Consider the following 144,179-nt stretch of genomic DNA (forward strand, 5'->3'; position numbering starts at 1 on the left):
ATTCATCAGATCATTCTTATCTGTTATTGACAATCCATTAAGGGTTACTTAACACCTGTGATTATTAAATAATTTGGTACAGAATTAATCTTATTGCTCCATTTTGGAAAAAAAAAATCCCTTAGTTTAGTTTTGGTTTGCTTGAGTGTTTAGTTTGGCTATTTGATTGAATTTTCTCTAGATCTATTGGTCATATCCAGAAAAAAATTCTCACAGGATGTAGGTTGTCTTTATCCATTAATAATTTGCTTCTATTAAGCTGATTCATTAATATTTTCTTCCACTGAATCTGTGAGACTACCACATTACATGCAGAAAGAGAAGGAAGTCACAAAGTTCCAGATACTGTCCATATACCAAGGGCATCTAATTATTTATCTTTTACAGAAATTATTCCTCAGGTCCTGATGTAAGTATCCAATGATGTGGTACATATATTTGCACAGTGGACATCTCAAATTTGAGCTCATGCTACCACCCCAAACACATTCCTTCTTAAACATTTACCACTCATCTATGATAACACCATTCTTCTACTTTCTTGGGAGAAACTTATGGGTCATCACCTCCTGACACAAGCTAGTTTTAGTTCTTTTTATTTCAAATTTTGTTGTTTTTTTCAATAAGAGAAACATTGGCCTATAACATGTTTCTTTCACAGTATGAAACATTATAAATCATAAAACTATATTTTATACTATGATCATCTAAATTCTACTTTTCTCACCTTAACACGCCATTGGTCCCTTTAATCAATTTATCCATCTCCCTTCCTGATTTAGTTTTTTTTTTTTTTTCCTCCAGGGTTATTGCTGGGCTCGGTGCCTGCACCATGAATCCACCGCTCCTGGAGGCCATTTTTCCTCCTTTTTGTTGCCCTAGTTGTTGCAGCCTCCTTGCGGTTATTATTGTCATTGTTGATGTTGCTTTGTTGTTGGATAGGACAGAGAGAAATGGAGAGAGGAGGAGAAGACAGAGAGAGAGAGGAGAGAAAGATAGACACCTGCAGACCTGCTTCACCGCCCATGAAGCGACTCCCCTGCAGGTGGGGAGCTGGGGGCTTGAACCGGGATCCTTACGCCGGTCCCTGAGCTTTGTGCCATGTGCGCTTAACCCACTGCGCCACCGCCCAACTCCCCCTGATTTAGTTCTATCCCTCCCTCCCTTGTGCATCTTCTCAGATCTCCAGAAAAGACTATGAGTGCTTTTTCCTCCCCCTTCTCTGCTCCCAGACTATGCTGGTAAGCCAAATGAGTACACAATCTTCCTTCTGCTTTGTGAGGGTAAGCATCATTCCATCTTTGACTAAAGGTAAGTTCACTTCTTAGGAGACCGCTGGTAGTTCTCCAAGTGCTTCCACCAAAAAACTGTTGACAGTGTTCTCAGGGGCCCTTCCACCTCAGATTTCCTTGAGCCCCCAAAAAGCTCAAGGTTTTTTAAAAGAACAGACTCTTGAAAGTCACATGGTAGAAGAGAATCACTTGAGGGGTACAACACTGGCACTAAGAGATCACAATCACACACACACACACACACACACACACACACACCACAGTGCACCCTGTGGATACCCACAGGAATGAAGACTAGAAAAAGTATCCCTTCTCTCTAGACCTACATGAGTAATCCCAACTTCCAAGAGAGCAGAGATCTCTTCCCTATTGTCATCCTAGAGAATCTAGCTGTGCCTGTCACACAACAGAGTCCATATCTGTTGAACTGTTGAAATGAATATAAACTATTCTGTCCTTGAGTCCACCAATGCATAAATGAATTGATCTGTGAGAAAATTTCATAGATACATATCATCATTGTGTCTTGTAAATAGAATGACTGGGATTCACAGAAGTGAAGTAATTGATACAACATTCCACAGAGAATGACAGAGACCTGGAGATGAGAGTAGGTCTATCTAAAGCTATTTTGGACTTTCCCCATGATATTCTGCAGTCTTCTAAGTGAGTGTGAATTCTTGAGCAACACCTAAGAGTATGATTTCCCAGGAAGGTGGTGGGGTGCGGAAACAGATTAGGTGGTTGGGGCACTGTGAAACTCTACTCCTATCTGCTCATATTATACTCCACTATTAATTCAATATGTCAGGGGAAACATGGATTGAATATTTTAAGTTCTTTAGCGACCTAGATTTTACTTCTGAGCACACATTCCGTTCGTCTATTCATTTAATGTTTCAAATTTGTAAACTGACTGGACTTTGGCACTAGGTTTATTTTTTTAACTGAAATTTCTAAAAATTACTTTTTAAAACTACTGAGTTGTCTAAAGTCTTAGACTAGATAGACCAAGATAATTTTCTTTTGTTAACATCTTTATTAGTCAACATCATTAAACAATGTAAAACATGGTAAGAACAAATATATTAGGGTTAAAAAAAAAGAATATGACTGAACTGTTGTCATTGTTCACTACAAGTAGGACATTAAACATTTTTGCACAGGACACATAAAAATCTTTACATATTTTCTTGTTCTCTTAAAAAAAGACAAGGGGGAGCACGTGGTGGCATACCTGGTTGAGCCCACATCTTTCAATGTACAAGGACCCTGGTTCAAACCCCTGGTCCCCACCTGCAGGGGGAAAGCTTTGTAAGTGGTGAGGCAGTGATTAAGGTCTCTCTCTCTCTCTTTCCCTCTCTATCTCCCCTTACCCTCCCAATTTCTGGATGTCTCTATATAACAAATAAACATTATAAAAATAATTTTAAAAAAGAGAAGGGCTGGTTAGTGGCACACCTGGTTGAGTACACATGTTACAATGCATAACGTTCCAGGTTCAAACCTCCAGTCCCCACCTGCAGAGGGAAACTTTGCAAGTGGTGAAACAGTGCTGCAGTTGTCTTTTTGCCTCTCTTTCCCTTTATCTTGCTTCCCACTTGATTTCTATTTTTTTAAGATTTTTATTTATTTTATTAATAAGGAAGATAGGAGGAGAGAGAAAGAACCAGACATCATTCTGCCACATGTGCTGCCAAGGTTCGAACTCAGGACCTCATGCTTGAGAGTCCAAAGCTTTATCACTGAGCCACCTCCCGGACCACATTCCCACTTGATTTCTAACTATCTCTATTCAGTAAGTAAATGATGATAATAAAGAGAGAGAATATGGTAGAACCCACATGCTGGACCTCAGAGTCAGAGACATTTGTCTCTATCTGCTCACCTATAGAGAGATAAATAATATGGTCCTGTTTGGCTGGCCTTGACCTAAGGCTTAGAACACAACAACCAAAACGGTTTCAATCATTGTTCTCAGCTTGTGTCAATCCTCTGAACAGTCTTACCCAGTTGCAGTTAGATAATTTCCTCTTTATTATACACATCAAATGCCCAGGCAGGAACATCAATCTATGCCTGTCTGATGACAGAGAAATGATAAATTGAATATAGCCAACTGAAATGCTAATCTGGACACTGCACACCATCTCCTACAGACAAAACCATATGCCAAGATGCTGACACAAGTGCAGGAGTCATTCTGAATTCTTGGGGAAGAGGGGTCTCAGCAGATTTCAGAGGGTCTTGTGATTTGAAAATCATTTTCATGGCTTCTAAAACCCCATCACCCTCCTAGGAGGATGTTGAGGAAGAAGATACCCTGAATCATTTGTTAAGAATGGGAGAGCATTCCAAGTAAAGTAGGAACTCCTGCCCTCTGAATTCCTCCCTAATCACTCAATTAGCCTGTGATGATTGAAATACAGGTTTCTATCAACCCATTTATTTCTACATCTCATCTTCTCACTTCTCCATGTCTCTTGCATGTGTTTTAATGATAGAGAAGGTTAAAGGGAATGGGTATATACTGAGTATCTATTTTAGTAACTGAACATTTGCATATGTCTTGTTTAAGAATACTGAGGTGAGGGTGAAATGCATCTGTGAGTAAAGCATGTGCCTTACCCTGTGTGGCACACTGGGTTTGTTCCAGATGTTACAGAGGAGCACCATGAGCAGAACCAAGAAAACTCAGGAAACTCTATGTATGGTGAATGGTGCTTTGGTGTCTTCTCTCTCTCTCTCTCTCTCTCTCTCTCATTTTCTGTCTGTCTGTCTGTCTCTCTCTCTCTCATTTTCTGTCTCTCTCTCTTTCTCCTATTCCAAAATAATAGGATAACTTTGGGTCAAGGAGACAAATTGGCAGTAGACATCATGCATATAAGGTCCATCCATGGCTCATACTCCATCATTGCATTTAAATAAAAAATAACTTTTAGGAAATATATATAATTATCCTCACTAACAGATTCACACAACAGAGTTTTTATTGATTTATTTACCCTTTTGTTGCCCTTGTTGTTTTTATTGTAGTTGTAGTTATTATTGTTGTTGTTGTTGATGTTGCCTTTGTTAGGACAGACAAAAATGGAGGAGGGGAAGACAGAGAGGGGGAGAGAAAGATAGACACCTGCAGGTGGGGAGCCAGGGCCTCAAACCTGGGACCTTAGGCAGGTCCTTACAATTCATGCCACTTGCTCTTAACCCACTGCTTTACTGCCCGACTCCTACAACTGAGTTTTTTTTTTTTTAAGATTTTATTTATTTGTTAATGAGAAAGATGGGAGAGAAAGAGAGAGAACCAGATATCACTCTGGTACATGTGCTGCTGGGGATTGAACTCAAGACCTGATGCTTAAGAGCCTCGTGCCCTAGCCACTGCGCCACTTCCCAGACCACCTACCACTGAGACTTTAAGAAGCAATTTGACAAGGATCAAACATTCAGTTACACTATCAGAGCAGTGGGAGACCTCAGCTTTGCATAACTACAGATCCTCCTCCTCCTTCACTTTACAAAAGCACTAACTTTCTTACAGCAGGGAAATGACTAAAGCTGGTTGAATACTGACTATTTTGCTGCACTGAGCTCTTGACCTGAAGGACTGCAGCAAGTTCTCACAGCATCCTCTAAGGTGATTATAGCTGTTTCACAAATCCTAGTGATAAAGATCATATTATAAAGTAACGTGAAAATATCCTACAACAAGAAAGTTGCAGAGTCTTATTTTAAACCCAGGAGCTCTTATTCCAACAATTCTTTTCTTTATGTACCAGGTACATAAACCCAATATGTGCAGTGTACCTACAACATAAACTTCAGAACAGAGAGAGTACTTTCCTTTCTTTATTTTCTTTCTTTCTTTCTTTCTTTCTTTCTTTCTTTCTTTCTTTCTCTCTTTCTTCCTTTCTTTCCCAGAGCACTGCTCAGCTCTGGTTTATGGTGGTGTGGGGTATAGAACTTGGGACTTGGGAGACTCAGATAAGGGAGACTGTTTGTATAACCATTGTGCTATCTATCCCTACTCCAAAGAGAGTATTTCAAAGAAATGTTTGCCTCCCATTCTCTCTGGATAGCAAATAAACTATTTTCCTAGTGGTGGAAAATCATCTTTTTAAATTCTTTAAAGAAAAAAAAAATATCTGATTCTGATTATACATCCTGGCAAAATAGGGTCTTTTTTTTTTTTTGAGGCAGGTTGGAGGGGCAGTGTTATCACCAGCATGTCTGTGATTTGATGATATTAATATTTAGTTCAAGTAAGTAAGAAGACAATCTAAAATATCATTTGCTATCTGGATATTCTGGTGTTTATGCACTTTGGTATAAGCTTTGCTTTAGGAATGATTCCCATATTTTAAGTTCGATAGACATTAAATTGATCTACAACTGGTGCCAGGTGGTAGTACGCTAGGTTACGGGCACATAGAGCGAAATTCAAGGACCAGTGCAAGGACTCCAGTCTGAGCCTCTGGCTTCCCATCTGCAGTGTGTGTGTGTGTGTGTGGGGGGGGGGTGTTATTTCTGAAGCAGTGAAGCAGGTCTGCAGATGTCTTTCTCTCCCCCTCTCTGTCTTTCTCTCCTCTCTCAATTTTTCTCTGTCCTATTCAACTGAAATAAAAGCAACAACAATGGGGAAAAATAGCTTATGGAAGCAATGGGTTCCTAGTTCCTGAACCCCAGCAATAGCCCTGGAGGCAAAATGTATATACTGAACTATAATCAATGAATCCTGGAACTCCAAGTCTCCAAAGCCCTGACCCACTAGGAAAATACAGAAACAGACTGGAGGTATGAATCCACCAGCCAACACCCATGTCTAGTGGAGAAGCAATTACAATTATAGAAACCAGACTTTCCACCTTCTGCACCCCATAAAAGATAGTCCATACTCCCAGAGTGATAAAGAATAGGAAAGCTTCCAATGGAGGGGATAGAATATGGAACTCCAGTAGTGGGAATTGTGTGGAATTGTACCCCTCTTATCCCACATTCTTGTCAATCATTATTAATCACACAGAAACAAACAAAAACTGTTGGAGACCCTCCTAGCTATGAGGGCAACTCTTTTTATGTCATGCTCACAGAGGCTTTACCACTCTGAGCTGACCTTTCCTTTATCTCTCTGTCACTTATATTGCTGATTTTATTATATTTTTTCTAGACAAGTTGATTTTTTCTTTATCTTTTATTTACTTATTATTTTTTATTTTTTATATTTATTTATTTTCCCTTGTGTTGCCCTTTTTATTGTTGTAATTGATGTCATCATTGTTAGATAGGACAGGGAGAAATGGAGAGAGGAGGGGAAGACAGAGAGGGGAAGAGAAAGACAGACACCTGTAGATCAGCTTCACCACCTGTGAAGTGACTCCCCTGCAGGTGGGGAGCCGTGGCTCCAACCTGGATTCTTATGCTGGTCCTTGTGCTTTATGCCACATGCACTTAACCCACTGAGCTGCCGCCTGACTCCCTCTTTTTATTTTTAATAGAAGGGCTAATGCTTTAAAATCTAGTTGTTGACACATGAGTAGAATTTTCCACCTCCAACCCCCCCATGATAGAAACATGTTCTACACTGCTATATCGAAATATTTTCCAGATGCTACCGTGATGCCAACCGAACTTCCCTGGGCAGACAACCTCACCAATATGTCCTGGAGCCCTGCTTACCTAGAGCCCTGGCCCACTAGGGAAAGAGGCAGACTGGGAGTATGGATCCACCTGTCAACACCCAAGTTCAGCGGGGAAGCAATTACAGAAGCCAGACCTTCCACCTTCTACATCCCCACAATGATCCTGAGTCCATACTTCCAGAGGAATAAAGAATAGGGAAACTATCAGGGGAAGGGATGTTATATGGAGTTATGGTGATGGAAATTATGTGGAGTTGTACCCCTCTTATCCTATGGTTTTTGTCAGTGTTTCCTTTGTATAAATAAAATTAGAAAAAAAAGGAAACATGAAGGCAGACCCTGAAGTTCTGAAATGTATGAAAAAAAATCAAAGAAATTGTTCCAGTGTCTCATCAAAGTCAATGGGCACAACTAGAGTAGAAGATTCGTCCTAACAAAAGACATGTCTTGAGAGATAGATTCGACATAGCAGGTAGTAAATAGATGGCCCTCACTGAGGTTTTAACACTGTTATCTCTCTCTCTCTCTCTCTCTCTCTCTCTCTCTCTTTCTTACTGTGGATCCATGCAGGGTCCTGTTACATATGTAATGCCAGGAATCTAAGAAGACAAGTGGTGTTTACCCCATCAGTCTCATCTCGGACCTCCTAACATAGCTTTCTAGTCCTATTCTCAACTCTGATGTGATGCTGTCTTCACAGACAATATTTCTTGTTCCACCTGAATGTTAGCTATCAGACTCAGGCAAAAATTATTAAAATCATGGACCCCCTTGGATCATAACTAAAGCAGACTTCCTAGCTTCTTTCTGCATGCAGATTCCTTATTTTATCTGCTCCATTTCTACATTTGTGTTTCTGTTTATTAAACAATTTGTCCTCCTTTATATCTTTTTTTCTCTCGAGGCTATCACTGGCACTCATTGCTAGCACTATGAATCCACTGCTCCCAGCAGTGATCTTTTTTTCCATTGTTGCTGTTGCTGTTGTTGTTGGATAGTACAGAGAGAAATTGAGAGAGGAAGGAAAGACAGAGAGGGGGAAAGACAGACACTTGTAGACCTGCTTCACTGCTTCTGAATCAACCCCCTTGCCCAGGTGGGGAGCCCAGCCCAAGGATTTAACCAGGATCCTTGTTCCAGTCCTTGTGCTTCACACCATGTGCACTTATCCTGGTGCACTATCACCTGGCCCCCACTGCTTTATTTTTTATGGCCTTTCAGTCGCAGAGATGCAAATGATACTATGCATCCTGACTTCCCTGACCTCTTTAGTGTATCCCCGGAACATCACCTCCCCATAGTCCTAACCCACAAGGTAAAGACAGAAACAGGCTGGGAATATGAACCCACCTGCGTATATCCATGTCCAGTGGAAAAGCAATTACAGAAGATAGACCTCCCACTGTCTGCAACCCCAAAAGAATTTTGGTCTGTCCTACCAGAGGAATTAAGAATAAGAAAGCTTCCAATGAAGGGGATGAGACAAAGAACTCTGGTGGTGGAAACTATATGGAATTGTACCCCTGTTACCTCACAATCTTGTTAGTCATCAATAAACCACTAATAAAAATCTTAAAAGAAGAAGAAGAAGGAGGAGGAGGAAGAAGAAGGAGAAGGAGAAGGAGAAGAAGAGGAAAAAGGAGGCAGGTGGTGTATGTCAACTCTAAAAGACGAATTCACACATCTATCTGTGAGAGACAAGACAGCAAATATAATAAATGTACTAGTTTTATGTGCATCCACACAGACCTGTAAAAAAGCAAAAATCTTCCCAAAAATAAAAGTCCTGGACCAGATGGTTTTACAAATGAATTCTACAAAACTTTCAAAGAAGAACTAATACCTCTACTTTTAAAAGTCTTCCAGAAGATTGAAGACACTGGAATACTCCCTGCCAGCTTCTATGAAGCCAACATCACCCTGATACCAAAAGCAGACAGGGACACAACAAGAAAAGAAAACTACAGACCAATATCTCTGATGAACATAGATGCGAAAATATTGAACAAAATTCTAGCCAACAGGATACAGCAATATATCAAAAAGATTGTTCATCATGACCAAGTGGGGTTTATCCCAGGCATGCAAGGTTGGTTTAATATATGTAAATCAATCAGTGTGATCCACCACATCAACAAAAGCAAGACCAAAAACCACATGGTCATATCAATAGATGCAGAGAAAGCCTTTGACAAAATACAACATCCCTTTATGATCAAAACACTACAAAAAATGGGAATAGATGGAAAATTCCTGAAGATAGTGGAGTCTATATATAGCAAACCTACAGCCAACATCATACTCAATGGTGAAAAACTGGAAGCATTTCCACTCAGATCAGGTACTAGACAGGGCTGCCCACTATCACCATTACTATTCAACATAGTGTTGGAAGTTCTTGCCATAGCAATCAGGCAGGAGCAAGGAATTAAAGGCATACAGATTGGAAGAGAAGAAGTCAAACTCTCCTTATTTGCAGATGACATGATAGTATACATGGAAAAACCTAAGGAATCCAGCAAGAAGCTTTTAGAAATCATCAGGCAATACAGTAATGTGTCAGGCTATAAAATTAACATTCAAAAGTCAGTGGCATTCCTCTATGCAAACACTAAGTTAGAAGAAATTGAAATCCAGAAATCAGTTCCTTTTTCTATAGCAACAAAAACAATAAAATATCTAGGAGTAAACCTTAACCAAAGAAGTGAAAGACTTGTATACTGAAAATTATGAGTCACTACTCAAAGAAATTGAAAAAGACACAAAGAAGTGGAAAGATATTCCATGTTCATGGGTTGGAAGAATTAACATCATCAAAATGAATATATTACCCAGAGCCATCTACAAATTTAATGCTATCCCCATCAAGATCCCAAGCACATTTTTTAGGAGAATAGAAAAAATGCTACAAATGTTTATCTGGAACCAGAAAAGACCTAAAAAAAAAAAAAGGCATTAGGCTGAATGAAACCAAAGCTAATTACAGAAAGACAAACATCCTATGATAATATTTATTGAAAGAAGTTAAACTTTGGCTTAACTGTTTGTCAATCCATGGTATAAATATTGACGTTTGACTGGTAAATTACACATCAGACTTATCGTAATCATCTCTTGAGAATGAGGGGTGGAATATAGTGGAACCAAGAACTGTGTTTAGCTTTTTCCAATGATGTCACATTATTAATGACATCCTGTGAAGCAAATGTTATAAAATGTTAATACCTGTTAAATTACAAATGATACTTATACAGACGGTTGATAATTATTCTCTCTTTCTCTTTTTTTTAATTGAAACTTATAGTTTTGCTTGTGCAAAGGATAAAAGCATACCTGTGTGCAAAGTTCAAGCTGAAATCTTAGAACGACTTCTTGAGGAACTTGGTTCCTTTTTCCACCACTTCAAGGAGGTATTTCTCTACCTGTTACAGGTCACATGGGCTGTGATTACTTGACTTATTTCTTTCCCAGTGACCTTCTAAGATAATTATTGTTATTAATTTCTGCTTATAAATTTTGTACTGTGTAGATTTCTCTTGTTTCATATATATATATATATATATATATATATATATCGGTGACAAAGTCTTGTTTCATATATGCATACACACATATATATACATATATATACATATATATATGTATATATATAGTAAAGCACTGTTTTGCTCTGGCTTATGGTGGTGTTGGGGAGTGAACCTGGGACCTAAGAGCCTCAGAGATGAAAGTTTTTTGTTTTTTTTTTTTTGCCTCCAGGGTTATTGCTGGTGCTCGGTGCCTGTACCATGAATCCACTGCTCCTGGAGGCTATTTTTCCCCTTTTGTTGCCCTTGTTGTTTTATCATTGTTGTGGCTATTATCATTATTGTTATTGTTATTAATGTAGTTGCTGGAAAGAACAGAGAGAAATGGAGAGAGGAGGGTAAGACAGAGTGAGAGAAATATAGATACCTGCAGACCTGCTTCACAGGCAGTGCCCCCCCCCCCCCCGCAGGTGGAGAGTCAGAGCTCAAAACCAGAATCCTTATAACCGGAATCCTTATGCTGGTCCTTGTACCATGCGTGCTTACCCTGCTGCGCTACTGCCTGATCCTGATGAAAGACTTTTTGTATAACCAATATGCTGTTTCCCCATCACTTTATTTATTTAATTGAGGAAATACTGTTTTATAAAACCGTGTTATCTCAAGGTTACACTTTTATATCTACCCAGAATATTGTTAGGATACTTCACCTACTAAGTAAGGCAAGAAATGTATGCACAACACCCATTAGTATCAGAAATTTATCCAGTTTTCCTGGTTCTCTTTTTGGATCAAATGTATACTTATTATCTTCCTTGAAAGAAGAAAGTTAATCAACTAAAAGAACAGCTTGAATCTGAGCATAGTGATAGGTGCTTGGACAGAGTTTAGGTGTTGTGTCTATTGTGTGTATATATGTTTTGTCTTTACACTTTCAATGTGTTTTCTTTTCAGTACATAATTCATTATTGATTTAATAATGATTTATATTACTACATGACATAGTTTCCCACTGAACTCACATCAGAATTTTTCTCTCTAGCTACCCAGCCCGAAAATTGCCATAGTTCTCACAAAGAATAAGAGAGAGTTGGATTATATTTTCTTTCCCATTTTTGCAAATTTGTGTTATACACACATACACACACACACACACACACACACATACACACACACAGTGTTCTTAACAATTTAGTTTTTAAACACTTGTTTCTATTTATCTTATTGCTAAAAATGTAATGAACTTAATTTAAACACACAATATCCATATTAAAGTCTCCTTTGGTTCTTTTTCTATACTCAAGGGAACAGAGGTTGATGTGAGCACAACAAAAAAGGGGGAAGGAAATTGCATGGAGTATGAAGTTACAAAGAAATCCTCAAAAAGTGCAAGGGCCAGCCTAAGTTCAAGCCCATGCAGGGAGGTTGAATAAAGAAAGGTATACTAATGGTATTCCTGTCTTGGGGAAGGAGGTTGTTATTGGAAGTAACTGTTCATCAGTATGGAGTTTCTTTAGGGAGATAAGAAAAAATATTCTGGAATCAAAGATAATCAACACACAGCCTTATGTATATGCTTTATTGCTCAGCCATATAATCTAAATTTACTAGCTTTATGGCTTGCAATTTATATCTCAATGAAAATGTGACCAAAAGGCAAGATACACTTTCCATATATAAGTTTGGACTCAAAATATAAATCATCAACACAGAATGTCATTCTCTAAGGAAAGGGGCTTTCTCAAAATATTACTTCACAGAGATCCATATGGAAATGGTAATCAGATAAACTCTTCCTCCCTGTCACCATTTATTTCATTTCTCTAACTCAATCTCCACCCAACCGAAGCCTGTTTCCCTTATTTTGCAGAGAGAGATTGGGCAATTTTTCATGGTCACCCAACATATCAACATTATCTGGGATCTGTATCTGGAATTTTCCAGCACTGCAGTCTATGCTAAAAGGCTGTGTAAACAAGGCTTCTGAAAAAAATTTGCAAACATCACTTCTTGCTAGAGACTGAAACCAACCTACCTAACAAATGAACAGCAACATGAGCTCATTTTGACAGCAAAAGAATACTTCTCCCAGTGACATGCCACCAGAAATGTGTCTAAAAGACATACTAATAAAAATGAAAGCCAAGCACATGTAGATCCATTATGAGTTTAGTCTGAAGGCTTCTGTTTATATTGTTATTCTAACCAAAGGAAAATTCTGTAGGCTCTCAGAGACTAGGTCAGCAACATGCAAGGTTCTTGATAATGTTTTCAATATTTCCCATTTGTTATCTGTTGTTGTTGCCAGGTGTCGGGCTGCACCGCAGAGAAGAGAGAGAGGAGGTCTGGAGCAAGAGGGTACACAAATCTTTATTATAGGATGGGGTGGTGGCTCAGGCCACGTGGAGTCAGCCAACAATGGCCGTCCCCACTACCTCACCACGCAGAGAGAGAGAGGGCATGACCCGAAGGAGCCCAGAGAGAGAGAGGGAGCCGAGAGCCCAGAGAGAGCAAGGGGGAGTGAGGGGGCTTTTATTGGGCGACAACCAGGGGTGACATGTGGGGGCAGGATTGGTTGAAGGGGGCACTGCTAGGATAATGCCGGGCGTGGTAAAACCTGGGGGTGGAGACTGCATCAGAATAATTCCTCAGCATCAGTTATCAATTAATATTTATGAGATTCTAGAAGAAATGTTTTATGGAGTGACTTGTGGTAAAGACACTAATTGTGTGTGCAATCACAGAACTTTTAAATATGATGTTAATTTCAGAATTTATTGCATTCACATTTCATTAACCCACTGGTGGAATGCTATTTAGGTGAGTGACCTGGGCCCTCAACCAAAGCACTAAGAGAATATTAATTTATTATTTGGGTGGGTCACCTGGGTGGAATGATTTGATTCTGTGTCTGTAGGAATAACAGACTATAAATATGTAAACTACAATCTCTGAGAAACTTCAGGAGGATTTGGTGGTAGTGCACCTAGTTGAGTGTACATGTTACAATGTACAAGGACCCAGGTTCAAGCCCCCACTCCCCACCTGCAGGGGGAAAGCTTTGCAATGGGTAAAACAGTTCTGCAGATGTCTCTCTTTCTCTTCCCCTCTCTATCTCGCCCTACCCTCTCAATTTCTGGCTGTCTCTAGCCAATAAATAAAGATAAAAAAAATGATTTTCAAAAATAGAGAGAGACTTCAAACAGGCTGCATACTTTTGTAACTCTAGTAAAAGTGAACTTGCCCATCCTGGGCAAACAGATGCTATCTATACTTCTGGCATTCCTCCAGAAATTTGACACATGGTTATTTTATAATCACTTCTACTTCAAAAGTTAACTCATCTATCATGGTAATTCATTTTTAGTGCCCTAGGTTATGTGTTCATATAATCAACAAATAGACAAAGACAGTTGGCCAATTTAATGAAGCAACCACAACTTAGACTTCACCTGCACTCCTAATGCCACTTCACGGAACATTGAGGATCATAAAAACCATGCAGTATCCAACATTCTCATTAAATATTTGGTCCTCTGAAATGTTTACACACATCTGAGGCCCCATTCTGGTTAAAGGCAGCTAGCTTACAAACTGTTGTTAAATCTGTTTCTCAAGTATCATTAGTGGTGTCCTACAATCTGGGGATAATGGTTGTCTTTCTAGGACCTGACAGAGAGGTGAAAAGATAGTAGGTTAATCAATATCTTTGCTACATTGGACCCGAGAGATAGCCCAGTAGGTATGGAATATGGTTTGCCATGAATGAAGTCCATTCAACCACACTGGGGCCACTTGTGAGATATTGTGGTTTCAGGGGAAAGCTCGTGATGCAGTCTCTCCTCTGTTTTCTCAATTAGTAAAAAAAAAAAATTTTTAAGTGTGTCATGCCCTGGTTCTTGAAAAAAATCTATAATATTGTTGGTCTGCTTCTAAATTCTGCTTCTAAGACCTCTTCTGTTGCACTGCTTACACTGTGGTCTATTTACATAATCACTGTGTTACCTAGTAACTGCCCTGCCTGCAGGGCATTGGTTTAATCCCCACTGGTTTGCGTGTTTTTTCCTTCTCCCCACCCCCTATCCTACGTACTTCCTCTTCCTGACACTTCTGCATCAGGAGATATATATGACAGGATTGTGATTAAAGCTAGCTTGCACTGCATCCCTGCTTGTTAATAAAGATTGAACTGCATCCCAGCTCAGCCATGAGTCCCTGGTTGTCTCTCTCCTGCCTTTGAAGCTAGCCCAGCCCAGCATAATATGATACTATAAGACCCTGGATGGGGGGAGTTGGGCTGTAGCGCAGCGGGTTAAGCACAGGTGGCGCAAAGCACAAGGACTGGCATAAGGATCCCGGTTTGAACCCCGGCTCCTCACCTGCAGGGGAGTGGCTTCACAGGCAGTGAAGCAGGTCTGCAGGTGTCTATCTTTCTCTCCTCCTCTCTGTCTTCCCCTCCTCTCTCCATTTCTCTCTGTCTTATCCAACAACGACAACAACAATAATAACTACAACAATAAAACAACAAGGACAACACAAGGGAATAAATAAATAAGATAAATATTTAAAAAAAAATTTTTTAAAAAAGACCCTGGATGGGACTCCCTGGATACAAAGTCACCACATCCATGTTCTAGGTATAGTACTTGAATTCCTTTATCTGGAAACTGGAGTGATCACACATCCACATGTTAAAATGACTGTATCAATTAGTCTGTGTGATATCTGTGAAAAGGATGTTTTGGGTTACATCAACATTGGCAGTATTACCTCCCATGATAAAATTAAACATGAGCTTTTGAATTAGTATTCAGCTACTACCCCTCAATCCTTGGAGTTAGAGCTGGCAAAGGAACATACTCCCGGAGAGATAGAGAATGGGAAAGCTATCAGGGGAGGGGATGGGATATGGTGACTGACTGGGTGGTGGGAATTGTGTGGAGTTGTACCCCTCCTATCCTATGGTTTTGTTAATGTCTCCTTTCTTAAATAAAAAAAAAAAAGTAAGAAAGAGGTAGTAAAGGGAGTAAAGCCCAGTGCTCCAGTGCTCCAAAGCAGTTGCATCCTAATCCCACAAATTTGCAAATGTTACTCAATTTAGTTATTTTTACAAAGAGAATAAGTTAAACCCCAACAAAATGATAAAGGGAAAATATAAGCTAGAAACTGTTAAACAATAATTACAAAAATAGATTCTACATGATCAGCTCACAAATCAAGAAATGGTCATGATCACCAGAAGTTGTAAGACAAGAGGCTGATTTTCTTTTTAATATTTCCAGAGGAAGATGTTACTGTTGGTACTGTAAGGGTTAAAAAATGGGTACAGCTGTGCTATTGGATGCTTCTAAGCTACTTGGTCTAGGCTTTTGAGAGAGTTCGCATATCAAATACACAGCCTATATAATGCCTGCACAAACTATTGTATTTTACTGCCAACTGTAAACCATTATTCCCCCAATAAAGAAACTATAAAAAACAAACAAAAAAATGGGTACAGGTATAATCAAGGGGTTAAATGAGCATAGATATAATCAAGAAATTGATATCATAGTTCAGAGATCAACCTGGATGGTAGTCAAGCATCAGAATAATAGAACCCTTAAAAACTAACCAGACCTAAAGTAGGAATAATGCTAACTTGACACTTCTGTAAACCCTGCCACTGTTGGTAAGGTAGGATGTTTGGGTCAGGGAAAACAAGATGTTTTTGTACCAAGATGTGGTGCAAGCCTACATGCCCCCTAGTCATTAGATTTTAGGTAAACAAGCCAAGTCAGGGAACCTGTGCAAAACTATTGTATGTAACCAATGCTGGCATATGCTGCAAACAGTATAAAAAGATGCCTGTGCCTGTCTTAGGCATTCAGTCATTGGGTAGTTCTTGTATGAATTTTCCATGGGCTGGACCCTCAGCTGAGTAGGTTTATATAAAATTCATACTCAAGCACCTGACTTGGTGGGGAGTATTGTGATTTCTGTGTGAAGAATTCTATCCCATTACAATATGTGGACTTGGGCTCATTAATACTGAGTTCAAGTTTCCAAGCTCCAGACTGTAAAAATTAAAAAGTAAAAAGTAATAATAATGATACTGTGTTCTCACAAGTCATTATTTAATAACAGTCATTAAAAAAATACAGAAGACTTCCTAGAAGAATCAATATTTGAAATGTATACCATAGGAAGAGTGACAGTAAGCTGGATAACGTAGAGAGGACAGGTTTGGTAGATGATAGGAAAACTAATAAGAACTTGAGTTCATTGTGGGCCCCACATAGGACCTTACCCTCAGATTGGATCAACAACAGTAGAGAATGTTCCATCCTCTGAAGGGAGGATGGACAACATACTCTATGCTACACCTGAGGAAGATGGGTCGATACTGGGGCAGCATGGAATGTTCCTACTCATGACCACAGAATGTGAGTTCAGATCTACAGGGATGCAGAGGTCACATAGGCTCCTAAGCTGAATATGGGCCCCAAACCAAATCAAATAGATGGGGTTTATAGTCAACAATATTTATACACTTTTCCCATATTAGGGGGCTACTCTCTTTTCTGATCCAGCTTTCTGTCCCTTTTCTAGCCATGACATTACCTCCCCAGACAATAACTTTGATCCAGCTGCAAATCAGATATCAGGCTCAGAGAGAGAGAAGAAAAAAAAAACAAAAACTAGTATAGCTACAGACCTTTTGAAATATAACCAAAATATGCCTACTAGCTATCTACAAAATGGAGTAACCCCAACAATTCATCTGCACTATTCTAGCCCTTAGGTCCATGATTGTTCAGCAATTTGTTTGGCTTTGTTAACTTTCTTTTCAGCCAACAATGTTCTAGATGCTAGCATGATGCTGACCAGACTTCCCTGGACAGACAACCCCACCAATATGTCCTGGAGCTCCACTTCCCCAGAGCCCCAACCTACTAGGGAAGGAGAGAGACAGACTGGGAGTATGGATCAACCAGTCAACACCCATGTTCAGCAAAGAAGCAATTCCAGAAGCCAGACCTTCCACCTTTTGCATCCCACAATGACCTTGGGTCCATACTCCCAGAGGGGTAAAGAATAGGAAAGCTATCAGGGAAGGGGATTGGATACAGAGATCTGGTGGTGGGAATTGTGCGGAGTTGTACCCCTCTTATCCTACAGTTTTGTTAATGTTTCTTTTTTTAAATAAATAAAAAAATTAAAAGAGGATATTCCAGCAGGCAAATGTAGAAAAAATTATGGTGAGGAATTTATAAATACTATCCTTGTAAGAGAATTTCCTTACAAGAGAAGCAAATCATTCCTGGCTTCACAGTGGAGCACATGGAAAGATAAATCTCTGTGTAGGTATGATTCTCCCCCAAAGTGTTGTCACAGGAAACTTTCTAGGTCATAGAACTCATACCTAAAGTGGACTTGTTGACATTATATTTTATAAAACACATCAACAAAATCACAAATCAAAATTAATTCATTATTCATTTAAATACTTTCTTTTATCTTATGCTATTAATTTGTGAATACAAAAAGCTGCCTTTTAGACTATCTTAAATGATGAAATTTTGTAGTTTACATGAGATCATTACAGTATATGCCTTCCCCAAAAGAGGAGTTTTCTAGTTAATCAGAGACATTTTATAGTTATCTAATTTTGACTCTTAATAAAAAAAAACTTAATTCTAGTTTATTCAGTAGGTATGATACTGATTTATTTTGGATTACTTATATATTTATTTTAATTTTTAACTGTCACAAATAATACTTCTAAAATTCACATATCAATTCAGATTTAATCTCATATGCAGTTCCAGTTTATTCTCTATTCAAAGAAAATAAAACTTACTAGTGAATCAATAATTTGGTTACTTCAAGACCAGCAAGAGACAGAGAGAGAGAGAGACTAAGAGGAAAAGAAAGAGGGGTGTGGTAGATAGCATAATGGTTATGCAAAGGGACTTTTCTGCCTGAGGGTCTGAAGTCCCAGATTTAGACAACCACCCCACCCCCCAATACACAGACACACAGGACCATACACCAGAGCTGATCTGTGTTCTGGAAAAAAGAAAAAAGGAAGAAGGAGGACTAGGAGGAGAAGGAGGAGTAGGAGGAAGGAAGGAAGGAAGGAAGGAAGGAAGGAAGGAAGGAAGGAAGGAAGGAAGGAAAGAGGGAAGAGAGGGAGGAAGGAAGGAAGGAAAGAAGGAGGAAAGGAAGGAAGGAAGGAAGGAAGGAAGGAAGGAAGGAAGGAAGGAAGGAAGATGGAAAAAAGGGAGAGAGATCAAAGAAGACTGTGAAAGAAGGGAAACTAAAAAAAAAGTGATGTCTTAAAGTTTAATAGATGATAATATTCAATGAGATGAGTATGTGTAACCATCCCAATGATGTTGATAGGTCAAGAGAAGATTATTCACTTGATTTGCCATTTTAGAGGCCACTGGAACACCCAGATTTGTGGTGTGTAGAGGTTATGATATCATTAGGGCATGTTAAAGAAATTCTATAAAGGAATGATTTGAAACATTAAATTAATGCTTTCATCCTGCATTTCATATAGTGGAGACTGATAACTGGATAAGAAATGGAACCAAGACTTTTTTTCCTTAAGGTAATATAAATAGTGGTGTCTTTTTGTTGATAGTACTGATTCAGAATAAAAATAGCACATGATAAAGAAAAAACAAGAGAATAGTTAATAGAATGGCTTCCTTGAAATGTTAACTACAGAAAAGAATGAGACTTTTTATTCAACTTGAGATGACTGAATAGCATTTATAACTGCAGATATAAAGTAAGGAGCTTTTTAAAAAAAATTCTTCAATTAAAAAACAATATATATATATTTTTTTTAAGATGAAACAGAGTAGAAATATACAAATAAAACCAGAAAGATGAGAGTCTTCTCAACTCTGGCTTATGGTAATTTTGGGGACTGAACCTGGGACCTTAGATCCTCAGGCAAGAATATCTTTTGCAAAACCATTATGCTATCTCCCCAGCCCAACATGTTCAAATATTCTTAATGCTTTTGCTTTATCAGTAAAACAAGAATGTGTTAGGTAAGTGTGAGGACTAGCATGAAGATGCTGGAGGATGAAGAAGAAGGAACTTGGTCTAAATTAATGTCAGTTGCATTCTTAACTGCCTTTTCATTAACCTTTATTTTCAATCATTTTATTGGGCAAATAATGATTAATCAAACAGTTATGAAAGGAGTACAGTGTCTAATTTCCTGGAGCAGTGTTTGCTTGCCACACCTACCACCAACTGAAATCTTTCTTCTCTATCTTTCAGTAACTCTCCAATACTCCACTCTCCTTCTTCCCTTAGAGTTCTTGGCTCTGATGCAATTGACCACAGCTAGAATAAATTTCACCTGGTATTTCCTTTTTTTCTCCCTTAAGTTCTATTTATGAACAAGGTCAACCAGTATCCATTCTTTTTGTTTTCTGGCTTATTTCACCTAAAGTAGTTCCTTTGTGTCCCATTCCAAGACATTTCAAAAGAGATTTTGTCATTTCTTACAGCTGAGCAGTGTTCCATGGTATGTAGACCACATCTTCTTGATCCATTCATCCATCCCTAGGCATTTGGTTTGTTTCCTCATTTGGGTTATTACAGATTTTACTGCAGTGAATACAGTTGTGAAGAAGTAGTGTTTCATATATGTGTTTTTTTATATTCTTTCAGTAGATATCTAGGAGAGATATTGTGGGGTCATATGGTAGCTAAATGTCTAATGCTTTGAAAAATATCTAGACTGTTTTATTCAGGGTTTTAACTGACTTACATTTTCACAAGCAGAGCAGAAGGGTACCTCACTGTGAAATTCTCATCAGCCTTTCTTGACTCTGTCCTCTTTGAAATTTTCTTTTTCCTTTTATCAAATAATTTTTAATGAGAGGATAATTTACAAGATAATTGTTCTCACATGAGTAAAATTTCTTAATTCCCTGTGATAGATATCTACACACTATTATTACCACCAACATTAGGCAAGATGAGTGATTTCACATAACATATTCAGCCTCAATGTCAGTCAGTCATTGATCCATGACACATATCTGCAGTGTCAGTGAAACATGGGCAGATGGTTAAGTCTAGTAAGTTTTTGTCAGCTGGCTAATTGGGATAAATGTGTAACCCACTATGAAACTCAGGTAGATCCCATTTCCAGCTCAAGTGCTTTTCATTTCACCTCCAGGTTGGATTAGTGAACTCCTAAGATTTAGGGTGTGAACTCTATTCAATCCCAGATCATCTGATTTTCTTTTGTTTCATTTACCTTTTGTCACAGCCTAAAGATAACCTGCACACCCTCAGTGTATATACTTATGACCATTAATAATAGTTACAAGAAAGTGTACGTTGATTATTAATCTTGCAGCCCAAAATTGAGAGCTTCCACATGTTAGAGATATGATGAAGCACTAGACATTTCAAAAGAAAACTTTTTTTTTTTTTGGGTAGAATGAGAGCCATGAAACTAGGTATCTTAGCGCAGATATCTATGCTGGAAAATTTGGATAGTTGCTGTGATTTTGTGTTATTAGTACATGACCTTAACTCACAATGGTGATTTCCTGTGCTCATCTGCACATGAGGCTGATGACATCAAAGCTCCCATGAGAACTTGTGAGAATCTGTTGAAATTACACAGTGAAATCTTTGAAATTGTACAACTTTCTATGGTAGAGTTTGCATCATAGCTCCTATCCAAAGTATAATTCTTGGTTTATGATATCAGTTAGGAAAATAAAAAGTATGCAAAGGAGAGAGGATGAGACAGAGTTAATAAGAAAATAATGATGGGAGAAAAGAACGGAAAACAGAAACTAGGGAGGGAAGGGCAAGATAAAGAGGGATGAGGGGGAGCTGCAAAGGACAATATAGTTTCATTAAAAAATAACAAATACAAATAAACAGAGAATAAATAAAATATATTAGCTGCATAGATGGTAATTATGGAAAAGAGTCCCTGAATATATGAGCAAATTGTATATTGCGTGAAATTTCATGGTGATGGGGTTTGAAGAAAAAGGTTTATTGAATCTATAAGGATTTATCCCAAATGCCCATATCACCAGTCTAACCATGATAAAAAATATATAAGGCAAGCCCAATTTAAAATATGTTCTGTAAAATTTATAACTAGTAGTCTTCAAATGTATGAAGGTCATTAAAGAAAAGAAGATGAGAGAACTATTACTGACCATAAGACGTTAAATAGACATAACACCTAAATACAATATGTTACCTTAGGTTGAATTCAGATAAGGATAATCCACTGAAATCTAATTAAGTTTGGATTTATCAATAGTATAAATACTGATTTCTTAGATTTAAAAAATGCAGCTTCCTCATGCTAGATATTTGAAATGGAAAAAAAAAAGATGTAAATGCATCCTTTCTCTTAATTTAGAAACTTGTATGAACATAAATTATTCTATTGTAAGAATTGTGGATATCCTTTAATCCTATAATTCTGTGTCTGTGCATCTTATTTCTAGAAAATTATCTGAGTTGTTGTCAAATGGCAATGCATAGAGTGGAATTTATTACAAGTAAACCTAGAATTTTTTTTTTTTTTTGGTTTGACAACTGAGTAACTAATACTAAGTCTATCAAGACATACTTATTCAGCCATTAAAATTCAGCTTATAGGAAAGATATCAAGAGTTCTTGGGTGTGAGGTTGGGGCAAAGATTGTCACTGGTAAGATTCTTCTAACATATTTTTGAATGGAAGCCTGTGGGGCTATGTGTAAGCTTGAAAGAGCTTAGAGAAAATTCCTCCCATCCTTGGATTGAGGTCTGAAAAGATATCATTTTGTTTGTCTCTCGCCAAGATGAGCAAAGGGGAAAAACCATCTCTCAGACTTAGTTATTCCCTTTCAGACTCTCAAGCCCACAGAGACCTCACTGCCTCTCCCCATTAACTCAAGGCCACATGGCTGCCTGCCTTAAAGTTCATTCAAAGTTCACATAGTCACCCAGAGTTCACACAATCACCTCACTTTTGATCACTAGAGAAAGCATATTCCATCAAACACCTCTCTGACATCAGTCAATGAAACTCCAAACGTTATTTCTTTATAGCCTTCTGATATCTATCAAGCTTGTTTATCTTCTCTCTATCTCACCCTACTGATTTAACCCCTATATTTCTCTCAAGTACCTTTGGATAACTAAGTTGCTTGCATCATTGAGAATAATTGTCTTGACCTTTATGTATCTCATCAATTCCTGTCATACCAGACCCCTACCATTGGGGCAAGCTGACCTTTAAGAAACGTGTAATTTGGGGGGGGGGGGGGGTTCCCGGAAGATGGCAGACTGAGAAGCTGCTAGTGGCTTGAGCTCTGACCACATCTTCTGGAAATGGTAGGCTTTTCTGCCTTTAGTAGGCCAGTCAATAAGGGGTCCTAGCGGTGACACCAAGGAGGTGACTATAACTTAATTTGGGCTAAAAATTAGAGTAGAAAAAAGGGGGGAATTTTTTTTCCATTTAATTATAAAGCACACCTCCTCCCCTCCCCCCCCATAACCAGTCCCTGTGGACCAGCTCCTAGAAGGCTCCCCTGCTGAGCTTCTGTCTTTACTAAATTCCTGTCCCACCAGGGAGTATCATTCATTCTAAGTCTATACCCTTCTGAAACCTCTGCCTTTTTTCTTTCTAAGTATCCAACCGCCCCACCTCACCCAGCATAGCTAATTAAATAATTTAAAATAAATATAATAAATAAATAAATAACTCTTTCCTTTCACCGCTCTTTTATGACTGTTCTTTTTCTTATCTTTTTCTTTTTTCTCTCTCTTTCTTTTTTTTTCCTTTCTCATTCTTGTCATCCTTCTTCCTTAATCATACAGCTTCCAAAGCCACAGGCCCCAGCCCCCACACCACCAAACAGTGGGCTTTTTTGAATTCACTGATACATATTTGGAAATTATTTGGGGGAAGAATTCTGACTCAGTGTGGACTCTCAATGTGAGTGTCTCTGCTCAACTTCCCTTCCTCTTTTAGCCACCCCTAGAATATACAGTGGATAGTAGATTTGCATAACTGTCTATTTCGGCTACCCTTGTCTAGCCCTGAGGTTTTTTTTCTCATTCTTAACAATCAGCTGCCTCTGATCATGAGGATTGAGGTAATCTGGGACAGTTTTTTTTACCCTGCTCTATTTTATTATTAATATTATATAAACACACATATCTTCCCCCCTTTAGGTTGATCAGAATTAACTCTTTGTTTTTTTTAAATTTTATTTATTCCCTTTTGTTGCCCTTGTTTTTTGTTTTTTGTTGTTGTAGTTATTATTGTTGTTGTCATTGTTGGATAGGACAGAGAGAAATAGAGAGAGGAGGGAAGACAGAGAGGAGGAGAGAAAGATAGACACCTGCAGACCTGCTTCACTGCCTGTGAAGGGACTCCCCTGCAGGTGGGGAGCCGGGGTTCGAACCGGGATCATATTCCGGTCCTTGTGCTTTGCGCCACCTGCGCTTAACCCGCTGCGCTACAGGCCGACTCCCTTAGGGTATCTTTCATTGTTAGGGTAGTGGGTATCATTTCTAGGCTAGTAGGCATATTATCTACAGGCTCTCCCCTCCCTCTTCCTCCTAGCTAATTAAAAAAAATCAAATTAAATTAAATTAAAAATAAAGTAAAAAAAACCTTCCCTTTCACTGCTCTTTAATTACAGCTCTTTTTCTTATCTTTTCCCTTTTCTCTCACTTGTCTCTTTTTTCTTTTCTTTTTCTTTTTTTTTTATCTTGTCATACACTTCTTCCTTCCTTCTTCTTTGCCTTTCTGAATTTGTGAATTATTTTGGGGAAGAAATCTGACTCAGAGTGGACTCTCTATGTGTGTATCTCTGATCTAGTTCCCTTTCCATTCTTGCTACCCCTATAATATACAGTGGATAGTAGATTTGCATAACTGTCTATTCTTGCTATCCCTTCTCTCTTCTCTCTTTCTTCTTCACTGGGATTTGGTTACTATTTTTTCATGGACTGGAAAAATTTTTTGTCTAACTGGTAGTGATTAAACTGCTTCAATACCTACTTCAGTTGATAGTGTAATTCCTGAGGTGGGTGAGTGCAGTTGTCATAAAGGTATTTAGTACAGTGCTGCTTGTACTCAAGACACAACAGCTGAGGAACAACAGAGCATAAAAAAAGAAACACATAAATCAAAAAAATTGGTAGATCAAAAACAAATAAAACTGCTACTCCAATGAATGAAGACAAGATCCCAGAAGAAACTACAAATAAGCCAGAAGTAACCATAGATAAGAAAAGTATGCAAGCAGTAATAAATTTATTAATCACAGAAATGAAAACAACATTAGAGGAAAGCAATGGCAGTATTAGGGAAACAACAGTTGAGACCCCCAAGGAAAATACTCATTATCTTGAGGCAATTAGAGAACTGAAGCTGAAATAGCTGAACTGAAGAAAGAAGCTGAGTGAAGGGAAAGCAGACTAACAGAAGCAGAAAACAGAATTAGTCAGACAGAGAACAAGTTAGAGAAAATGAAGAAAGAGGTGAAAGAGCTTAAAAAGAGATTGAGAGACACTGAAAACAACAACAGAGACATATGGGATGATCTCAAAAGAAGTAACATTAGCATAATTGGCCTGCCAGAGGAAGAAAGAGAGGAAGGGGAAGCAAACATTCTACAGGAAATCATAGAAGAAAACTTCTCAGACCTGAATAACAGAAAGGACATCAAGATTCAAGAGGCCCAGAGAGTACCAAACAGAATCAACCCAGAACTGAAGACACCAAGACACATCATAGTCACAATGAGAAGAAGTAAGGATAAAGAAAGGATCCTAAAGGCTGCAAGAGAGAAACAAAAAGTCACATACAAGGGAAAACCCTTAAGATTATCTGCAGACTTCTCCACTCAAACTCTAAACGCCAGAAGAGAATGGCAGGTTATCTATCGAGCCCTGAATGAAAAAGGGGCTCAACCAAGGATATCCTTGGTTTGAACCAAGGATAATATATCCTGCTAGACTTTCATTCAAACAAGATGGAGGGATCAAAACCTTCTTAGACAAACAACAGTTAAAGGAGGCAACCATCACCAAACTGGCCCTAAAAGAGGTTCTAAAAGACGTTGTATAAACAAGAACATCACTACAATACTGGCAATATATCAGAGCAAACAAAAAAAAAATTTTTTTGAACAATGGCACTACAATACATTAAATCCATAATATCAATAAATGTCAATGGCTTAAACTCACCCATCAAAAGTCACAGAGTTGGGGGATGAATCAGAAAACATAATCCAACCATATGCTGCTTGCAAGAATCCCATATGACCCAACAAGACAATCACAGACTTAAAGTGAAATGATGGACAAAAATCATACAGGCTAACGGACCACAAAAAAGGGCAGGAAAAGCCATTCTAATCTCAGACACGATAGATTTTAAATTAAATAAATAAAAGATAGGCAAGGACATTACATAATGATTATAGGATCAATCAGCCAAGAAGACTTAACAATTATTAACATCTATGCACCCAACGAGGGACCATCTAAATATGTCAAGCACTTACTGAAAGAATTTCAAAAATGCATCAATAGTAATACAGTAATAGTGGGAGACTTCAATACACCACTCTCACATTTAGACAGATCAACAAAGCAGAGAACCAACAAAGATACAAGAGAATTGAATGAAGAGATTGACAGACTAGACCTCTTGGACATTTTTAGAGTCCTTCACCCAAAAAAAACTGGAATACACCTTTTCAAATCCACATAACACATACTCAAGGATAGACCACATGTTAGACCGCAAAGACAGCATCAATAAATTCAAGAGCATTGAAATCATCCCAAGTATCTTCTCAGACCACAGTGGAGTAACATTTAACAACAAACAGACAATTATTAAAAGTCACAGAATTTGGAAACTAGACAACATACTCCTTAAGAACCACTGGCTCAGATATTCACTCAAGCAGGAAACTCAAATGTTCCTGGAAACAAATGAAAATGAAGACAACCTATCAAAATATTTGGGACACAGCTAAAGCAGTACTGAGAGGGAAACTTATAGCCATACAATCACATATTAAACACCAAGAAGAAGCTCAAATGAATGACCTTACTGCACACCTCAAGGACTTAGAGGATGAGGAACAAAGGAACCCTAAAGCATCCAGAAGGACAGAAATCACTAAAGTTTGAGCAGAAATAAACAACATCGAAAATAAAAGAACCATACAAAAGATCAATGAAGCCAAATGTTGGTTCTTTGAAAGATTAAACAAAATTGACAACCCCTAGCCAGACTCACCAAACAAAAAAGAGAGAAGACTCAAATTAATAGAATTGTAAACGATGGGGGAGACATCACAACTGACACCACAGAAATCCAGAGAATTCTGTGAAACTTCTATAAAGAACTATACGCCACCAAGCTAGAGAATCTGGAAGAAATGGAACAATTCCCAGAAGCATATGCACTTCCAAAACTGAACCAAGAAGAACTACAAAATCTAAATGCATCAATCACAGACAAAGAAATTGAAACTGTTATTAAGAACCTTCCCAACAACAAAATTCCTGGACTAGATGGCATCATAAATTAATTCTACAAAACTTTCAGGAAACAGTTAGTACCCATACTTCTGAAGCTTTTCCATAAGACTGAAGAAACAGGAATACTCCCATCCACCTTCTATGAATCCAACATCACCCTGATACCAAAGCTGATAGGGACAGAACAAAAAAGTAAAACTACAGACCAATATCTCTGATGAACATAGATGCCAAAATATTAAACAAGATCTTGGCCAACCGGATACAGCAACATATCAAAAAGATTTTTCATCATAACCAAGTGGGATTCATCCCAGGAATGCAAGGCTGGTTCAACACCCATAAGTCAATCAATGTCATTCACCACATCAATAAAAGCAAAGCCAAAAACCACATGATTATCTCAATAGATGCAGAGAAAGCCTTTGACAAAATCCAACACCCATTCATGCTCAAAACTCTACAAAAAATGGGAATAGATGGGAAATTCCTCAAGATAGTGGAGGCTATATATAGCAAACCTACAGCCAACATCATACTCAATGAACAGAAGTTGAAAGCATTCCCCCTCAGATCAGGGACTAGACAGGGCTGTCTACTGTCACCGTTACTCTTCAACATAGTATTGGAAGTTCTTTCTATAGCAATCAGGCAAGAGAAAGGAATCAAAGGAATACAGACTGGAAGGGAAGAAGTCAAGCTCTCACTATTTGCAGATGGTATGATAGTATACATGGAAAAACCTAAAGGATCCAGCAGAAAACTACTGGAAGTTATTAGGCAATATAGCAAGGTATCAGGCTACAAAATCAATGTACAAAAATCAGTGGCATTTCTTTATGCAAGCACTAAATCTTAAGAAGAAGACATCCAGAAATCACTCCCATTTACAGTTTCAGCAAAATCAATCAAATACCTAGGAATAAAGTTGACCAAAGAAGTGAAAGACTTGTATGCTGAAAACTATGAGTCGCTACTCAAGGAAATAGAAACTGATACCAAGAAATGGAAAGATATCCCATGCTCATGAATTGGAAGAATAAATATCATCAAAATGAATATTCTCCCCAGATCCATATACAAATTTAAGAGAATATAACAAACACTACAATCATTTATCTGGAACCTGAAAACACCTAGAATTGCCAAAACCATCTTGAGGAAAAGAAACAGAAATGGAGGCATCACACTCCCAGACCTTAAACTATATTATAAAGCCATCATCATCAAAAACAGCATGGTACTGGAACAAAAATAGGCACACAGACCAGTGGAACAGAATTGAAAGCCTAGAAATAAATCCCCCATACCTATGGACATCTAATCTTTGATAAGGGGGCCCAAAAGATTAAATGGAAAAAGGAGGCTCTCTTCAATAAATGGTGCTGGGAAAACTGGGTTGTAACATGCAGAAGAATGAAATCGAACCACCTTAGCTTACCAGAAACAAAAATCAACTCCAATTGGATCAAAGACCTAGATGTCAGACCAGAAACAATCAAATACTTAGAGGAAAACCTTGGTAAAGCACTTTCCCACCTACACCTCAAGGACATCTTTGATGAATCAAACCCAATTGCAAGGAAGACTAAAGCAGAAACAAACCAATGGGACTACATCAAATTGAAAAGCTTCTGCACATCCAAAGAAACTATTAAACAAAAAAGAGATCCCTCACAGAATGGGAGAATATCTTCATATGCCATACATCAGACAAGAAACTAATCACCAAAATATATAAAGAGCTCAGCAAACTTAGCACCAAAAAAGCAAATGACCCCATCCAAAAATGGGCAGAGGATATGAACAAAACATTCACTACAGGGGAGATCCAAAAGGCTAACAAACATATGAAAAACTGCTCTATGTCACTGATGTCAGAGAAATGCAAATTAAGACACTAAGATACCACCTCACTCCTGTAAGAATGGCATACATCAAAAAGGACAGCAGCAACAAATGCTGGAGAGGATGTGGGGACAGAGGAACCCTTTTACATTGCTGGTGGGAATGTAAATTGGTACAGCCTCTGTGGAGAGCAGTCTGGAAAACTCTCAGAAGGCTAGACATGGACCTTCCATATGATCCATAATTCCTCTCCTGGGGTTATACCCCAAGGACTCCATAACACCCAACCAAAAAGAGGTGTGTACTCCTATGTTCATAGCAGCACAATTCATAATAGCTAAAACCTGGAAGCAACCCAGGTGCCCAACACCAGATGAGTGGCTGAGAAAGCTGTGGTATATATACACAATGGAATACTATGCAGCTAACAAGAACAATGAACCCACCTTCTCTGACCCATCTTGGACAGAGCTAGAAGGAATTATGTTAAGTGAGCTAAGTCAGAAAGATAACGATGAGTATGGGATGATCAGAAGTTGAGTAAGAAGATCTGAAAGGGAAACTAAAAGCAGGACCTGACCAAATTGTAAGTAGGGCACCAAAGTAAAAACCCTGTGGTGAGGGGTAGACATGCTGTGGCGGGTGAGAGTGGGTGGGAGGGATCGGTCATAGTGTTTTGGTGGTGGGAATGGTGTTTATGTATACTCCTAGTAAAATGTAGTCATATAAATCACTAGTTAATTAATACGAGAGGGGGAAAGTCAATTGTATGTCTTGAAGTTTTTCAAAACACAAAGTGAATCTTTTCAATATATAGGCTGTGTAATTGATATGCAGTCTCTCTCAAAAGCCTAGACCAAGTAGATCAGAAGCAACCAATAGCACAGCTATAAACAAGATACTGGGTACTGTACAGCAAACCCTAACAAAAGGACTTTTCAAAGTTAACCCAATTACCAATTAATGTGCTGATAACATTAACTATCAATTGTCTTTTGGAACCCTAAGACAGCAGGAACCTCACATCTCCACTATAGAGCCTCTACTTCCCCCAGTCCTGGAACACTTGGATAGGGCCCACTTTCCTGTATGCCTCTCCCAATCAATATCAAATAATATTTCATCTGCCGATCACAACCTAAACAACACGATGGCCACCTCAACATGCTTCACTTCTGACTGTGTCCAGAGACTTCACTCGTGGAATGCCAACCCTTCAGCTTCATTACTCGGGTGAGACCTTTCCTTTCATAGTATACTCTAATTCCATCTCAGGTGGTTCACTTTCTAACAAAGTCCCATAACCTATATATACACCAGTTTCTGTGAGAGAGGGCATATGTTCACACGTATCCATTAACTACTGCAAAATATATACCTGAAAGCAGAAGTACACTAGAGTTTGCAGTGTGTACCCCCCTAACACTTCCTCTCCACTATTCCAAGCTTTGAGTCCATGATTGCTAAACAGTTTGTTTGGCTTTGTATGTTAACTCTCTTTTCAGTCACCAGGTTCCAGATGTCATCAGGATGCCAGCCAGACTTCCCTGGACTGAAGACCCCACCAATGTGTCCTGGAGCTCTTCTTCCCCAGAGACCTGCCCTACTAGGGAAAGAGATAGGCAGACTGGGAGTATGGACTGACCAGTCAAGCAATTACAGAAGCCAGACCTTCTACCTTCTGCAACCCACAATGACCCTGGGTCCATGCTCCCAGAGGAATAGAGAATGGGAAAGCTATCATGGGAGGGGGTGGGATATGGAGATTGGGTGGTGGGATTTGTGTGGAATTGTACCCCTCCTACCCTATGGTTTTGTTAATTAATCCTTTCTTAAAGAAAAAAAAAAAAAAAAGAAACCTGTAATTTCTGACATGTTTGAAATTTGTTCTTTGTCTGAATTCCTATTTAAACCTATGTCTGTCTTCCATTAAATGAGAGTGCCTCAATTCTCCCCAGTACCTCTTGTCTCTATTTCACATCGTATCTTTAGTGAGCAAGAGAGAACCGGTCGTTTACCTTCCTTGCTGAGAGCCAACCCACGTGAGCTCCAGCAGAAACCATCTTGTCATGGGAAAACATATAGTAAACAAGTTGTTCACTGAGTTTGAGATGTTTTATTAGCTTGAGTTAAAATTATAATTGTGTCACAGTTTGTAAATCTTCAACACCAATTTTACACATATGCTGCACCATCATAATTGCATGAGGTTGACTAGGAACATTTTGAGGCCATGTACTAAGTGTGTCTTAAGAACATTCACAGTAAACTCATACAATCCCTATGAATTACAGGATGAAATTTACTTTAGAACATAAAAATAGAATTTCTTTATGATCCAGTTATATCATTCTTAGACTTTCACCCAAATGATATAAAATCACTAATCTGAAAAGTTATGCATACTTATGTTCATAATAGCACACACATGTTCATAATAACCAAAACACAGAATTAACCTAAACATCCATTGGTGAGTGACTAGATAAAGTAGTTGTGGCATATGTGTCCAGTGAAATTCTATTCAGCCCCAGAAGATAATATATTGCCTTTTGGGACAAAATGGATGAAACTGCAGATAATCATGCTATGTGAAATAAGTCAAGAAATAAAAGATAATTTTCAGGAACCTAAATGTAGGAATATAGCAGATGATATTTGATGTTTCCATTTTCTAAAAAGCTAGTAGGTCTATTTAAGTATATTCCAAGGTTCCATGACTTTACTAATTTTTGCCAGAGCCCGACAGCTAACATGCAGGTGGGCTAAAAGGATTGTTTGGGGAGATGATGTCAGACTTGGAAATAGGACTAGAAAGCTGGATAAAGGCAACGAGAAGTCCCCAAATATGGGAAAATAATGAAAATATTGCTAACTGCAAACCCCATCAATTTGATCAGATGCCCACATTAAGCTGATGGGCCTTTGTAACTTCAGCCTCCCTGTAGGTATGAGCTCACATTCTGTGGTCATAGCTAGGAATATTCTAGGTTGCACTCATTGAAGGACCCGTCCTCCTTGGGTGGCAGAGTTTGTTGACCCAACCTCCCTTCAGAGGACCCACATTGTTGACCCACATTCATGACAAGGTCCTGTAGAGGCCCATAAGAGGGTTCACTATGTTGTTCTTGATATAGATGTCTACTGACAGTGGAGAGAGGAATTTCGTCTAAGCCCCACATGTCTATGTGGGAATCTCAAGATTCCCTTACTAAGGTTCCAGATAATGAGGTGGCCTGGTAGTAAACAAAAGAGACATCATTAAAGTATGCTGGTCTTTTGCCTTGTCTAGCTTTTTAAAAAAGATTTTTAAAATATTTATTTATTTTTGTTGCCCTTCTTGTTATTGTTGTTGTAGTTATTCTTGTTACTGATGCCATCGTTGTTGGATAGGATAGAGAGAAATGGAGAGGAGAGGGAAAGAATGATAGACATCTGCAGACCTGATTCACCACTGAGAAACAATGCTACTGCAGGTGAGGAGACAGGGCCTCAAACTGGGATCCACACGCTTCCTTGGTCTTTGCACCATGTGCACTTAACCTGCTGCACTACTGCCTGACTCCCCTTATCTAGTTTTTGTGCTCCTTACTTTGTCTGACAAGGTTAGCCTTGGTTCCTGATTATTAAACAATTTGATTTTCTTTTTATCTTAGTGTGTTTTCAGCCACCCATTGCAAATGTTACCAAAATGCCTACCTGACTTCCTTGGGCAGACAACCTCACCAATGTGTCCTGAAACCCCACCTCCCCAGACCCCTGCCCCACAAGAGAAAGATAAAAATATGCTCTGGTGTGGTCCACCTGCCAATGCCCATATCCAGTGGAGAAGCAATTACAGAAGCTCAACCTTCCACATTCTGCACCCCAGAACGTCCCTGGGCCCAGGTTCCCAGAAGAATGACAAATAGGAAAACTTCCAATACAGGGGATGGGATGCAGAACTCAGATGATGGGAATTGTGTGGAATTGCACCAGTCTTATCCTAAAGTCTTGTCAATAATTATTAAATCGATTTAAAAATATTATTACTAGATGGTTATGTTACATGTGTACTGTTAATAACAACTTTAACAAAATAATAATAAACTAATTCTTAGATTCTGTAAACAAACAAAAACCTATAGTGGTTACTGTAGGAAACAGGGACAGTAAAGTAGACTATAGGAAAAGGGATCTCTTTCAAGATATATTACATTAACTTAGGTGGTGCCTTATAGGCGTGAATACAATTCCATAAGGCTATAAGGCACTGCTGAAGAAATTAGAAATACAAGAATACATATGCCAGTGCCTTGTATGAAATAGAAGTGGGTTCCCTTTGAGAACCCATAAGAAAGGAATGTGTGGTTTTTCTCTGGTCTCCTGAACTCTGTTCATGTCTTCCCTTTCCCCTGGATGTCATGCCCTTGTTACTCCTTCCATATTTGCCAGTCCTTCTTGAGCTCCACTTTAGGCTTCTCTGCTGGTAAATGTTGTGTGAGACTTTCAGAAAGCTAATGAAACCCTGTCTCTCAATTTACAGGATTGACTTGAGTAGCCTTTAATTGATCAGAAGGTTCTGGAGATTAAAGAAAGCTACTCATTAATCACAAGGCAAATGCCCAATGGGTACTCTGATGAGAGGAGGAATTCTAAATGGAAGGTACTGCTCACATCCCCATCATCCTTCCTACTCGATGCCATAGCCAATCCACTGCTTGTGACATCTCATAGATGAACTGAACTGACAGGTTGAATGGGAAACAGGTGGAGCAGGAAGGTAGCCCTTGAATATTATTGAGACATTCGACTCAAGGGAAATCTGTCTCTGTTTCCTGTATCTTTTTCTTTTCTCTTCTAGTTTCCTTTTTACTTTAACATTTTGTTAAATTTACCTTAATCCTTCCAGGATTTGTCATAATTGTGAGGTGCTCTACAACTTGTTAACCTCATCATGGACAGCTCACCATGCCCCATATTTCAAAAAGCCTGTGACAATGATGAAGACATATTTCAATAAAGAACTAAAACACATGGACTTTAAAAAGATACATACACACACAACACACACACACACACACACACACAAATGGTTACTTTTGGAGAGGGTGGAGCACAGAACTTTAGTAATAGCAGTAAATATAATCTTGCAAAGCACTATTAAAATATATACTAAAAAGTAACCTACCTGGAAATAAAAAAAGGATGATAAACAGAGTTCATGGGAAATTTAAACATACAGTAGAATTACTCAAAGTTGACAAAAAAAAAAAAAAAAACAACTAAATGAGTGCCAATTCATGTATAATGACCTGTAGATTCACTTTATGGGTGTGAAATAACTTTTGACTTTGTCCCTTGTCTCCTTTTCCAGAATTATTTTGTATCTTCTCTGACTTCTAGCTGAGGTGTACGTTTAATTTGGTGAGGAAAGACCCTGGTTTCAGAGGGACAATCATGTTGTTATAAGTCATATCAGAGATACCAAAAAATGGGCAAGGAATTTAATCCAACCTCATGCATAGTGGGTGCCAGAAATCTCTGCAAGTTCCTCTTTCTAACTGCTTGCCCTGTGATCATCCAACCTCAGCATCAGACCTAGCCTTGAAGATTATCATATAAACACATATATGCGTGTATGTCTGCATATACAGGTGTGTAATAACAAATTATACGTAATTTAATGACTATCAGTTTTCAACCATACTAGCAGAACCACTAAGATGATTTCCCTCATATGTGGAATCTAGAGAACTCATACACATGAACTTGCAAAAAAAATTCCAGCCAAACGTACAACAAAACCAGAAACAAACTATTCCTAAGTATATGTGAGCTACACTGGTTATGGTCATAGATATAGAGATATAGATACAGATTTAGATATGAATCAGATATTTAGATAGCTATACCCACATCTTTAGATGTGTATTTATAATCTATGATCAGAATATTGGTTAATATTACCTATCTATATCTGCATCTATTATATTCATCTGCATCTGTCTTTACTTATCTTTAAGTGATTCTTCTCTATGTTTGACTATTGGTTTGCACAGTAATTGTTAGAATTTATGAAAATTAATATTTATAGAAAACATTCCTGAAAGGGGTCTGGCAATGATGCAGATGACTGAGTGCAGACATTGTCATGCACATCTGGGTTAAACCCCCTGTCCCCTACCTACAAGGAGGAAGATTAAAAAACAATGAAGCAGCACAACAGATATCTCTCTCTCTCTCTTCTCCCTCCCTTCTCTATTTCTCTTCCCCCTCTCATTTTTTTTATCATCCTCAATAGAAAAAAGAAAAGAAAAGAATAGCTGGGGGAAGTGGCAAATTTTCCATGTAGATACCAAGGCCTAGCAATAACCCTGATAGGGACAAAAATGAAAAAGAAAAATGAAACATTTGTTGACCCAATTACTACTGAGTACTGGACACAGCTATGTGTCCTGGTCACTTACCAGTGAACACCAGACACTCTAATAACTGCTAAAACCTATTTACAATTCATGATTACCCAACAAAACAGGGAATAGATGTTCTTTTTTCTTGTTCTTATTTGTGTTAGTTACAAAGACTGTAAGAGTACAGTGTATAGTCTCACACCACACCGACCAACAAAGTTTTGTGACTCCATCCTCCTAGTTTTTATTTATTTTTCCTTTTGTTGCCATTATTGTTTTTTATTGTTGTTGTAGTTATTATTGTTGTTATTGATATTGTTGTCATTGTTAAATAGGACAGAGAGAAATGGAGAGAGGAGGGGAAGATAGAGAAGGGAAGAGAAAGACAGACACCTGCAGACCTGCTTCACCACCTGTGAAGTGACTCCCCTGCAGGTGGGAGCTGGGGGTTTGAACCGGGATCCTTACACCAGTCCCTTCACTTCAGGCCATGTGCAATCCTCTTACTTTTAATAATAACCATCATAGCTACCATAGACTTAGAAACATTTTGATTATGTTTTTGTTGTTTGGTTGGTTGTATCTTGTTTTTTTTTTTTCTTTTTTCCATTTCATGTGTATAAGATCTCTAGATTTCACATATGAGGGAAACCATCTGATAGTTGTTTTTCATCTCCTTACTTATTTGCTAAGTATAACCACTTCCAATTGTACCCATTTTGATCAAGCTGGCACCAAATCATCTTATTGATTGCAGAGTAATATTGCATGGAATATATATATTGTAACTTATTTAGCCAGTCATCTGTTGATGGACATTTAGGCTGCTTCTACTCTTTGGTAATTGTGAATAACACAACTATGGATATAGGAGTGCATATTTGTTTGTATGTCCTTTGCATAAATGCCTAAGAGTGATATTGCTGGATCATAGTGTAATTCCATTTTTACTTATTTAGGGACACTCCATACAGTCTTCCAAAGTCTCTGCCATAGTTCGCATTCCCATCAGCAGTGGAATAGAGTCTACAACCTAAGCAACACCTGTTTTGTTGATATAGGCCATTCTCTCAGGTGTGAGATGGACTCTCACTGTGCTTTCCACTTACATTTCTCTAATGCAACTATTTAATGTAATTCTCTACCTTCTGACTGACTTCAATGAGTTCATCTCCAGGTTCCATTTCTGAACATACTGTCTTGAACCAATCGTTAGATAAGACTAAGGGTTGATAAAAATGTCGTGTGTAGAAGAGTACAGTGAAAGAAATGAAGTCAAATTCAGATAAATTATACAAAAAGATCAGTGATTCAGCATGACATGTACAGAACTATAGCATATAGAAAGCAACAATAATAAATATACATGCATAATAAAAAACACTAGCTTCAAAGGCAAATGTCCTTGAAAAGCTGGTTATCCACCTCTGGACCATGTTTAAAGGATCAGGATCTGACACACTTATCCCATTAAGAGAAATGCCATCTGAAATAATCCATCCTGTATCTATCATTTTACTCATCCTGTTTCTTCTAAACTCCGTAGAAGAACATAGAACATAGGGAGATGTGAAGCAACCACTATAGCCCATGGGTGAATGGAGAGGCAAGGCTGAGTATCACTATGAAGTCAAGTGACACTCCACGTAGAGAAATATGTCCCCACTCTTATTCACAGAAGTATCATTGAATTCTGTTACTATCTGTTCTTCAGAGAGAAGTTTTATTTATTTAATTTCTGCAAATTCTGATGTGTGAGAAGCTTTTATTCAGCTCTCTCTCTTTTTTGTACAGTGAGTGTTATGTCACTCAGAGAGAGCCCTGGTTAATGAGATAATACTGTGGACCAGAAGTCTACTTCCTTCTGTCACCCCACAAACCCCAGTGTGACCTTGGGCAAATCACTTATATCTTCTGTGCTTCCTATTTCTCTTTACAAAGCAAAGAAAGTATAGCCTGAGTTCTGAGCAGCCTAAAGGAAAGGGAAATAAGGCTGTAAGGACTTCAGGCTTAGTAAAGAGAAAAATAATGTAGGGGGAAAATTACCATGAACACACACAAAATGTAATTTATGGTTAAGCCTGAAAAAAGCTGGGTGAAGTTTCCCTTGATCCTACACACTGGGACACAAACTTAAAGACTTTTTACCCAGTTGAAGATTTATTTCCTTTCTAGATTTCAGTTTTAGCCAAAATGTGATTGAAATGTGTTTTCGGCTCAGCCTTATATAAGGACCCAATCACAAAAATGAGAAAACTGAAATCCATCCTTCCTTCTTGGGATTTAGAAGTCAGGTTGACACTTTCAATCTAAGCTTCTCTCTCTCTCTCTCTCTCACTCTCTCTCTCTCTCTCATCTTTTCTGACAGATTTTTTTCACTATGCATTTGCTGGTTATACAGAACATGACTGTGACTGGTAATATAACATAGACATTGAGAGCCTGCCTATTCAAAGTTTGGTTCCTTTATCAGCAGAGGAACATAACATACAGCTGTGGGTGGTCTTGTGTAATCTCAGTCTTAATTTTACTGGATGAAACATGAACTCTATCTTTAGGTTTATTCATTATGTAGAAGAGAGATATATGTGGACAAGTAAGTCCATTAATCTCTTACAGGAACCATGGAGATTTTCTTCCAATTCATCAGAGGTCCATCAGTGCCTCTCCCTCTGAGAATCAAAATTTGAAAATACTCTAAGGACACAGTCCCATATACCCCCCAAGTGTGCACAGAAAATGTTAAGTGGAAAAATGAATGAATATGTGGTAACCTTTGATGTTGTTTTTATCTATATTCTATATGAGGCATCCGTTGACTCTGGTGTAGGTAATCTACCCAGAATTAACTGAAGGCCACAGATCTCAACGTAAACAGCTAAACAAGACTAAGGGGTTTATAAAACTGTCAAGAAAGGTAGAAGTAGGGGAAAAAACGTAGTAGCTGAATGTGAAACAAGGCAAAAAGAGAGTTATCTAATATATTGCTAAAGAGGACTGTTGTTGTCAATATCCAACTCCAAGCTGAGAAATAATTATAAAAGCGAGAACTCACACCTTCTGCATCTTATAAAGATCTTTGCTCCATACACTCAGAGGGATGAAGAATAGAAAAGCTTCTAATGGAGAGGATGGGATACAGAACTCTGGTGGCACGAATTGTATTGAATTGTACCCCTCTTACCCCGCAATCCTGTTGATCATTATATAAAAAAAACTGCAGCAAAGGTGGGTGCGAGGAATAACATCATTGCAAGACTGGCCAGCTCCTCATGGGGCGCGAGCGCTTCCACACTACGATCATCATCTCTGGCATTATGCTATTCCACTGCAGAATACTGTGCCCCAGTATGGTTCTGTAGCCCCCATGTCCACTTGGTCGATTCCAAATTATATTCCTCCATGAGGATAATTTCTGGAACCCTCCGTTCCACCCCGGTTCCATGGCTGCCAGTTCTTAGCAACATCGCCCCACCAGATATTCGTTGGGATGCGGCATCATCTAAGTTCATTTCCCATGTCTACGCTCGACCGGACCTGCCAATATACGCGGATATCTTCGCCCACCCTGTCCAACGCTTGATATCTCGTCATCCAATCTGGTCCCCTATGCCTACACTGAACTTCTCTGTTCCAGACTCTTGGAAACAGAGTTGGCAGTCAGCTGAGGTCAAGAACAAACACCTCATCACAGACCCCTGCAAGCGTCAACCCGGCTTTGACCTAGCACGTTATGATTGGGCCCTCCTCAATCGCTATCGAACAGGCCATGGCCGGTGCGCCGCTATGTTCCATCGCTGGGGAGCCAGAGACAACCCGAACTGCCCCTGCGGCTACAGACAGACTATGACCCACATAGTCAACGACTGCCACCTTTCCAGATTCAAAGGAGGTCTCGAAACTTTACATCAGGCTCAACCTGACGCTGTTGACTGGCTACGGAAGAAGGGCAAACGCTAGAAGAAGAATTATTAAATCACTAACAAAATAAAATGTTTTTAAAAAGAACTATATTTCACAAGGACCTGATGGAAAGAAAATGTGTGTATGGGTTTCTCTCCTACATTTCTTTCCTAAATTACCTCTTTTTTTTTCTCTTGTTGTTTGTTTTGTTTTTGTTGTTAAATTGTCTCTTCTCCACATTGCCATGCTTTTGGGAGTGTCTGTGGTTCCTTTGTCCAAATCACTCATCTTCTCTGTATAAGGATTTTGTACCATTTCCTGTCTTCCCCACACCTTCCATACAGGAGCACTCCCATAGTTGCATTTCTTTTTAAAATTTATTTTATTTATTTTACAAAGGAGACATTAATAAAACTGTAGGATAGGAGGGGTACAACTCCACACAATTCCCACCACCAGATCTCTATATCCCATCCCATCCCCTGATAGCTTTCCTAGTCTTTAATCCTCTGGAAGTATGGACCCAAGGTCATTGTGGGGTGCAGAAGGTGGAAGGTCTGGCTTCTGTAATTGCTTCCATACTGAACATGGGCTTTGACAGGTCAATCCATACTCCCAGCCTGCCTCTCTATTTCCCTGGTGGAACAGAGTTCTCCCTCTCTATCTCCCCCTACCCTCTCAATTTCTGCCTGTCTCTATCCAATAAATAAATATAATTTAAAAAACTTAAAAAAAAAATCTAAGGGTAGGGGTAGATAGCATAATGGTTATGCAATGAGATTCTCATGCCTGAGGCTCCAAAGTCCCAGGTTCAATCCCCTGCACCACCAAAAGCCAGAGCTGATCAGTGCTCTGGTAAAACAAAAAAATAATAATAAATCTAAAGCTGTGATCAAGCATAACACAAAACTAGTTTCCCTGAAAGTTCCCTCCTCTTCCCAAACACACTCTCCACTAAGCTTCTCACCTAAGCAAATGCTCCTAATTACTAAAGCTGGAATCTAGGAGCAATTCTTGATTATTTCACTTTTTTCACCCCAATCTTGCCCATTATAATTCACTCCAAAATGTTTTGCCAGATGTGTCTTTTCTTCTCATCTTTACTATGGATATCTGAGTCAGTGATCACTGGGCATGCTGAACATTCAGGGCCCCACCTCCTCCTAGCATGAATCCCAAAGCTCACTCTGTACACAGAACACCACTGAGTCTTTCCTACACAAAACTACCCTCTGAACTCCTCATGATGCCCTTCAAGGCGTCCATGATGTGGTCCCTTCCATGCCATTGTGGGATAACCTCTCCCTTTAAAAGAAATGACTATCTTATTATCATTTAGATCTCAGTACAAATGTCATCACAGAGCCTCCCACCTTGTTAAGACCGTACCTGGAGTCATCATTTAACAAGCCAACATATTTTCTTTCTTTCTAAAGTTGTTCCCTCGAATAGGTATATGATATCATTTAATCATATCGAAGAGTATCATTTGTGGCAGTGTATGAAGTAAAGAGATAGAGAGAAATAGATGAGAGAGATAGAGAGATTAAAATCAGAACATCATGCAAGTGGTGTGTAAAGCAGTCTCTTCTCAGACATATACACTCTGTACTCTACCAGCCAAGTGATTTCCCCAGATGCTAAATTTAAGTTGTTATTGTTATTGTTGGTGTTGTTGTCATTATGTGGACCTGGGTCCCCCTGCATATACAAGTTTTACAATCCAGGCTGGCATTTTTTTTTCTTTCAGATAGATAGGGACAGAGATATAAATAGAAGGAAAGTCAACACTAGATCTTTATTTGTTGCCATTGCATACCCCATGTGGTTCTAGGGCTTGAACTTAGGCTGCATGCAGGGAAAGGTGGACACACCCTAACTGGTGAGCTATTTTGTGCACCCTCCCCCACGTTTTATTTATTTATTGGGAGATTAATAGTTTATAGTATACTTGTTAGCAGATAGGTATAATTTCTCATCTCACCAAGCACTCTCACCCTCAAACAGGGCCCAGCAGTATACCAGGACCTGAAGGGCCCACACACTTCTCGTCCCTATCTTTCTTCCCCAGAGTCTACTGTTTGGTGCAATACACCAAAGCAGTTCAGATTTTACCTGTTGTTTCCCCTTTTCTATTCTTGTTTCTTCAGTTCTGTCTATGAATGAGATCATCCCATATTCATCCTTCTCTTTCTGGATTATCTCACTTAGCATGATTCCTGCAAGTTCCATCCAAGATGAGGGGAAGGAGGTAAACTCACTGAATTTAATAGCAGAATAGCATTCTATTGTGTGTATATATACCACATTGATGCCCCATACTTCAAGTCTCCAAGAGGCTGTGTCCCAGTGAGTATTTACATATTCTGCTAGTCTGTTTATTCCTTTTCTGTGTGTGCTCCTTTTACTGTTAGGGAGTTTTTGTTTGTTTTTTGTAGTTGTTCCTTTTGTTTCTTTCTTTCTGCATTTGAGCATAGGAGACAAAGGGTTTTTTTGTTTTGTTTTGTTTTGTTTTTAATGAGAGAGACTAAGTACCTCTCCATTAAATGTAGTGCTGAGAATAAAACAAACCCAGACCCTCAAACATACAAAAACTTTACCACTAAAGCAGTCTTCTAGCCTTTTCACTTTTTTTCTTTTCATAACATTTATCAGAACCTAACATATACTTTTGTTGTATACTTACTTTCAACTTCTTAATGTAAGTTATTTGAGGGCAAAGCATAGGGTTCTCTTACTTGCTTGTCAATCTAGAATCTTCTCTTATGTGCATGTACATACATTTGTGGCCCAGTTCTGTCTTGGTTAAAGTGAAAACTCAACTTACTATACTTATGCTGTCTTGTATTTAAAGTAGACTTCCCGGAGTGATTAGCTTAAAAGATAACACTTGATGCTAATTAAGCAGGACTTGACTTTTCTTTAGCAAGAACTAACTGCTTTTTTATGAACAATTTGAAATATGAAGACAAAGCTTCTTGTTTACAAGCCTTATTTTCTTTAAAACATTACATATCAAATTTACTCATACAAAGATGTATCTAAAGACAGACTTAAAAAGAAGTCATTATGTATTCATCAAAATAAATGAACTGAATGTTGTATCTTGTTTCGTGTTTAAAAATTATCTCTGCTTAGTGACAGTAGTAAGGACAGAGAATTGGAATAAAAACCTGTTGGGATAATAGCAGTAAACTGAAAGAAAATATATAAGCCACTCGTTCTTCTTCTGTTTTCTAGATGCAATGTTCAGAAAATCAGCATGTGTCACAGTCATGGGTATAGAAACCTAAGGTTGAAGGTTTCATTAAGACAATGGGATCTAAGACTTGCTGGGTTAATCTCTGACTACAGTGAAGGTTGGTGTGTGTGGGGGGGGGGAGGAAAGGTCTAGAAAAACATTATTGACTGAAGAAAGTGGAATGAAATAGTAAATGGAATTCTTGAAGCTATTTTATGGGGTCATCCACTCCATTGGCATCTCCACTGCCCAGAGCACTGTTAGTGATTGGTGATAAAGAAAACAATGAAAGGTTATATCTTCCTGCTGGATTAATCTTTTGATCAGTATGTAGTATCCATCTCTGACTACTTTCTTTGACTGATGATTGAATTTAGCAGAACAGTTGTTCCTGCCTTTTTTTTTCTGCATCACTGACTTGGGACATCTTCTTCCAGTCTGTGACTTTGACATTGAGGCTATACTTGTCTTTTCCTCTGATGTTTATTTTCATTGATATGTATTTTCCTGGAGAAGTAGAATAGATGGGACTTGTTTTTTTTTAATAAAAACTTTAAAATCTGGACAAAGATAGGACTGAATAAATTTCTTTTTTTATTTTATTTTATTTTTATTTAAGAAGTATTAGTTAACAAAACCATAGGGTAGGAGGGGTACAATTCCACACAATTCCTACCACCCAATCTCCATATCCCACCCCCTCCCCAGTAGCTTTCCCATTCTCTATCCCTCTGGGAGCATGGACCCAGGGTCATTGTGGCTTGCAGAAGGTGGAAGGTCTGGCTTCTGTAATTGCTTCCCTGCTGAACACGGGCGTTGACTGGTGGGTCCATACTCCCAGTCTGCCTCTCTCTTTCCCTAGTAGGGTGGGTCTCTGGGGAAGCAAAGCTCCAGGACACATTTGTGGGGTCTTCAGTCTAGGGAAGCCTGGCAGGCATCCTGATGACATCTGGAACCTGGTGACTGAAAAGAGAGTAAACATACAAAGCCAAACAAATTGTTGATCAATCATGGACCCAAAGCTTGGAATAGTGGAGAGGAAGTATTAGGGGGGTACTCATTGCAAACTCTAGTGTACTTCTACTTTCAGGTATATATTTTGCAGTAGTTTATGGATACGTGTGAACATATGCTCTCTCTCACAGAAACTGGTGTATATCTAGGTTATGGGACTTTTTTAGAAAGTGAACCACTTGAGATGGAATTAAAGTATACTATGAAAGGAAAGGTCTCACCCGAGTAATGAAGCTGAAGGGTTGTCATTCCACACGTGAAGTCTCTGGACACAGTCTGAAGTGAAGCATGTTGAGGTGGCAATCGTTGTGTTGTTTAGGTTGTGATCAGTGGATGCAACATTATTTGATATGGATTGGGAGAGGCATACAGGAAAGTGGGCCCTATCCCCCTATCCAATGGTTCCAGGACTGGGGGAATAGAGGCTCTATAGTGGAGATGTGAGGTTCCTGCTGTCTTAGGGTTCCAAAAGACAATTGATAGTTAATGTTATCAGCACATTAATTGGTAATTGGGTTAACTTTGAAAAGTCCTTTTGTTAGGGTTTGTTGTACATTACCCAGTATCTTGTATATAGCTGTGCTATTGGTTGCTTCTGATCTACTTGGTCTAGGCTTTTGAAAGAGTCTGCATATCAATTACACAGCCTATATATTGAAAAGATTCAGTTTGTGTTTTGAAAAACATTGAGACATACAATTAATTTTCCCCCTCTCGTATTAATTAACTAGTGATTTATATGACTACATTTTACTAGGAGTGTACATAAACACCATTCCCACCACCAAAAGACTGTGACCCATCCCTCCCACCCACTCCCATCCTTCACAGTCCCAGGAAGCTGCATGTCTACCCCTCGCCACAGGGTTTTTACTTTGGTGCCCTACTTACAATTTGGTCAGGTCCTGCTTTTAGTTTCCCTTTCAGATCTTCTTACTCAACCTTTGTTGATGAGTGAGATCATCCCATACTCATCTTTATCTTTTTGACTTAGCTCACTTAACATAATTTCTTCTAGCTCTGTCCAAGATGGGTCGGAGAATGTGGGTTCATTGTTCTTGATAGCTGCATAGTATTCCATTGTGTATATATACCACAGCTTTCTCAGCCACTCATCTGTTGTTGGGCACCTGGGTTGCTTCCAGGTTTTAGCTATTATGAATTGTGCTGCTATGAACATAGGAGTACACACCTCTTTTTGGTTGGGTGTTATGGAGGATCATATGGAAGGTCCATGTCTAGCCTTCTGAGAGTTTTCCAGACTGCTCTCCACAGAGGCTGTACCAATTTACATCCCCACCAGCAATGTAAAAGGGTTCCTCTGTCCCCACAACCTCTCCAACATTTGTTGCTGCTGTCCTTTTTGATGTATGCCATTCTTACAGGAGTGAGGTGGTATCTTAGTGTTGTCTTAATTTGCATTTCTCTGACATCAGTGACCTAGAACAGTTTTTCATATGTTTGTTAGCCTTTTGGATCTCCTCTGAGGTGAATGTTTTGTTCATATCCTCTGCCTATTTATGGATGGGGTCATTTGCTTTTTTGGTGCTAAGTTTGCTGAGCTCATTATATATTTTGGTGATTAGTTTCTTGTCTGATGTATGGCATGTGAAGATATTCTCCCATTCTGTGAGGGGTCTCTCTGTTTGTTTAATAGTTTCTCTGGATGTGCAGAAGCTTTTCAATTTGATGTAGTCCCATTGGTTTGTTTCTGCTTTAGTTTTCCTTGCAATTGGGTTTGATTCATCAAAGATGTCCTTGAGGTGTAGGTGGGAAACTGTTTTACCAATGTTTTCCTTTAAGTATTTGATTGTTTCTGGTCTGACATCTAGGTCTTTGATCCATTTGGAGTTGATTTTTGTTTCTGGTGATCTAAAGTGGTTCAATTTCAACCCAGTTTTCCCAGAACCATTTATTGAAGAGAGCCTCCTTTTAGGACTGAATAAATTTCTAAGGAAGACATGTGAAGAAATGTTCTACTTGATGTATCATAAGGCAAATGCAAATCAAGACCACACTGAGATTCTGCTTCAGTCTTATGAGAATAGCCTATACCAATAAACAGGAGAGGACTGAGATGATGAGTGTGAGTAAAGATGTGGAGAAAAAAGAACTGTGGTACACTGTTTCTGGGAACACAAGCTAGTAAAACCCCATTCAGAAGACAGTAGGGTTGGCAGTTCTCAAACAAATAAAAAATATTAATACCTTATCATCCAGCATTAACACTCTTAGAATATATCAGCAGTACATGAAGACATGAATTCAAATGAACATATTAATCCTTCTGTCTGGAATTGTAGTGGTCACAAAAACAAAAGAATGTAAATAACCCAAATGTCCATTGACAAATAAGTAGATAAAAAAGCTGTACAATGTTTACTCAATAGAATACTATTTTATACTTAAAGAGATAATATTGTTTCCCTCAGGACAAAATGAATGTTTGTGTATGTAATTATGCTTAGTTAAGTAAAGAGGTGAAAGATGGTTTTGCTCATATATGGAACATAGATAACTGAAGCACATAGAAATCACAGACATAAAAGACAGAAATAGGGAGAGGGAGAGGTGGGGAGAGGGGGAGAAAGAAGGGAAGGGAGAGAAGGGAAGGGGGAGGGAGAGTAAGAGGCAGTTTCTAAATCATTGTGTGAACTATGGTAGTCATCATTGGGTGGTAGGGTCAGAGAACAAGTGTCAGGCAAAGTGTGTAAACAGCCTCCCTGCAGTTTTATAATCTTAGAAATAACTATTAAGTCACTAAAAACAACACAAGGAAGCAAACAAACAAAAACCAAAGCATAATGCTTTCATGGACAGCAAATTTAAGGAACTCTGAAGACTTGTCTCTCTTAAGTGATCTACCTCTTTGTAACTCAGACATGATTCATACAACCCCATTTATAGTGTAAGGTTTGCTTTCTACTTTTTCAATTCAAGTATTTAGCTTAAGGTTTAAACTCAAATTGCCAAAACAAACAGGTCACATGGAGAGATAAGGAAGAAACACCTTGTCACCCACAGACTATGTAGAGCTGAAAGTCTTTTTGCTGAGGTCTTTTGATATTAAAATCCTGACCTTGGTTGATTTAGATAACAGATCATTGGTTCACTTTTTAGTCTCCTCCTGTCTTTAACTGCCTTCTTGTGTACTTTTCAAAAAGTATTTATTTGCTTTCTTATATTTATGAAATAGAGAGAGATCAGAGTTCCACTAAGTTCTGATACATGCAGTGCCAGAAATGAAACTTGTGGTCCCAGAAATGTATTGTTTTTGTGATCTCTCACTGAACTGTCTCCCTACCCACTTTTCCTGTAGTATAATTTCATCAATAAAGAATGAATCTAGGCTCATAAAGATAGCTCATTTGGGCAGTGTGCTGCTTTGCATGCATGCAACCCAAGTTCAAGCCCAGCCCCACCTTACAGAAAGAAGCTTTGATGCTGTGGTATCTTTCACTTGCTATGTATCTCTCTTTATATTTATGTCTCTATGTAGAAAAATGAGCCTAGTACTAGGAGACAGTGCAGGAAGCATATTGGACTTACTCACATGAGATTCTAGAAGTCGGGCAGACTTCTGACAGTAGCACATATCAAGGAGGTCCTTAGTTCATCCCTTGGTGCAGAATCAAAAACTAATAAGAGTAATAGAAATTCTTGAGTGTTTCAATGAAGATCAGTTCAAAGATAAAGCAACAGCAGGAGTTAGTTCAAGTATATATCAGATGCTAGGGAATCTGAACTCATCTCCTAAAGTTAGTCCCCCAAAACCAAGTGGATTAAGAAAACCCGATAGGAGATTCCAGATCCAAAGGCAGGCATTCGATGATGTGTTTTATTTGGGCTTATCCACAGCCCTAGCATGCAGAGCTTCACCTGAGATGGAAGACTAGGAACACCTGGTATTCCAGATGAATCCTGCCATTTGGCCCTGGGACTCCATGCCTGACATAAGCAGAAGCCAGAATCCACTGAATGGCACAAGCCAAGACATGCCTTTCTGTCATCTCCACCACAGCCCTGTGAGATCCAGGGTCCAGTCTACACTTGACTGAGCACTCTCAGACTATAGAGAGTGTAAGTGGCTTGCTCAAGATCAGAAGAAGCTATCATCCTTCCCCAGGAAGGCTGACATCCCTCTTCTCACTTAACTATGTTCTTCTGTGTCTGCACACTTTCTCTGTGTCTCTTCCACCATTTGGAGGACACTATCAGCAGCAACAAATTCCCAGGCAAATAGAGAGATAGATGATAGATAGATGAATACCTTTGTAGTTTACCCAGTTTTCTGACATTTTTTTTAAATCTTGTGTTTCCTGTGATGGAATCTGCACCCAGACTGTCTTTGATGTTTACAGGCAAAATAGGACCAGGATGTAATAAGTACCGTGAACAAGGAAATAGTTAGCCTCAGCTAACTGTTATCGGCGGCATCTATGACAAATGGCTTAATATAAACCCTGAACAGCCAAATGTGATGACTAATTTGTGGTGAAAGGTAGCTGGAAGTGTACTTTCAAAAAAAAAAAAAGAGAGAGAGAGAGAAAGAAAAAAAGGATGGAAGGAAGAAAAGAAATTACATTGAAGTAATCTGATTAACTTAGGAAGGGGGTAGGGAGGCAGCAAAAATACCACATACTGATTCACTCCTCCCTGTGTGGGGCTAGCAAAAAAGATAGAATTATAACGCTGGGGGCAGACAAATAGAGAAAGAGCAAGTTTCATTTTGCAAACAGGACACTGAAATAAAGATCAACTTGTGTGATTTAAAGAGGATCTTTAACAATTCATATCACTGAGTAAACCTTCTGTTCCAGACTGGAAAGAGTTCTTCTGCCATCTTGTCTAAAAATTCCAGTTACCTATCAGGGGAGGAGAGGAGGCAGTTGGTGGAATGTCTGACTTGCAGTTCAGAGAATCAGTATCATCTCCTCCACAGCAGAGAGAGAGATATTCACTTCAATACTAGACAAAGACACCAACTTTCAGTCCATCTGGCCTGGAGTTGCCAGGCTCTGTTCTGGGTTATATATAGGACCAATCCCCATACCTTTCATAGAGTCAGATTCTGTATATGAAGAATCTGGACACTAAGGACTGGCACAAGGCTCACTGAGTAAAATATACAGACCACTGTGTGTGAGTACTTGGGTTTTAATTCAGGGCCACCACACAGTAGCCCCTTCATGGGGGAAAGCTTCACAAGTAGTGCTGTAGTGCTGTAGTGCTGCAGGTGTTTCTCCTTCTCTATAAATCTTTCTGTCTCTCACCCTCTATCTAGTGGACAAAAAACAATGATCAATGAGAATATAAAGTCAAATAGGTGCTGAGCCCTAACAATAACCATGATGGGAGTAAAATGAGAATAAATAAACCTGGAATTTAGTACTAGCTTGCAAGAGTTAAGAGAAGGAGGAGGAGGAGGGGATGGGGGAGGAGAAGGAGGAGGAGGAGGAGGAGGAGGAGGAGGAGGAGGAGGAGGAGGAGGAGAAGGAGAAGGAGAAGGAGAAGGAGAAGGAGAAGGAGAAGGAGAAGGAGAAGGAGAAGGAGAAGGAGAAGGAGAAGGAGAAGAGAAGGAGAAGAATTAGGGCCCAGGGGCGGCACACCTGATTAAACAACACACTGCCATACACAAGGACCCAGGTTCAAGCCCCTGATCCCCACCTGTAGGGTAAAAGCTTCGGGAGTGGTGAAGCAGGGTTACAGGTATCTCTCTGTCTTTTTACTTCTCTATCTCCCTCATTCCCTCTCAGTTTCTCTCTGTCTCTATATTTTGAAAAGTAAGTAGCCTAATTATGAAATATTCAGAACAGGGTGGGGAGATAGCTCAACCTATAAAGCAGAGAAGAGAACTCACATACCCGAGGCCCCAATAGCCATGCATCCAGTCCTTGCCACTGCCTTAGGTCTCAACTGAGCAATGCCATGACCACTCTCTATGACCTTAATTTCTCTCTTCTACAAGATAATCAGATTGTTAATTATTCTTAAAATACAGAACAATTCTCCACACTTACTGAGTTCAGCAAAAAATACTCCTTGCTCTTTGTTTCTATTCTAGTTACTGTTGTCCTCATGGAAAGATAATCAAATCTTTTTGAATTGTCTCTTCAGCTTTATCTTCCATAAAAAAGCATTTATTAATAAAGCTATCATTAAAAAAGCATTAAGCAGTGGTCCAAGAGGTGGCACAGTGGCTAAGGCACTAGACTCTCAAGCATGAGGTCCTGAGTTCAGTCCCTGGCAACACATGTACCAGAGTGATATCTGGTTCTTTCTTTCTCTGTCTCTCTGTCTCTCTGTCTCTCTGCTCTCTCTCTCTCCTATCTTTCTCATCAGTAAATAAATAAAATATATTTTTTAAAAAACATTAAGCTGAGTGAGGGAGATAGAATCATGAGTATGCAAAGAGACTGTCTTCTCTGAAGCTCCAGAGTTCCAGGTTCCATCCCTGGCACTAACATAAACCAGAGCTGAGCAATGCTCTGGTCAGAAAAAAAAGGAGGAAAAAAAGAGAAAGAAGGAGAGGAAGATACAAAAAGAAAGAATAGAAGAAGGAAAGGAGAAAGGAAGGAAGGAAGGAAGGAAGGAAGGAAGGAAGGAAGGAAGGAAGAAAAAGAAAGAAAGACTACTTAGAGATCAGTGGTGGAGCACCTGGTCTAGTGATGCAAGCTTTATAAAGCACCCATATTATAGCCTCTGATCTCTACTGCAGGGGGAATCCTTCAAGAACAGTAGAACAACAGTGCTGCAAATCTCTCTCTCTCTCTCTCTCTCTCTCTCTCTCTCTCTCCTTCCTTCCCCCTCCCCTTCCCCTTCTCCTCTCCCTCTCTCTCTCCACACACCCCTTATCTCTCAATTCATCCAGTCTCTGTCCCATCAACATATACATCAAATATTTAAAAATAAAAACATGAAACCATATAGACACCATAGCCATGTCTGCAAATACACATGCCCCAGGACACTAATTGAAATTGTCCTAAAAATGTTTTCACTGGTCACTTTCTCCTTTGTTTTCATGGTCACCCATTTTCACAATTGTCTTCAAGTTGTCAGATAAAATTAATCAGCCACCTGTTACAAGGCATTGCCTGTGTGGAAACCAGTGAAAGGACCGTAAAAGATCAGGAAGGAATATCTCTGACTGATGAAAGTTGCACCAGGTCATAGATATGTCTAGAAAGATAAAAAATATCCTGCCTCTGTTTCCTGCAAACTCTACACTTGTTGGTTCTTAGCTGCAGGGACTTTCCCTGTGCTTAACCTCCAGCTTTGCCACCTCTTCCTCTCCAACAGGCAATAGTTCTTTGCTCTTTAGGATAAAAGCAAGGTGTTTGTAATTTTTGCCTGAGCCTGATAGCTAATACCCAGGTGGATTAAAAATATAGTCTGGGAAGATGGAGTCAGAGTTGAGAATAGGATTAAAAAAAAAAAAGCTGAGTTAGGGCCGAGAGTAGCACCTGAATATGAAGAAAGTATATAAATAGCATTAACTGTTTACCCCATCAGTCTGACTTAGGGCTCATGTCTATTCATATTTATCACAGGAGCCTGTGTGACCTTGGAGTCCCTGTTCTGTCTGAGCTCATAGTCCATGGTCACAGCTGGGAACATTCTAGTCCTCACTCATGTCAGGACCCAGTCTTCCTCAAGTGGCAGAGTATGTTGACCCAGTTTCTTGGAGAGTGGAACCCTCACCATTACTGTTCTACAGTGAGGGAAAGGTCCTGGAGAGGCCCACACGTGGGCTTATGATAATGTTCTTGATCAAAGTGATCAGTGATGGTGAAGAGAGGGCTCGATTAATGGTCTTGGCTCATGATATCTTTGTGGAAGTCTAAGTATTCTTTGCTTAGAGCCCCAGGTGATGGGGTGACCTGGTATTGACCAAACAGGCCATCATTAAAGTGAGCTAGTCTCTTTATTTAGTTCTTTATTTACCTGACAAGTCTAGGATTTTTCTAGTTATTAAATTGTTGAGTGTCATTTGTTGTATATAAACCAATACTGAGTTTATGGGCTCTGGCCTCAAGTTAGGGAAGGAGTAGACCCAGGGTTTAAATGTTAACTTAAGGTTAACTAAGTTAACCTTAAGTTTTACTGCATTTTACTTGTCTGATTATTATAGTAGCAGTGTAGTCCTGGGCCTCTTGGAACATAACTGAAATAGATTCCTTAGCTTCTTCCCACACAAAGACCCTTAATTTTATCTGTTCTATTCCTACTTTTGGGTTCTTGTTTATTAATCAACCACCAAGTTGCAGGTGCTACTATGATTCCATCCTGACTTCCCTGGGCAGATGACCTCACCAATGTGTCCTGAAGTCTCATCTCTCCAGAGCCCTACCCCACTAGGGAAAGATAGAAACAATCTGGGGGTATGGATCGACCTGCCAACATCCATTTTCTAGCAGAGAAGCAATTACAGAAGCCAGAATTCCCACCTTCTGCTCCCCATTTTGATCCATACTCCCAGAAGGATAAAGAATAGGGAAGCTTCAACTGTAGTGGATGGGGCAGGGAACTCTAATGGTGGGCATTGTATGGGATTGTTCCATTCTTATCTTGCAATCTTGTTAAATCATTTTTAAATCATAAATAAAAATTGCAAGCCTTACCATGACTTCCAAGTGTTTTGTCTCCTTGAGACCACAGGTCTTGTTCTGTTTTCTGTCCCTGCCTAGGACATGCACTCTCCCACTCCGTAAGTTTGTCCCTGCTACCTCTGTGTCTGGCAGCACCTAAGAACTGCTACTCAAACACGTCTGCTTGCTCAAATGTCACCTGTGGAGAGAGAGACCGTCCCTGAGTGTCTTCTTCTAGGCATTGCCTTTTGCCTACTTATTCCTTTATCACCAAGGCTCTGAACCATAATATGTCAAAGACCTGCACATATGCCATTTATTTACTTGCTGTTTTGTTGCCTCCACTAGTAGAATATAAGACTAGAAGTTACTGAGCTTATGTTTCAATGAACCATTTTCCTAGCAATGATCAAACAAATTGCCACAAGCTGGGTGGCTTTATTTATTTGATATGTATGCTCAAGTACACTTAAAAAAGCTTTGTTGCAATCCGCAGATGCAATATTATTTGATTTGAATTGAGAGCAGCATGCAGAAAATTAATGCAAAGAGTGCCACCCCAGCATGCTTCACTTCAGACTGTGACCAGAGACTTCCGGTGTGGAATGACAACCCTTCAGCTTTTCACTCGGGTGAGATCTTTCCTTTCATAGTATTCTCTAATTCCATTCCAGGGGTTACACTCCCCAATAAAGTCCCCAAACCTAGGTCCCCTGAGAAAAAGCATAGGTTCACACGTGCCCATAAACTAGGGGAAAAATATATACCTGAAAGCTGAAGTACACAAGAACCTTCAGGGAATACCCCCCAACACTTCATCTGCACAATTCAAGTATTTAGTGTTGGGTAGTAAGCCAGCTCCCCCTGGCTTCTGCTTAACCAAGCACCGGTATGCCTGTATGGGATTGGTTTGATCCCACTCAAGCTGCGGTCTATTTACATAAATCACTTTTACAATTACATAAAGCACCACCCTCCCTCCAGGGCATTGGTGGTTCAGTGGTAGAATTCTCGCCTGCTCCACCCCCTCTCCTTGTCACACCCTGATTTTCACCAGTCACTTTTCTCTCCACCCTCTCTATGTCACATCCTGTTCACACCCTACTTGCAAAGTATATATAAGGACAACATTGTTCGTTTTAGTTTTTAGTTTTAGTTTAGCTTAGTTTGGCATAGATTGTGCTGCATCCTGCGTGAATAAAGAGATACTGCATATAACCCAGCCATGAGTCCCTGGTCATCTGTACCCGCCTGTGAAGCCAGCTTGGCGAAAACGACATAATGGCGCCCTGAAACAGAGACTGGCACCGACGTGGGACCTAACCTGCCCATCTCCCAGATCAGTAAACTTGGCTACCCATGGGTTGCCTTTCTACTTATGAAGAGGTTTGCCACAGCCTCTACTGTTTCATCATGAGACAGTTTCTCTGTCTCTGGAACATTTTGCTCTGGGACACACTTTGGTTCCCTGACTGGGAACTTTGGTTTCTTGTGACCCTAACAATAGAGCTTGGGAGATGCAAGGAGATTTCTCCTTGGACTTTCTGGATTCCCTCTCCCATGTTTCCTGAGGAAAAGGACTACATTTTGCTCTGGGCCACAATTTGGTTCTTTATGACTGTGATAGTAGACCTTGGAATATGCACGGAGATTTCCCCTGGGACTTTCTGGACTTCTTCTCACATGTTTCCCATGGAGAAGGACTACTCTAATTTGAGGAGCATTCTCCAGTACCATGAAAGTCCCCAGGAATGGAGACACGTGGTTAGTTCTACTCTCCTGATTGGATTCTTTCTTTGATGGGAAGACACTTTTAAAAATGGGTGCCTGCAATCCAGCAGGAACAGTCAGAAGCACCCTAAATGGAATTTCGAAGAGCTTTTTGGACTAGGACGCCCTCCGGGGATTCATGATGCTACTTGGTGAGATCTGGATAATCTGGTTCAAGTTGTGTTTCATAAGAGAGTGATTTGAATGACTGAATTTTTGTATGAAATTGACTTTAAAAAATGCTGGACACAGCCATGATTTCTAGAGACATCCAGAAACAATCAAAAAATTGTTTTTCCCTCCTTTGATTTCTTTTTTTATGTTTTGGCATAAATCTGAAACGTTTAATCCTGAAATGGTATGAGTTACGGGCAGGGCAGATAGTGTAATGATTATGTTAATTATTCTCATGCCTGAGGCTTCTAACCGTGGTTCTTCTGTACCTTTCCACATTTTATTGAGTTTAAACTGTTTAAACAACCTTAAAATCATACTAGAAATGACTTCCAATTATAATGGAGTTATCAATTATATTAAACTTCTAATCTGCTACAAGTTTTGTTTGACAAGTAAGTGAATTTCAGTTGTCAAGTCTTCACATGAAAAAGCATCTACTCAAATGGAATTCCTGGAAATCTATTTGGACCCCTGTTCTCTGACATCGCCCACAAGATGGAATGACTACAATGCACCACCAGAAACCAATGATGTGACCTGGCACGACCTAAAGAAACAGATTCACGGACTCCAAAGCTCATTCTCTACAGAAAAGTGGAATTCCGGTGGCCGACATTCCCCATCGAGACAGACGTGCAGCGTTTCATCCCCTGGCATTTTCTTCCTTGGTCATCTACTTTGGACTGACTCCTCCATCGGACTTACTGGTACACCTCTTGGACACTTTATACAACTTTACAGCAGCTTCCCTTTATGCTGCTGGGTTTCTCAAAGACTGACTGCAGTCAGCTGCCTTGGGACTTTATAGGCCATGTTCCCTCGCCTGCAGGATCTTCTCCCAGAGGTAGGAAAACCACCCCCTTACTAGGTCATGCCCGCAGAGGCAGGAAATGCCCTTTGAGGCAAGAGATGCCCACAGAGGCATGAAGCACCCCCAGAGGCAATAGATGTCCCCAGAGGCAAGAAATGCCCTTAGGCCTGCTAGCCTTGCCCTTTGAGGCAGGAAACGCTCCCCTTGGCATCACACTGGTTACTGCTGCTCTCCTATTTTGTTCCTCCATGTCGTATGCCAGTTCTTTTGAAAAAAACCTGTATGATATAGGTTTCTGTTCACCCCTACACTGCTATTCTCCTGACAGAGATGAAGCTTTTTACAGACATTGACCCAGTTATATATGGCGATTAAGTAAGAGGGAGATGTTGGGGTATTGTGAGGATGTGGTTGAGCTTGGAAGGGCTTGAGCCTGAGGGGTGTGTCAATCCTGTTAGTCTCTCTCTCTACGGAGAGGTTGAGCAAGGAGGGACAGTAGAACCACAAAAGGTGTGCCTCTTATCAGTCTCCCTGCCTCACAAAGTGCCCCGCACTCTTCATACTATGGCCATTAGTTAAAAAGAAAGGGGGAGATGTTGGGTAATATGCCAGCTCCCCCTGGCTTCTGCTTAACCAAGCACCAGTATGCCTGTATGGGATTGGTTTGATCCCACTCAAGCTGTGGTCTATTTACATAAATCACTTTTACATTTAGTAAATAACCATAGCCCTCCAGGGTAGGATAATAACTCTCGTGAGAATGGGAGGGGGGAGTAGCCAAAGCACTCCAAATATCATGGGGAAATAGACAATGCCCTGAGGGCACAACATGGTGGAATAGGCGCTCTGAGAATGTCCCAACTCTTGCGGGAACTAGTAGTAGCCTGAGGGGACAACATGGTAGATGTGACTGCATCTGCACAATTTCCCAGCACCCTTTTTTGCTCTGAGTCCAAATCCTTGCCCTGCAGGCTCTCCAGTTCTGAGAGCCACATCTTCCTAGCTGGACCCCTGAGCATCTCCAGCTTGGCCCATCATGGGTCCCCACATGACAGCAGTACCCTGGCAGGGGCAGCCCATGAGAACTGCACAACTTTCTCCATATGCTCAGTGAAGCAGGATGCTCCATACTGAAGGAGGGTCAAGGGAGGCTGCATGTTTTGTTGTGCTCCATGGGGACAAATGCCAGGATATTCCCACCTGTTCAGATAGCCTCCCTACCCACATGGACATTCAACAGGGAGAATTCACAATGAAGATGGCCTCGCAATTCCTGTACTCAACCACCAGTTGGTTTTCTCTAACTCTTTGCTTCTCCTGGCCCTGTGACTTTTTCATTAAAACTATTCTCAACTATAATAAAAATCATTCCCATGGGCCACACGGTGGCACACCCAATTAATCAAGCACACACAGTAATGAGTGCAAGGACCAGCTCGAGGATCTGGGTTCTAGTCCGAGGACCCTCACCTGCAAGGAGGTTGCTTCCCCAGTGAGCAAGAAGTTCTGAAGGTGTCTTTCTTCCTCTGTCAGGCTAGCTTAGCTTAACCAAGGACTCATGGTTGAGTGGTATGTAGTTCAGTCTTTATTCATGTGGAATGCAGCGCAATCTTAACTATCTTTAATCACAGTCCTGTACTTATATATCCTGAGGCGGAAGAGTCAAGTCCGAAGAGGATGTACGTAGGATAGGGGGTGGGGAGAAGGAAAAAGCATGCAAAACAGTGAGGATTAAACCAATGCCCTGAAGGCAAGGCGGTGCTTAGTTAACAGTGTTATGTAAATAGAATACAGTGTTAGGCAGGGGGGATTAAACCAATGAAACAGAAGGTGTCTTAGAAGCAGAATTTAGAAGCATACCAACATCCTCCCTTTATACCTCACTCTCCTCTCTCAAATTCTCTCTTTCCTCTTAAAAAATAAACAAACAAAAGAAAAAATAACAGTCTACCAGGAGCAGTGGATTTGTAGTTGTAGCACTGAGTCCCAGCAAAAACCCTAGAGGGAAAATAATCACCCCCTTGAGGACACATGCTCCCAGTTTGAACCCTAGAATTAAAATTTAATCTCCCTCTTGTTGGCACCAAAACCTATAGAACTCTGGTGATAATAATAATAATAATAATAATAATAATAATAATAATAATATATAAAACCAATTGCTAATAATAGCCATTGTTCAGGTTTTCAGGCAAGCTTTGTTTTCTTATAAAAGTTTGCACTGATATTTCAGAAGAGCTTAGCAGTCCCACTGAGTCTGTGATGGTATCCTCCACTGTGTTCATGACATTCACCATCTGCAGTAATCATCTCACTGTGTGTATATCTGTCCTAGTTGCATTATGTCCATCTCTCCTGTAAACACCATGAGAACGCTTGATGAACCCTCAGTACCTCACCAGGAATCCCCCACGCCAGCACTGGATACTCCTAACCATCTAGGTTGTTCTGCTTCCTTTTGATTTCTGTGGTCTTCTCCAATGTTTCTTCCTTTTCCCACACGTCAGTCTCTTCCAGATCTCTTCATTTCCCTCTTGCTTCCTCTCTCCCTCTTCACTATGGCTTCCATGTCAAGGCTCTATCTAGGGCACTTCTCCTTGTTCATCGACTATATCACTGTGACTTTTTAACCCTACCGAGGATTTCATAGTCCATTCTACAATGACATCTACATTTCTATCTGTTCTAGGGTCCTGCTTCATTTATTCTGTTGCTGTGTTTTCCTAGATGATGTTTCCAGTTTTATCACCTCCTCAAAAAAAATGTCTGTTCTATAAGCTTGATTTACTCCTATATCTACTCTCCCTCTTTTTTATTTTAGTCAGAAGAGAGAGAGGGGGGGGAGGGGAGGGGGAGAGGGAGAGAGAGATTTGTAGTTGGTCCTTACTCTGGTCCTTGCACTTTGTGCCACGTGCGCTTAACCCGCTGCACTACCGCCAACTCCCAAATTTTTTAATTTGTATCATGCCTGAGACTCTGAGATCCCAGGTTCAGTTCTCAGAACAACCAAAAGTCAGAGCTGAGCAGTTCTCTGGTCATTCTCTCTGTACCTCTCTCACTAACATAAAAAAAATAAGTAAAATTTAAAAAATGGGATAAAAGTTTAAATGTGGTTTTATTTATTAATTTAAATGAGAAACATAGAGAAAGATAAACAAAGAGAAATGTGATGCGGAGAGAGATGTGGAGGAAGATCCAGATGGCCCTCCTTGTGGTGCAGAGAGAGAGAGAGATGTGGAGGAAGATCCAGATGGCCCTGCTTGTGGTGCAGTCCTGCATGTTGGCCTGGAGCTTGAACCCAGGTCCTCATGCGTAGCTATGTGTGTGTTCTGCTGTGTCAGCCATCCGCCAGTTCCTCTCTTCTCTGTCTTTCCAAACACCAGGAAAAGCGAAACTCATTCTGAAATTGAGACCTTGGAGCCTCAGGCACAAAAGTCTTTTGCATGATTCTTATACTATGTCCCTAACCCATCTATTCTACTTTGATTCTATAATGTACTGACTGGGAGCAGCTTCTATCCAGCTTCACAGATAAACACATTTCTCACAGGAACAGATTATGAATATAGAATACGAAGTTTACCACAGGTGAGTTCATCTCCAATTGAACCTTTCTGTCTATGTCTTGGCTCACTCTTTTGGAAATTTCAATGATTCCCCCAAGATCACAGATATGGGCTGACTATTATTGCAATAAGTATCTATCTTGATATATATTTGCTCATTTTTTCCCCTATGGTCTTGCCTTCTCTTCCTATTTAAGTCAGACCTACATCTGTAACTACTTCTGACTGTCCTTCCATTTTTGTCTCTTCTCTCTGGGTTTTGATGAAATTGGGTTTCAGTACCTTCTGGTCATCATCTTCTAACATGTCTCCCCATCTGAGAGTATGACCGAAGTTCTGAGGCCAGGCAGTGGTGCACCTGGTTAAACAAACACATTACATTGTGCAAGGATCCTTGATCCCCACCTGCAAGGGGGTGGGGGGAGAAGCTTTCCAAGTGGTGAGGCAGGGCTGCAGGTGTCTCTCTGTCTCTCTCCCTCTCCCCTTCCCTCTCAATGTCTCCCTGTCTCTGTCCAATAACAAATAAATGAAATATTTAACATATAAAAAACTGTCTCGGGTAGCACCGCGGGTTAAGCGCAGGTGGCGCCAAATGCAAAGACCAGCAAAAGGATCCCGGTTTGAGCCTCCCCACCTGCGGAGTTGCTTCACAGGCAGTGAAGGGGAGTTGCTTCACAGGCAGTGAAGCAGGTCTGCAGGTGTTTGTCTTTCTCTCCTCTTCTCTGTCTTCCCTTCCTCTCTCCATTTCTCTCTGTCCTATCCAACAACGACATCGATAATAACTACAACAATAAAACAACAAGGGCAACAAAAGGGAATACATAAATAAATATAAAAAAATTTTTAAAAACTGTCTCAAAGTTCTTTGGGTGCAGAAGGTGGCAGTTCTGACTTATATAACTGCTTCCCAACTGGATGTGAACATAAAACCCAAATCTGCTTGTGCCTCAAATAGAAATCCATTAGGCTTGGAAATGTAGAAAAGGGAAGTTCATCCTTTGCACACACCCCCCACCACCTGGGAGCACATGCTGAGGAATTTTCTGTGTTGATCTGGAGACCAGTTTGCTTTTGTGCCTGTTTGTGTGTTTGTTTATGTAAGTCTCCCTGGCGGTGCTGCCCTGCAGTCTGCTCTCCACACATCACCCAGGGCTTTAATCCCTTCCATGATGATTCCTACCTTCCCTTCTGCTGACTGCAGCCTTCCCTTCATTCTATGCTGGGGCACACAAAGTGATGACAAAAAGTGGACAATTGTTTCTGGCTGCAGCTCACCAGAATAAAACGGTTTCAATTGTTTCGCAGTGCTGATGTCAGCCGAGTCCCCCAGACGTCTTGACACTGCATTTTTCAGTGAATAATGAATCACTGGGTTCCCACCAGCAGCCTCTCTCCCTCTGCCTTTCCCTTTCTTCCCCCATTAGTCATGCTGCTCTGGCTCACCACCTGTCACTTGGCATCCTTCTGCAAATACTTTTACCCACGTAGAGGTGGATTTGGTTTCGCGGAAGTGGGGAAAGCACCTGTGCTTACTTGCTTCTGCAAATCTCCAGCTGCAGTCCTTTGAAAAGGGTTTTATTGGGGGTGAGGGAGGAGGTGTTTGCATAGACTTTATTCTGTCCTTTCTCTTTTTTTTTTTTCCAGCATTTCTATCATTAGGGTTTTGAATTCCAGGTGACAGAAGCATGCTCAGAACTAAATACATAAGTAGATAAAAACATAGGGGTACAATTTGGAAGCAGGAATGATATTAACTGATCATCTTGCTTATGATTCCCATGCTAGCATGAATCTAATTCCCCCCAAGATTTTCATGGGAGCAAATTATACCTTTCCATCATTACATAGGGGAGAATGTCAGATGCAGAGAGGAAAGACCATTTGCACAGTAACTAAGTGAAAAATTCTAGAGTCCATATGAGATGGGTCTGATGACACAATCCTTTTTAAATATTACTATTTTAAGACTTACATAGTTATCAATGAGAGAAAGAGAACTAGGGTATCACTCTGACACATGTGATGCTGGGGATTGAACTCAGGATCTTGGAACTGGAAGTCCAACACTACTCTATCTCCTGGATCACTACACTTTTTTTTTTGCCTCCAGGGACATTGCTGTGACTTGGTGCCTGCACTATGAATCTACTGCTCCTGGCAGTCTCCCCCCCCCCCCCCTCATTTTACTGGATAGGGCAGAGAGAAATTGAGAGAGGAGGGGCAGATAGAGAGAAAGAGAGACACCTGCAGACCTGCTTCACCGCTTGTGAAGCATCCCCTCTGCAGGTGGGGAGCTGGGGGCTTGAACAGGTCCTTGTACTTAGTACTATGTGAGGTAAACTGGGAGCACCACTGTCCACCCCCAGCACAGTCTCCATAATTCATTTTTATATGTTTCAGTTTATGCTGATTATGTAGTTTTTAATCTGCTCATTCAACACCCAAATCACCACTACTGTGACCTGGACTCTGTAATTCAGACCCAGGACTGACCTACACAAATGGTATCCTCCTGCTTATCCTGAAGCACGTGCAGAATAAAGATTCATATAAAGAAATCACTATGGGGGCTGGGTGGTGGAGCACCTGGTTGAGTGCACATGTTACAATGTGCAAGGACCTGAGTTCAAGCCCCCAGTCTCCACCTGCAAGGGGTAAGCTTTGCGAATGGTGAAGCAAGGCTTCAGGTGTCTCTCTCTGTGTTTCTTTTTTTTAAATATTTATTTATTTATTCCCTTTTGTTGAAGTTATTTTTGATGCCGTTGTTGTTGGATAGGATAGAGAGGAGGAGGAGTGAAAGACAGACACCTGCAGACCTGCTTCACCACCTGTGAAGTGACTCCCCTGCAGGTGAGGAGCTTGGGCTTGAACCGAGATCCTTATGCCAGTCCTTGAGCTTTGCGCCACCTGCACGTAACCCGCTGCACTACACCCAACTCCGTCTCTGTTTCTACCTACCCTACCCTCTTGATTTCTGGATGTCTCTATCCAAAAAATAAATATTAAAAACATAAAAATAAATCACTATGAAACAGGTTAGTTGCCTCTCCAAATGTTGTGTTGCAGAATGAGCTCAGAACCTTCCAGCATGAGAACCAATTTATTATCCTCCCTAGTCCAATTTTTGTTCTAGATTTTATGAGAGAGAGAAAGAGAGAGAGAGAGAGAAGCAAAAACTGGTCGAGGAAAGAAAGTGCTGCGCTACCATTCATGAAGTCCCCTTTTTGAGGGCTGTGGTGTTCCAATGTGGTACCTAGTATTGAACCTGGATCCTCTGAATAAAAATATTATGTTTTGGGAGTTGGGCAGTAGAGCAGCAGGTTAAGTGCACATGTCACAAAAGCCAAGGACCAGCGTAATGACTCCGGTTCAAGCCCCAGCTCCCTACCTGCAGGGGAGTCGCTTCACAAGCAGTGAAGCAGGTCTGCAGGTGTCTATCTTTCTCTCCCCCTCTCTGTCTTCCCCTCCTCTCTCCATTTCTCTTTTTCCTATTCAACAATGACTACATCAATAACAACAACAGTAGCTACAACAATAAAAATAACAAGAGCAAAAAAGGGAATAAATAAATAAATTATCCAAAAAAATTTAAACATGTTTTATTTGTTTTATTCTCTTAAGTTGCATTACAGAACATGAATTATTTTTTATAAAGTTCTGTAACAGAAAATAGATAAAATTCAAATCAGTAGGGACTTAGAGGTTACACATACTCTGATACTAAATATAAACACAAATATAAAGATAAACATGTATATGGGCCTGGGCAGGTGGATGGAGGTAAATAGTTAATTTTAGGCACAGACATAAAAAAAATTAAAAAAAAAAAAAAAACAGGAGTTGCTCTCTGCAAAACTCAAGCAAAACTACCATAGGTTGTGTGCCCCCAGGAACATGCCTAAAATGATTTATCTAGCTTTTATTCTGCCCTAAAATCCCTAATCTCATCTGCTCTAATCCTACTTTCTGGTTCCTGCTAATTAACGATTTTGTCTCAATTTAGGTTATGTCACCTTCCAGGCACCTACCATGATACCACTGACTTCTCTGGGAAGACGGCCTCACCGATGTGTCCTGGACCCTTGTACTTACTGAGCTCTGGTCCACTAGGAGAGATAGAGACAGGTTGGGGGCATGGATCGACCAGCCAACACCCATGTTCAGCAGAGAAACAATTACAGAAGAACTCCTGCCTTCTGCTCTCCGAAAGCAACCTTGATCCAGACTCCCAGAGGGGTAGAAGTCATAGGATGAAGATAAAAGGACTCTGAACTCCAACACCATCAGCACCCAGAGAGAGAGAAGAAAAAGAAGAGGAACACATGGAGGTAGTTATGTTGTAATGAGTGGATTGGAGAGGAAGAATGGAGTGAATTAGGAAAAACAGGGGTGGAGCATTTATGTATAAATGTGGACAGATAGTTGTAGACATGATGGTTGGCCTATGTCTACAACCTTAGGAGAACTGTAGTGGATTGCAGTGGGAAGAGTGAAGATTCAGATCTCTGATGGTGGGAATGGTGTAGAATTAAGCCTCTGTAGAGATGTAATTTTGTAAAATTAAAAAAAAAAGTAGACAAAGGAGGCCAGAAGATGGCACGTCTGGTTAAGTGCACATATTAGCTACAACACTGACCTGGGATCAAGCCGGTGCTCCCCACCTGCAGGGGGTCTTCCATATGAGTGGTGACACAGGTGTGAAGGTGCAGATATTTATCTTCCTCTCTCTAACTCCCCATTCTCTCTGTTTCTCTCCATATGATCTAAAACAGATTAGAAAGAATAAAAAATGGCCATCAGGTATGTTGGATTTGTAGTGCCAGCACTGAGCCCTGGTAATAACCCTAGTGGCAGTGAAGGAAAGGAAGAAAGAAGAGAGAAAGAAGAGAGAGAGAGAGAGAGAGAGAGAGAGAGACATGATAGATCTATCTCAATTTGCTCTTTCAGTGCAGTTGGAAGTAACTATAATGGGTTGTTTCAATTTAACAGCAAGATGGGATGCATTGGATCGACCTTCTCGTGGTGCATCCCGTGAGTACCCATTCATTGGGGAAACTGAGGATCCTTCCTAGCCGACTGAATCCACATGGATCCCAGTCACTTTCAAAGCCAGCAACAAGCAGCTCCTGACAGCTTTCAACCTGACGCTGTTGACTGGCTATGGAAGAAGGGCAAACGCTAGAAGAAGAACAGCAAGATTATTTCAGGGGACAAAATATAGCTCACTTACTAGAATGACAATGTTTACAAAGCTGAGTTCATATCTCAGTTCCACATGTGAACCTCTTGAATAGCCCTCCAGGAGTTATGTGGATGGTGAGGCAATGTTGTGTTGTCCTTCCCTCTCTCCTTTTCTCTTTTTAGCTGTATATAGAATAGACGATTGGAAAACTGACCTGGGGAAGACTGCTAACCAGTGGTAGCACATATATTGGAGACAAAGGTATTTAAAACAAACAAAAAAAAACATTTAAATCCATACAAATCACATTATTAGAACAAGAAGAATTCAATATCACAGTAAGCCAGTCATATATAAAAGAAAAATTGGTCATCTAATCAATGTGTCCTGGAACCTCAATTCTCCAGAGCCCTATCCCACTAGGGAAAGATAGAAACAGGCTGAGGGTATGGATCCACCTGCCAATGTCCATGCTCAGTAGAGAAGCAATTACAGAAGCCAAAACTCCCACTTTCTGCACTCCATAAATAATTTTGGTCCATGTTCCCAGAGGGGAGAAATATTAGGGGTAGGTGACCAGAGGGCTCTGAACCCCAATTACATCAGGACCAGGAAAGAGATGTAGGGAAATAAGGCCACTTAGAAGTAGTAATAGGTAAAGGTGTGACTTAGAAAATATATAGAATGCAGGGCCACAAAAAAACAGACAAAATATATAGATATAGATATAGATAGACAGATAGTTATAGGAATAATAGCCAATTAATCTCTGTGACCTTGAAAGAACTACTGATGTTTCCAATAGAGGGAAAGGGAACAAGAAACTGGTGGTGGAAACAGTGTGGAATTCTTCCCCTGTTATCTTGTAATTTTCTAAATCAAGCTTAAATCATTAATAAAATTTAACAAAAAAGTTGGTCATCTCATGTGGTCACTGTCTTCTGGACAAGAAGGCTGAGGTTAGAGAGTATTCCCATCACTACACAGTGATGTCTAAATCATACAGGGAAAGTCTAGGGGTCAGGACATCTGCACAGGCAGTAGTAGTTCATCAGCAAGGACTTGAACTCTCAGCAGGAATTTTCCATCAAAGCAACAGAAATATGAATCACTATCCAGGGAATCACAGGTGAATAAGAAGGACTTTTAATCTTGATGGGATTGCCTAGAGTTGGTCCTATACCCAGGGCTGATGATGACAGAGACCTCTCACCCAACAACCTCTGTGCCACTGGAGTACAGAGTGAGGTGTGTGTGTGTGTGTGTGTGTGTGTGTGTGTGTGTTAGGATGAAATTGTGTGTTAGGATGAAGTGTGTCTTTTCTCTGTAGGTAAGTAGTGTTCATCTCATATCCATCTTTCTCTTTTTGACTTATCTTACATAACATGATTCCTTCAAGCTCCATCCAAGATGAAGTAAAGAAGGTAATTTAACCATTTTTAATGGCTGAGAACTAGTCCATGTGTGTATAGACCACAGCTTTCTCAGGCACTGTTCTGTGGTTGGACACTTGGGTTGCTTCCAGGTTTTGGCTTTTTTACAAATTGTGCTGCTATGAACATAAGTATACACAAATCTTTTTGGTTGGCTGTTTTTGGTTCCTTAGAATAAATCCCCAGGAGAGGAATTGCAGGGTCATAGAGTAGGTTCAATTCTAACCTTCTGAAGGTTCTCCAGAATTTTCTCTACAGGAGTTGGACCAATCTACATTTCCATGAGCAGAGCAGGAGGGTTCCTTTGCCCTCACAACCTCTCTAGCATTTGTTGCTGCTACCGTTTCTGATATATGGCATTCTGAAGTGATATCTTATTGTTGTCTTTATTTGCATTTCTCTGACAATCAATGACTTGGAGCTTTTTCTTTTTCATATATTTATTGGCCTTCTTTGGTGAAAATTCTGTTCCTACCTTCTGACTATTTTTGATGGGGTCATTTGTTTTCTTGTTGTGGAGTTTGGTGATCTCTTTACACGTCTTGGTTGTTAGCCTCTTGTCTTATGTCTGTCATGTGCAGACCTTCTCCCATTCTGTAAGAAGTCTTCTATGTGGGTGGTGTTTTCTTTTGCTGTGCCAAAGCTTTTTAATTTGATGGAGTCCCATTTGTTTGTTTTTGATTTAGTCTTTTTTTTTGAAGTTGGATTTGTATCATTAAAGAAGCCTTTAAAGTTTAGATGGAAAAGAGTTTTTCCAATATTTTCCTCTAAGTTTTAGATAGTATCTAGAATAACAAAATTAAAACTTAAAAAATATGAACAAGGAAATATCTTTTAGGGTTCCTGTGCAGTAAGTGGATACAAATAGAAGTGATCTAGTAAATTCAGGGTAGAGGACATATCCTGGGGGCACTCATGACCCTACAGAATCCCTCACATTAATTTTCAGGGATAGTAGAGGGACCAGAGAGCCTCTTGATGCATTTTGAACATGAGAAAACTAATGACAGGGGGGCAGGCAGTGGCACACCTGCTTAAGCACCCATAGTATGAAGTTCAAGGACCCATAGAAGGATCCTGGTTTGAGCCCTTGGCTCCCCACCTGTAGGGGGTTGCTTGGGGTTGCTTCACAGGCAGTGAAGCAGGCCTGCAGGTGTCTATCTTTCTCTCTTCCTCTCTATCTCCCCCTCCTCTTTCAAATTCTCTCTCTCCTATCCAAAAAAAAAAAAACTGAAAAAAAAAATGACTACAGGAGCAATGGATTCATAGTGTAGGCACTGAGCCCCACTGATAACCTCAGAGGTAAAACAAACAAAAAGACTCATGGGAAACTCTACTTTGGGAAAATCATTTGGTATGTACTAGAGGTCTCCTGGGCAGAGATGGAATGGAAGCAGGTATGGATAGCTGCAGAGACATGGCAGTAGATGAAGAAAAATATGGCAAACACCATTTTTAATTAGGGTATAAGTAGGGAGGGACCTAGAATATTAGGAAAAGGAAAAAGCCAGATTAATTCCTGGATTATTTATTGTTTTTATGGGTAATTTGGTGACTAGTCCTATCATTTTTCATGATGCAGAATTCTAGAGGGATATTTTACTTATTGGATGATTAGTTTAGATTCTCTATTCTTCAAAAAAAAAAAGTAGCAGGATGGGAAAAGTTTTATGTTACATTTAGACCTTGAGTTACTGCTCTGTCAGTCTGTCAAAGCTCAGGGGAGTATCACAAAAATCTTTCTATTTATGTCAATGAATAATGTATGTTTTATTTCTTCCTTCCTTCTTTCCCTTAGCCAGCACCAATCAGAGGCATCTGAAACAAACAGGCCACAGAAACTGGAGTCAAAACCCAGCATTTTGTCAAGTGATTTGATAGCAGTTAGTTTAATCCTGACATTAATCAAGGTCTGATTGTTCCATTGTGAAGAACAAGAACTATGTGCAGAGAGCAATACAGAGATGGTGATTCAGAATGTTTTTGTAAAAACCCCCACGTAGTAATTAAGAAGAAGACAGAATGAAGGTTATTGATATTTTGTGTTATTGAGAAACAACATAATGATATTTCAGATCTGAGTTGTTGTTTCCAAAGTAAAAGAGACAGTTTGTACAGATGATTAACAACAGAGCTTTTGTTGTTGTTGTTGTTGTTTTGTGGTTTTGACCATGTAAATCAAACTGTTGCAGTAAAATGTCACCCTTTGTTGAATAAGCAGTATTTTCAGTGAGTCAATAAATGAAGCAAGCAAGTAGAAAGAACTAAAAAGACAAAATAAAATACCTAATGAAACAGTTTCTACTTAAACGTAGATACCCTTCTCAGCTACTTCCTATTACACTTCCCTGTCACTGCAAAGCTAACCTTATCAAAGTAAGGACTACAAACACTGAATAAGGGCAAGAGACTGGCATACTTTAATGATGACTCCCTCTCTCCATTGTTAGTGGTCATCCACATCAGGAACAGCATAATATACCCCTTTGTGGGCCCCCATAGGACCTTGCCCTCAATGTGAATCAACAATGGTAGAGAATGTTCCATCCTCCAAGAGGTTTGGTGATGGATAACATATTCCATCTACCATATGAAGAATATGGGTTCTGAAATTGGTGAAACTTGACTCATGACTACAGAATGGTAGTTTGGACCTATGTGGAAATAGAGGTTACATAGGCTCCTATGCTGAATATGGGCCCCAGATCAAATTGATGTGATTTATAGTGAACAATATTTATACAGTTTCCCCATATCTGGGAGCTACTCTCTTCCCTGATCCAGATTTCTAAGCCCTTTTTCCAGTCATGACACCATCTCCCCCAGACAATAACTTGGGTCCACCTGCATATCAGATGTCAGGCTCAAGCAAAAACTAATTAAGTCATGGACCCTTTGGAATATACCTAAAATAGACCTACTAGCTATTTCCAAAATGGAGACCCCACATATTTATCTACAATATATCATTCTTTAGGCTCATGATTAAGTCAACAACTTGTTTGGCTTTATATATTAACTCTTCTTTCAGCCACCAGGTTCCAGATGCTACCATGATGCCAACCAGATTTCCCTGGACAGACAACCCCACCAATGTGTCCTGGAGCCCCACTTCCCCAGAGCCCTGCCCCACTAGGGAAAGAGAGAGACAGGCTGGGAGTATGGATCGACCTGCCAACACCCATGTTCATCAGGGAAGCAATTATAGAAGCCAGACCTTCCACCATCTGCATCCCAAAATGATCCATACTCCCAGAGGGTTAAAGAATAGGGAAGCTATCAGGGGAGGAGTTGGAATATGGAGTTCTGGTGGTGGGAATTGTACCCCTCTTATACTATGGTCTTGTGAGTGTTTCCAATTAATTAATTAGTTAGTTAATTAGCTAATTTAAAAAATAAGCTAGCCACAAGTTCCAAATGGTCAGGATTCAAACAAACACTGTTACCATGTATCAGCTTAGACACATTAGTTCATCTCTTGTCTTACCAGAATACCTGTTTCTTAAAATTGGAATGACCAGGGTGTGGTGGTGGTGCACCTGACTGAGCAGACATGTTACAGTGCCTATGTGGTTTGAGCCCCCATCCTCACCTGAAGTAGGAAAGTTTTGTAAATGGTAAAGTAGCATTTCAGGTATGTCTCTGTCTCTCTTGCTCTCTATCACACCCTTCCTTTTTGATTTCTGACTCTTTATCCAATAAACAAATAAATATACAAAAACAGAAATGATCATGACTGACATACTAGCCAGTCTTGTGAAGTAAATAAACCTATGATGATTTTTTAAAAATAATTATTTAATAATGATCAATAAGATTGTAAGGTGACAAGGATACAATTCTACACAGTTTCTACCACCAGAGTTCAGTGTCCTATTCCCCTCTACTGGGAGCTTTCCCACTCTTTATCCCTCTCCATGAGAAAGGTCATTGCTTCTCCATTGGGCATGGATGTTGGAAGGTGATTCCAAACCCCCAGACTGTTTCTATCTTTCCCTAGTGGGGTAGAACTCTGGAGAGGTGAGGTTCCAGGACACATTGGTGAGGTCATCTTCCTAGGGAGGTCAGGTTGGGATCATGATTGCACCTGCAACTGGGTGACTGAAAAGTGGTAAGATTGAAAGCAAATGATTCAGTAAACTGGAATCCAAAAGAAGGGATAAGAGTAAATGAAACTAGGGGCCTTTTGTGGGGGAAAAAGCTATGAAGTCTATTTAGGTATGATCCAAGGGGTCAATGACTTTATTAACTTTTGCCCGAGCATGATAGCTAACATGCAGGTAGACTAAAACTATTGTTTGGAAAGGTGGTTTCAGGGTTGGTTATTAATGTCACATTCCTGTTAACCTTTGCGTGTCTCTCCATTGCTTGCATTGCTATTATTTCAGAGTGTTTAGACATGCAACTGATTCTTAGTAAATATCACTCACATCTCCATCTGGAGAGAAACCAAGAATAGTATCATTGCTTCTCCTGAAACTATAACAAAAACACGGGGAAATAGGGAACATGAAGAAAAAGTTTGCCTGCCTCAAATAGGTCAACTTTTTCTCTATATTTGTATATATGTGCTAATTTTTTTTTCATGGTCATATCTTCTCTTCCTTTCCAAGTCACACCTACACCTACTACTACTTCAAAATGCCTCTTCTTTTTTCTTCTCTCTGGGTATTGATGGAGTTGGAGTTCAGAGCTTTCTAGTCATCTACCCCACTGGAAGTATAGACCAAAACTATTTTTTGAGGTGCAGAAGATAGAAGTTCTGGTTTCTATAATAGCTTCTCTGTTGCACATGGGTGTTGGCAGGTCAATCCATACCTCCAGCCTGTTTCTATTTTTCTTTAGTGAGGTAGGGCTCTGGGGAGGTGAAGTTCCAGGAAGCATTAGTGAGGCTGTCTTCCCAGGGAAGTCAGAAGAGAATCACCACAGCATCTGCAATTTGGAAGCTGAAAGGTAGTAAGCTATAAAACAGGTATGTCTCCTCTCTCTCTCTCTCTCTCTCTCTCTCTCTCTCTCTCTCTGTGTGTGTGTGTGTGTGTGTGTGTGTGTAGTCCCATGCATCTTTCGTTCTCTCTCGATCTCTACCTCCCGATTGTCTCTCAATTTATCTCTGCCCTACCAAAATAAACACGATAAGTAAATAAATATTTTAACAGGTTTTTTATTCAGTCACCCATGACTTTTGCAACAATTAGCTATGGGTCTTCAAGAATGTGTCAGGCAGGAAGAATAAATTGACTAGATCAATATGTGGTAAAAATTTGTGTTTCTAAACAACTCACAGTTGACTGGAGAATTTCCAGGCTGGAGGGGAATGGAGCAGAGAGTATAAAAAGATCAGTTGCCTAATTGACGGAAAGTAGAAGTGTGTAAAACCCACAGGACTTGATGCAGGGGGAAGGACACAATTCTTATCTGAAATATGTTTTAAGGAGGACTGCTCACTACAATCAAGTTGAAGTACTGTGGAAAATCCTCTTTTCAAGAAATCCCTGTAAAGCCACTCATTAGTATGAGGGGTTGCCACAGGCACTAGACTTATCTCAAGCATTCTGCATGCTCATAACTTCATTCAAGTTCAAGACTTCCTAATTACACTTTTGTATCGTAAGTCTATTATGGATGGAATTCAAACCACATGGGTGTTTGTTGACAAGCCAACATTTGCTCAAGTTAAGCCTGTGGTAATAGCTTAATTTCAGCCCAGTGGATCGTACACATAGTTAAATCAAGGTGATTTACAGGGGAAGGTATCTAGTACACATCACAGAGTTCCTTCCAGATGGAAGACAAAGATCCCCCTTTCGATTTTCCCTTAAAGGTGTCACGATTTGATAGAAACAGTCACAATAAATGCACTCAGCTTCAAAGAGCCAGTGCATAAGAGAGCAGTGAGTAGCAAGATGAATTCACTTGTCTCAGCAGACATATGCTCTGAACACAGACGTTCTGAAAACCAAGGGCAGACACTTGTGATAATGCATGGCATCATTTCTTTGACCTCAAGATAAAAGCAAACAAGAGAAGCAAAATGTGCCACTCACCAGGCTATAAAAATGAAACCTGCCTCATGGTTCTGATGTATTGCCTGAATTCTGTCTTTGTCTGAAAGATGGAGTCTTTTTGCCAGATTGTCAGTCCTCTTTTGTCCTCTGAATGCTTTTTTTTTTTCCTTCTTGCTTCCAGGGTTATAGCTGGGGCTCAGGTCTGGTACTATGAATCCACTGTTCTGGGCAGCCCCCCCCCCCATTTTGTTGGACAGAATAGAGAGAAACTGAGAGGAGAGAGGGAGAGAGGAAGAGAGACACCTGCAGACTTGCTTCACTGCTTGTGAAGCGACCCCCCCTGCAGATAGGGAGCTAGGGGTTCAAACTAAAATTCCTGTGTGGTTCTTGCACTTAGTACCATGTGTGCTTAATCAGATGTTTCCCTCCTCCTGCCCTGTATGCTTTATTTGTGAGAGGGTGGTGGGATTAGGGAAAATAAGAGTGGTTGTGGGGGCTAGGTGGTAGCCTATCTGGCTATATGCACACATTACAGTGAACAAGAACCCAGGTTCAAGCCCCTAGGTCCTCACCTGCAGGGGGAAGCTTCCTCAGTTGGTGAAGCAGTGCTTCCGATGTCTCTCTGTATCTAGCTCTATTTCCCTCCCCTCTCATTTCCTCTCTATCTCTAGGCAATATCTATATCTATATCTATATCTATATCTATATCTATATCTATATCTATATCTATATCTATATCTATATCTATATCTATATCTATATCTATATCTATATCTATATCTATATCTATATCTATATCTATCTATATCTATATCTATATCTATATCTATATCTATATCTATATCTTTCCTCTCTATCTCTAGGATATATATATATATATATTCGAGAGAGAGACTGACAAGAAGTAGCTGTGGTTGCATTTAGCAAACAGGTCAGGTCACACTGACAGAAAGAAAGAAGCTTTCAACCCAAAAGCGCAAGGACCCAGGTTCCAGCCCCCAGCTCCCCACCTGCAGGGGAGTCGCTTCCCAGGCGGTGAAGCAGGTGTGCAGGTGTCTGTCTTTCTCTCCCCCTGTCTTCCCCTCCTCTCTCCATTTCTCTCTGTCCTTTCCAACAACGATGACACCAATAACAATAATGACTAGAACAATAAAAGAAAGAAAACAAGGGCAACAAAAGGGAATAAAAATATCATTTAAAAAAGCATTCAACTTCTTTTTTATTTTTTAGTTTAATTGATTTATACAATAAAAATAGAAAATATCCACAAAACTATAGGATAAAATGGTGCCCGAAAAAATTCCACACATTTCTCACCACCAGAGTTCCATATCTCATCCCCCTCCACTGGAAGTTTCCTATTCTGCCACGCCCCACTCAACTCCAGAACGACTGGTCTGACAGGGTCAGCACCCAGGAAAACTCCCTTCAAGGAAGAAGAATTCTGGGAGCGGGTCTTGGCATCCTGAGCAGATCTAAATTGGAAACTCTGATGATTGTTTTCATTATGTACAAGGTAATGATGCCGTGTAATCGAGGATGAACAGCCCCTGTTCCCAGATTAGATACAGATGAACAAGAAATGTACACAAAGCAATGAAGTGGACAAAGTTATGGGTCATAAAATACAGAAAGTGTTAGGAAAAATTCTTAATAATACTTACTCACCTCCTCTTATAAAATATGTTAAAACTCTACATAAAATACTATCTGCTAAGCCTATTACTCAGAAATGCATCACCCCATAAAGTACAACATTTCTGTGTAAAACCGCAAGGCCATCTAATCAAGAAATGAGCTTTACTTTCTGTTCCAGATATTGTTTATGTAAGACTGAAAGATATATAAACTCTCACTGGATGAATAAAAATTGAGCTCAGATTCACCCTCCTAAATGAGTGTGGTGTAATTCTGTTCTCCCCTGCTCCAACTCCTGACTCACTGGATGGTTGTCTTCGGAGTTCCTTGATCCTTCCTGCTGTTCTTCCGCTGTAGCGGTCCGTCGCACTATTCTTTATCTCTCTGGGAATATGGACCTGGGATCACTATGGGGTGCAGAAGGTGGAAGGTCTGGCTAATGACTGCTTCCCCAAGCTTTCTAGGCATAACACTATCCTACTTATTGATGGGGTGACCAGACCTTGTCAAGGGTGCATTACTTGTCCAAAGTCATAGGGCAAAGATCTGATGGGGTCAAGACAGAAATACAGACCTGATTCTGAAGCACAGGTATCCTCTTATTATCATTCCTTCTCAGCAGTGATTGATGTGTGAATCATAATTAAAAAAAATAAAAGAGGGTGTGTTCTGGGAAGACAGAAAATGATTATGCAGAAAAAAAGTTATGCCTGAGGCTCTGAGCTCTCAGGCTCAATTCCCAACACCATAAACCAGAGCTGAGCAGGGCCTTGGTCTTTCTCTCTGCATCTTCCTCTATCTCTCATTAAATTAAGGTAAAACTCTTCATATATTTTACAGCATTCTTAATTGTATTTAGCCATGGTATATACATTAGCATTCCAATAAAATGTATTTATCTCTGAAAAAAAAAGCTATATGGCTATGATAAATATACATTACACAAGAATGATGAGAGAATGTTACATTTGTGAAGAATAGAAATGTTACAGTAAATCCACAAGGTCTCAGAGAGGAGAGCCCTGGGAAGGTAGAAGGAAGTTGCTTTGTATGGGATAATACAGCCTGTGGTGTCAGCCTAAGGTCACCCCTGCACTTGCTGTGTGACCTTAAGGAAAATGCATAACCTCACAACTGAAGGTTGTCCTTATAAAAAGTAAAGTTTCTAGGGGCTGGGTCATGGAACTCCTGATTAACTTCTCCCCACCCCTGCAGGTGGGGAGCCCATGCTCCAACTGGAATCCTTGTGTAGTTCCTGGGACTTCCTGCCAAGTGAGCTTGACCTGCTGCGCCACTGCCTGGTCCCACCCTCTCAATTTCTATCTGCCCTATTTAATTAAAAGAAATAAAAGGGGAGTCGGGCGTGGTGCAGCGGTTTAAACACACATGGCGCAAAACTCAAGGACTAGCGTAAGGATCCCAGTTCGAGCCCCCGGCTCCCCACCTGCAGGGGAGTCGCTTCACAGGCGGTGAAGCAGGTCTGCAGATGTCTTTCTTTCTCTCCCCCTCTCTGTCTTCCCCTCCTCTCTCTAGTTCTGTCTGTCCTATCCAACAACAACGACATCAATAACCACAACAAGGGCAACAAAAGGGAAAATAAATAAATTAATTAATTTAAAAAAAAAGAAAGAAGGGGGGGAAAGTCACTAGGAACAATGGATTTGTAGTGCAGGCACTGAGCTCTCAAGATAACCCTGTTGGCAATAATAATAATGATAATAATAATAACAGTAATAATAAATTATTTAAATACCCTTTAAAAAAATAAAGTTTCCCCATTCCATAAAATCTTCATGAGAGTTGAATCAGATAAGTTGTTTAAGCTGCCTGACAATATGACCTGTGTGGTCTCTGTCTCCAAAATGCCATCATCATGTCACTTCAAGGCAGAAACACTGTAAGATGGAGAAATTGCAGACACATGCTCTCTCTCTCTCTACGACTAAACATTTATTATTGGATGGAGACAGAGAGAAATTGAGAGTGGAGGAGGAGATAGAGAGGGAACCTGCAGTTCTGTTTCAACACTGGTGAAGACCCCCCTACACACACACTTGCAGATGGGGACCAAAGGCTTGAGCCTGCATCCTTGTACACCATCAGATGAACACTTAACCAAGCATGCTACAGCCTAATTCCTCAAAATTAAGATTTTGTTTTCTTTTTATTTCCTTTTTTTTTTTTTACCAGAACACTGATCAGCTCTGGTTTATGGTGGTGTGGGGGACTGAATCTGGGATTTAAGAGACTCAAGGATGAGATTCTGTTTTGCATAGCCATTATACAATCTTCCTCCTCCATATTCTTTAACCACGCTAGTGTCTAATCACCAAGTTGAAAGAATTCTCATAGTAAAATTATATAGAGACTCATATACAGACCCAACTGAGTTTTACATTTAGTCTAATACAAGCTCCTTTCCAATTCCTATTGTTCTGTCAGAGACCTGGCTATTAAGTAATCTGGTGTTCATAGTGTCTTCTGAGGACCCTAAGTACCAGATGCTCTCCCAGACAGTAACACAGCTTCCCCAGTAGTCTCCAGGAGGCTGGTAAAACCCTCACATACATGTCCCATACAGCCAGGAGGCTGGTAAAACCCTCACATACATGTCCCATACAGCCAGGAGGCTGGTAAAACCCTCACATACATGCCCCATACAGCCAGGAGGCTGGTAAAACCCACACATACATGCCCCATACAGCCAGGAGGCTGGTAAAACCCTCACATACATGCCCCATACAGCCAGGAGGCTGGTAAAACCCTCACATACATGCCCCATACAGCCAGGAGGCTGGTAAAACCCACACATACATGCCCCATACAGCCAGGAGGCTGGTAAAACCCACACATACATGCCCCATACAGCCAGGAGGCTGGTAAAACCCACACATACATGCCCCATACAGCCCAGATTTGCAAATGCAGCAGTGAGCAGAATGCTGTACCAGGCTTTCAAGTTGTATTTGCTATTCTTATGATCACAAAATCAACACACAAATAAAGCTTTGCGGGGAAGAAGGTCATCTCTGGTTGAATAAAAACTGTTTTCCATTAAAATGTGATAAACTCTAATTACAAAATACTTAAACTGCCCCCCTTTCCAAAAAGGGTGCTAATACTCCCTCCCCCCCCGCCCCACCCACCACAGAAGTCCCAGTGTTCCCAAGAGACACTGCCTCTTCTGGTAATGGTGGCTCTGCAGTGCTTATTTACACTGATATAACTTCATTAGAGCGACTTTGCTGTTCTTCCCAGTCCTTTCCTTTAATATCGCCCATATACGTTTAGTTGAGTGCTTACATCTCTGAAAATAGACTGTGGCATCCAGACATCCCCTTAACCAGTTCTTTGTCCTTGAACTGTTTGTTCACTTAAATTTTGTAAACTTCCAATGTTCACAAGCAAAGTGGGGATAATTGCCTCCTCTACCTTATTATGGGATGCCTGAGAGTAAAGTGAGATGGTCCACAGAGTAAAACTTTCAGCAAAGGGGAAGGAGGAGGCTTACCCAGTAGCAGGCACACTTTGCCATGTATGGAGGTGGAGGCTCAAACCTCTAGCCACCACATAATTGAGCCACAGAAAAGGGAAGCTTCAGGAATGGTGGAGTAGTTGTGAGGTCTCTATCCCTCACCCCTCTATCTATCTCACCTCTCTCAGGTTCTCGCTTCCTTTTTGCTTCTCTTCCTCTTTCTAAAACTGAACAGTAGAGAGAGGCAGAGAGATAGAAAGAGACAGAATCTTCCAAATGCAGGCATAAAGTCACCACAAGGAAATGCAAACATTAATAAATATCTTTTATTTTTTATCAGTGCTGGGAAGAAAGTATGAATGCAATAAAAAATACTATTATCTATAGCTGGGAGAATCTTCTTTTTTCTATTACAAGGGACAAATAAAAAACAATTGATTTTAGCTATTTAGAAGCACATGTCTGTCAATGTGGAGTATATAGGTTTAGACCAGGTCAGAGACTCAATCAAAGTGTGTGTGTGTGTGTGTGAGTGTGTGTGTGTGTGTGTGTGTGTGTGTGTATGTGTGTGTGTGTGTGTGTGTTGGGGGTAATACTTGCTCAGAGACAATCTATGCCTTTGAGGTTCATAACAAGTGATTGTAGTGAGGAAAGTATTAAAGGGGACTAGCCCAACTGGTCCTACCTCAAGATTTTATTCTTACCATCACTTATGCAAGTCCCATGCTTATTACCTATGAATGGATCAACCTAAGTCATTTATTCACCCAAATCATGACAATTGCTGGAGAGAATAAATGTTTTGTTTATATAGCTGTGGTAGATTAAGTCATAGCTCTCTAAATGTATCCATGCTCCCATCTGAGGGCCATGGGAGCATGACACTTGACAAAGCCTTCACAAAACTGGACGTTATAGGTTTAATCAAATGAATCTTGCGAAGGGAAGCTTACAATGGACTCTGAGAAAATCAAATGCAATCACAAGTGCTGTTGTAAGAGAGAGGCAGAGGGGTCAGGTGCTGGTGCACAGTTCACAATCCCCAGGTTCAAGACTCCAGTCCCCACCTACAAGGGTGAAAGCTTTGCCAGTGTTGAAGCAGATCTGCAGGTGTCTCTATGTCTCTCTCTCCTTATATATCTCTCCATTCCTCTCAATTTCTGGCTATCCCTATCTAATAAATAAAAGTAATAGGAGAGGGGGTGGATAGATAGATCACATGCTGTGGCAGTGGGGTTAGAGATCGGAGTGATGTGACAGTTATCCAAGAAGCCACAGCAGGCTGTACTAGTGGAAAGTGAGAAAGAAGGAACATAGTATTATTCCTTTGACCTCTAGAAAGGAGCCAGCCCTACTTTCTGAAACTCAGAATGTCATCCTCAGGTGAACCATTTTTGACTCTTGATCCCAGAAACCACTAACTTTTTCTTTTTTAAATCATTTTTTGTAAGTATGTTCAAAACTTGAGTCTTGATCTCCCCCTCCTCCCCAGACTGACTATTCATCATATAGATGAGAAAGGAAATAAACAGAGATTCTGCCATCACTAGGGAATGAGTGTTAAGGACAAAGTCACCAACATTTAAATCTCAGAGTTAGCTTTATGGCCCCTACTTTCTGTCTCCTCTTATTTTTTGTTTTCTGTCAAAATTGTGCAGATGTGGTTGAGTTAGGCAGGGCCCACAAACAACCCTATGCTGGTATGGCCAGTCCCTTTATCTACATACCAATCTTCTGCTTTGTCTTATAAATGACTAAAGGCCTCCTCCCCACCACATTATACCCTCAGGGTATTGCTAATTCCCACCAGCTAAAACCATAGCATGGGTAGCTAAGAAAGTTCCCAGTGTGCCTTTTTCTTTTCTCCACCCCCTTTCCTAGCCATCTCCATTCCCGACTTGCCTATTCCGGTTTTATTCCATAAAAACCTCTTCTGTCCCTAGTTTTGCTCTCTTCACTTGTTCTCTTTTTCTCTCCCATGTCATGACCTGGAGAAGGGCTGGCATGCACAGCGGAAGGTGGCCATTGCTGTTTGGCATCACTTAGCTTAACCCACTGTGCTCACACCCGACTCTAGGGCACCCACACAAATAAAGAATGTATTACCACATCGCCACGAGTTCCTGGTCTCTCTCCCACGATGCTAGCCTGGCATCACTCTACATGATTTATAATTGGCCTAGAACATGTCCGAGCTGAGGGGTACTCTGGTCTATCTATCATCTATCTATCTATCTATCTATCTATCTATCTATCTATCTATCTATCTTTCTAGCTATCTAGCTATCTTTTTCTATCTCCATATCACTAAAAATAAAAAAAAAAAAATAAAAGTATTTATAAGTTCTGTATTAACTAAATATTGTTTCTTATAAGGGATTCTGACCATGACGGAAGAGGTTGGGTTTAGAAACTTAACTCTTCCTGACAATTCAACATCAGATCCTGACAGGACAACCTCTTTCATTATCTGTTAGGGATAGGATGGTGGAAAATTTAACCAATAATGATCAGAGGCAGTAAGGGTCAGTGGATCTAGATGTTTTCTCCAGGGAAGTGTTTATCTTCTAGGACCATGTTGTACCATTAACATGTCATTTCAGGACACTCTACACATGAGACACATCTTTATAACACTCAGTGGCATAACCAATATTTATAACCCAAATAAAATGTTAAGATCATTGGGAGAGTGAGTTTTATGTAAAGAATTGTTGGGATATAGAAAATCTGAGCTTTATAAAGTTATCTACTTGGGCTACGGTTCCATATACCATTAGTACCCAAGATGTGCCTGCCTGAAATCTCAAAGGTGTCAAGTTCAATCTTTAGCCCCACTGTATGACATAATTGATCAGTGTTCTGGTCCTTCTTTTTTATCAGTCAATCATCAATCAATCAATACACTTTTAAAAAGTCATTAACATTCCAAGGAAAATTTTATTTAAAAATTGAAAGAAAGAATCATGATTCATATAATGAAAAGGAAACTTCAAAGGAGTTGTATTGAGTGATTTTGTCAAAAACCTCTGTGACAACACCACACTCACGATTTAGTTTCCACTTGACAATGAAATTCAGGGCTGTGTTGACTTTGTAGATGGAAGTGTTGAGGACCAAAAAGATGAAACTCATCAAATGAAATGATTTCCTCAAGCTCTCCTAGAGTGAATGGAAAAAAGATAGACCCTTGCTAATACCAAATTGAAATATCTTCTGAGTCAAGCTAAAGAGTGCAAGAACTTCCATCAGAACATTCTGCTCCCTCTGACTTCAAAGTGTTGAGGTAACAGTTGTGCACAAAGAGGATGTCTTTATTCATAACCAGAAGTCTCTGTGAGTCTCACCAGGCAATTGTGAAGGGCACTGGCTAGTCTTGTGTGTGATCCAAAACTTTTGCTTTCCTGTGACAGACATTTACATCAAATTAGCAAAGCTAATGACTTATTAGTAATAATTCCATGGTATTTTTATTTTTATTTGAAAAAAGAGCTAAGTAATCCAGTGGGAGAAATTCATAAAACTGAATTCAGAATCTCAGAAAGTTATCATGGTACATTGTCTAATATCTCCTTCCCTCCCTCTCTCTCTCTCTCTCTCTCTCTCTCTCTCTCTCTTATCTTTCTCCCTCCGTGTGTGTGTGTGTGTGTGTGTGTGTGTGTGTGTGTGTGTGTGTGTGTGTTTGTGGTTAATTTTGCTTTTATTTATTTTTCTTTTGGGTATCAGGGATGAAACTCAGGACTTCATACATACAAAGTATGTGCTCTATAGTTAGCAATAAATCTGGCCTCTATTTCTCCTTGTTTTTGTGGCCACCATATCATTTCCATTCTCTTGCAACAGGGTCATTTGCTACCTGTAGCCTGGAGAATATCTTCTGGTTTCCATAAAGTCATTAACTCAATTTTACTTTAGTCTTATGATATTTAATAATTTTTTCTTGGGTGTCCCACTCTTATGCCTTTAGTTAACAGCTGAGAAGTAGCTCTGTGGCAATGGCAGCTCCAGTACCAACAACACAAAGAAAAGAACTTTCTAAATCAGGGTGGCTAAAGAATATCATCACTGACTTCCAAGATATAGCATAGGTACTCAGTTATGAGATGAGAGGGATACTCATGGAAACCCTGTATATTTATTTTACTATCTGAAAAAAAAATCTCTAACACTTTAAATGTGGAGCCTTTGATTACCAAACTACCAGAGCAGACACACATTCACTTACTACTACCTCAGATTCAGTAGTGCTAAAATAGGAGGCAAAAACAAGAATACGATATGGTTTCCAGCTTTCTGGGTGGAACAGATAAGTGTAATAATGATGCTAGAATGTGATCTGAGAGCATCAAGGGAGATCTGTAGAGGGCAGAGTGCTTCACATTATATGTGAAGACCCACCAGTAGAACATTAAATCAACATAGTGTTCTTGCAGACAGTATTAAAAAAATAAGTCAAAGGGTAAAGAGTATATTGATGTGCAGTTCACAGTGATCATTATGCAAGATTCTTGAAATAATTGCTATTAGATAGTGTGGAAGCTGTAGATAAGCAAATTTGTATATCAGGTCATGACAAAAAATACATTTCTGGTGTTATGTCATTGTAAACCATCTTTGAAAGATACTGCTAGAGATGAGTATGGCTGCAAAACAGAGACAGCTAGATGAACTTTGTAGAAGACAGGAGAGGAGAAGTTTCCTGTTGAAAGGTGTTCTTAGTGTGAGTCTTGGGGAAAAGAGAGGCATACCTAATCTTTCTGTGTTTTGACATTTGCTTTGTTAAAGCTAGAAATTCAATGATATCCATGGAAATGTTTTTAGAATTTTTATCAGGAAAGAGCTTGGTGCTCTCCTAGGAATAATAGTGTTAGTAATCAATCTTTAGCCACAAAGCCTTTGGAATCCACTGCAGAGTTCAAGGTGTGACCATGCTCTTCCCCAAGACCTAGTCATAGACAATATCTGTTATATATATATATATATATATATACATATATATATATTATATATATATATATTATATATATATATATATGTATATATAATATATATATATATAATATATATATATATATTATATATATATATATAATTGAAAAGACCATAGGATAAGAGGGGTACAATTTCACACAATTCCCGTTCACCAGAACTCCATATGCAATCCCTCCCTTGAAAGCTTTTCTAATCTTTGTTCCTCTGGGAGTATGGACCCACAGGGTCATTATGGCGTGCAGAAGGTGAGAGGTCTAGCTTCTGTAATTTCTTCCCCACTGATCATGGGCACTGACAGGTCTATCCATACTTCAGCCTGCTCTCTCTTTCCCTAGTGGGGTAGGGTTCTGGGGAGGTGGGGCTCCAGGACACCTTGGTGGGGTCGTCTGCCCAGGGAAGTCAGGGTGGCATCATGATAATGTCTGGAGCCTGGTGGCCTGATAAGATATAAGGTAGAACAAATTGTTGACTAATCATGAACCTAAAGGCAAAAATATTGCAGATGAAGATTTGGGGTCTCCAGTTTGGAAAAAGCTAGTAGGTCTATTTTAGGTATATTCCAAGAGGCCCATGACCTCACTAGTTTTTATTTGAGCCTGACATCTAATATGCAGGTTACCTAAGTTATTGTCTGGGGCGATAGTTTCATAGTTGGAAAAAAGGGCTACAAAGCTGGACCAGGGAAGAGAGTAGCTCCTAAATATGAGAAAACCACATAAATATTGTTTACTGTACACCCCATAGATTTAATCGGAGGCCCATAGTCAGCACAGGAACCTATGTAACCTCTGCATCCTTGTAGGTCTGAACTGGCATTCTGTGGTCACAGCTAGGAACATTACTGGCTGCACTGATTTCAGGACCCATTATCCTCAGGTAATAGGTAGAGTATGTTATCCAACTTCCCTAAGAGAATGAAATATTCCCTACCCTTGTTTGGTGTGGTAGTTTTTATCCAACATGAGAATCAAATAAAGGGAAAGTTTTCTTGGTAGCTCCCTCTGTGGTTGATAAAGACTTTATCATGCCTGCTTTATGCCCAGATAGTCTGTTTCCCAGTCCCTCCAATCTTACTTCCCCCCAGATGTGTCATATCTGCTTTGTTGTCTCACATATTTGCTCACAAAATTAAGTTTCCTTAATCTTTATCTTTCACAGGAAAAATTCCCACAAAGCGCCTAGCATTGGTTGAGCATCTTTTCCCCTTGATGAACACACCACCTAAATGCTGAGCCACATTTTAATTGCTGTTTCTTTGTGCTCATTTCCTAGAGGAACCCTCCTCATTGCTAGGGATTGAATACATCTCCATTTTGAAGACTCTGCAGTTTTTTCACTACAAACCTATGCAGCTGTATAATCCCCTGACATGTACTTTCAACCCCTATTTGATACCTCCACTGGTGGTCCAATGGTAATCTAAAATTTACTGTGTCCAACTGACTTTTTCTCTTACATTTATTCCTTCTTCAATTCTTTCCATTTTAAAAAATAACAATTCTGCATTTATAGCTTCTAGATCCAAATATGTTAGTGTCACCCATGATTTCTCTCATTTTCTTTTTTGTCTCATGCAAACCATCAGCTAACCATGTGGGTTCCACATGAAAGTATCCAGTACATATTGAACCCAACTAGTTCTCATAACCAACACTAGGGCATCACTGTTTCATGGCAACATGCCATCTTGTCTGAATAACTGCAAGATAACTTTGAACTTGTGATGGCTACCCTTGAAGATGTCAAGGTGGCTCAATTTCATTCTTCTACATGTTTCAACTCAGTTTTCCCAGCACCAAAAGCAGGTAGGGACACAACAAAAAAGGAAAACTACAGACCAATATCTCTGATGAACATAGATGCCAAAATATTAAACAAGATCTTGGACAACCAGATACAACAGTATATCAAAAAGATTTTTCATCAAGACCAAATGGGATTCATCCCAGGAATGCAAGGCTGGTTCAACATATGTAAGTCAATCTATGTCTTTCAACACATCAATAAAAGCAAAGCCAAAAATCACATGATTGGATTTTTCATCATAACCAAGTGGGATTCATCCCAGGAATGCAAGGCTGGTTCAACACCCATTCATGCTCAAAACTCTACAAAAAATGAGAATAGATGGGAAATTTCTCAAGATAGTGGAATCCATATATAGCAAACCTATAGCCAATATCATACTCAATGGATAGAAGCTGAAAGCATACCCCCTCAGATCAGGGACTATACAGGGCTGTCCACTATCACTGTTACTCTTCAACATAGTATTGGAAGTTCATAGCAATCAGGCAAGAGATATAAATCAAAGGAATATAGATTGGAAGGTAAGAAGTCAAGTTCTCACTATTTGTTTTTTATTTCTTTATTAATTTTGTTAAGCATAATCACCTCCAGTTGTGTCCTTTATATCCCCAAACCACAATATTGTCTTTTTAATTGCATCATAGTATTCCATGGAGTAACTATTTCATAATTTAGTTACCAAGTCATCTATAGCTAGGCATTTTATCTGCTTCTAATCTTTGGCTATTGTGAATAATACAGACATTAACATAGGGGTGCATGTGTTCTTCCTAATTAGTGTTTTAATGTCCTTTAGATAAATGTCTAAAAATGATATTGTTGGATCATAAGGTAATTCTCTTTTAGTTTCTAGTCGGGTTCCCTGGGAGAATGAGCCAGCCTGGCTCCCACTTCTCCATCTGGCCTGTTGGCCACCAGGAAACAGATGGGGATCAGGGAATCTTGGGCCGGCAGAGTCAGGGGTGAGTTCACTGAGGGGTCTCCCAGTGTACCATGGTGGCAGATTATAAGACAAACCCCCTGAGGGTACTGTGGCAGAGGGCAGAACTTTTTATTGTCACAGTTACAAGCTTATAAAGGGGTAGCAGTGCAGGGGAAGTAGCCAAGCTGGCCAATGAAACCAATATCTCCTTATAAGGGAAAAGAGAGCAAGACAATGAGAAGGTATGGATGGTGATGCAGGAACAGGGAAATAAAAATTTAAAGAAGGTGAAGCCCACCTGAGGGAGGAGGGTGGGATGATGCTTTGAGGCTGATAGGAAGGTTGGAATTCTCCCGCGTACTCTGGCCACATCTTGCTCGACACATGGCTGGCATGCCAAAGGGAGTCTGATAGACAAGATTCTGGGGGTCAACCATCCATGTTCAAACACTCATTAGACCCACAGTTTCTTAAGGACTCTTCATACAGTATCCTAAAGGGCAACAGTTTGCAATCCCACGAGCAATGTAACAAGAGTTTTCTTTTTTTTTTTTAATATCTTTTTTTTCTTTTTTTTAATATTTATTTTATTTCCTTTTATTGCCCTTGTTGTTTTATTGTTGTAGTTATTATTGTTGTTGTCGTTGTTGGATAGGACAGAGAGAAATGGAGAGAGGAGGGGAAGACAGAGAGGAGGAGAGAAAGATAGACACCTGCAGACCTGCTTCACCGCCTGTGAAGCGACTCCCCTGCAGGTGGGGAGCCGGGGTTCGAACCGGGATCCTTAGGTCTGTCCTTGTGTTTTGCACCACCTGCGCTTAACCCGCTGTGCTACAGCCCGACTCCCAAGAGTTTTCTTTTTTTCTACAACCTCATCAATACCTGCCATTTCCTAGTCTGTTGATGTAAGCCATCCTTTCAGGTGTGAGATGGAGTCTCAGTATAATTTTAATTTGCATTTCTTTTTTTTTTCAAATATTTATTTTATTTATTTATTCCCTTTTGTTGCCCTAGTTGTCTTATTGTTGTAGTCGTCGTTGTTGGATAGGACAGAGAGAAATGGAGAGAGGAGGGGAAGACAGAGAGGAGAGAGAAAGATAGACACCTGCAGACCTGCTTCACCGCCTGTGAAGCGACTCCCCTGCAGGTGGGGAGCCGGGGTTCAAACTGGGATCCTTATGCCGGTCCTTGTGCTTTGTGCCACCTGCGCTTAACCTGCTGTGCTACAGCCCGACTCCCTTAATTTGCATTTCTATAAGGATAAATGAAGTGGAACATCTCTTCATATATGGGTGAGACATGTGCATCTCTTCATTAGAAAAATATCCATTTAGTTCTTTGCCCTACTTTTGCTTCTTTTATTCTAACTATGGTGACTTCTCCAGTGTTCTCCAAATACTCCAACATACTCCAATATTAGGATTTTGTACATACTAGGCCCCTTGTCAGAAATCATCCCAAGATATATGAATGCATCCCTCTCTTATCTCTTTCACATTTTGGTTTGCATGTTCTTTCTTGATGCTTTTCCTAAACTTTATAAATCCCCATCCCATCTTCCTTATTCTACTTGTTTATATTGCTTAACATCTAACACAACTGATTTTTTTCTACTTCTCTGTTCCTCAATTAGCTGTTTGTTGAAAGAACACATTATTTTTATTGCAAATTTGACCATACCTCCAATGCTTAATGTCTTACATGTAGCATATTTCTAATAAGATGTCTTGTGTATAAATAAATGAATTATGATAATAACAGTACTAATCTCATACAAGGGTTATGATCTATGGTAATTGATGTCAAGCATGTAGCAGAGTATCTAAACAGGGGTTGGAAAGATTCTGTCCATATTCACAGTTCTTATATTGGCAGACAGTTAAATGGTAGCTTCTATTCTAGAAACAAAATTTGATACTGATAATCATATGGCTCTCACAGAATTTAGACAACACTTCATGGAGTTACTTGGTACTACTATTTAATTATTTATGTATTTACTTATTTATGGATAGAGATAGATAAATAGATGATAGATAGATAGATAGATAGATAGATAGATAGATAGATAGATAGATGATAGATAGATAGATAGATAGATAGGTGATATACCACTGAAGTCAAGCTTGCTTCAGTGCTGTTTGAACTGGGTTGTGGAAGTCGCAAAGTAACACTATCCAATCTATTTTGCCAGCCCTGCTCTGATTAGTTAACAGAAAGCCTAAAGATAACGCATACCCTCTTATCATCCTTATAGCATGAGTAAAATTCACCTCCAAAATGAGAACTCCCAATAGAATACCATAGTTCTAGTAAATCTCTTACACTGCAACTATTATAGACTACAAGTCCTCTTATAATGTACATTTCAAGCTTTTATTTAAGAACATGGACATTTTTAGCCAATGTGACTTTTTAATCATCAAGGTGATCATAAGGACTTTATGTCTACCAAATTCCACTGCTGTCATTTTTCCTTCTGCTTTTATCGGGTGTAAAAGAGGAGAGAGAGAGTAAGAGATAGAGATTTATCTACAATACCGCTACAGGACTAGTGGAGACTTCCCTCTTGCTGGTGGGGGGGAGGCTTTATTCTAGTTCTTGAAAACAGTTTCTTTTCTGTTCTATGAGCTGAGCTATCACCAGACCCTCAAGTGTAACTTAGAGTTTACATTCTGGGTTGGCTTCTGATTATATTTTCCCTTTTCCATTGGGTAAATTATTTAGGGAATATTCCATATATATATATATATTTGCCTTTTTGTTGCCCCTGTTGTTTTTTATTGTGGTTGTAGTTATTATTGTTGTTGTTGTTGATATTGTTGTTGTTAGATAGAACAGAGATAAATGAAGAGAGGAGGGGATGACAGGGGGAGAAAAGGAGAGACACCTGCAGACCTGCTTCACTGCCTGTGAAGTGACCACCCCCCCTCGCAGGGATCCTTACTCCAGTCCTTGCGCTTTGCACCACCAGTGCTTAATCTGCCACCTGCGCTTAATCCGCTGCACTACTGCCCAACTTCTGGGAATATTCCCATTATTATATTTTAATTAATATATATATATATATATTTAGTTTTTACCATGTTAAGATACTCTAATAGGCATAGGGTAGAATAATTAAAATGGAAATCTCAGTGGGTGTCAGGACAGTAGAAGAACAGGGTATGTAATACAGAAGCAAGTAACTTTGGCTTTTCAAAGAAAGATGGCATGCAATCTTAACTTGTCTCTCCAAAGAGGTGATATTTAAGGAGATGTTTTAAGGGTACTCTGGTTAGATTTTTTTTTTTTTACTGCTGAAAATTAGCTTTTTCTTGTTTAGCTGAAGGGTGGTTCTGACTATATGTGACATATAAAATGGCATCGAATCTGGAAATAACCTGAGGTCTCCAAGTCTTGAAGTTCTAATGAATTAACTGCTATATCATGTGAGCAGCTTTCCCAGCTTAGAACATTCACCCAGATTGAGAAATTGCAGAAAATTCTAGACCTTTCTTGAATGAGTGCTCAAAGTTAACTTTGAATAACTTGTCAAGATTCTCTTGATCTACAACAGGAATATCTGACAATGTCTCCTGATTACTCTCTAACTACAACAAGTCTTCACTCTCTCATGAAGGACCTGTGATACTCTGTCTCCTTTCTCTTCCGGAAGGTGTAACCTTCAATTGGAAATAAAGCAGAAAGTACAGTATGTCCTTGATACTTCTTTCCACTATTAAAACCAGACTACTGATGTTGAAGAGAGCACTGCACAGACCAGGAAATCTACACAAGTAAACACAGTGACAAATTGTATAGACCACAAGAAGATAATAAAATTATCATTAAAAAAAGGAAGCTTGGCAATGCTGAGTAGACTTCTCAAATAGTATAATACATAGGGGGAAATAATCACAATCAGTAAAGAAATCTTTGAAATGGCCTGGTAGTGGCACACTTGGTTGAGTACACATGTTACGGTGATCGAGGACCCAGATTTGAGCCCTGGTCCACCCCTGCAGGGGGAAAGATTTGCAAGTGATGAAGCAGTGCTACAGGTGTCTCTCTGTCTCTCTCTCTCTATCACCCCCTTCCTTCTTGATTTCTGACTGTCTCTTCATAATATATAAGTAAATATAACAAAAAATTAAAGCATCTTTGAGCAAAAATATTTGAGACTAGATTAAGAGTAAGGAATAGATCCTGATTGGTGAGAATACCCATAGGATTTGTGACCAGAGAAGCATGATCTAAAGAAAGAGCAAAGAGTATGGCAGATTGTAGAAATCAAGAAGTAATATTTTGAAGATCCAATGGCACTCTCTGGAACACAGCTAACTGTCACTCTCTCCACTTGACATGGAAAGTCTTTAGTTCATTCAGATGGGAGCATAGTTATTAAACACACAGGATTCTGCACACGTACAAGGTAAGACTTTTAATCAAATCAAGGAAACAAAGGTAAAAAGTAATGTTTAAAAAGTAAAGAGATGAGTATTAATAATAATCTATTTTACAGTTTGAGCTATTTAAGTTCAAAGTTCAAGAAATTATGTGTTCAAGTGCCTAAGTGGTCTTCCCTTAACTTTTAATTAACCTCTTTTGCCTTTCCTCAAGTTAGGGCAATAGGAAAATATTTTTTTAATCGAACAAAAACTTCCTTTAGAAAAGGGTAACACAAATTTGAAAGTCATTTCTAATATACTCTTTTCAAAATGTAGTATTTGCATTGGAATCTGAGCCAACATGTATTTATTCCTTATCAGCCCTAGTTATCTTGGTATTGCTCACTTTGCAGCAGCATAGCTTAGACAATGTCTAGCTTTCTGGTGCAAAAGGAAATTTCAGGCAAAATGATTATGCATATAATAAGGGAGCAGACAAAGTATCAGGAATGCAGGGTGCTTTGTGAGGCAGGGAGTCTGATAAGATGAGGCAAACTTTGGGGAGGGGTTGTCCCTCCTTGCTCAACCTCTCAGTAGAGAGAGAGAGAGACTGACAGAATGGGTATCTCCTCAAGTCAAGCCCTGCCAAGCTCAACCACATCCTCACAATTTCCTGACATCTTCCCCTTTCTTTTTTATCTAATGGCCATATTTAAATGGGTCAATATATGTAAAAGACTCCATTTCTGTCAGAGGTATAGCAGTGTATGGGGTGAACAAAAATCTTCTGGGCAGAAACCTGAATGATATTGTGTAGGCATTTTTAAAAGAACTGGAATAAGGCAGGGAGCAATAAGTAAGAGTAGCAAGGGCCAATGTGATGATGAGGGGAGGCCTGGTGGGCTGAGGGGGTTACCTGATAGGTGGAGGAGCGGGGGCCTGATAGGCTGAAGGGGGAACTGCCTGATAGGCAGAAGAGCAGGAGCCTGATAGGCTGAGAAGTGTGATCTGGCATGACAGGGCCCTGAGACAGCAGGCTGTGAAGGCCATGGACTGCTACAGTTGGTCCTTGAGAAGTCCAGCAGTGTAAAGGGAGTGTCCAAAAGCTCCACCAGCAAGTCCAATAGAAGTGTCAGTCCAATGCCAATGACCAGGGGAAGAGACACCCCACATCTTACCTTGGTGTGAGAAGACAGGCACCGGAATTTTGCTTTTCTGTAGAGAGTGAGCTGAAACCACCAAAAGGTGAAAGGTGAAGCAGAAGCAGGAAGGGCAGACAGTGATGGGAAAGAGAAGGGCAGTAGGAAAGTTTTGTCATTGGACTCTGTGAATCAGGCTCTTCAGATTGTGCCAGGTCACATCATGGGTTTTGCGGGCCATTGTAGTCGTTCCATCTAGTGGACAATGTCAGAGGGTGTCCTGCACCTACTCCTCTTGCAGTATTTCTTGTTCTTCAGGAATAAACTCTTCTAAAACCTTAGACCAGGGAGAACAGAAGCAACCCGTGGTGTTACTCTATAAGATACAGGTATATATAATGTCAAAGGACATACATTATGGTGATGTCCTGTACGATAAAGCACTGCTAACGATGGGATTTTCAAAGGCAACCCAATTGCCAAATAATTTGATTATAGCAATAACTATTGCCTTCTCACACCTTAAGACAGCAGGAACCTTTCACTTCCTCCATAAAGATCATATTTCTCCCAGTCCTGGAACCTCTAGGGTGTGGCTCACTTTCTTCAATGCTTCTCTCAATTCACACCAAATGATATTGCATCTACTGATCCTAACCTAATAAACACAACATGTAACACCTCAGCATGCTTCACTTTGGGATGTGTCCAGACATTTCAGGTGTGGCATATCAATGATTTATCCTTATTACTTGGGTGAGACCTTTCTGTTCTAATAGGATTCTCTAATTCCATTTCATGTGCTTCACTTGAAAAAGCCCCCAAAACCTTGATATATACCAGGTCCTACAAGATAGGGCATATGTACACATGTATCCACAAATTAGGGTAAAATATATAACTGAGAGCAAAAGTGCACAACAGTCTGCAGTGAATCAATAAATGAAACAAGCAAGTAGAAAGACCTACAAAGACACCATAAAGTTCCTAATGAAATAGCTTTTACTTAGATCCTCCTCACCTACTTCCTGTTACACTTCCCTCAGTCACTCCAAAGCTAAAATGATCAAAGTAAGGACTATAAGAGCTGAATAAGGGAAAGAGACTGGCATAATTTACTGATGACTTTAAAAAAATTATTTATTCACTTTTGTTGTCCTTATTGTGGTAGTTATTATTGTTATTGATGTCACTGTTGTTGGATAGGACAGAGAGAAATGGAGAAAGGAGGGGAAGACAGAGAAAAGGAGAGAAAGACAGACACCTGCAGACCTGCTTAACTGCTTGTGAAGCAACTCGCATGCAGGTGGGGAGCCAGGGGCTCAAACCGGGATCCTTACACTGGTCCTTGTGCTTTGTGCCACCTGCACTTATCCTGCTGCACTATTGCCCAACACTGATGACTCTTTAGTCACTATCAGGCCACCCCATCAGCTGAGGCCCTTGTTTTTGAGTTCTGAGATTCCCAAACAGACAGGATGGGCTTAGACCTCGAATAGATTGCTCTCTCCACTGTCACTTGTCATCACCATCAGGAAAAACACAATGGATCTCTTTGTGGGCCCCCATAGGTCCTTGCCCTCAATGTGAATCAACAATGGTAGTGAATGTTCCATCCTCTGAAGGGAGTATGGACAACATACTCTATGCTACATCTAAGGAAGATAGGCTCTGAAATTGGGGCAGCTTGGAACATTCCTAGTAGTACCCTTGCCAGAACATACTCCCAGCCTGTCTCTCTCTTTCAAAGGAATGCTCTCTCTCTCCCTCCCCCCCCCCACTCTCTTTCCTTTTTTTGTTTTTTTTTTTTTTTGATGGAGTGAGAAACAGAGGCATAGAGAAAGAGGGCAGAGAAGGAGAGGTAATTGCAGCATTGTTCCACCACACTTGACAACTTTCCCTCATGGGTGGAAGTAGGAGATAGGTCTTGAACCTCTTTCTCTTTAAATAATAGTGTGTGCTCTACCAGTAGAAGCTACTAGTTAATGCCCCCATTTTATAGAAGCATGACCTGTTCATATACACAATCCAGATAGTCTCAACTGCTCTTCTTCATGATATAGTGGAAGCCATTTTCTCAATCATGTATCTATGGGACAAACTGGCATCCGGGAAAATAGAGAGATCACACATTTCAAGAGTAGGGTTGAGACTTCTCCAACTGCTCTAGTTTTTAAGGATGAACAGAGAGTCTTGTATTCTGGCTTATCTTTTCCAACATATGTGGAGTCAGTATCAGAAGAAGCACCTGCAAACATGGTCTTTCCATCACATGGAGATATTTGCCCAGAGGTAGCTTGGCTCAACATGAGCATGCTCGGAAGACAGAGAACAATTGTTGCCTGGTTTGTGACCTCCCAGCAGCAAGCCCTTTGGACATAGACCCAAACTTCAGGGGAGTCTCAGGACCTCAGTGGAGACAATATCAACACAATGTGATAATGAGGGAACTGGTATTCCTGGCCGTAAAGCATCAGAGACAAGGCCAAGAAAGAAAGTACATCCAACTTTCAAGTAGCAATTCTTATTGTTGTCTCTTCATGATGATAATCAAATAGCAATTTAATTGTCATCTTGCAAAATAACCAATTGCTTTGTTACATTTAATTTACTAAAAGAAATATCAAACAAAATGCATTTTTTTAAAAGTAAGGAGACTTCCTAGCTAGGTTCACAAGCAGTTCTGACCCTGCATTTAATTTACTTTTAGTGGGAACTGTAGTATATCATTACCTTTAGAATTCTCATTTCAGATGAAAAGGAATCGAGCTTTTAGAGTAATTACAAAAAAAATTTAAAGGGGCCTCAGTGAAAGCAGAGAGGTGAGTTTCCATGGCAATACCTGAGTAACACAAAGCGGGGGGGGGGGGTGGTGGTTAATGACACTTATATGATGCAAGTAGCTTGCCTGACAGTTTACATCCCAGACTAAATAAAGCGGGATGTTCTGAGCTTAGTCCAATGACCCTCAGGTAAATGGGACAACACAGGGCCCCAGGTAGACATTTCCTTTAGTCACCCTTGAAAGCTGTGCCCAAAGCTCAATGATTCCATCTCTGCTTGCATTTTTTTGCTTAATGTTTTCATTTGATTTTTATTAATTTTATTAGTGATTTCGTATTGATCTGAAAAAAAAATAATAACAGGGGTGCAATTTCACACTGTTCAATCTACCAGAATTCTGTGTCCCCATTCGCTCCATTGGAAACTGGAGTGGATCTCCCAAAGTCAAAGATATGGGCTAACTATTATTTCAATATCTATCTATCTATCTATCTATCTATCTATCTATCTATCTATCTATTGCTCTATTATTGATCTATTCTATATTTTAGCTCATTTTTTTTTCATTGGCCTTGCCTTCTCTTCCTTTCTAATTCACATCTACATCTATTCCTACTCCCCGATGTACTTCCTTTTATCTTCTCTCTCTGGGTCCTGATGGGATTGGAGTTGAGAGCCCTCTAACATATCATCTTCCCCTAACATTTATCTCCCTCTGGGAGTATGGACCAAGATTATTTTGGGGGTGCATAAGGTGGGAATTAAGGCTTCTGTGATTGCTTCTCTGCTGGGCAAGCACACTGGCAAGTGGATCCAACCCCCCAGCCCTTTTTTATCTTTGCCTAGTGGGGCAGGGCTCTGGAAAGTTGAGGTTCTGGGACACATTGGAGAGGTTGTCTGCCTAGGAAGGTCAGGATGGAGTCATAGTAGTGTCTGCAACTTTGTGTTTGAAATTACCTGCATTTCTTACCCGGGCTTGCCCACACCTAGTCGTATTTTGTTTCCTCTTCTTGACCACTCACTTCCCTGATACTATTTATTTTTTGGTTTCTGACCTTTCTGGGGAGACTCTCTAGGGTTGACATGCAAACCTCCTGACTCTCACACCACACCAGACATTTGACAAAGGGTTGATTTCTTAAGGGACATTGTCTTGCCTGCTCCAGCACAGTTTTTCTCCTAGTAGAAAGCCTGTTACAGATATAAGGAGAGTGGTGGAGCAGTATGGTCTGCATCTTTACTATTGCATTAAGGAGCTGTTAGCAAGAGCTGATGGCACACCTAAATAATTTCAACCAATACCTGTGCAAGGACCAGGATTCAATCCCCTGTTCCCTGCATGCAGTTGGGGCACTTCTTGAGTGGTGAAGCAGAGCTATAGGTATCTATCTTTCTCTCTCCCTCTTTATCTTCTTCTCCCCTCTGTGTCTCTGTGTCCTATCCAATAAAATAGACAGGGAAAAAAATGGTCACCAGGAACAGTAGATTTATAGTGTTGATACCAAGCCCCAGAAATAAACCTGGAGGGCGAAAAAGGGAAGGAAAGAAGGAAGGAAGTTCATAAGGAAGGAAGGGAGGGAAGGAGAGAGGAAGGAAGGAGGAAGAAATAAGTAAAGAGAGAGAAAAAAGACAGAAGGAATGGAGGTCGGAAGGAAGAAAAAAAGGAAGGAAGGAAGGAAGGAAGGAAAGGAGGGAGGAAGGAAAGAAGAAAGGAAAGAAGGAGAAACATCACTTCTACTATGGTGAAAGTAGATGATGCCTTGTGTGATCAAAATGAGCCTGCCCCGATGACATGGTTCTCACCTGACACACAGAGGAGGAAAGGGTTAGGGTTAGGGTTAGGGTTAGGGTTAGGGTTAGGGTTAGGGTTAGGGTTAGGGTTAGGGTTAGGGTTAGGGTTAAGGTTAGGGTTAACCCTAACCTTAACCCTAACCCTAACCTTCACTCAGTCTTGCCATCGGTTATAAAACCTGAATCTCTTCGGCAGGGCAAGCTGTTTGCCATGAACACTGTCCATATTCTAGTTTGACCCCTCTCACACTGATAGGGGACACTCTGGTACTGTGTTGTCTCTCCTGTTTAATTTCTATAAGGAAAAATAAATCAGCCCAGATTAGTGAATGACAAAAATAAGGACCAATATATAAATATAGACAGATAGGTGTCGACCTAATACTCATTCCACATCTGTGAATTTGGGAGAACCACTCTAGTTTCTAGTGGAGGGAGTAGGGGGACACAGCACTCCAGTGGTAAGAAATTATACCCTTGTTATCTTGTAATTTTGTAAACATATATTAAAATTTTAATAAAAAAAACTAAAGGGGCCGGGTGGTGGTCCACCTGATTGAGTGTGCATGTTCTAATATGTGAAGACCTGGATTCAAGCCCCCAGTCCTCACTTGCAAGGGAATAGCTCTGTGGGTGGTAAATCAGGGAAGTAGGTGTCTCTCTTTCTCTCTCCCTCTCTATCTCCCTCTTGATTTCCTGCTGTCTCTAGCCAATAAATAAAGATGATTATTGGTTGTGACCCCAGCAGGTGTTTGGGACTGTTAGCATAAGAATGACATTGGCCTGAAGCTGGACACACACAGAGTAGGGAATGTATGAAAGTGTGGACTTGGGGCAGCTAAATCTCTTTGACTCTTGCTTATTCTCCTGGTCAGAAGCATCTCGGCAGAGGTGCTCCAGGTATTTGCCATGGCTACTTCTCCTGGGAGCTGAACACCTGTGACTCTGCTAGCCTGTAAACTTTTAGACCCTTCTACAGCCATGAGAAACCTCTATCTTAGCTGATCATTATTTATCTTATGGGACTAAACTTTTTATAACTATACTCAGACTTTAAGGACCTAGTGTACTCTTAACCCCTGATGATAATTTCTTATATTTTGCCTTTATTTTTTATTGTTTATTATTTATGTAATCTTTTGCATGGTTTTACATTTGTATGCATCCGAGCACAAATTTATAGCTCAAAAATAACATTGTTTTTCTCAATTGAGAAAGCTAATCAAACATTGCTTTATATAAATTGATAAGATAAATTTTTCTGTTGGTCTAAAGGCATGAAATTATTTATTTTCTTTATTTTATTTTAATTTATTTATAAAAAAGGAAACACTGACAAAACCATAGGATAAGAGGGGTACAACTCCACACAATTCTCACCGCCAGAACTCCATATCCCATCCCCTCTCCTGATAGGTTTTCTATTATTTAACCCTCTGGGAGTATGGACCCAAGGTCATTGTGGGATGCAGAAGGTGCAAGGTCTGGCTTCTGTAATTGCTTCCCTGCTAAACATGGGTGTTGACAGGTTGATCCATACTCCCAGCCTGTCTCTCTCTTTCCCTAGTGGGGTGGAGTTCTGGGGAATCAGAGCTCCAGGACACATTGGTGAGGTTGTCTATCCAGGGAAGTCTTGTTGGCATCATCCTAGTATCTGGAACCTGGTGGCTGAAAGAGAGTTAACATATAAAGCCAAACAAATTGTTGACTAATCATGAACCTAAAGGCCGGATTAGTGCACATGAAGAGGTGGGGGGGTCCATTTTATAGATAGCTAGCAGTCATATTTTAGTTATATTCCAAAGGGCCTGTGGCTATACTAGTTTTTTTTTTTTTCCCCTGAGCCTGAAATCTGATATGCAGGTGGATCCAATTTATTGTCAGGAGAGATGATATCATGGCTGGAAAAATGACCAGAAAGCTTATTTTGCCTTTTACCTGTTTCACCCTAATAAAACCTTCCATTGTTTAAACCTGTTCTCAGCTCCCTGCTGTGAGTCCTTTTACATTCTGAAGCCCTATAGCTAACCTTTTAAGTTAAATTACAATTATTAATTTTTAAAAAGGGAAACTTAAAAAAAGAAATATAGAAAAACAATACAAAAATATTAATGAATATCCAATGTAGAAATAAGTGAGAGAATGAATGAATGAATGAATGGGTATATCCTGACCTGTAGCTCTGAGCTTTTGTTCTAGCCAGTCGGCTCTGCCACCTGCCCAGCTCACCAGAGCTAGGAGAAGGCTGTCTCAGGAAGTGTAACTTTGATCCTGCATGAGATTTGTGGTGACCACATGGTGAGTAACCAGAAAGGGGGTTTCTGCTCCTCTGGTTTCTGCTTTCACTAGCAGATTAGAGGAAAAACATTTAAAGCCAAGTCACTCATCTCTCTCTTTTTCTTTTTATGTTTTAAAAAGAATTAATTTTATTTATTCATGAAAAAGATGGGAGGAGAGAAAGAACCAGACATCATTCTGGCACATGTGCTGCCAGGGATCGAACTCAGGGCCTCATGGTTGAGAATTCAATGCTTTATCCACTGTGCCACCTTCCGTACCACATCTCTCTCTTTTTCCAAAGTTGCTCAATAATTTATTTTTTACAGATGGACAACCAAGTAACCTTTCCCCAAATGATGCCTCCAATTCTTGTTCTGCAGAGTCACAGCCCATGTGACTTTGAAGATGAGGAAGATCGACCCTTCTATGCTCCCCAGAGATGAGCATTACAGCAATGAGGTAGTAGGCATTCACTGTTGTCAGATTTCTACTTACTTGCAGGATGTTTTTAAAATTATTTTTAATTATCTTTACTTATTTATTGTATAAAGACAATCAGAGAGGAAGAGGAGAGGCAGAAAATAGACAGGAAAAGAGACAGAGAGACACCTTATAGCACTGCTTCACCACTCACAAAGCTTTCCTTCTGCAGGTGAGGTCTGGGGCTAGAAATTGGGCCCTTTTGCATTGTGACATGTGCTGTGAGCTCAACCAGATGCACCACCACTGGGCCCCAGATCTCATTTACTTTCCTGGGCAAAGAGATAGGGCAAGGGAGATGCTACTGTATTAGGGCTTGGAGATGTTCCATGAGCCTTTGGACGATGTTCCAGAAACCTGAGGAAAACCGAAAACCTGACTCAGGGGACAGAGTGGGACTCCCTGGAGACAAGAAACCCAGCTGGCTCCTCTCCAAGCCTCAAGGGACCAGCCATCTTACTGGAGATGCATGCTTGGGCTTGTTTTTTCATTGAAGTTCCAGAGAACATTTTATTTGATGACACCTGACATCCAGAAAAGAGAACCGTGTATCTGGAGTCTAGTGGGCACAATCAATAAGGGTTAAGGGTGTGGTCAGGAAAGGCAACCTTTCCACCTGCACCCAGTTACTAGCCAGGAGAAGAAACAGCCAAAAGAAATCCAGGGGCCTCCTACACTTAGCAATACCTCCAACGCCACCCCCCCCCCCCATCTGCAAGGGTTATAAAGTGCAGAGGTAAATATCTGAAGACAGATACCTCAGGGCCCAGTGCATGCCCGGAAGCTACTATTAAATGAGGGAGACCAAGAGCTCTGGACTCCCGCTCTTTTTACTTCCCTTTATTGGAGGGATTAACAGTTTATAGTTGACAGTAAAATTCAGTACTTGGTACTTATGTAACATCTCTTGGTTTCTCACATAACACTCTAAACTCCAGATCCTTCTGGGTGGGTGTATTTTGTTCCTTAGGATCTATCCCCAGGAGAGGAATTTGCAGGGTCACAGGGTAGGTCCACTTCCAGCCTTCTGAGAGGTCTCTTTGGACCCCCTTTGGCATCATGCTTCAGCTCTCTCTCAGGGTCTACAAGCCCCTATAGCATGGGAGAGACCAGAGAGACCATGGCACCCCTCCGCCTGCACCCTGTGGAAAGCTGGAAGGAGGGAACAGAGGCAGGGCTAGAAGCATATCCTCCTCCAGCTCCCTCCCTCCTTCCCTGACTTCAAAAGTCACACCATGCAGACAGAGGCAGCTGTGACCCCCTGGAGACAGAGGCTGAAGCATCCCCTGAGAGTTCCACCTTTCCTCTGAAGGGACTAGAAAGCTGGGGTGGCCAGAGTCTACATGGCTTCCTAGATTGTACTTTCTTCTCTCTTCCTGTCCCTACTTTTTCCCAATCAATATCAATGCTTATGTCCTCCCTGAAACATGACTGTCTTTCTTTGGGATTGATTCCTCTTTGTAAGAGTCAGTCTAGAACCCCAAGGGAGGAATCTGGGGAACAGCCCCAGTTAGCTGCACCCTCTTCCCCTGCACTATGATAAAGAGACACTGAGACACCGGTGCCTTGCTGGAGGGCATGGGGTGAAATGGAAGTGTGCCCCTAAAACAAAACCACCCCTATCAGTTTTTTTGTGTGTGTGTGTGACAAAGCTGTTTAGTGACAGGAAGTCAGCTAGAGTCCCAAGTGTACAAAGGGGGAGAAAAACCAAAACTGTTCCAAGTGGGAGCTGGGAGTATTTGACCTGCCCCTGCCTTAGGTGAGACTGAATGTCCTGATGTGAAAAGCTCCGGGGCTGCCTCTCAGCCCACACTCTTCATCCTCCTGGGTCTCCCTAACCTAATCCTGGCAGGGAGGGTTAGAGGCTCACCTCTATCTCAAGGCTCTGGGATGTTCTTCAGTGACCTAGTAACTTGAACACTGAGCCCAGCCTGGCTCAAACTTCCTGAAATGCTGTAGTGGAGGTCTAACAGAAAGTTCAGGCAACAGGAGAAACAACTTCCTCTCTAAGATTTCAGGCTGGAAGACAACTTAAGAGGTGGGGCAGCACTGATGGCTGATGTGGCTGTGTGGCTATGTGTGAGTCCTACGCTTGAATTCCCACACCAGGGAGAAGTCCCATGGCACCAAGGACAGCTCCAGTACTATGGTATCTCTCTCTTTCCTTCTCTCCTTCTCTCTCTCTCTCTCTCTCTCTCTCTCTCTCTCTCTCGCTTCACCACCTGTGAAGTGACTCCTCTGCAGGTGGGAAGCCTGGGACTTGAACTGGGATCCTGATGCAGGTCGGTGCACTTTCTACCATGTGTGCTTAACCCATTGCACCACCTCCCGGCCCCCTCCTTCTCTCCTTCGGTTCCTCTCTCCCTCTCCCATGTCCCTATCCCCCTCCTACCTTCTCTTCCTTTTTCCTCCACCTCTCCTCTTCATCCCTCTCTCCTACACTGGCCCTCTCCTTCTCCAAATCTCTCTCTCTCTCTCTCTCTCATTGTTTTGCTCTCTCCTCTTCTCACTATCTCCCTCCTCTCTCTCTCTCTTTCTCTCTCTCTGTTTCTATCTCTGAAATAAGAACATAAAACGTCAGCCTTATAGTAATAAGTTCATACATGAATGAGGATGCCTCACAAAAATGTATGTATGTATTTGTTGGGTTTCACACATACATGATTCTGTCTTGACACTTTCATTATTTTAATGAGAGAAAGAGAGAGAAAGAGAGAGGAGAAAGGGGCCAGGTGGAGCTGCACTTAGTGCACAAGGACCCCGATTCAAGCCTGTGGTCCCCATCTGTAGGGGAAGCTTCTTCATGAATGGTGAAGGAGGGCTGTGGGTGTTTCTCTGTCTATATCACTATCTCTCCTCTCTCCTCTCTTAATTTCTCTATGTCTCTATCCAATAATAAATAAGTAAATAAAATAGTTAATAAAAGAGAGAGAGAGAGAGAGAGAGAGAAGCCTTCAGACCTGTTTAACTGCTCATGAAACCCTTCCCTGCATGTGGGGAATAGGAACTTGAACCCTAGTCTTTTTGATGTACCAGGTGAGTCACTGCCCTACTCCCGAAGATGATATATTTTTATTTTATTAATTTTATTTTAGCTTAGTTTATGCCTTGAGGTTTATCACTGAGACTCAGTGTGGGTACTATGAATCCACCGCTCCTGGTGGCCATTTTCTTTTTTTCATTTTATTGGATAGAACAAAGAGAAATTGATAGAGGAAGTGGAGATAGAGAGGGAGAAATAAAGAGAGACACATGTAGACTTGCTTCACCACTTGTGAAGTGCCCCCTCCCACCCCTGCAGGTGGGGAGCCAGGAACTTGAATCCAATTCCTTACACTGATCCTTGTGCTTGGTACCATGTGCGCTTAACTGGGTTTACCTCCACCCAGTCCTCAAGATAATATCTTTAAAGAGGTGACATAAATGAAGTCAAGGGTGGACCCTACTTTGACCCCACTGTTGTCCCTAGAGGGAGGGGTTGGAATACAGACAGACAGGGCTGTATAGACAGAGGGAAGTGACCCCCAAATGAGCAGACACGGAGATGCTTCTGAAACAGATTCGTCTTCACTGCATCAGAAAGCACCAACCCCAGTGGCCCCCTCACTTCAGACTTGCAGGCTCCAGATCTCGGGGGAGAAGAATGTGTAAGTCTCAGCCACCCAGGCTGTGGTCTTTGGATATAGCATCCTCAGCAAAGGGATATGAGATGTTTAACTTCAGTGAGCAGTTGAGCTCACTCTGCAATTTTTGTTTCTCAGTCAGATGGGCTGAGTCATCCTGAGGTTTCTTTTTCTGGGAGATGAAGTATCTGGCTTGATGCTATCATTCTTCTTTTCTCAGCCTGATCAGTCCATCATGAGTTGACCCATTGATACTCTTTCTACCCAGTTCCTTTCTGTGGTCCATTTAGATGAAAGAGAGAAGGGATTTGCCATCACCCTGCAGAGGAAGATAAGATACTGCTATTCACAAAATTCTCCTTGGGTAAGAGCTTGGAGTCTTCCCTTGTTCGAAGTCATGTGCATGTGCACCATTAGCACCAGCACCTCTGTGACCAGCTTAAAAGGCAGCAGTCAGACCCCCAGTGCCTTAGGTGACCTTGGAGGAAAAAGTACCACTGCATTACAATAACAGTCTGCTCATCTAGGTCACATGCAACCAAGAAGCTCTCGTAGGTGAATGGTTGTGTTCCATGCCACCAGCCATCAACCATGGACATATTCTGGCTGCCTAAGTTCCTCTAGCCCTGATGTAAGACCTCCATCTGTCCACAGAGAACCTGCATGCTGACAGGTTCTTTTCTCTCTCCAAAAGCTAACTGAATGACCCCTTCTGGTCAGGAGTTATCCTGAATCCCTGTATCCTTTTTTTTTTTTTTTTAATTGCTACCAGGGTTGTTGCTGGGACTTGATAAAAGCAGTACAAATCCACCGCTTTGGCAGGCCATCTTTTCCTTTCTATTTTATTTGATAAGACAGAGAGAAATTGAGAGAAAAAAAAAAAGAGAAAAAGAGGGAGGGGGGTGGGCAGTGGCACACTCAGTTAAAGCACACACAATGCAGATTCCAGTTAAAGCATACAGATAACCGAACACAAGGACCCAGGTTTGAGCCTCCACTCCCCGCCCGCAGGGGCAGGGGAGGGTGTTCATAAGTGGTCAATCAGTTCTTCAACTGTCTATCTTTTTCTGTTCCTCTCTATTTCCTACTCTCCTCTCAATTTCTGTCCTATGAAAAGCAAAATGAAAAAAAAAAAAAAAGGAATAAAAAAATGGCTACCGGGGACAATGGATTCATAGTGTCAGCATCAAGTCCCAGCAATAACCTTGGAGGCAATAGGAGAGAGACACCTAAAGACTTACTTTATCACTCATGAAGTACCCCCCTTATAGGTGGGGAAAGTGGGCTTAAACTGGGGTCCTTGTGTTTGGTAATGTGTAAACTCAACCCAGCACATCACAGCCCTCCCCCCCTCTCCCTCCCCCTCTCCCCCCTCTCCCCCCTCCCTGCTCTCCCCCCTCTCCCCCTCCCTCCCCCCACCCCTCCTTCCCCCTCTTTCCCTCCCCCCTCTCCCCCTCTCTCTCCCTCTCACCCTACCCTCCCTCCCTCTCCCTTCCTCTACCCCCCTCTCCCCCTCCCCCTTCTCCCCCCTCTCCCCCTCCCCCTTCTCCCCCCTCTCCACCTCCCTCTCCCTCCCTCTCCCCCTCCCCCCTCTCCCCCCCTCTCCCCCTCCCTCTCCCTCCCTCTCCCTCCCTCTTCCACTCCCCCTCTCCCCTCCCTCTCCCTCCCTCTCCCTCTCCCTCCCTCTCCCTCTCCCTCCCTCTCCCTCCCTCTCTCCCTCTCCCCCTCTCTCCCTCTCCCCCTTCTCCCCCTCCCTCCCTCTCCCTCCTGCTTCCTCCCCCTCTCCCTCCCCCCCCCCTCTCTCTCTCTCTCTCTCTCTCTATATATATTATATATATATATATATATATATATATATATATTCTGCATGGGATTCAATATAAAGATACATATGAATGAGGCCGAGCCTGTTTTTGTTTATTGTTGTTGATGCCATCATTGTTGGATAGGACAGAGAGAATTGGAGAGAGGAGGGAAAGACAGACAGGGGAGAGAAAGACAGACACCTGCAGACCTGCTTCACCACTTGTAAGGTGGCTCCCCTGCAGATGGAGAGCTGGGGGCTCGAACCAGGTTCCTTATGCTGATCCTTGCGCTTTGTGCCACATGTGCTTAACCCGCTGTACTACTGCCCTACTCCCTGGTTTCTTTTTTTAAAGTTATCTTTCCTGAGCTATTGTTTGACCCTAGATATTTTTGTCACCACTGGGGCATTATTACTTTGGTCTGTGTTAGAGAGAGAGAGAGGGAGAGGGAGAGGGAGAGGGAGAGGGAGAGGGAGAGGGGAAGGGGGAGAGGGGGAGAGGGAGAGAGGGAGAGAGGGAGAGAGGGAGGCAGAGGGGGGAGAGAGGGAGAGAGGGAGAGAGAGAGAGAGAGGGGGGGAGAGAGGGAGAGGGGGAAAGGGGGGGGAAAGAGGGAGAGAGGGAGGGAGGGAGGGAGGGAGGGGAGAGGGAGAGAAGAAGAGAGGGAGAGGGATAGGGGGAGAGGGAGAGGGGGAGAGGGAGAGAAGGAAAGAGGGAGAGAGGGAGAGGGAGAGAGGGAAAGGGAGAGAGGGAGAGGAAGAGAGGGAGAGGGGGAGAGGGAGAACAGGGAAGCTTGGGTCACTGGTGTGGCAAGTCAGACACACTATCCAGGTGAGCTATTTTGCCAGCTCAACCTGACCCCATATATATGGATTAAGTTGCCCTGTGTACTGACAGTGACTGTAAATCAAACTCCATCCCACCTGATTTTCATTCCCAAGGAATGGGATTGTTCCTTTTCCAAACAGACTTCTTTCTCTGTGCTTCATGAAGTGCCCTATATTAAGCAGGGAGATGGGGGCCAGGTGGTGGTGCACCTGATTAAGTGCTCACATTACAGTGAGCAAGATGGCAACCCCCTGGTCCCTACCTACAGGAGTAAAATCTTCCCAAGTGTTTAGTCAGGCTGTAGCTCAGTGGGCTAAGCGCAGGTTGTGCAAAGCAGAAGGACCAGCATAAGGATCCAGGTTCCAGCGCCCAGCTCCCAGCCTGCAGGGGAGCAGCTTCACTAGTGGTGAAGCAGGTCTGCAAGTGTCTATCTTTTTCTCCCCCTCCTCTCTCCATTTCTCTCTGTCCTATCCAACAATGATGACATCAATAACTACAACAATAAAACAACAAGGGCAATAAAAGGGAATAAATAAATACATATTTAAAAAATTAAAGAAAAAAAAAAGCTTCCCAAGTGGTAAGTTTGAGCTGCAGTTGTCTCTGTCTTTTTCCCTTTCTATCTTCCATTCCTCTTTCAATTTCTGTCTCTACCCAATAGTACATAATAAAAATTTTAAAAAATAATTTATATGTATAAAAAAAGGAATGAGGGAGTCAGGCTGTAGCGCAGCGGGTTAAGCGCAGGTGGCACAAAGCACAAGGACCGGAATAAGGATCCCGGTTCGAACCCCAGCTCCTCACCTGCAGGGGAGTCGCTTCACAGGCGGTGAAGCAGGTCTGCAGGTGTCTATCTTTCTCTCCCCCTCTCTGTCTTCCCCTCCTCTCTCCATTTCTCTCTGTCCTATCCAACAAAGACGAAAACAACAATAATAACTACAACAATAAAACAACAAGGGCAACAAAAAGGGAATAAATAAAAAAATAAATATTAAAAAAAAGAAATGTTTAATTACAAAAAAGGAATGAGATGCCATAGCTTGGGGTCCCCATACATTGACCAAGCCCCCGAGGGGTTCTGGGAATAGAATGACCATAGGGGGTTATATGGAGAACAAGTCATTTCTCACCAAATTCATGATGACACCTCATTTGCTCTTTCAGGTTAATATGTTATTTTCATTGAAGCAAAATTCATTATGGCTTACTTAAAGCTTAATGCCTCACCTCAACTGTAATTAAGTCTTGTTTTATTTTCACTTTCCTTCTGTGTTCTAAAACCACCTTTTATAACCACCCTGTTGACCTTACAGAATCCAAATCACCCTTCAGGATTGCTTCTATTCATCTCCCCTTTGTGCTGGGAGAGATATAATAAGATTAAGTACCTTATCCAGATGTGGGGAAAAATCAACACATTCAGATCCCATGGTAAAATTTCCTAAATTCAGGGATTAATTTTCTGTGGGGAAAATTTACAAGTTGGGTGATCTTTGAATGTTCTATTCCTTCTGTCTAGACCTCTCTTAACTCAACTCCACTGTATATTTTAACTTAAAAAAAAATAAAGGCATGTCTCAGAGTCTATAATTCAAGAATGAATTCGGTCTAGAAACAATATTTTTCACAAGTTAAAGTTTTGGGTTTTTTTTTTTTATTAATTAATTTTATTTTGTTGCCTCAAAATTTTTATCATCTCTGGGGCTTGGTAGCACTACAAACCCACTGCTCCTGGCAGCCATTTTTTTTCCCATTTTATGGGATAGAACAGAAAGAGATTGAGAGAAGAGGAAGGGAAGAGGAAGGTAGAAAGATAGGCATCTGCAGACCTGTTTTATTTCTCTTAAAGCCTCCCCCCTTCAGGTAGGGAGCAGGGCTAGAACCTAGATGCTTATGCAGGTCTTTGTACTTAGTACTATGTGTGCTTGTTAAGGTAGGCACCGCCTGACCCCTCCCCCCCCCCCAGTTAAGGAGTCTTTATTCTTAATTTTTTAAAAAATATTTATTTATTTATTTATTCCCTTTTGCTGCACTTGTTGTTTTATTGTTAAGTTATTACTGATGTCATTGTTGTTGGCTAGGTCAGAGAGAAATGGAGAGAGGAGGGGAAGACAGAGAGAGGGAAAGATAGACACCTGCAGACCTGCTTCACCGCCTTTGAAGAGACTCCCCTGCAGGTGGCGAACTGGGGGCTCGAACCAGGATTCTTACGCCAGTCCTTGTGCTTTGTGCCACCGGCATTTAACCCACTGTGCCACTGTCTGACTCCCATAGAGTCTTTATTTTTTTATGAGATGACTGTGGAGGAAAGCACAGAAGCCAAAGAGTTTCTTGGTCCCATCAAATCTAACAATAAATATGTGTAGGTCCTTCATTCTCCAGCTGAACCTGCAGCTTGAAAGGATTAAACCTTTGAAATCACTTTTTTTTTTTAAATTTTTAATTTATTTCTTTATTGGGGAATTAATGTTTTACATTCAACAGTAAATACAATAGTTTGTACATGCATAACATTCCCCAGTTTCCCATTTAACAATACAACCCCCACTATGTCATTTATCATCCTTCATGGACCTGAAAGCACTTTCTATACTCTGTAATTTATTTCCTTTTTTTTTTTTAACCTGCTTCACTGCCTGTGAAGCGACTCCCCTGAGGTGGGGAGCCAGGGATTTGAACCGTGATCCTTAAGTCGGTCCTTGCGCTTTGTGCCACGTTCACTTTACCACTGTGCTACCACCCAGACTCCCCACTCCGTATTTTCATTAGAATTTTTCAGTCAGGGTAATGATGGAGAGAGCTTTAAGTCACTCAGCTGTCCAAGCTTATTTCTCTGCAGGCCATGGAAGAGTTCTCTCCAATTCCATGACTCCTGGATTTATTTTTATATTATTATTCACGATTTATACTAAATTGCTATTCCACACCACTGCTAACACCAGAGTTCTTTTTTTATATATTTTATTTTATTTATTCATTCCCTTTTGTTGCCCTTGTTGTTTTATTGTTGTAGTTATTATTGTTGTTTTCGTCGTTGTTGGATAGGACAGAGAGAAATGGAGAGAGGAGGGGAAGACAGAGAGGGGGAGAGAAAGATAGACACCTGCAGACCTGCTTCACCGCCTGTGAAGCGACTCCCCTGCAGATGGGGAGCCGGGGTTCGAACCGGGATCCTTATGCCGGTCCTTGTGCTTTGTGCCACCTGCGCTTAACCCGCTGCGCTACAGCCCGACTCCCCTAACACCAGAGTTCTATGTCCCCATTCCCTCCATTGGAAACTGCAGTGGTTTTCCCAAGGTCACAGATATGGGTTGACTTATATTTCTATAACTATCTATCTATCTGTATATATATTTGCCCCCTCTTTTTTTTTTCCTATGGTCTTACCTTCACTTCCTTTTTAAAGTCATACTTACACTTACCACTACTTCTGAATGTCTTTCATTTGTTTTCCTCTGTTGTTTTCGCCGGGCTGGCTAAAACAACATAACCCGGAGAAAACAACATATGGCTCCTACAACGTGGGACTGAACCTGCGCAACTCCCAGATAAGTGAAGACTTTGCCTACCTATGCACTATGGTCTTCTCTTCTACTTATGAAGAGGTTTGCCAAAGTCTCTACTGTTTCATTATGAGACAGTTTCTCTGTCTCTGGAACATTTTACTCTGGGCCACACTTCGGTTCCCTGACCGGGAACTTTGGTTTCTTATGACCAGGATCATAGAGCTTGGGAGATGCACGGAGATTTCTCCTTGGACTTTCTGGATTCCCTCTCTCATGTTTCCTGAGGAAAAGGACTACATTTTGCTCTGGGCCACAGTTTGGTTCTTTATGACCGTGATCGTAGACCTTGGGATATGCATGGGGATTTCCCTTGGGACTTTCTGGACTTCTTCTCGAATGTTTCCCATGGAGAAGGACTACTCTAATTTGAAGAACATTCTCGAGTACCCTGGCAGTTCCCAAGTATGGAGACACGTGGTTAGTTCTACTCTCCTGACTGGATTCTTTCTTCGATGGGAAGATGCTTTTAAAAATGGGTGCCTGAAGCAATCCAGCAGGAACAGTCAGAAGCACCCTAAATGGAATTTCAAGGAGCTTTTCGGACTAGGACGCCCTCCGGAGACTCTTAATCCTACATGGTGAGATCTTGATAATCTGGTTCAAGTTGCGTTTCATAAGAGAATGATTTGAATGACTGAATTTTTGTTTGACATTGACTTAAAAAAAAAAAATGCTGGACACAGCCATGATTTCTAGAGACATCCAGAAACAATCCAAAAAATTGTTTTTTCCCTCCTTTGATTTCTCTTTTACGTCTTAACATGAATCTGAAACATTTAATCCTGAAAACTGTATGAGTTATGGGTGGGGCAGATAGTGCAAAGATTATGTTAATTATTCTCATGCCTGAGGCTTTTAACTGTGGTTCTTCTGTTTACCTTTCCACATTTTATTGAGTTTAAACTGTTTAAACAACCTTAAAATCATACTAGAAAGGACTTCCAATTATAATGGAGTTATCAATTATAGTAAATTTCTAATCTGCTACAAGTTTTGTTTGACAAGTAAGTGAATTTCAGCTGTCAAAGTCTTCACATGAAAAAGCATCCACTCAAATGGAATTCCTGGAAATCCATTTGGATCCTGTTCTCTGACATCACCCACAAGATGGAATGACTACAACACACCCCCGGAAACCAATGAGGTGACCTGGCACGACCTGAAGAAACAGATTCACAGACTCCAAAGCTCACTCTCTACAGAAAAGCAGAATTCTGGTAGCCGACATTCCCCATCAAGACAGATGTGCAGCATTTCATCCTCTGGCATTTTCTTCTGTGGTCAGCTACTTTGGACTGACACCTCCATCGGACTTACTGATACACGCTGCTGTGTTTCTCAAAGACTAACTTCAGCCAATTGCCTTGAGACTTTATAGACCATGTCCCCTCACCTGCAGGCTCTGCCCCAGAGGTAGAAAACTCCCCCTCCTTATTAGGTTATGTCCACAGAGGCATGAAGCGCCCCAAGAGGCAAGAGATGCCCCCAGAGGCATGAAGCGTTCCCAGAGGCAAGAAATGCCCTTTCGCCTGCTAGGCCTTGCCCTTTGAGGCAAGAAATGTTCCCCTTGGCATCACACTGGTTATTGCTGCTCGCCTATTTTGTTTTCCATGTCTTATGCCAGTTCTTTTGAAAACACCTGTACGATATAGGTTTCTGTTCACCCAACAATGGCCATTAGTTAAAAAGAAAGGGGGGATTGTTGGTATGCATGAGACCCCTTCTGTTTCATTTGGTTTAAATCCCCCCTGCTTAACACTATTCTATTTACATAACCACTTCATTCTATGTACATAACCACTGTTAACAAGCACTACCCTCCCCCCCAGGGCATTGGTGGTTCAGTGATAGGATTCTCGCCTGCTCCACCCCCTCCTTGTCACACTCTGATTTTCACCAGTCACTTTTCTCTCCACCCTCTGTATGTCACATCCTGTTTCCACCCTACTTGGCAAGTATATATAAAGACAGCATTGTGAGTTTTAGGGTACTTTACCTTGAGTTTAGCTTAGCTCGGCTTAGATTGGGCTGCGTCCTGCATGAATAAAGAGATACTGCCTACAGCTCAACCATGAGTCCCTGGTCGTCTGTTACCCACCCGTGAAGCCAGCCCGGTGAAAACAACATAACCCATCGAAAACATCATTCCTCCTCTTCTTTCTTTGGGTCCTGCTGGAATAGAAGTTCAGAGCCCTCTTATCATCTTCCCCTAACATTTCTCCCTTTCTGGAATTATGTGCCCAAATTTTCTTTTGGGGTTTCAGAAGGTGGTGGTTCTCACTTCTGTAATTGTTTCTCCACTGGACATGGGCGTTTGCGGTTGGACCTGTACCCCCAGACTGTTTCTATCTTTCCCTAGTGGGGCAGGGCTCTGGAGAGAGTCCTGGATTCATGATTCTATGCCCTTTCCAACTGATTATGCAGCATTTCAAATATGGAAATGAATTCCACGGATGAGAAGCAATCATTCACCCATGGGCCAAGGCCTCATCTTCACTCACACACCAGTCTGGAAGAAATTCAACCAGAAAGGCCATGCTTACCAGAGATAAAGGCCAGTCCGCTCAGGGCTGTGGGGCCAGGTGTTCTGCCCTGAAGCTATTGCAGAAACAGCTGCATTAAGGTGGGAAGGCACGCCATCCTGCCAGGCTCCTGTGATGCATTCCAGCTCCCAGAGAGAAAGGCCAAAAGTCTGCCTTAGAAACACACCTTTGTTTCCATTCTCACATAAGCAAAATCAGAAAGCTCAGGATGCAGCAGTTTAATTTGAGTATGCAAATTATTATGCCCCTAACTCCCTCCTGTGTTGTCCAGGTAGTGCCTTACTTACAGGAGAGGAAAGCACTGCTCAGAAAAGGGTATGTGTGTTGGGGGTGGGGGTGGGGAGGCTCTCAGCCATCAAAACGGGAAGGATGAGGAAGGAGGCAGCAGCCCCTGATTCTCTACAGCAACCAGTGGGTAAGGGTTATAAGGGCATCAGGGCAGCTGTTGTCACTTGCTGACATCATTCAACACATTTTGCATGTGAGATGGCTTTGGTTGAGTGGTGTCTCTTGAACATGGCTGAAAAGGGAAGAGTGTGCATTCAGAATTATTATTATTATTAATTTTGTAAATGCATCCTGGTATACTTGCAATAAAGTGTCTCTTTTAAATGTACTTTTTTTTTTCTTCCACCAGGGTTATTGCTGGTGCTCGGTACTGGCAGTCTGAATCCACTGTTCCTAGTAGTCATTTTTTTCTTTCTTCCTTCTTTCCTCCCTCTCTTTCTTTCCTTCTCTCTCTTTCTTCCTATTTTATTTTGATAGGACAGAGATAAATTGAGAGGGCAGGGGGAGATATAGAGGGAATTCTCTCTCTCTCTCTCCCTTTCTTCCTATTTTATTTGAATAGGACAGAGATAAATTGAGAGGGCAGGGGGAGATGTGGAGGGAAATTAAAAGATAAGACACCCGCAGCCTTGCTCCACTCACTGGTAAAGGCCTCATCCTCACACTGCCCCTCTGGCAGGTGGGTGGTGGGGCTATGCTAATGTATCTCTTACCCAGGTGTGCCACCACCTGGCCCCTAATCTGCAGTTTTATGATGTATAGAAAATACCTGCAAGTGGTAAAACTACCACTGTGATTAGGATATAGAACAGGTCCATTGGTAACAACTGAAAGCAAGATTCACAGAAGCCCAAACATTCTCAGCTCTAGAGCAGTGTTTCTGGGACCCATAGGTCTGGGATATATGGAAGCCAGACATCTATATTTCCAATATTCTCCCGGGTAGAACTGAGGCTATTTGTATCCATAGCATATTACAACTCAAAGGAGGCTAAAAGATCCTGGTTCAAATCCCCTTCCACAACCTCAGATCTTAGGCACATGTGTACTGAAATTCACCTTGCCCCAGAATGGAAATAAACTCAGAATTAATAAATGCAGTAAGATTGTCACACCTCCATCACTCAGAACATGATACCGACTGCTAGCATGTGAATAGGTAGGTCACATTGTCCCCAAAGCAAACATCTGTCCAGACATTACACTTGTGGTACTGAATTTTGCTACTAAAGGACATGGGGTGATTTTCCGATTTCTTACAGAGATCACTCTAAATGAGGAACTGGATGCATTTGTGTCCGGTTAGAATCATTTACTACCCTGCTGCAGCCACCAAACATTTTGTTATTTTGCTCAGCCTAGTGATGATACTACTTATAATAAAACTTTCTATGATACCCCCCCCAAAAATATAATGTTAGCTTGAGAGGTCGATGTCTAGATAAACGAGAAGCTTATTCTAAAACCTCTGGGGAGTGGGGGGCAGACAGAGGGCCTGGGTGGTTGTGAGCCTGGTTGAGCACACACTTTAACATACACCAGGATGTGGGTTTGAGCCTCTGTTCCCCATCTTCAGGAGGGATGCTTCAGGAGTGATGAAGCCATTTGCAGGTATTTGTCTTTCTCCCTCTCTATCTCCCCTCCTCCCCTCCCCATTTCAATTTTTCTCTGTCCTATTAAAAAATAAATAAAAGGGATCCAGGTTTGAGACACTGCTCCCCACCTGTATCAGATAGACTTCCCTGGTGGCAAAACAGGTCTGCCTGTAACTATCTTTCTCTTTCCCTCTATCCCCCACCCCTCGTCTCTCATGTTCTTTCTGTCCTATCCAAAAAATTGGTGAAAAAATGGATGCCAGTAGCAGTGGATTTATAGTGCCAGCACCAATCCCCAGATCTAACACTAGTAGCAATATGCTTTTCAGCCACCAAATTGCAGATGTTCACATGATGCCAATCTGGCCTCCCTGGGCATGACCTTGTACGTCCTGGAACCTCACCTCCCCAGAGCCCTGCCCCACTAGGGAAAGACAGAAACAGTCTGGGGGTATGGATCCACCTGCCAACACCCATGTCCAGTGGAGAAGCAATGACAGAAGCCACAATTCCCACCTTTTGTGTCCCATGATGATCCTGGGCCCACACTCCCAAAGGGATAAAGAATAGGGAACCTCCTAATAGGGGGAGGGTATGGAACTCTGGTGGTAGGAATTGAATTGTATGGAACTGTAACCCTCTTATCCCACAGTCTTGTCAATCATTATTAAAACACTAATAAAATAAATATATGAATAATTAACACATAAATAAAATTTCTGTATGGTAAGGGAGGTCCAGGGAATGGGAAGATTTTTGGTCTGATGAAGCAGACTCCCAGCTTAGAAGTGGACTCTTCCTGGAAAGCTCACATACAGCCTGGGGATTACAGTCAGCAGCACTATAGCATATGCTTGAAAATTTCTCTGTACAAGTGGGAAAAGTGAAAATAATTCTATGAGGTGATAAAGATGCTTCTTGAACCTTACTTAAATAATCTATTTTGCATATCAGATTGTAACTTTAATTTCATGTGATGGTATCTATCATGGTGTACTACTACATCTGAAAACGCATAATCCTAAAGTAAATAATACTAAAGAGGGGACCAGGTGGTGGACTACCTGGTCCCATGCACAAAGTATGAAATGCAAGGACCCAAGTAAAGATGCAGCTTTGAGCCCCTGGCTCCCTACTTGCAGGGGTCACCATCGCCCCCTCTTCTCTCAATTTCTCTCTGACCTATCCAATAAAAATGCAGGAAATGGCTGCCAGGAGCAGTGGATTCATAGTGCAGGCACTGAGACCCAGCAATAGTCCTGGAGACAAAAAGATAGAAAGAATGAATGTGTGAACTCTCAATGTGTGGACTTTCTCAAAAGCCTAGACCAAGTAGATCAGAAGCAACCAATGACAAAGCTACATACAAGATACTGGGTACTGTACAACAAACCCTAACAAAAGGACTTTTCAAAGTTAACTCAATTACCAAATAATGTGATGATAACATTAACTATCCATTGTCTTTTTGAACCCTAAAACAACAGGAACCTCACATCTCCACTATAGAGCTTATATTTCCCCTAGTCCTGGAACCTTAGGATAGGGCCCACTTTCCCGCATGCTTCCCCCAATCCATATCAAATAATATTGCATCTGCCGATCACAACCTAATCAACACAACAATTACCACCTCAACATGCTTCAGCTCAGGCTGTGTCCAGAGACTTCAGGTGTGGAATGACAACCCTTCAGCTTCATTACTTGGGTGAGACCTTTCCTTTCATAGGATTCTCTAATTCCATCCCAGGTGGTTCACTTTCTAACAAAGTCCCAAAACCTAGATATAAACCAGTTTCTGTGAGAGAGAGCATGTTCACACGTATCCATAAACTAGTGCAAAATATATACCTAAAAGCAGAAGTACACTAGAGTTTGCAGTGAGTACCCCCCTAACACTTCCTCTCCACTATACCAACCTTTGGGTCCATGATTGCTCAACAATTTGTTTGGCTTTGTATGTTAACTCTCTTTTCAGCCACCAGGTTCCAAATGCCATCAGGATGCAGGCCAGGCTTCCCTGGACTGAGACCCCACCAATGTGTCCTGGAGCTCTACTTCCCCAGAGCCCCACCCTACTAGGGAAAGAGAGAGGCAGACTGGGAGTATGGACCAACCAGTCAATGTCCATGTTCAGCGGGGAAGCAATTACAGAAGCCAGATCTTCCACCTTCTGCAACCCACAATGACCCTGGGTCCATGCTCCCAGAGGGATAGAGAATGGGAAAGCTATCAGGGGAGGGGATGGGATATGGAGAGTGAGAGGTGGGAATTGTGTTGAGTTGTACCCCTCCTACCCTATGGTTTTGTTAATTTATCCCTTCTTTTTTTTTAATTTATCCTTTCTTAAATAAAATATAAATTTAAAAAAAATAAAGAATGAATGCAAGAAAGAGAGAGAGAGAGAGAAAGAGAGAGAGAGAAAGAAAGGGAAAAAATAAAGGAAGCAAGGAAGAGAGGGAGGGAGGGAGGGAGGGAAGGAAAAAAGAAGGGAAAATAACACTAAAGAGTTTCCAATACGACAAAAATAAATAAACAGGCTCATAGAGGGAATGCAGACATTGCTGTAGGTCCTACCTAAGTGTTGTTTTACACTGTATGTCTATAAAAGAGCAAAGGAAGAGGGCTGGGGATTGCTCTTCTAGTAGCGTGCACACTTCCCACACTTCCCCATGTGGGAAGACCCAGATTCAAGTCCTAGAACACCACATAAGAGTCCCATGCAAAGAGGTCAGATATACTGTGTCTCCTTCCCTCTGTATCTAATTGGAAATGCCATGGTCTACCAGAAAAGATGAAGTCACATAGACCAGAAATCCCAGCAAATCCCTGGGGACAAAAACAAATAATCATCAAGCAAACAAACAAATGGTAATATTATTCTGTTTTTGAGTCTGGGGATCCCTTGAGTTTCTGATTTTCAAGGAATTATAATCTACTTAGTCTAAGAAAGAAAATCATTGATGATCTTGGCAAGTCAAACACTTGATGTTAAGGGTGTTGCCTATTCTTTGGATATAACCACTATGAGTTACAGAAATTTAGAAAGCTGTGGGCCAGGTGGTGGCACACCTGGTAAAGCACACACTTCACCATGTACAAAGATCCTGGTTCATGCCCCAGCTCTCCCCACCAGCAGTGGGGGAAGCTCATAAGTGGTGATGCAAGTCTACATGTGTGTTATTTTTCTCTTCTTCTTTATCTCTCCCTCCAGTCTCAATTTCTATCTGACCTATCTGATAAATGAAAGAAATAGAAACCAGGGAGAAAGAAAGAAATGAATGAAGAGAGAGAAGAGGAGAAAAGAGAAAAGGAGAGGAGAGGAGAGGAGAGGAAGAGGGGGGGAGAGGGGAGAGGAGGGGAGGGGAGGGGAGAAGAGGAGAGGAGAGGAGAGGAGAGGAGAGAAGAGAAGAGAAGAGAAGAGAAGAGAAGAGAAGAGAAGAGAAGAGAAGAGATGTTGGTATGCTTCTAAAAACTCCTTCTGTTTCATTAGTTTAATCCCTCCTGCTTAACACTATTCTATTTACATAACCACTTCATTCTATTTACATAACCACTGTTAACAAGCACCACCCTCCCTCCAGGGCATTGGTGGTTCAGTGGTAGAATTCTTGCCTGCTCCGCCCCCCTCTCCTTGTCACACCCTGATTTTCACCAGTTACTTTTCTCTCCACCCTCTCTGCATGGCATCCTGTTCCCACTCTACTGGGATAGTATATTTATAAGGACAAGATTGTAATAGTTTAGCTTAGCTTGGTATAGATTGCGCTGCGTCCTACATGAATAGATACTGCGTACAACCCAGCCATGAGTCCCGGGTCATCTGTTACCTGCCCGTGAAGCCAGCTCGTTGAAAACAACAAAGAGAGAAGAAAAAGACAAGGGAAAGGAATGGGATGGGAGGGGATGGGATGGGATGGGATGGGATGGGATGGGATGGGATGGGATGGAATCAAACGGAAAGGGAAAAAAATGGGAAAAATGGATGTCTGGAGTGATGGATTCATAATGAAGGCACCCAGCCTTGACAAATATCCCTGGTGGCAACAAAAATAGAGGAATAAATATAGTTCTACCTATTAGTGGTGTCAGGGATCAAACCTGGGACCTCTCTCATGCAAGTTCTGTGAGCTGCTCTTTCATTAACTCCTTAGTCCCAGACTGCAATTTTGAGTTATACTTGAAGACATTAGATATCCCTAGCCAGATGTCAAGGACACAGTAAGATAGCAATCATGAGAAAAAGATTGAGGCCAGAACCATAAAGAAGACACAACAAGGAGGGGAGTGGAAGTTATACTCAGTATGTAAGTGAGACATTAATAGAGAGAAATATGAACTTTGCAGAGTTTCAGTGAAGGAGAAAAAAAAAAAAAACAACAGTCAAACAAAAATGGAGAGACAAAGGAGTCAAGAGTGGCAGAAGAACCAGACATGTTCCCTGGAGGAGGATGGTGTTTCAGAAAATAGACAGTGTCAAGAAAGACAGACATTAACTGCTGCTGGAGGGCTTATTCAAAGGAGAGCAGAGCATGGCTCCTGGAATTGGGTACAAGGACAAAGTCATTGGTGACCTCAGCAAGAGAATGGTCATCTAAGAAGGTCCCAGTGGAAGCTAAAGCATCTAGGATTCCTACCAAGGAAAGATGCTTGCTAGCTGCTGCTAACATAAAAGAAATTTGGTTTAGTTTGGTATAAAGTAATGCAGTCATGTTCAGAGTATAAAGTAGGGGAAAGAAGGAAATACAAAAGGTGACATAGAAGCTATGTTTTAGAGGAATCATAACTAAATGGACTGTTGTCTAAAGACCTTCCCTACAGTAATCTGCTAGTTCCTGAGTTGTCTCTCTTGTTGAAAGCTGTTATTCTTTTAAATTTACTCCAGGACATTTGGATTATTCTTCATGGATTGGGATTAATATTATTTTTTATCTAGACCTTTCCAAACAAATAAATAGCAGTATATCACTGACAGTTAAACAGTAGGTGGAGAGAAGGAGAGAAAAATGAAAGCGAAAGCAGAGGAGACCATTTGTTCTATTAATTTCAGGAGTTTCTGAGTCTTGTAGTAATGTATAGGTTTCTCTAAATATTTTCATTGTCAAGATGGAAGCATTGACATAGAAGGTTTTTTTTTCCCTTCCATTTTTAATGCATTTTGGGTGGTTAATATTTTATAGGAAAGCTGTTGACACATAGATATAGTTTCTCATCTTCAACAGCAGGCATCTGTAGGACATTCATTCTCCCAAATTAAGTCCCTGTCCACCATCACGTGTCATGACTCCAAAGCCGTCTCCTGCCTCTCCCTCCCTTTCCCAACAGAAATCTTTTTCTTTGGCGCAATACACCTCCACCAAGCCCAACTTTCAAGTTGTTAATTGTAGCTACTCTCAAGTTGCCTCTTTCTCTTAGTCCTTGCCCACAGTGTAATTCCTGTGAGCATTTCATGTTCAAGAGTGACCTCTTCTCTCTATCTCTCTCCCTCTCTCTGTCTGTCTCTTTCTCTCTCTCTCTATCTTTCTTTCTCTCTCACTCTTTTTTCTCTTTCACTCTCCCTTTCTCTCTCCATCTTTCTCTCTCACTCTCTCTCTTTCTCTCTCTCTTTCTTTCTCTTCCACTCTCTCCCTCCCTCTCTCTCTGTCTCTCTCTCGCTCTTTCTCTCCCTCTCTCCTGCTCTCCCTCCCTCTCCCTCTCTCTTTAATAAATAAATAAAGTATTTTTTTTTTACTTTTTAAAATTTATATATTGGGGGATTAATGGTTTTTAGTCAACAATAAAAATGCAATAGTTTGCACATGCATAATATTTCCACACAACAATACAGCCCCCACAAGGTCCTCCTCTGCCATTATGTTCCAGGACCTGAGTCCTCCCCTACCCCAGAGTCTTTTACTTTGATGCAATAAATCAAATCCAGTCCAAACCCTGCTTTGTGTTTGTAGTTCAACTTTCTTTTTCTTTTTCATAATTGGATTCATTTCATTGAAGTTGCCTTTAAAATTTAGATGGAAAATAGTTCTGCTAATATTTTCTTCTAAGTATTTGATAGTTTCTGGTCTAACATTAAAGGGCTGTTGAAATCCCCTACTATTACTTTGTGGCTGTTAATATATTGCTGTAGCACTTTTAGTAGATGTTTGATGGCTTTTTATTGGTTGCGTAGATGTTAATAATTGTGAAGTCCTCTCGACTGACTAATCCTCTGAGCATTAAGTCATTTCAATTTTATTTGTTTTAAGGTCTGGTATGTCAGATTGAGAATCACTGTTCCTACCCACTTTTTGTGGTCCATTGGTTTGTATGGTAGTTTCTCATCCTTTCATTTTGAATCTGTGTTTGTATTGTTGAGTTAGAAGGGATTTTTGCAGATGAAATTTGGTTGGGTTGCATTTTCTGATATATCTGTGCCTTTTAATAAGTGAATTCAGGCCACTGACATTTATTGATATTACAGATTGAAGGTATTTTAATGCCATTATTCTAAAGTTTTGAAGTGTTCTGATATATGCCATGTTTATGTTGATGTGATTATTTATTAGATACCTTTCAGAACTTCTTGCAGGGCAGCCTTGGTTATAGTTAATTCCTTCCCCTGTGGCTTATCTGAGAAAGACTCCATCTAGTTTGAATGACAGTCTAACAGAATTTGGTTGAAAACCTTTCTCATTGAGAGTTCAGTATATATATGGCCATTCTCTTCTGGCCTTTAGTGTTAATATGGAGAAATCTACTTCTAATCTTATAGGTTTTGCTCTGTAGGTGATTCTTCGTTTTCTCTTGAAGAATTCAAGATCCTTTATCTATCCTTATTTCTTTTTCATTCTAAATATGATGTGTCTTTAAGTCTAAGTTAATTCTGTTTGGGACCCTCTGGGCTTCTTGAACCCTTTATGTCTTTTACGTTGTCTAGACTAGAGAAGTTTTCTGCTATTGTATCCTGTAGAATACTTTCTTCCTCCTCCCTCTCTTTATTCCTCTGGCAAGTCAATAATATGTATGCTACTAATTTTGAACCCATCCCTTATGTCTCTGTTGTGATTGACAGTTTCTCTTAACCTCTTTTTGAGATCTCTCACTTCCTTCTTAGTTTTCTCTAATTCATCCTCAGTCTTTCTACTTCTGTTTTCTGCCTCACTTATTCTATTCTCTTTCCCCTCTATTGTTTTCTGTAGCTCAGCTATTTAGTTACCCAGTTCCAATATTGTGTTAACTTGTTCAGTTAGTTGTGCTCTTAGCTCAGCTATTTCAGATTTCAACTCTCTAATTACTTCCAGATAGTGTTTATTTCAGATTCTCATTTGCTGTTTCCCCATTTCTGATTATCTCACTTTCAAACTCTTTCCTCACTCCTGTGTCTAATGTTTCAATTAATGTTTGGATCTCATCCTCAAAACCCTTCGGAGGGGGTTTATCTGGGCTTTTTTCTTGATTCATTTCTCCAATATTTCTTCTTGGTTTAACCATTGTATATGAAGTATTATAAGGTTCCTTCCCCATTACCATTTAATCCACTAAACACATTTGCCAGGTTTGACTTGTCTCTGACTGGGAAGAAGAGAGAGACTCAGCTACTGCCACTCTGTGCTGGTTATTGATGGCCAGCAGGTGGTGTTATTGTGATTTCTAGGCTTCTCTTGTTTGTATTATTCCTGGCTGGTAGGATGGGGTGGGGGTTGGTTGTTTGAGGCTGTCTTGTGGTTACAAATGCTCTGTTTTATGGTGTTTCCTTGCCTTAAAGTCAGAAGCCTAAATGTCCCCTGAGTCAAAGATTGAGAGGTTTCAATCCCCTTTATTTTTTTTTCCAGCACTAGGAACAACCTTCATTGCTTGCTATGCTTAAAGTGAAATTGTCAGGGTGTCAGGCAGTAGTGCAGCTGGTTAAGAGCATGTGGCACAAAGCGCAAGGACCAGCATAAGGATCCCAGTTGGAGCCCCCAGCTCCCCACCTGCAGGGGAGTCGCTTCACAAGTGGTGAAGCAGGTCTGCAGGTGTCTGTCTTTCTCTCCCCCTCTCTGTCTTCCCCTCCTTTCTCCACTTCTCTGTCCTAACCAACAATGATGGCATCAATAACTACAACAATGAAACAACAGCAACAAAAGGGAATAATTTTTTTTTTAAAGTGAAATTGCCACAATGATGCAGATCAGCTCCGTGCTGCCCAGAGCTCTGATGTGACTGCTGTTCTGACCTCACTCGAGCACCCACCAGAGTCTGCAGGTCTTTCAGCTGTTGATAATGACTTCATTTGGGACTCTAGTTGTAATTATTTGTTGCTTGGGGAGGAGAGATGATTCGATCCGTTATTCCATCTATTTAAAGCATTTTTTAATATGTATTTATTTCCTTTTGTTGCCCTTGTTGTTTTTTATTGTTGTAGTTATTATTCTTGTTTTTATTGATGTCGTTGTTAGATAGGACAGAGAGAAAGGGAGAGAGGAGGGGAAGACAGAGAGGGGGAGTGAAAGATAGACACCTGCAAGCCTGTTTCACCGCCTGTGAAATGACTCCACTGCAGGTGGGGAATCAGGGGTTTGAACCTGGATCCTTACACTGGTCCTTGTGCTTTGCACCACTTGTGCTTAACCCGCTGTGCTACTGCCTGACACTCTAAAAAGTGTTTTTTTAAAGAAAAGTTTACCCTAGCATAGGCTACTTCTCCTACCTTTGAGAAGACAGGTTTATAAATTTCAGTGATAAAATTCACCTCCAATTCTAGATAAAAAAGAAAGAAAGGGAAGGAAAGGAAAGGAAAGGAAAAGAAAGTGTAAGTTCCTAAAATCTGTCCCTGTAGTCTTTGACTCAGAATATCAGGAACCTGAGTTGTTGGGGTCCTGAGGAGGTCCCTGCTTCTCAATCTGACTGAGTCAGCTGACCCCACTCTGTTATGCACCAGAGGAGGGGGCCAAAAAGTGCAAATCAAGGGCAGCAGGGATGAGTACCAGCTGGGGGTCTTTCCCTGTGGATCATGGCAAGAGATGAAGCCAAGGATCACCCAGGAAGCTATTTGCCTATGAATAGTGTGTGTATTATATGGAAAGCAAGGTTGCATAGCTATGTCCTTAGCCTTATATGGTCAGGAATGTTAAGGGAAGAGAGGGTCGCTGGGGGCCTTCAGAAACAGTTACCTGTTTACACCATATATAATCATGAGAGCCGGAAATAGAGTCTTTCCAGTAACTGTTGGGTAAGCAGTCAAGCTCTTTTGGAGAATGAGGAAGCAAAACCCACAAGCTAGCACAGAGTGGGGAGGTGGGTCTTTGTGTAGGCAAGAGAGACTGGTAGGGGACTGGGACCTGTTAGGCAGGTTCCTTCCTGCTCAACCCATAGAGGCGAAAAGCCCCTGGGGAGACTGATGGAAGGCCTGTGCCTCCCAGGCATGCAGGGGTCCACCCTTTGGATGGTCCACGCCATTCTCAACCTCGGCTTATGCAAAGCCCCACATCATGTTGTTTCAACTATTTCAGACTAAGATCTGTTTCCATTGTGTGTGTTTGAGAATGAGCCCTGTGGGTTACTTGATGAGATTAAATAAAGTACATAATGGACACCAAGAAGGGAAATTTTCTGTTCCTCTGTGGCTTCCTATGATACTGTGAAGGTAGTATGAAAGCAGAGTAGTATTTTTCTTCTTTTTTTATTGCTGGCACCAGGAATTCACTGCTACTGGTAGTCACTTTTTTTTTCCTTTTTATTTTATTGGACAGGGCAGAGAGAAATTGAGAAAAGAGGTAGAGAGGGATAGAGAAAGACAGATACTCGCAGATTTGCTTTACCTTTTATGAAGTTTCCCCCACTTCAAGTGGGGAGCAGGGTCTCAAACCTGAGTACTTGTTCATAGCAATATAAGTGCTTAACCCTGTGCTCTACCATCAGCCCCCTTTGTTAATTATCTTTAGAGATGCATTTCATTATTTAAGTCATATGAGTGAGAGAGATACAATCTATAAGGCACAAGGGGTTGTTACACCAGGAGTCTCCTGCACACAAGTCCTGCACTCTGCTGAGCCAATTCCCTGACTGCAGTAGTTTTGAATTTACCTGTGCCAGGTCTCCTAGAAGGCTTGTGAAAATAGAAATGACTGATTCAGAGCTTGCTTGATGTCCCAGTGTTTCTGTTTCTAGCAGTCTCCTTTGCTTTCAAGATTTTGAGAACTTCTGACCTCTAGGAGCAAGAAAATATTCACAGTGCCCATTCTGTTCCTCTTCCTCAACCACACATGCACTCTCACCAGAGGTCATTTGTCAACTTCCTCAGAGAAACACTCGCTCTTTAACAACAGTCCCTCAAAACAGGACAGGAGTTCTTCTATCCAGAAATGCACTCTGAGATGTAGATCCCAGGCCTCACATCCTGCCAGCACCAACATCATCACCCAGTCTATAGGGAAATAAACATGGGAGGGTCAGGAAGTGGAGCATGTGGCTACGGGAAGACACCATGCTCATGGACCAGGATTCTAACGATCGGTTTCCATCTACAGAAAGAAAGCTTTGCGAACCAAAAGGACTGCGGCTCTCCCTCTCCCTCTCCCTTTCTCCTCCCCCTCCCCCTCTCTCTCCACTTATACTTTTTAAAATAGTTTTATTTATTATTTATTTGTTTTTGCTTTATTTTTTGCCTCCAGGGTTATTGCTGAGGCTTGGTGCCTGCATTACAAATCCACTGCTTTTCTTTTTCATTTTATTGGGCAGAACGGAAAGAAATTGAGAGGGGAGGGGAGATAGAGAGAGAGATAAAGAGAGACACCTGCAGTTCTACTTTAGTGTTTGTGAAGTGTCCCCCTGCAGGTGTGGAGCCAGGGCTAGAACTGGGATCCTTGAGTAGTGGCTTGTACTTTGTACTATGTATGCTTTACCCAGTGTGCTACCAACCAGCTCCCTTAAACATTTCCATTTACTTATTATTGGATAGAGAATGAGATAAGTTAAGAAAAGGGAGGATAGAGAGGTAAAGAGACAGAGGGACATCTGAAACCCTGCTTCATTGCTAGTGAAACTTTGCCCCTGCAGGTGCGGACCAGGCATTTGAAGCTGGGTCCTTGTGCAGTGTAATGTGTGTGCTCAACCGGGTGTACCACTGCCTGGCCTCATTCTTTCCCTCTCCATCTCTCCTTCTCTCTAGGACTCTCCCTGTCTCTACACAATAAATAAAAATATATATTAAGAAAAGTGTGGGGGGTCGGGGGCGATGGCATAGTGGGTTAAAGCGCATGTGGTGCAAAGTGCAAGGACTGGCGTAAGGATCCCGGTTGGAGCCCTGGCTCCTCACCTGCGGGGGGAGTCGCTTCACAGGCGGTGAAGCAGATCTGCAGGTGTCTGTCTTTCTCTCCCCCTCTCTGTCTTCCCCTCCTCTCTCCATTTCTCTCTTTCCCATCCAACAACGAACAAGATCAACAATGGCAATAATAATAACAACAACGAGGCTACAACAACAAGGGCAACAAAAGGGGGAAAAATGGCCTCTAGGAAGCGGTGGATTCATGGTGCAGGCACCGAGCCCAGCAGTAACCCTGGAAAAAAAAAAAAGAAGAAAAGTTTGAGCTAGGAACTTGAAAGGAGAATACTATCTACACAGAGATAGGCTTTATAGCACAGAATATGGAACCCCAAGGAAACTGATGACAAGCCACCAGGGCTTTAGGACACACAGCATGGAAGTGAGAGGCCAACTGACAAAGTACTGGAAGTCTTCCTGGAGGTGGGGTCAGAAATGTGAACTGGGGAATGGGCTCGGCCACTTTGGAAAGCAGCTATCCTTGTTAGTGCATAACAGATACTACATCATCTTAGTTACATAGACAGTACTTAGAGGAAGGGGTGACTTAATTGAAAATATATCATCCCTGTTCTAAGAAAGACTGTAATTTGGGAGAGTGGACAGAACTTTTGGCAGTGTATGCTTGACAGAGAAGTCACCCTGCTTACTATCTAGACTCCTCCAAGTCTAGACAAGGATGTGGACAGTGGTTTCCCTTGGGCCCAGTCTCTGCTCCCTCTTAGGCACCTCAAGTCTAGCCTGGCATGTTCTAACTCACCTATTCCCTGAGTCATAGGGAGTGATTGACTGTTCACGAGTGGCCGTCTCTCAGAGAACACCAAGACAGCCTTATCTGAGTCAAGTCTGGACACTGACAGTAATTAATTGCATACATTAGATTAGGTATGATAAATCTTTCTGAATTTTAGTTTCTCTGTCAGTGACATGGGAGCCTTTGGATAAATAATTGGCTCAGCTCCATGTCTGAGTTTTCTAGAATTTTACAGTCACCCAAGGTGCTGTAACACCTGCTGAGATTAACAGTGACACACTTAAATCCCCTGAACTTAGAAGCTCAAGGCTAAGAAGATCCATGACTGTAAACTCAAAGATGCCTTTCAGAGAGCAAGTTGCGGTGAGGATGGTTGGGGATGCTGATGCCAGAATGTCTATCTCCATGTGTGTAGCCATTAAAGAGTATCAGCACAGGGGCATGCCAGGGGTTCACCTGGTGGTGCTCACACATTAGAATATGCCAGGACCCAGGTTCGGGGCCTAGTCCCCACCTTCAGGGAGGAAGCTTCACAAGAGATGAGGCGGGGCTGCAGGTGTCTCTCTTATCTAATTCCCTCTCTTACACACACACACACACACATACACACACACACACACACACACACATACACACATACCTTTATATACAAATAGAAAAACATAAAAAGAGAAAAAGGGAAGAGGTAGATAGCATAGTGATTATGCAAAGAGACTCTCATGCCTGAGGCTCTGAAGTATCAGGTTCAATACCCTGCACCACCATAAACCAGAGATGAAAAGTGCTCTCGTAATAAAAGAAAAAGGAAAAGGTGGGGGGATGTGACAGCAGATTAAGTGAACATGGCATGGAGAGCAAGGATCCCATTTACAGCCCCTGGATCCTCACCTGCAGAGGAGTCACTTCACAAGCAGAGAAGCAAGTCTGCATGTGTCTATCTTTCTCTCCCCCGTCGCCTTTACCACAAGCTAGGGGTATGAAACAAGTGACAATACACAGCCACACTGAGGATATACAAGAATGCAATGATACAGATATGAAGAGTCTGATGGACAAAACCAGAGCTGCTTCATAGACCTAGAAGTCAATGCTACTCTTCTGTGATTAAGAATTGAAGCAAAGGGGGGGGGGCAGTGTACACCTGGTTGAGCACACATGTTACAATGCATAAGGACCCAGGTTTGAGCCCCCAATTCTAGCTTGAGAGGGAAGACTTTAAGACTTTGCAAGTGTTGAAGCACTGCTGCAGGTGTCTCTCCCTTTCTACCTCCCCCACCACCCACTTTTGATTTCTTACTCTCTCTATTCAATAAATAAATAAACATAATTAAAAAATTTAAAAATAATTGAAGCAAATGCACGGGAACATGTAACATAATCAAGTAGAGGTTACTAGACCTCACAAGGAGGCTCTCCAGTTATTCAGGGGTGATAGGGTACAACTCATTCTTTTTTTTTTTCATTGATTTGTAGCTGGATTTCCACTCCCAGGTATCAAAGGCATTAATTTTCCAAGAAGGTAGGAATCACAGACCAAATAGAACAAAGCAGATGTTTCAATAAAGAGAAACTTTGGAGCTAAAATTGAATCTACTAAACATACTGAGCAAGTCAAGACAGAGCCTGTTAATAAAGGCTTGTAAGAAAGAAAGACATAAGGGGTTGGATTGACTCATTGTGAGTCAACTATGTGCTGTGTGCCAAGAATAGGGAAGGCTTTTGAAGACTCTGTATTGTCATCCCAAGAGAGATGACCCTCTTCCCCTTCTGTTGCTCAGACCATAAGGGATGGATGGTGGCAGACATAGATGAAAAATTCTAGGAAGTTATATGGGAAAATCGAAGTACCTGCAAAAAGAGTCTTCAGGAGGTAAAGGGGTAGTTATCATGGAAGACAACCAAAAGAATAAGGACTAAGAGTTACTTCTCTGTAAGCATATATATCTACAGCAGAATACAGCATTGCTTCAAAACTCAAGAGGACTGTGTTATGATAAATGGCTTACTGTGAGCCTAAGTGAAAGAACTAATGCCCAAAACAGACTTCTTCTTGAAGACTTAAGGTTCTGTTCAGGGTTCATGCTACAATAAGGCTAGGTATATGGATAGACATGCTTATGTCCAGCAAAGAAGCTTTATAGAAGTCAGAAATTTCACCATCTGCACCCCAAAATAATTTTGACTCATTCTTCCAGTGGGGGCGAAAATACAGAGGGAATATGACCAGAGAACTTTGAAGTCCAACTCCATCAAGAACCTGAGAGAGAGGAGAAAAATGTGAGGGACATTTGGATGTAGTAAACGATGTGTGTGTGACTTGGAATGAAGAAAAGTTGGGACTATATGGGGGGGGGGCAGAAAGGACAAATATATACATAGATTGTTGTAGAAATAATAGCCCATATCTGCAACCTTGAGAGAACTTCTATAGGTTAAAATGGAGGGACTGGAGATCCAGAACTCTAGTGGTGGGACCAATGTGGAATTGTACCCCTGTTAGTCTCAATGGAGGACTCTTAATTATCACAGTAAGGAGGTTAAAGCTCAGTCAGTCCAAATGTGAGTCCATGTTCTAGAAACTAGTATGGAGGAACTTGATACAGGAGAAGAGCAAGAGAGTTGATGACAAAGAGTAATATCTGTGAAGGCTGCTTTTCCAACGAAGCTAATCCACTCACATCCTAATGACTCAAGTTCCTCATGTTATGGATAGGGACAGAGAAGTAGGGACTTGCCACCCACTGGGGGGCACTGAATGCTACACAGAATAGGAATGGATGTGCAATCTCTATGGGGAGTGAGAGTTAATGATCAAGAAAATTAGCAGAGCTTATGACAGTGCCCACAGAGATGGTTTGTGGAAATTGATAGGACAGAATCTTCCCTTTGCTCTAGAAGACATCAGAGAAGACATTGTAGATAAGGGAATTCTTTATAAGAAGCTTTAAGGATAGAGAAAGTCATTCTTGATGATCTTCAGCCAAGCTATAAGTATTCTCTCTCCTTCTCTCTCTCTCTCTCTCTCTCTCTCTCTCTCTCTCTCTCTATATATATATATATATATATATATATATATATATATATACACATATATTATATTATATCATATTAGATAAGCTATTTCAGTATGGATATCTATAAACCAGCTACCTCTGATCTAAGTGGAATGGTTTGCTTGCCTAGTGAGAGAAAAGTCACAGAATAAACAAACTTTCCACTTAGGGAGAGAAATCTACAGAAATTTAAATGAAGTAAATGAAATGTAACAGTTGAGAAATTATAACTACAGAGAACTAGGTTAATCCAGGAATTAAAGGGAGTGGATCACAAGGAAAATATATAAAATGCTGAATTTAATTAGAGGACTCAGTAAGAAAATATTAGTAGCTATTCTCCATGAGGAATAATAAACACAAGATTGACTTCTTTGGCAGTTTGCTTGTGAAGACACGCATTATGGTTCTCCTTAAGCTTCCCTCTTCAGGAAATAAATTTATTTATCTGTGAAAATTTCACAGATGGAAGGAATAAACTCAGGCTGATTACAAATTGTTTATTTGTTTGTTCATAAGAAATTCTTATTGTCTTGGCCACCAGGAGCAAAGCAAGTCCCAACAGAGTAGAAGAGAAAAATTGTCCTTGTTTTCCTAAGTGTGGTTTGTGAGCCAAGGGATGCTGGAGGAGGAAGGATGGGCACTTTGCCTAAAATACCTCACTGCTTACAGAACATGTTCATTAAATTTAAAATATATTTTATTTCTATGTCTGGGGAGCCCCCCTTTTTTTTTAAAACATCCCTGATAAAAAATCATCTTTCAAACTTTTGAAATGGATATGCTCAATGCCAATGGTATTCTTCATCTCCTCAATATATATCTTCCCCCATCCCCCACATGCAAGGGGGATGTTTCATGAGTAGTAAAGCAGGGATGCAGGCTTATCTCTCTGTCTTTTTCTCTTTCTATCCCCTCATCCTCTCAATTTCTCTCTGTCTTTCCTATCTAGTAAAAATTATAAAAGAAAAAGAAAGAAAGGAAAGAAAAGAAAGAATGAAATGGCCAATGTGTATGATAGATTCACCAGGCCTCAGAGATAATTCTGTAGTCAACAACAAAAAGTATATATATATATATATATATATATATATATATATATATATATTCCACAGTATAGTTACATGTACACTATATATAGCATTTATGTATATCTTTATATATAGAATATGATTTATATAGAGAGAAAAACTATATGTAGACATATATGCATTATTCACAGGTAATGATATATGATACAGAATAGACATTGATGGAAGCTGAATGGTGGCACACCTGGTTAAATGCACATGTTACAGTGTGATAGGATCAGGGTTTGAGCCCACAGTCCCCACTTCCGGAAGTGGGAAAACTTTCTGAGTGGTGAAGTAGGTCTGCAGGTGTTTCTCTCTCTCTCTCTCTCTCTCTCTCTCTCTCTCTCTCTCTCTTATTTTTCAATTTCTGGCTGTCTCTATATAATAAGTAAAGATGATAAAAAACACTTTTTTAAAAAAAAGTTTTTCAAAAGTAAGTAATATGCATTGTTTTTGAATGAACTAGCATTGGTTTTTAACAATGTGTAAGCTTCAGGAGGATTTTATTTTAATCCCTGCAGGTATTTCTTTTCTCTCTCTCTTCCTCCCCCCCCCTCTCAATTTTTTTCTGTCCTGTCCAGTGAAAATAAAATAGAAAGAAAAAAAATGGCTGCCAGGAGCAGTGTATTTGCAGTGCAGGTACTAGAGGGCCAACAACTTTGAATGCAAGAGAGAGAGAAGAAAGGAGAGAGAGAGAGAGAGAGAGAGAGAGAGAGAGAGAGAGAGGTCAACACCAGTTGTGCACTTATTTGATGCCACAGATGGTTCTGAGGTTCTCCATTCCCCATTCAATCCTTGAAGGGGCATGATGTGAGGAAGGTGGGAGCACTATTCCTACATTATAGATGATGAAAGCTGTGGTGTGAGGAGAGTCAGCCTGTTAGCACACCAATGTTTACGCCTGAATCACCAGAGGCTGCATGCTCACCTTGCTCAGAAGATTATCGGTTCTCTGGTCGGTCTCTCTCTCTCTCTCTCTCTCTCTCTTTCCCCTCCTCCTACCTCTTCCTTCCTTCTCTCTCTCTTTTTCTTAATTTAATTTATTTTACCAGAGCACTCTTCAGCTCTGGTTTATGGTGGTGTGGGGAATTGAAAACTGGGACTTTGGAGCCTGAGGCATGTGAGTCTCTTTGTATAATCGTTATGCTACCCCCACCCTCTCCCTTCATTTTCTTTCAAAAGAAATAAAATAATATTTTTAAAAGATAACTGAGGCTTCACTGCTCTAGACTGACATGGTCAGACAGAAAGAGAGACAGGAAAGTTGGGCAACATCAACAACAATAACTACTACAACAATGATAAAAAAAACAACAAGGGCAACTAAAGGGAAATTAATCAATTAAAAAAAATAAATAAATAATATTTTAAAAGATAACTGAGGTGCAGTCTCTTACCCCAAATAAATAAATAACACCTATAAATCAATAACAATAACACAGGCCAAATGGAATATATATATATGAGAGATAGTTATAAAGTACAGGCAAAGGACACAAATTTGTTGGACATCATGGAGTTCAAATTAAAATCAGAGTGAATCACCATTATATATTCAGTGCATTCAATAGGCTGCTATTAATTACCAAATGCTGAGGGAGAAACAGATACTTGAAAGGCACATTTTGTGATGGGAAGTGAGACAAGAAGGTTCGACTTCTTGGGAATGCAAGTCACTGATCACTCAAGTGGAACATTCTCAGTTCCTGAGCAGCAGCAATTATGCCCCTAGGTGTTTAACAGCAAGTGATGGACTTGGTCCTATACACCAGAGAAAGTGATCACAAAAGCCCAACTAGGGGAAACCCTAAACTAGAACCAACCCCAATGCCATCCACAGTAGGAGGGCTGAAAATAACCAGTCTACTCAGAACACCGCTTATCAGTAACAATGAAAGTTTGAAACTTCCCTGCCAAGGCCTCCATGAATTTTATTAACCATGTGGAGTGATAGCACCTAGGCACACAAGAATGTCATCCTGGGACTGCATTCTAGCAAAGGGCCCCAGTTGAACAAATGGCATGCTAGTTTCAAAATTCAGGAAGAGGGCAGTAGAAGTGGTTCAGTTGGTAGGTCTCAGGACCTGCCTTTCACAGTTTTTCTGGTCTTTCTGTCTTCTCGCTCATAAAACACACACACACACACACAGACACACAGACACACACACACATATATTTCCTTTAATACAAGAGAGGAGGAGTGTGGTCTTGGAGCTGAGTCATGGAGCTCCCAGAAATGCCTTCAGTTATCTCTAACCCTTCATGTAGGATGAAGTAGGATGTTGTGAGTGATAATCTGTCTACCTCACCTTTGGGATTCCTGTTTCAAGTAACTTTCCAAATCAGCTCTAATGAGAACTAGAAATACTTTGCAAAAGATGAATGGTAAAGTAAGCTTCAAAATCCAGGCTAGCCCTTTGACACTAAGATGTCAAAAGAGAGACACATAAACATCACATTGTGCCTGGCAATACTTCTGTGTTCCCTTAGGGCTTTCAGTGAATTCAGCAGAGAATTTTGCTACAGTAAAATTGCCCATTGAATGTCAGGCATGGAATGTCAGCCCTTCAGCTTCAGTACTCGGGTGAGATATTTCCTTTCATAGGATTCTCTAATTCAATTACAGGTGGTTCACTTCCCAACAAAGTCTCAAAACCTAGGTGTAGAGCGGGTCCCATGAGATAGAGCATAAGTTCACATGTATCCATAAATTAGGGTAAAATACATACCTGAAAGCAAAAGTACATAATAGTCTACAGTCAGTCAGTATGAAGTTCATAATGAAATAGTGTCTACTTAGACTTAGATACCCTCCTTAAATATTTCCTATTATACTTCACTCTCTCACTCCTAAGCTACCCTTATCAAAGCAAAGACTGCAAAAGTTGAACAAGGGCAAGAGACTGGCATACTTTAACGATGACTCTTTTAGTCACTATCAGGCCACCCCATCAGCTGGGGGAATAGTTATGGAGTCATGTCTGTCTTCCCAAACAGACATGATGGGCCTAGACATTGAATAAATCCTTCTCTCCATTATTACTGGTCATCTATATCAGTAACAACAAACAGACCCCTTTGTGGGCCCCCATAGGACCTTGCCCTCAACTTGGATCAACAATGGTAGAGAATGTTCCATCCTCAGAAAGGAGGCTGGACAACATACTCTATGCTACACCTGAGGAAGATGGGTCCTGATATTGGGGTCCTGATATTGGAATGTTCCTACTCATGACCACAGAATGTGAGCTCAGATCTACAGGGATGCAGAGGTCACATAGGCTCCTAAGTTGAATATGAGCCCCGATCACATCAAATCGATGGGGTTTATAGTCAACAATATTTATACCCCTTTCCCATATTTGGGAGCTACCCTCTTCCCTGATCCAGCTTTCTGGTCCATTTATAGCCATGACATCATCTCCTCAGACAACTAGGATCCACCTGCATATCAGATTCCAGGCTCAGGGAAAAAAAAAAAAAAACTAGTATAGCCACAGGCCCTTTGGAATATAACTAAACTATGCCTACTAGCTATCTACAGAATACAGACCCACTCAACTCTTCATCTGCACTACTCCAGCCTTTAGATTCATGATTAGTCAATGACTTGTTTGACTTTATATGTTAACTCTCTTTTCAGCCACCAGGTTCCATATACTAGCATGATGTCAATCAGACTTCCCTGGACAGATGACCCCAGTAATGTGTCCTGGAGCTCCGATTCCCCAGAACCCCACCCAACTAGGGAAAGAGAGAGGCAGGCTGGGAGTATGGATCAACTTGTCAATGTCCATGTTCAGCGGGGAAGCAATTACAGAAGCCAGAACTGCCACCATCTGTATTCCACAATGACCTTGGGTTCATACTCCCAGAGAAATAAAGAATAAGAAAGCTAATAAGGGAGGGGATGGGATATGGAGTTCTGGTGGTGTGAACTGTGTGAAGTTGTACCCCTCTTATCCTATGGTTTTGTCAGTGTTTCCTTTTTATAAATGAATAATAAAAAATTGCCCATTGAAACTTAGTCCAGAATGAGGAAAGATAACACAATGGTTATGCAGAGAGACTCTTATGCCTGAGGCTCCAAAGTCTCCAACTTAACCTCAGCCCCCCAAGAAGGAAAGGAAGTGGGGCCAGGCAGTTGTGCATCTGGGTAAGTACACACATTACAGTGCCCTGATCTCTACCTGCCTGAGGGGGGTGGGGGTGGAGGTGGAGAAAGATATTCACCAGTGGTGAAGTAGGGCTGCAGGCCTCTCTCTCTTTCTCAACAGAGTAATGATCAGCTGGTTTAAGGACTGAATCTCGGACTTTGGAGCCTCAGGCACAAGTCTCTTAGCATAATTGTTATGCTATCTACCACTATCCTCTCTGTGTCTTTCTCTATCTCCCTTCTCAAATTCTCTTTATTTTTCCTATCCAATAATAAATCAATAATTTAAAAAAAAGATAAAGGGAGCTAGGTCCCCTTTTGTGGGTCTGACATGAAATTCACTTGAAAGAATTATAAGGGAAAAGTCTTGGTAGGTCTGCTATTTCCAAATCTTCCTTTATGAAGTGAGGAGGAAGGATTCATGTAGCAGGAAAGTAGAGAAATCTTGGGAACAGTCTCCCAAGGCCCTAAAAGGCCCATCCCTGTACTTCTTGAGCTCCTATGCATGTCACATCCAAGCCAGTTTCCTGTTGGCCTGCAGGGACAGTCAGGTGTGGTTACCTTGCTCTAAACTCTTCCCACAGTGTGCCATCTTATCCCATGTGCTCTGCAGTGTCCTAGTGCCCTAATTCTGTGCGCAAACTCAGTGAAATCAAGTGTGTGCTGTGCTCTCCAGGGTCTCCATGGCCCTATGTTGCCCTTAGCACCCCAACCCCACCATAACAAGTCAGAGCTGAGCAGTGCTGATAAAAATAAATAAAGCAATAAAATAAAGACTTAGCCCATGCTCTACTATGGGGACTGGCAGGCTCAGATGCCAGCTGTATGTCACCTCTTCCCAGTTATGGAGAATTCCCTGACTTAACTCCCTGCATCCTGCATCTACACAAGAACACCATGAATAGCACCAGAGCTAATAGCAGAGCTTCCTCCTCCTCCTCCTCTTCTTCCTCCTCCTCCTCCTCCGCTTCCTCCTCCCCCTCCTCCTTCATCTTCTTCTTCCTCTTTTAGTACATCTTCTCCTTCTCCTCTTCCTCCTTTTCCTCTTCCTCCTTCTTCTCTATATCCTCTTGCTCCCAGTCCCTGACCTTATAAAATTAAAGTAATAGTAATAAGTTAAACCCAGATCCACAAGCACATCCAATGTCAGGGCCAGGAAAAATCTAGTATAGTTTGTGTGGAGTTGTATCACTCTTATCCTATGTTTTCTGTCAGTGTTTTCTTTTTATCAATAAAATTTTTAAAAAAAGAAAGAAAAGATCCCCAGAGATATAAAATTTAATCCAAATAGGATATAACTCAGACTGTGGATATTAGGATGCAGATGTCCTTGAAGGTCGTTATTTTGCATTATATCCAGGTAGATGATGAAAGAAGAAATGTGATGACAACAATTGCCATATTTTCTGTGCAATGAAATCCCACTGATAAGTCACATCTGGAGAGTGGTGTGAACTCTACACTAAATACTACCTTCTTCCATGAGGCTGACAGGAAATGCAGCTGATAATTTCTCTTTGGGGTGGTGTGAAGTGGTTTATGGTGGGGAATTTTACTCTGGATGGACTCTATCCTTGATGTCACTCACAAGTGAATGCAGGTACCATCAAAGCTTCTTGTTGACAGTGTTCTGAAATCACTGATAAAAGGAATGCCTCTTTGTGGTATAAATTTGATAGATTTATTTTGGGTTACAATACTATAAAATCTGGTGTGTGTGTGTGTGTGTGTGTGTGTGTGTGTGTGTGTGTGTGTGTGTGTGCCTGACCACAATCACCATGAACTGCTTAGTCATTTCATAATGTGAAGGAGCCTAACATTCATTCCAAAAGGCGCACTTATTGCAGTTGGTGAATTAAAGTATGTCACCCTTGGGGCTACATGCTGGTACACCTGGTTGAGCGCACATGTTACAACACACAAAGACCCGAGGTCGAGCCCCTGGTCCCCACCTGCAGGTGGGAAGCTCTGCGAGTGGTGAAGCAGTGCTGCAGGTTTCTCTCGCCCTTTCTATGACCCCCTTCCCTCTCCATTTCTGGCTGTCTAGCCAACAAATAAATAAAGATCATTAATTAAAAAATAAAATAAAGTATGTCACCCATAGGGAGAAAGGGTAGATAGCGTAATGATTATGCAAAGAGACTCTCATGCCTGATGCTCCAGAGTCCCAGGTTCAGTCCCTTGTACCACCATATGCTAGAGCTAAGCAGTGCTCTAGTAGAAAAAAATATATATATGACATTATAATAATTACTATATTATACTATAGATGGTCATGAATTACTAATAATTATTAATAACACAATAGTTTGTGATATTATTTATTGTTATTAATCACTAATAATAATATTAATAACAAGATAGTTGTAATATGTTACATAAAATAAAATAATTATGTCAACCTACTATGTGCCATGCACCAGCAGTGACTTCTAGCTGCATCACATCCCTTAAGTTGCAAACTAATTTACTCTTTGACATCACTTTGCATTAAATTTAAGATGCAAGAGACAAGGTTTTAGGGACTGTGTATAAACAGACAGGAATGCCAGGTATTTGCCCTCAGCCTCTTATGACCCTAAACCTTTACTCTTTGAGAATTCTTTACTGCTACAGTGTTTGATCAGCTGTGGCCTGGAGGACAGATGTTGTCTCTTCATGGGCAAGATTGTTATTTAAAAGTCTCTAACCCAAAGGTTATTCAGAATGCTTATGAAAGTAAATAAACATTTTTACACTTTTCCTTTCTAAGAACCCTCTGATTTAATTTCTTTTTTTATAGGAACTGAGTACAAGTGCCAGCAGTCTGGCGATGCACCAGACTCTTCACATGAGTGATAACAAGAAGAGGGTGCCATGCTCATTGTCCTCACCTTACAGTGAGAGAAACTCAACTCAGCAACTTGTGGAGAGCTCAAACTGCAGGACTGGAAGTGAACCCCAACTATTTTGCTCTAGATCCTCCCTTCTTGGGTGTTTTTACTTTTGGAGGGAGAGAGTTGGGGGTGAGGGCATTTGGCTAAGTATTGCCTCAAAGGCATAGACTGCAAATGCAGCAGACTGACACAACCCATGGGGAAAGCCCAGGATCAGGGTGACAATGACAGAAACTGACAATATGCAATGATAGAGCTGATTGTGGACCTGGGGTGAGTGAATTAGGGACTCAGAAAGAAAGGGAGGAAGAAGGGAGACAGTTGGGAGGTATTAAATCAAGTACACAAGAGTCTGCAGAGAGTACCCCTCCAATACTTCATCTGCACTATTCCAGCCTTTAGGTGCATGATTGTTCAACAATTTGTTTGGCTTTGTACGTTAATTCTCTTTTCAGCCACCAGGTTCCGGATGCCAGAATGATGCCAACCAGATTTCCCTGGACAGACGACCCCACCAGTGTGTCCTGGAGCTCAACTTCCTCAGAGACCCATCCTACTAGGGAAAGAGAGAGGCAGACTGGGAGTATGGATTGACCAGTCAATGCCCATGTTCAGTGGGGAAGCAATTCCAGAAGCCAGACCTTCCACCTTCTGCATCTCACAATGACCCTGGGTCCATGCTCCCAGAGGGATAGAGAATGGGAAAGCTATCCGGGAAGGGGATGACATATGGAGATTGCGTGGTGGGAATTGTGTGGAGTTGTACCCCTCCTATCCTATGGTTTTGTTAATGTTCCCTTTCTTACATAAATTAAAATAATCAACCACAATAAACAGTACCTTCTTTTGATACTTGTGGAACTAAGACAGACATGACTTGAGTAAATCCTGTTTTCCTGTGACAAGTTAGGTTGCAGATATGACTGCAGGGATAGCCTGAGGGTACTTCTTCCCGAGCTAGTGCTCTCTGGCTTGGAGAGAACTCAACTGGAGCCGATCTAGGCTGCTGCGTGGGAGAGGGATCAGGAACTCGTGCCGCACTAACTTCCGCAGGAGATACACTCTGGAACTCTCGGAGCCGGAAAGCAATTTCCAGGTGTCTTTAATCAGAAGAGCAGCTATTTTTATACTCTCCAAGTAGGGTGGAAACAGGATGTGATATAGAGAGGGTGGAGAGAAAAGTGACTGGTGAAAATCAGGGTGTGACAAAGAAGGGATCAGGGTGTGACAAGGAGGGGGTGGAGTAGGCGAGAATCCTATCACTGAACCACCAATGCCCTGGAGTGCTTTATGTAAAAGTGATTTATGTAAATAGACCAAAGCTTTGGATCAGTAAATCCCTATATAGGCATATGGTTAAGCAGAAGCCAGTGGGAGGTGGCATACTACCCAACATATGACCAAGGAAATCCAAGATGGGTAGAAGCTAGCAGGGTCAGGAGTCGGGCAGTAGCACAGCGGGTTAAGCGCCAGTGGCACAAAACGCAAGGACCGGCGTAAGGATCCCGGTTGGAGCCCCTGGCTCTCCTCCTGCAGGGGAGTCGCTTCACAGGTGGTGAAGCAGGACTGCAGGTGTCTGTCTTTCTCTTCTCCTCTCTGTCTCCCCTCCCTTCTCCATGTATTTCTGTCTTATCTAACAATGATGACATCAATAACAACAACAATAATAACTACAACAATAAAACAATAAGGGCCACAAAAAGGGAATAAATAAATAAATAAGAAGCTAGCAGGGTCGCAGAAGCTGCCTTCTCAGTAAAGGTTGAGTCTGATCTTCACCGTCTCTACTTGTTATCGCTTGCTCACCCAGGGAAGGCCGGCCTGCACTAACCACCTTCACTGCCTCAGACTTTGTACACATTCTTAACCTTTTATTATATTTTCATCTTTCTCCTCTTTATTAAGGCCTACTTACAAATTCATCACAATCAGATTACCAGCACATATTACAAACATATCCAGGGGCTAACATCTGGAAATTCCCTATCAAAGTAACATATGCACAATGAGAAACTTCAACTATGACAAATGACGAAATCTCCACTTTCGGCATAGCATGGATGGGAAGGAGGGGGTCATACTAAGGTAAAATAAGTGGGTGGAAGAAGGATGAATAACAACTGACACCACTCACAGATGGAATTGTAAAAACAATGTAAAGTGGAGCCAGGTGATGGTCTTCTAGTTAAGTGCACAAATGGCTATGTGCAAGGACCCAGGTTCAAGCCCCTAGTCCCCACCTACAGTCAAGAAGCTTCAGAAATGGCCAAATAGTGCTGCAGGTGTCACTCTTTCTCCCTCCCTCTCTACCTCCCCCTTCCCTCTCAATTTCTCTCTGCTCTAACAAATAAACTAAATAAATAAATTTTTACAGAAGGAAACAAAAAAAGCAAAGCAAAGAAACAAAGTCAAATAAAAAGTAGCCCTGAGATTCTGTCATAGAACTGAAGTCATTAAAGTGAGAGGTAGGGGAACAGAGAATCAGATGGATAGGGGAAGGAAGGGGGACTGGAACACTGGAGGTGGGCAGGTGGTATGGTTAATGTACAGTTGTTGAGAGGGGGAGTTATACCCTTAAACAGGTATAATTCTGTAAACCAACTTATTTCACTTTTAAAAAATTAATATATCTATTAATGAATAGAGTCAGAGAAATTGAGAGGGGAGGGGAAAATAGAGACAGATAGACGAGAGAGAGAGAGAGAGAGAGAGAGAGAGAGTCCGGCAGGGCAGCCCTGATTCACCACTTGTGAAACTTTTCTTCTCTAGGTGGGGACCAGGGGCTTGAACCTGAGTCCCTGTGCAGTATAATGTGAGCTTTTAACCAGGTGCATTACCACATACAACCCACAAACGTATCTCAATGAAAAGAAAGAAAGAAAGAAAGAAAGAAAGAAAGAAAGAAAGAACCAAAGAAAGAAAGAAAAGTCTAGGTGATAGTGGAAGAAAGGAATGACCATCAGCAGCAAAGCTGAGTTCTGAAACATCCCAGAACTACAGAAGAAGATGGAGTTTGTTGCAGAGCACAGCTACAGATGAATTTTAATATTGAAAGGCTTACCTTGTGTGTGTGTATATGTGTGTGTGTGTGTGTATGTGTGTGTGTGTGTGTGTGTGTCTGTGTGTCTGTGTGTGTCTGTGTAGAGAGGGAGGGAGAGAGAGAGAGAGAGAGAGGGAACAATTACACTGAGAACAAAGCTCTTAAACTCAACTTTTTTACTTTCTGGAGGAATCTATCAAATGCAATTATAACAATATCATGAATAAATACCTTATGGAGAGTTAAATTCCTCCAATGTAAGAACATTTTCAAGGCATGGAATGGAGCCCAGGTCCCTCCTCCTTCACTCTGAAGCTATAATACAAAATATACCTGAGTCCTATCACTGGGTTTCTGCAGTCGGTGGAGACAGTAAAGAGAGGAAAGAGAGTTTCCTGAGATGGGAAGAAAGCAGAAAGACTTCATTTCACAGTGGCTCAACCCCTGGCATTTCTAGTTATTTGCCCTTTAGGAATTTACCTAACTTCTCTGGTTTTCATGTAAAATTGGCATAGAAAGAGAGAGAGAGAGAGAGAGAGAGAGAGAGGATAGCGATAATATGTTCAGATCTCCCTCCCCAACGCTCCTCAGTCAGTATCATAGTCTCTGTTGGCTTGTATATACCTTTCCTTGTTGAGTAGCATCTGATAGATCACCCCAACTTCACACAAGCTAGACATTTTCTGTTCATTCACAATGAATATTGTTGCAAATTGACGGAGCCATGCTAATGTAGTCTTTAAATACACATTTTTTTTTCATCACAAAGTCAAGTTGTCTGCATCGTAAAACATCCTATGCCATCCTTGGTGCAGACACAAAGGAGAAACACACACACTGTCACAGACCTTTCCATGCAGCCGACTTTGCAGAAGGAGCACTCTAGCATCTTTCAAGATACTTCTTATGACTTGATCTCCCTTTTAAATCTGAAGTCGGAACAACACTTGGAAGGCAGAAGGTGGTGCTGTCAGTGTTCAGGGACAATAGGGTCAGACTTTAGAGGACTTCAGCCTGGATGTGGGGGAAAACAGCTGCTGGATCTGTGTGCACTTGACAATGAGAGCTCAGGGGGAAGAGAGGGTATTCTGAAAACAGGTTCCAAATGCCCCCTTCGACCTTCCCAGTTTACAAAGAGCCAGAAACTCGGAAGAAATAACAGCTTATGTTTTTCAGCCACCAAGTTGCAGATGCTACCATAATGCCAACCGAACTGCCCCGGCCAGACGACCTTACCAATGTAGCCCAGAACCCCACCTCCCAGAGCCCGACCCTACTAGGGAAAGATAGAAACAGGCTGGGGGTATGGATACACCTGTCAACATCCATGTCCAGCAGAGAAGCCATTACAGAAGCCAGATCTCCCACCTTCTGCACCCCATAAAGATGTTAGATCTATACTCCCAGAGGGAAAAAGAATAAGACCCTTCCAGCAGAGGGGAGGGTATATAGAATTCTGGTGGTGGGAATTGTATAGAATTGTACCCGGAGTCGGGCAGTGGTGCAGCAGGTTAAACGCACGTGGCTCAAAGCACAAGGACCTGCGTAAGGATTCCGGTTCGAGCCCCCAGCTCCCCACCTGCAGGGGAGTCACTTCAAAGGAGGTGAAGCAGGTCTGCAGGTGTCTGTCTTTCTCTCCCCCCTCTCTGTCTTCCCCTCCTCTCTCCATTTCTCTCTGTCCTATCCAACAACAAGGACATCAATAACAACAACAATGTTAAGCAACAAGGGCAACAAAAGGGAAAAAATATAAATATTTTAAAAACAACTTTAAAAACAAAGAATTGTACCCCATACAATCTTTCCCCATAAAACTTTTCAATCATTATTAAATTCCTAATTTATAAAGAAGAAACTACGGGAGTTGGGCTGTAGCACAGAGGGTTAAGCGCAGGTGGCGCAAAGCACAAGGACCGGCGTAAGGATCCCGGTTCAAGCCCCGGCTCCCCACCTGCAGGGGAGTCGCTTCACAGGCGGTGAAGCAGGTCTGCAGGTGTCTGTCTTTCTCTCCTTCTCTCTGTCTTCCCCTCCTCTCTCCATTTCTCTCTGTCCTATCCAACAACAACAACAACAACAACAATAATAACTACAACAATAAAACAACAAGGGCAACAAAAGGGAATAAATAAACAAATAATAAATTTAAAAAAAAACTACTTTTAAAAAAAAGAAGAAACAAAATAACAGCTTAAGAGCAGTATAACTCTTCTATCTATCCATCTCTCTGTCTCTGTCTCCATTTCTCTCTCTCTGTGTGTGTGTGTGTGTGTGTGTGTGTGTGTGTACACATGCAAATCTTCACAGTCTTTCTTTTATTCTCTCCACAAATCTCCAATAATATGTTTACCACAGGGCTGTTTTGTAGGGCACAATCAGTAAATGCTCCAGCTGAACTGATGGGACTGAGGTGGGAGCAGAAGAGATCATTTTATTTATTGTTTATTCTTTTTTCTCCTAGATTGGATTGAACCACACAGCATTTTGGAATCTTATACAAAAGAGAAACATCATTAAGATCTTACTCATCAAGGCAGTTGTCAGCTTTGTGCCTGCAAACCTAAAATCTTATCCAGAGAGCCACAATCTCCCACTGCCCCCAAGGCATTCTAGGTCCCAGTGAGGCCTAGTCATTTTAACAAGGGGATCATTTCAAGTCTACCATGTTGAAAATGTTTATAGTACTGACAGGTGTAATTTGAAGGCAGTGTTTGATCCAGGATAAGAAGACAACCATCACAGGTTGTGTAGAGTCCTTTAACCGGCACAACAAACCAACAGACTGCAGGGTTTGTGTGTGAAGGTACATTTATCTTGCATGTGTCCCTGATTTGCTGGGACATAGGTGTAATTAGCATAAGGCTTCCTCAGCCTGAGGAGCACACAACAGACAGACTTGAGCAAAACCACAAGGGATTGTGGGCATATAGGAAATTCCTTAAGAGAGTGTCTGGTGGAAATTGCATTCTCTCTCTCTCTCTTTATTTATTTATTTTCTTAATTTTTGCCTTCAGGGTTGTTGCTGGGGGGGCTCGGTGCCCTTACTATGAAGCCACTGCTCCTGGATAGGATTGAGAGAAATTGAAAGGGAAGGGAGAGATAAAGAGGGAGAGAGAGCAACAGACACCTGCAGACCTGTTTCACTGCTTATGAAATGAGCTAGAAACTCCAACCCGTATCCTTACTTAGGCCCTTGGCTTCATATTATGTGCACTTAACCAGGTGCGCCAAAGCCCAGCCTTCAGGGGGAAATAGATCTCTCTGTTCCTGCTACCATTGGGACCCAGCACATCACTTCCTCGTGACCTGAACACTTGTAGCTGAGCACTGGTAACTAGCTTCAAGACTCATAGCTTTCCCAATTAAGCTTTGATTCTCTGCATTACCACCATGCACAAAAGGCTGGCCTCCACATCTGAAGCCATAGGCACAGGGCCATGACCCCAGGGTCCTCGTGGAGCCTCTCAACATGTTAAGAGCTGTGCTCATACATTTGTCAATGTAGAAAAGAGAAGACAGGCTGGGAGTATGAATCAACTTGTCAACATCCATGTTCAGTGGACATGGGGAAGCAATTACAGAAGCCAGACCTTCCACCTTCTGCATCCCATAATGACCCTGGGTCCGTCTTCCCAGAGGGTTAAAGAATAGGAAAGCTATCAGGGGAGGGGATGGGATATGGAATTGTGGTGGTGGGAACTGTGTTGAGTTGTACCCTTCTTATCCTATGGTTTCTGTTAGTGTTTCCTTTTTATAAATAAAAAAAAATTAAAAAAATATCTTGGATCATGGAAACCAAAGAGAGAGAGAGAAGAGATTATCAGTGCAAGGACCTGGTGCTGGGGACAAATCACACTTTAAACATGTGAATTCTGTATTCCTGCACCAATTCTGTATTACAGCACTGGTCCACTGAACTGGAAGTTCAAAAATGGGCTGATTTCCTTCAAATTCAAAACAAAACAAACATGGGCTCTTTATTCGAAGGATATAACCAAATTAATGCAGACAAAAATAGTCATCTGTGTGGTAGTGAGGCCAGGAAATTGAATTACTATTATCGATAAAAGAAGGGACCCTCTAAAACAAAGTTATAACCCAACCTCATAACCACAGATGTCAAGTGCAGGAACAGAGAGAAATCATCCTTCATCCCTTTGGGATATTCTATTAATTTTATATTAATGAGAATATAATTATTTATTTTATCTTAATGAGAGAGACACAGAGGGAAAAACTAGAGCTCTGCTCAGCTCTAGTTTATGGTGGTGCTGGGGACTGAACCTGGGCCTTAGAGCCTCAAGCATGAAAGCCTTTTGCAGAATCCTGCTGTCTCTCCAGTCCTCTTTGGGCTATTCTAACCTTGATCAAGCAATCAAGTTCATGTAAAAAAGAGAGGAAGACAGACTATGTTTAAACGTCTATGTAGGAAAGAAGCCAAGTGAGTGTAATTTCTAGAGCCAGAGAGACAAGATGAAAGTGTTTATCCTGAGCTCAGACCTAGGGCAGAGGCCTGGAGGAGAGAGGAGAGGGAGATGCAGGATGAGGACAGTGACTCCAAGAGGAATGTCAGATGTTTTGGTAGGTTATTCCTAGTACAAATGAATAAATAAATAAATATCCCAATTCTGGGTAGTAACTTCACATTTCATTGTGCTATGAAAATAAAATAATAGTTGCAGTTTCTTAAAAGACTTCAGGATCTTGGGGACAGGTGGTGGCACACATAGTACTTATTTATTATTTATTTATTTATTTATTTTAAAAAGGAGACATTAACAAAACCATAGGATAGGAGGGGTACAATTCAACACATCTCCCACCACCAGATCTCTGCATCCCATCCCCTCCCCTGATAGCTTTCTTATTCTTTATCCTTCTGGGAGAATGGACCCAAGGTCATTGTGGGATGCAGAAGGTAGAAGGTCTGGCTTCTGTAATTGCTTCCCTGCTGAATATGGGCTTTGAAAGCTCGATCCACACTCCCAGTCTGCCTCTCTCTTTCCCTACTAGGGTGGATCTCTAGGGAAGCAGAGCTCCAGGACACATTGGTGGGGTTGTCTGTTCAGGGAAGTCTGGTCGGCATCCTGCTGTCATCTGGAACCTGGTGGCTGAAAAGAGAGTTAACATACAAAGTCAAACAAATTGTTTAACAATTATGGACCTAAGTGCAAGGACCTGCTCAAGGATCTGGGTTCAAGCCTCCACTCCCCATCTGCAGTGTGGAGCTTCACAAGCAGCAAAATAGAGATGCAGGTGCCTCTCTGTCTCTCCCCCCTCTATCTCCCCCCCCTCTCTCTGTCCTACCCAATAAAATAGGGTGGTAGTTCACCAGGACCAGTGAATTCTTAGTGCTAACACCCAACCTCAGCAATACTTCTGGTGGCAATACTAACCAAACAAACACAAAGATACTTCATAATCTCAGTCATCATTTCTCAGTGGAAAGTCATCATGTCCCAAAGTGCCAGGCCTTGGAAAATTTTGTTCTAAACATTTCTGGGGGGTGACAGGGGTGGGCTGAGCAGTGACACACCGTGTTAATGCACATTGTATGAAGTTCAAGGACCCGCACAAGGATCCCAATTGGAGCCCTGCTCCCCACCAGCAGCTGGGAAGCTTCACAAGTGGTGAAGCAGGTCTACAGGTATCTGTCTTTCTCTCTTCTTCTCCATCTTCCTCTCCTTTCTCAACTTCTCTCTGTCCTATCCAATAAAACACAAACAACAACAACAACAAAGGCCACTAGGAATAGTGCAAGCACCAAGCCTCAGAGATAACCCTAGAGGGAATAAAAAATAAAGTTCTGGGGGATCCTGGTCTTTCAGAAAAGCAACTTACTTAAGGTATCAAGGGGACACAAATCCTGTTTCCAGACAATCTGATACTCTGCAGGAAACCAGATGGTGGTCTCCCATTGAGGAACTGCCAGGGAATATGGAAGGTTGAGTGGGCAGGTGGGGAGGGGCGAGTGGGAGGTGAGCTGAGGTAGAAGTTAGCACAACTCTATGGGCTTTGGATATGACCCTCATTTTCTCCCTAGCAAGCTGACTATTCTAGCTAATCAGCAAGTCAAAAGAAGTAGAAACAATTCTAGACCTCAGCACAATCAAATTAGTGGAGTTATTTGAGGATACCATTTTCACACAGTGTAATCACGCTCTCTTTGTTTTGGCCAAACGAGTGAAAATTATCTTTCAAGCCTAACACCCTTCCTTGCATCCAACCAGCTCTGTGGATGGTGGTATTTCCTATCTGCTCTCCTCAGCTTTTGGCTCCCTCTTTCCTACAAAGGCAGGAATACACAATGCAACAACACTCATCAAGCTTCCCATATATGGAGGACCTTTTTTAAAAAAATACATTTGACTTTTTTAAGGCAATTCAGCAAGAAGAGCCATTAGAACACCATCTAAATCAGGGCTTGCAAAGTTTATGAAAATTGGATTTTTAACCTGATCCCAATTTCCCCTGCTTATAAAGAATCCTGCTGAACCTCTTAATGCCCCCCCCCCCAGCTATTAACCCGGAAGGTCCAGATGATTGTTAGAGGAGGGAATGTGGCACAGGGAAGCCCCACAAACAAGTTAGAGATGAAATTACATGGCGTCCAGGTAGATACAGTGGCTACCATGTGCACATTTGCAGAGTAATCTCAGTCTCTCTCCCTTCCCCTCACCTCACTTCCCCTCCCCTCTCTTCCCCTCTCCACCCTTCTCCTCCCTTCCCCTCTCTTTCACCTTCCCCTCCCCTGCCCCCGTCTTCTCTTCTTCTCTCAACTTTTGATGTCCTCATCTAGCAAATATTTATTGGAGAAGAAAGAAAGCAAATACAGCAAAATCAAACTTAAGAGGATCAAGTCCGTATAGAGAACACTGTACCTGGAGTCCAATCTTTCTTTCTTTCTTGTTCTTAGGTTCAATCCCCTGGCACGTACTTTAAACCAAAACAGTGTTCTGATTTTAAAGTCAAGTTATTAATTAATTAATTAATTAATTAAGAAGTAAAATCACTTTCTCCTCCAGGACCCTGATGGTTCCCATTCACTCATGCCATGACCTAATCTACCTCCTGATAATG

This window comes from Erinaceus europaeus, chromosome 3, assembly GCF_950295315.1.
Source record: "Erinaceus europaeus chromosome 3, mEriEur2.1, whole genome shotgun sequence".
NCBI lineage: Eukaryota > Metazoa > Chordata > Mammalia > Eulipotyphla > Erinaceidae > Erinaceus > Erinaceus europaeus.